Source organism: Tachypleus tridentatus, chromosome 6 (assembly GCF_004210375.1).
Source record: "Tachypleus tridentatus isolate NWPU-2018 chromosome 6, ASM421037v1, whole genome shotgun sequence".
Lineage (NCBI taxonomy): Eukaryota > Metazoa > Arthropoda > Merostomata > Xiphosura > Limulidae > Tachypleus > Tachypleus tridentatus.
The window spans coordinates 162,218,298-162,362,476 of record NC_134830.1 but is presented as its reverse complement, the minus strand read 5'-3'; the positions used below and the strand labels follow the sequence as shown (position 1 = coordinate 162,362,476).

Here is a 144,179-nt window from a genome sequence, read left to right as displayed (position 1 = left end):
ACATTATAACGCCCCCACGGCTGAAAGGGCGAGCATGTTTGGTGCAACCGGGATTCGAACCCGCGACCCTCGGATTACGAGTCGAACGCCTTAACACACTTGACCATGCAAGGCCTAGTAACTAGTAATTTATCTGTTCTATGTCGAAGATTTTGATAGTTTTAACAGTGAAATATATGAAGATAGATTCAGAGTTTTTCGACGTTGCGTTGTTTACGTTTTAAATCTTTTTCTCTAGCCCCCTAGTGGCACAGCAGTACGTTTGAGGTCTCACACCGCTAGAAACCAGGTTTCGCTACCCGTGGTGGCAGAACATAGATAGCCATATCTGTAACTTTGTGCTTAATTCTAGTAAAGCAAACTCTTCTTTGAGTCAGTTCTTTTTTTTAACTGTAAAATGTCTCGATTTAGTGACTTGTGTACTCCACTCGCCACTGTAAACCTGGTTTTAAAATAAATCTGTTGTAGACTGGATGTAACTCGAACTCCAAAAGATTAACCCACACTGCAGTCCATGTTTTTACAGCGAATAGGATAGTTATAAATAATTAAATACATTTATGTATTTGTACAAAAGAAAGTTAATTAATTTGGACAGTTGATCAGTTTTTAATCAGGGATCATAGGCACGTTCAATATTAATTCTTAAGTTTGTCGTGCATAATTATCTGTGCTCTACCCACCACGGGTATCGAAATCCGGATTTTAGCGTTGTTAGTCCGCAGACATACCGCTGAGCCACTGAGGGGCTCGTGCATAATTAAAATTTAAATTAATATTTGTAATCATTACTACGTTTTCGCTTAGAAGTCATGTGATGAAATTGTTCTTATTTCTAGTGTGATGAATGTTGTTTGTTTTGTTTTGGAGCAAAGCCACATTGGGTAATTTGCTGTGTTCACTGTTGAGAATCGAACCCTAAATTTTACCGTTGTAAGTCCGTAAACTTACCGATAAATGACGTATTTCTAATATATAAAATACTTTTTAAACTTAGATATCTCAGCCATATGCTAATATATTTGTTAGCATATTTTAGATTCTTATTAAATGTTTCTTGAAAAAAAAAACCCATAAACCCAGCATGGTGGGTTAAGGCGTTCGACGCGTAATTCGAGGGTCGCGGGTTCGAATCCCGGTCGCACCAAATATGCTTGACCTTTCAGTCGTGGGGCGTTATAATGTGACGGCCAATTCCACTATTCGTTGGTAAAATAATAGCTACACGAGGATTCAGTGATGTCGAGATAACCCACTTATAGAGAAATATATATGCAGAAACGGCTCAACCCAAACGAGCCGTTTTTGCATATATATTTCTCTACACGAGGATTGTCTGCGCTAGCCGTCCCTAATTTAGCGGTGTAAGACTAGAAAGAAGGCAGCTAGTCATCACCACCCACCGCTAACTCTTGGGCTACTGTTTCACCAACAAATAGTGGGATTGACCGTCACATTATAACTCCCCCACGACTGAAAGGGCGAGCATGTTTGGTGCGACGGGGATTCGAAACCGCGACCCTCAGATTACGAGTCGAACGCCTTAAAGCAATGGAAACGACTGTAGTTTTTATAACGCGTTCAGGACCGAATGTTGTAAAAGTTTTAAGTGTATTAAATATCGAACCTTGGACGTGTCGATTCACATTCTGATACACTAATATCTAGGCCACGACTGATATTTAAAATGAAGAGCGCCGAGTTAATACAATATCGATGTTATAAAATCAAATATTATACATTTTTATTTTTATGTTACACCCCATAAAATACGGTGTAGAGTTCTTAGAAGAAAAATAATTTCTATTCTATCTGTTTTACAAAATTCGAAAAAAAATGTATCATTTTAGACAAGTTATTGATTCGAATTTGCGTTGAAATTACGTAACTAACACAAAAAATAAGGTATTGACCCTTCACCTCCCCAAATGAAATACATAAAATTAATTTCTTGTTTCTTTTACAACTACATAGTGAGGAACGCGAATGTGATTAGGAACATTGGAACGTAGCTCGGCATGGCTAGGTGGTTCGGGCGTTCGACTCGTAATCTGAGGGTCGCGGGTTCGAATCTCCGTGACACCAAACAGTCTCACCTTTTCAGCCGTGGGGGCGTTATAATGTTACGGTCAACCCCACTATTCATTTATAAAAGAGTAGCGCAAGAGAATGGTCGGTAGGTGGTTATGATTAGTTGCCTTTCCCTCTAGTCTTACACTACTGGCCCGGCATGGCCAAGCGTGTTAAGGCGTGCAACTCATAATCCGAGGGTCACGGGTTCGAATCCCCATCGCATCAAACATACTCGCCCTTTCAGCCGTGAGAGCGTCATAAAGTTACGGTCAATCCCACTATTCGTTGGTAAAAGAGTAGCCCAAGAGTTGGCGGTGGGTGGTTATGACTAGCTGCCTTCCCTCTAGTCTTACACTGCTAAATTAGGGACGGCTAGCGCAGATAGCCCTCGAGTAGCTTTGCGCGAAATTAAAAAAACAATCCAAACCAATATGACTCGTCTTTATTGAAAAAAAGGTATATATGTATGCAAATACGAAATAGTGCGTGAAACAACAGTCATTTAAATTCTTTTTAGTTAACAAAACTCATTTTTAATAACATCCAGAGATTATTTTTCTCTCGTTCTAACCGACGTAATTTTGACTTTTATTGAAGAAAGGGCAAATATGGTGCATTTTTCTAAATTGTGTGTGAAACGCTACACACATATATATATAGAAACAAAGAGAAAGCAAATCTAATTTCTTCTAATGACATCCGGAGATTCCTCTGCAGATAAACCCAATATATCTTATTCCTATCCTCGTATATAGTTACTAACAGTCATTTTTATTACTCACTTTGGGTTTTCTGAAATCGAAAGGAAGAATTCTCATCGTGTTCCGCGTATTTCATTACAGGATTTGAGGCCGTTGCTAGAAATACATTATTGTAGTTTGAGAAATCTCCGAAGAAGTAACGTATGCTTATCGAATTTGCTCTCCCATAATGACGTCGTTTTGGATCAGGGTTTTCTACTGCGTGAAAAGATAGCATTGTTAGACCAAGACGACAGGGGAAATGCATTAAGAATTTAAGTTATAGATTTATCATGTTGCTGCTATTGTTAAAAAAACTCGGATGGTGTTGTACTCAGTTAACGTTACAGAATTGACACTTTCCAACAATGCTTTTCAGTGTTCAGTTTTGTTAAATCAGGGGTTACCAAACTTTTTAGACCTGCGGAGCTTTACATCAGAAAGAAAAAAACATTCCGGAGTCTTAATAAAAAAATACACTGAAAATAAAAACAATCAGTCACTAGCACCAGATAAAGTTTACCTCAAGCTTTTAGAATATAAATTTATTAAAAATATCATTGTTTAAAGAAAAAAATTACTTTTCAAAAATTTCTGCTGCAAAATTTATATTAGTAAAAGTTTAGTTATTTATTTGTTAGTGGCTCGAATAGGGTTGCCTTTGTTCATAAAGTGGTTCAATATTTGGAATTATGGTTGTTACCTGTAAACGCAAATCATCTTCAATATTTATCCTGTTTCTAAACTTGGTCTTTGTAACTGTATACAGTGAAAATGTTTGTGAGTCATCTTCAATATTTAGCCTGTTTCTAAACTTGGTCTTTGTAGCTGTATACAGTGAAAATGTTTGTGAGTCATCTTCAATATTTAGCCTGTTTCTAAACTTGGTCTTTGTAGCTGTATACAGTGAAAATGTTTGTGAGTCGTCTTCAATATTTAGCCTGTTTCTAAACTTGGTCTTTGTAGCTGTATACAGTGAAAATGTTTGTGAGTCATCTTCAATATTTAGCCTGTTTCTAAACTTGGTCTTTGTAGCTGTATACAGTGAAAATGTTTGTGAGTCGTCTTCAATATTTAGCCTGTTTCTAAACTTGGTCTTTGTAGCTGTATAGAGTGAAAATGTTTGTGAGTCATCTTCAATATTTAGCCTGTTTCTAAACTTGGTCTTTGTAGCTGTATAGAGTGAAAATGTTTGTGAGTCATCTTCAATATTTAGCCTGTTTCTAAGCTTGGTCTTTGTAGCTGTAAACAGTGAAAATGTTTGTGAGTCATCTTCAATATTTAGCCTGTTTCTAAACTTGGTCTTTGTAGCTGTATACAGTGAAAATGTTTGTGAATCATCTTCAATATGTAGCCTGTTTCTAAACTTGGTCTTTGTAGCTGTATACAGTGAAAATGTTTGTGAGTCATCTTCAATATTTAGCCTGTTTCTAAACTTGGTCTTTGTAGCTGTATACAGTGAAAGTGTTTGTGAGTCATCTTCAATATTTAGCCTGTTTCTAAACTTGGTCTTTGTAGCTGTATACAGTGAAAATGTTTGTGAGTCGTCTTCAATATTTAGCCTGTTTCTAAACTTGGTCTTTGTAGCTGTATACAGTGAAAATGTTTGTGAGTCGTCTTCAATATTTAGCCTGTTTCTAAACTTGGTCTTTGTAGCTGTATACAGTGAAAATGTTTGTGAGTCATCTTCAATATTTAGCCTGTTTCTAAACTTGGTCTTTGTAGCTGTATAGAGTGAAAATGTTTGTGAGTCATCTTCAATATTTAGCCTGTTTTTAAACTTGGTCTTTGTAGCTGTAAACAGTGAAAATGTTTGTGAGTCATCTTCAATATTTAGCCTGTTTCTATACTTGGTCTCTGTAGCTGTATACAGTGAAAATGTTTGAGTCATCTTCAATATTTAGCCTGTTTCTAAACTTGGTCTTTGTAGCTGTATACAGTGAAAATGTTTGTGAGTCATCTTCAATATTTAGCCTGTTTCTAAACTTGGTCTTTGTAGCTGTATACAGTGAAAGTGTTTGTGAGTCATCTTCAATATTTAGCCTGTTTCTAAACTTGGTCTTTGTAGCTGTATACAGTGAAAATGTTTGTGAGTCGTCTTCAATATTTAGCCTGTTTCTAAACTTGGTCTTTGTAGCTGTATACAGTGAAAATGTTTGTGAGTCGTCTTCAATATTTAGCCTGTTTCTAAACTTGGTCTTTGTAGCTGTATACAGTGAAAATGTTTGTGAGTCATCTTCAATATTTAGCCTGTTTCTAAACTTGGTCTTTGTAGCTGTATAGAGTGAAAATGTTTGTGAGTCATCTTCAATATTTAGCCTGTTTTTAAACTTGGTCTTTGTAGCTGTAAACAGTGAAAATGTTTGTGAGTCATCTTCAATATTTAGCCTGTTTCTATACTTGGTCTCTGTAGCTGTATACAGTGAAAATGTTTGAGTCATCTTCAATATTTAGCCTGTTTCTAAACTTGGTCTTTGTAGCTGTATACAGTGAAAATGTTTGTGAGTCATCTTCAATATTTAGCCTGTTTCTATACTTGGTCTTTGTAGCTGTATACAGTGAAAATGTTTGTGAGTCATCTTCAATATTTAGCCTGTTTCTAAACTTGGTCTCTGTAGCTGTATACAGTGAAAATGTTTGTGAGTCATCTTCAATATTTAGCCTGTTTCTATACTTGGTCTCTGTAGCTGTATACAGTGAAAATGTTTGAGTCATCTTCAATATTTAGCCTGTTTCTAAACTTGGTCTTTGTAGCTGTATACAGTGAAAATGTTTGTGAGTCATCTTCAATATTTAGCCTGTTTCTATACTTGGTCTTTGTAGCTGTATACAGTGAAAATGTTTGTGAGTCATCTTCAATATTTAGCCTGTTTCTAAACTTGGTCTCTGTAGCTGTATACAGTGAAAATGTTTGTGAGTCATCTTCAATATTTAGCCTGTTTCTAAACTTGGTCTTTGTAGCTGTATACAGTGAAAATGTTTGTGAGTCATCTTCAATATTTAGTCTGTTTCTAAACTTGGTCTTTGTAGCTGTATACAGTGAAAATGTTTGTGAGTCATCTTCAATATTTAGCCTGTTTCTATACTTGGTCTTTGTAGCTGTATACAGTGAAAATGTTTGTGAGTCATCTTCAATATTTAGCCTGTTTCTAAACTTGGTCTTTGTAGCTGTATACAGTGAAAATGTTTGTGAGTCATCTTCAATATTTAGCCTGTTTCTATACTTGGTCTCTGTAGCTGTATACAGTGAAAATGTTTGCTCACAAAGATATGTTGTTGGAAAACACATCGAAATTTTCCAAGCTCTGTTACTAATTTCACGGTATTCCACAGCCATTTGAATCCAGAACTGTGTAATTTCTTCTTGCTGAAATGTTGTTTTTAGGGTGTAATCAGTTGAAATTACTATAAGCTGTTCTTTCTCTTTCAAAGGAAAATCGTTGGAATTTGCAGAGTCAACAAAGGGATTTTGAATCCACAGTAATTTTTCTGAATGAGGAAGGAAGTACTCCCCAGTAGTTCTACACAAATCAGATATGTTATGCAAGACTGAAACCTTTGCATTTAAATTTAAGCAAATTTCGTTCATAAGTAAAAAAAACCAAAAAAACACTGACATTTTAGAAGAAATCAAGTTCTTCCATCGGTATACATTCACCCTGAAGTGTTAGCTTATGTTGAAGCGCTTTCATTTTACTGTGAGCTTTGAAGTACGTTACCCTGGTGCTCTACATTATAACATTCACTTCATTTAGATAGGCGATTACGTCCGAAAGGTAAGCCTCTTTCTGTATCCAGCATTTGTCCCGTAATTTGTATGCAAGTTCAAAATGGCATTTAGATAAAAAGAAACCTATCTCCTCGCGCAGTTCATAAAACCGAGCGAACACTTTTCCCCAAGAAAGCCATCGGACTTCAACATGAAGCAGCAAATGTTTACACAAACTTTCCATATCCTCACAGAGTAAACTGAAGATCCTCACATTGAGTGGTCTTGATTTTATAAAATTAACTATTTTTGTGACATCACCCAATGTTTCTTAAGTCTTCTGGTATTCGTTTCATTTTAAGTGCATGACGATGAAGACAGCAGTGGATACTCTCGATGTCCGGGTTTTTTTCTTTTTTATGTGTGCCACTGCACCTGAAAATTTCCCGTTATAACTGCAGCCCCATCAATGCAAATACTTGAGAAACGTTACCATTGAATCTCATGTTCTTTCATAAATAAATCGATCAGTTTAAATATTTCTTCGCCTATTGTTTGAGTAGGCAAAGGTTTGCAAATTAGCCTGTCTTCTTCAAAACTAGCTTCCTGAATATAGCGAACAAACACAAGCAACATCGCAAAACCTGCGACATCTGTTGATTCATCCATCTGAAGCGGAAAAGTTGGACTTGTTTTTACTCGCCTTATTAACTCCGTTAAGCAATTTGCTGACATATCCTTGATTCTTCGAGAAACCGAGTTTTCAGAAAGGAGCACAGAGTTAATGTTTTTAAGAAATTTCTTATCAATCGTGCACTCTACCAAATATTTTGCGCATGGTTTTATCAAATCTTCTGCAATTGTATGAACTTTATCTGTTTTTGCAATACGGTAACTAACACGATGTGAATCAATAAGAACATCTTTGTTGTTCTGATGAACAAACGAACAAAATGTAATTTTCCTTGTATTTAATTGCAAACACTCGGAAGTTGGATTTTCTTAAATTGGGACTCTTTGGTTTGTAGATACTGTTTTACCCTTGCTGGATACAAACTACTGTCACTCAACACTGTTCCACATTCAACACACAACCCACTAGGTCCATCTTCATTACCTGTCCATGTAAAACCATATTAAATAAAACTTTCATCATATTTTCTTCTTTCGGTAGTCCTTGCACCATCTTGCGTTGTATATATGCACACAATGATAACGCTGATGAATTCGTATTAGACCTAGGCCGAGGAAAGTTTTTGCTTGCATCATATTTATTACTGATATTAAGCCAGTTATCCATTATAAGGGTGACAACTAATTATTAATTTGTCTAAAACTATATTCACGGTCACGAAATAGCTTCTTAATGAAATCTCGTTCAAACAACGACATGTTGACCTGAGATCAGTGTTGCCATAATGAGGTTAGAAATAAATATTTGTGGAAGAAAACCTAGGCCGTTAGGAAAATATATTTTTCTAAAGTAAAAAGGAAAACCTATTATTTTAAACGAAACAACAAGATATTAACCCACATCTGACGTGCGTCTAAATCTAGAATGAAATGAAACATGACGTCATGCGGGCGTATGACGTCATAGAGCTCATTAATACCAAGTTTGTTTAATTAAATTACAACGAATTTACCCTAACCTAACAACTACTGATTATAATTGTCATAAATATAATTATACTTCATATAAATATACTTTGAACTTGAAACGATTGACGCAGCATCTAATTGCATCACAATGTCTCAAATTTGGACAAGTTTCAGCTATGATGCCATGCCTCATTTCGATCGAAATTTAGCCGTTAATCCAGATCTGGCTTTCAAAAGACAATTGGCATCACTACCCAGGGTTGACCGATGTTTCATACGAAAATTATTAGGTTATTTTGCATCTCCAATGACACATGCGATCTTGAGATGGTGCCATATTCAGTAGCAACCAGCAGCGCCACTGTCGGAGTTAATTGAGATTGTATTAACACTTTCACAGCGAGAACTTCCTCTAAGCTAAATGAAATCGTCTGATGTTAGGTATAATAAAATACTAGAAGGCCCAATACGTGATAAACGTGTTATATTTCAGTTTTTACTTTTTGTATAGCGTATTCTGATTCGATTTTATAGTTTTAGGAAAAAATATTAACATTCTAGGATTTCCTCGCGGAGCCCCAGATAACTATGGCGGAACCCAAGTGCTCCGCGGAGCATAGTTTGAAAAAACCATGGTCTAAATCAACTGTCTTAAATACGAATGATAAAAAAACTAAAAACAGTCCACTTTTTAATTTAGGTGAGGCTGCGTTAAAAATGTTAGAATCGATAGTTTACGTGACACTGTGCATTGGCGCGCGCAAAGATTTTCGTCAGATTTGTACGATCTTCACTGAATAACTTTGCTCATGTGACTTATACTTACATCAAATCAGACTCGTAAATATACAGTGAAAAGAAATATCAGTGTACCACATTTAAAATAAAATTAAATATATTTTTGATGAAATAGTTTTCATACTATATGGTGCAAAATAAAAAGAAGAAAGAAATTCAACCGAAATTAGAGATGTTTTATCTCAATGGACTGTCTTGAAAATTGGTATGTGAAAGTAAGAGTCTAGTAGTGTCACCACTGTAAATATGTGATAGTTCATATTACCATAGCTTGAAATACAGAGGGTGGACACTCTGAGGGTCGCAGGTTCGAATCCACGTCGCGCCAAACATGCTCGTCCTTTCAGCCGTGGGGTCGTTATAATGTGACGATCAATCCCACTATTCATTGGTTAAGGAGTAGCCCAAGAGTTGGCGGTGGGTGGTGATGACTAGCTGCCTTCCCTCTAGTCTTACACTGCTAAATTAGGGACGGCTGGTGCAGATAGCCCATGTGTAGCTTCGCGCGAAATTCAAAAACGAAACAAATAAACTTCTAATTATAAAAAACAACAACAACAAAACCTAAATATGTGACTCAATTTTGTATTCTTCGAAACAAGTTGATTGTGCTATTTAATCTTCACAGATCCGTTCAGTTAAATGTTAGTTATTACAGTTTTACTTACTATAACGAGGAAAACGATACTCTATAAATTTGATTAATAACGTTGCTTTTAAGCAGTAGCAACATACGTGCAGAACAAAATCAGAAGACAAAACTAACATCCACGTGACTGAAGAATGGTACGAGAATAGGACACGTGGAAAAACTCGAGAACACTTGATTGGTTTCTCAGACCAATATATATGTATATATAATACATCGTGGATAATAAAATATTGTAATCTGGTTCAGCAGACAGACGCAATGCAGCAATGCTAACCAAATAACTTGTATCTGATATTGATTTCAATTTAATATCTTCCTAAGAATTTTATTTTGCCTGAAGTTTTCCAGCGAGATTATTTTTAGAGATGTTTCTCCGCAATTAGGATTTTAATTATTTAGGATACTTTTAAATTTGACAAAAAAATTTTTAATTTAAATTCAATTTCGACAAGTAAAGGAACAGAAGAGCAATAACAGAGACAACAATCAAAAGAGATGTTCTGGTTATTGTTTGAAAGAACTTGATTGGAACTATTTGCTTTGAAAGCAGTTTAATTTGACAGAAGTAGAAATACCAGAAGCTATTCAGTTAACTATCTAATGTTTGTATTCAATTAATAGCTTCTACGATTTAATGTTTGTTCGATGAATTGGACAAAAGAGAAGTGGCGCTCTCATTTGTACAGCTTTGACAGAAAGTGGAGCTATTGAAAAACCGAAACGTTCATTATGTTAATGTTTATTAGAGCATTCGAAACGAAAACTATTCGTCGAAAATAAGGCTTTAAATAAATCTGTCTCAACCAACGATAGATGTTTGTCTGTGATCTGTTACAGCTTAATCCAGTCTCTTGATATTACTATGTTTCAACCTCACTGGCACCTTATACCTTTGACTCAGAAGCAATTTTTTTATGTTGAAAACCGTGCATGTTTTAAACATGTTAATGAAGTAACTAATATTATTTAAAAAAAATGTATACAGTAAAAATTACAGAAGTTTTTACCTGAAAGTAATCATCGTGCAATATTGTGTACACAGTACGAATTACAGAATTTTTAGCTTCAGAATATCGTGTAACGACGTGTACAAGTAAAAATTACAGAATTTGTAACCTGAAAATAATTACCGTGCAATATTGCGTATACAGTAGAAATTACAGAATTTTTAACTTGAAAGAAGAAAGATCAATTTTTACTTGTATAAAAATATCTGAACTATCAAAACACACGATATAGAGCATAAACACTACCATTAACAGATTCATCGGGGCTTAGCCCCCCATTTATCGTAATTTTGCACTCTTACGCTCTAAAGTGCGCCTCTTTTAATAATAAATAATTTTATTATGTATTTTCTTTTCTACATCTTCTAACCACAAGCAATTACTGTATGATATTATATTTACGTTTGATGTATTAGTTGGTCACATCGATATAAATGTGTTGAAAGTATATGACGCCCATTCAGGCGACCCCTCCCCTATTTTCACAGTTATGGGTCCGCTACTGAACTCTATAAATCAGCACCCCAGAAATCCCTAAAGTTATTTTACGTATGACGTCATGTATAAACCATCTTCGTTTATGCCGCGATGTTGTAATGAAAAAAAATCGAAAACACTGTTTTTCTAGAATGTTTAACGATGTATGGCCTAAACAGCTAGAGCAGTGGCCACTAAACTATGAATTGTGAGAAGTGAAAAACTATTAGTCAGTAACACCGCCGTCATGATGACAAAGTCCAAATTCGAACTAAGTAAATTAGATTGAATGTCACTTTTATAAGCATCCACAGTTGAAAAATTAATTAGGGACAACTTACACCTGAATTTTACAGAACATGGCTGTTTATCTCTCGTGTGCCTAAACTGCCACTTACATTGAAAATATCGTTTCTAAATTATATGTTTTCGAATTGTATTAGTTTTAAATGAGCTAAGCCTAACAAAAGCCCGTTAAAAGTTTAGGTATGAATCTCGTAAGTAACATGTGTATTCTTTGTTCGTTTTTATTTAGATATATCAATAAAATAAAAACATAAAAGTAAAACGAATAATAAATTTTGCTCCCCCTCCCCTTAAAAAAATATATAAAAGTTTTGGGTAGGAACAGTATTTTTCACTTCTGAAGAACAACAAATAGCTTCTAGTCTCATAAAATAACATTATTAAAAGTTCCTCGCTCACAGTTTTCTTTACACGGATGTCCCCTGCTCCAGTTTGTAGTTTCTCGGATGATTAATGGAATGTGCTAGCTTTTAAAATAAGAATAAAGATAAGATTAATTGATTAATAAGTTGATTTTGTTTCCTAGCCTGTCTCTTATGTTAGTACGTTACTTTGAAAACATCCCTTTACCTCATTCCGAAAAGGTTTTCATGGTTTCAAAACTTTGTTGATCTCAATATTTGTTTGCTTTTGAATTTCGCGCAAAGCTACTCGAGGGCTATCTGCGCTAGCCGTCCCTAATTTAGGAGTGTAAGACGAGAGGGAAGGCAGCTAGTCATCACCACCCACCGCCAACTCTTGGGCTACTCTTTTACGAATAATGGGATTGACTGTAACATATAACGCCCCCACTGCTGAAAGGGAGAGCATGTTTGGTGCGATCGAGATTCGAACCCGCGACCCTCATATTACGAGTCGAGTGCCTTAATCACTTGGCCATACCGGGCCGATTACTTCATTTCGTGCCAATATTATGTTTGGGATCACGTTGCGTTGGGTTGGTTTGTTTTTAATTGCGCAAAGCTATATGAAGGTTACCTGCGTTAAACGTGTCTAATTTAGCAGTGGTAGAATAGAAAGAAGTCAATAACACCTACCGCCAACTCTTGGGCTACTCTTTTACCAACGAATAGTGGGATTGATTGTCACATATAACGCCCCCACCGCTGAAAGGGCGAGCATGTTTAGCGCAACCGGGAATAGAACCCGCGATTCTCGGATTACGAGTCGAATGCCTTAACCCACCTGGCCATACCGGGCCTGATCTAAGTGAATAAAGATTATACAACAAAAGGTAGCGTATGATTTACCAGTAAAGTCCGTTAAAAGTAGCTTTTAAAATAAAAGTAGGTAAATTTTATGATGTTGATTTGATGTAATATAAATCTCGTGCTCAAATTGTTCACGAATCTCGTGCTCTTTCTTTTTCAATTTATGCAAAACCAAATTCCATAAATATAAAGCAGAACATTTCTTTGCTGCTAAGCACAGAGCTGGACGATGAGCCGTCCGTATTCTAATAACCGTAAGTATCAAAACCAGATTTTTGGGAGAGCAAAACAGAATATAAGTTCTTATCTGATTATATTTGATCTTAAGCAGAGCACGTGCTGTTTACATGTAATTATACTGGTCGAAGTCGTCAATCAGAACGAGTTCTTTCTAGCGAACTGACTTCAAATTAAGTTTAAATTTTTATTTGAATATTATGAAAATGCGATATGCTAGTCGTAGCGGTACACATTAGATAACATAATGATCGTAATTGTCCACTAGAATCTTCGTTACAAGCTCAGTGGAGACAGAAAATACATTACGTGCCTCTATTGTTTCCTTTGCTTGTTTATTAATTTGAGATTCTGTCTTAATGTAATTATGCAAAGCTGCCCCCCAGTGGCACAGTGGTATGTCTGCGGACTAAACACTAAAAACCGGGTTTCGATACCCGTGATTGGCAGAGCACAGATAGCCCATTGTGTAGCTTTGTGCTTAATTGAAAACAACAACAATTTTTGATCATGTACCTGAATTTCTCTACACATAATATTTAATAATTTGGACAAGTTTTGATTCTATATGCACATTTTTCTAAAGGTAATATTTAATTTAATAACTTGAACAGTTTTTGATCGTTTATCTGAATTTTTCTAAAAGTGTTATTTAATTTAATAATTTGGATATGTTTTGATCATATGTCTCAATTCCTTCAAATATAGTCTTTAATGTAATAATTTGGACAATTTTTGATCATATATTTCTAAATTTGTCCAAAATTATTTTAGTTTCATTTGTTAGTTAGTACACATTTAGTGTCAACTATATGCTGGGGGCGGAAAGAAAGATCGTGTACTCTTTTAACAAAAGCATTAAGGTGAAATCATAAGCAAATTGCGTAAGCACTGTCCTGCATCATTTTTGGCTAATTTTGTGGAGTTTTGTCTTCTTTTCTCAGCTGCACTCCTGAATGTCGATGAAGACGGTTTGTTTGTTTGATTTGTTTATTAATTTTGCGCAAAATTACACGAGGGCTATCAGCACTAGCCGTCCATAATTTAGCAGTGTAAGACTAGAGGGAAGGCAGCTAGTCATCACCGCCCACCGCCAACTCTTGGGCTACTCTTTTACCAACGAATAGTGGGATTGACCGTAACATTATAACACCCCCCACGGCTGGGAGGGCGAGCATGTTTGGCGCGACGGGGATTCGAACCCGCGACCCTCAGATTCCGAGTCGCACGCCTTAACACGCTTGAAGTTGATACTGACTTTGCTTCACCCTAGGCAAACAATCACGTTTTCTTTCAGTGCTGATTTCCATACATCCCAGTGGCGCCAGATGCTTATTAAATAACTTGTGTTGTAGAAACTTAATAAATAGACACATACAAAAAGGCATAAACTACACCAGTTAAGTGTTGTTAAAATGTTCTTTTTTTCGATAAAAATTACAGAAAAATATACCAAACCTAAATACTGAACAATTTTCACTAGACATACAATATAATTATTTTTCATAATATTTCCCATAAAGACTAGCTTAATAGAACCTATCATTTACTCCTCAGCGAATCGCGCAAAAAACAGTAAGTTGATATTGGGGAGACCCCCAAAAACGAAAGTTATTTTCAATCAGCAATTTTTTCACTCGTTCCAAAGAGGGAACATATAACTATTTCGACACTTCATGTCGATACATTATATACCTGTCGATTGGTCACAGCAGTTAAAACACGTACGTATTGATCGATAAATATTCGCCTACGTTCAGATATATACATCCTTTATAAGTAACTGTAAGCAGGTTTGTTTTGTTACAGGTTACTTACAATATTTCTTTTCTTTTTGGTAATAATATTTCACATATGTTCTAATCACAAGTTAGTCTGAAAGAAAAATGTATTACTTTCACTGTATTCTGATATAAGAGAAAAACAACAACGTGTTGAAAAAACAAAGAAACGAAGAGCTGGCTTGTGTGTTTTTTTCTTTTAGCAAAGCCACATCGAGCTATCTCCTGAGCCCACCACGGGGTAATCGAACCACAGATTTTAGCGTTGTAAATCCGTGGATATACCGATGTACTAGCGGAGGGGCGAGTTGGTTTTGTGAATATTTGTTTCAACATTATTTTATTTTTAATATAATTTCTTCTTTGCTTTGAAAAAAAGATATAAAACTTACAGAAATTTGTAACATTACTTATGAACACTACGTTTAATTATTCAAAAAATGCTTGGCTTTATTAGATTCAAGCATGGTTTAAACGGTGTTTCAGTATAAATCATGCTGTTTCAGAATACACACATTGAGTTTAATGTAAAGAACAAAGAAACGTTGTTCTTCCAACACAGATATCTACTAAGGCTGATTACTCTTCCTCAAAAACGTTACGTGTTCGACAAATGTGATTTTTGGTCGTTTATGTCACTTTTAAACTAAATTTACTTTGTGCATTGCCCTTAAACTTTCAAGTTTTATTTCTCTGCGTTATCTGAGTTCATTTGGAGTCGGTTTAATCCCTTGAACATGGAAGTGTTCTGAGACTTGTTCCAAACGCAATGTCTGGGGTGAGGTATAAATGCCAGGAATTGTGATGCTATTTTTTGTATCCTGCCTGTTGGCGACGCGTTTTAAACTCTGTAAACATTTTAGACATTATGCCAGGTCCTACTAACGTAGGTATGAGAAATAAGATGGTTGCCTCCGACGACGATGGGTTGAAACAAGACGATTTTGCAAGACGACTTGGTGTATCCAAGCAAACCGTCAACAGAGTTTTCAGGGGAAGAGCTGCAGCCGGAAGTGTCCCAGCAGACCTACAGCACGTGATGATTGCCGGATCCTCACCATTGCTCGTCGAAACCGTACGATGTCCTCCAGGTCGATTGCTTCTGAGTTACGTGCGCAAAAACTAATCCGTATTTCACGTCATACGGTTAATCGACGCTTGGTGCAAGCCGGATACAGAGCAAGACGGATGGTCAAGAAACCTAAACTGACAGATAGACGTCGCACCAACAGGCTGCAGTGGGCTCAGCAATACTGGAATCATGTAGTTTTTGCTGAGGAATCCAGATTTCTGCTCCACCTCACTGATGGACGGATGCGAGTGCGCAGGCTTCCTGGAGAAATGTTGAATGACGGAAATGTTCAATCCAACGTTGCAGGAAGTGGAGGTTCAGTGGATCAAAACATCATTGGTGCTGTGCATCAGGATACTCTGGATCGCCACTTACTGCCATTTGCCCAGGGTATTTTCCAGGACAAGTTCCGGCTGCAGAAGGACAATGCACTGGCTTATAGTGATCGCAATGTGCAAGATTTCTTGCAACAAGGTGGTGTGTTGGTCCTTGAGCAACCACCTGTAAGCCCATATACCAACCCGATAGAGCATCTCTGGGATGAACCTGGCCTTGCAGTCAGGAAAAGGAATGATCCCCCTACAGTAATTACACCAAGCACTGACTGAAGAGTGGAACAGAATTCCAAATCAAAGGCTCGTAACGTTAGTTGAGAGCATGCCACGCCGCCAAGCGGACAGTATTGCAGCACGTGGGAACCACACACGTTATTGAGTTAAATATTCTGATGTGAATGTAATTGTTACACGTGTGCTGAAAGTTTCATATTGATACTAAATATTTTTACAAAATGACGGTCTTATTTGTTTCGATTTAGAAGTGGAGAAAAAAAAAGTCCATTTCTGGAAGTTACAGATCTTAAGTTCTACAACAATTTTCATAAAAAAGACATAATAATGAAATATTACACGAATGTTCGTGTTATAAACATACTCACCTATAATTACCAAAGGAAAGACATTGCACACATTAAAAACACAATAAAAATAACAAATAAGGGTCCAACAAGCTCAAAATATCACATGTAACAACCTTTTTGAGCATGAGTGTATAAATATATGGCTCTGATTATAAGTTTGAGCTTGTGACTAAAGTGAAGGCAATCTGATTGTTATACACGATATTGGTTTGATTTCCATTCTTAAAACGCACCGATCCACAGCTTAAAAGGCGGAGAAGTTTTGTATTATTACATAGATTTGAACCCAGATGGCCAATTCCGAAATCTACATCTTTACCACAGAATCACTATTAGAATGCTCAATATATAAATATATAACTATTCTGACCTGAGAGATAAAATTCGACTATTAGCAAAAACCTACATACACTTCTAGCCAATGAATATAAAGAAAAATATACATTTTGCGTTCTTAGACTCAATCACTTATTTAAGTAGAGCTTCGAAAGATGAAAATTAGAAAAGGAAAACAAAAATAAAATTTTTTTTAGCACTTTATAGGGAAAATGTGAACACTATGAAAGTAGTCTGAATACTAGCTGGTCAAAAGTTTAAGACCGTACTGAAACGAAGCGTTAATCGGTAAACACGTAACGAAATTTAGTCATTTGTGTTCAGGCATTACCGTTATCAACATCCCCAACTGATATCTCCTGTGTTACATTGGGTAAAAACATGGCAAAGGCTAAAAAGATGACAGAGTTTGAACGTGGCAGAATTGTCAAGCTGCAAAAGCAAGGTCTTTCTCAACGCTGGTGAAATTGGGCGTAGTAAAAATACTGTTGCAAATTTCTTAAAAAGACCCTGAGGGATACGGCGTTGAGCAGAAGGATTCGACGGGTTGTCTGACAAGACATCAACCGATCGCCGAACCAGATTAAGACCCTTAGGGACGCAGAATGCAGCTCAAGAACAATAAGACGGCATCTACGAGAGAAAGGCTTTAAAAACCGTAAACGTCTTCAAAGGCCACGCCTCCTTCCACACCACGAAACAGCTCGGTTAAACTTTGCTGAGAAGCACCAAACATGGGACGTAGAAAAGTGGAAGAAGGTTTTGTTTTCTGATGAGAAAAAAATTAACCTGGATGGTCCAGATGGCTTCCAACGTTACTGGTACGATAAGGATATCCAACCGGAGGCATTTTCTACATGACACAGTGGAAGAGGTTCCATCATGATCTGGGATGCTTTCTCCTTCCATGGAACAATGGAGCTTCAGGTTATACAGGGGAGTCAAACAGCAGCTCGCTACATTGGCATATTAGAGAGAACATCCTTATTGACTGAAGGCCTTCGCTTGTATGGAAATGACTGGATCTTTCAGCAGAACAACGCTGCAATCCACAATGCCCGCAGGACAAAGGACTTTTTCATGGCGAATAACGATTCTTTTGGACCATCCAGCGTGTTCGTCCGAACTGAACCCCATTGAAAATGTTTGGGGTGGATGGCAAGGGATGTCTATAGAAATGGACGTCAATTCCAAACAGTGCATGATCTTTGTAAATCCATCTTCACCACTTGGAATAACATTCCAGCCAGCCTACTTCAAACGCTTATATCGACCATGTCAAAACGAAGACCTCTTGTTGGGCATTTCCTACCCTGTTTAGGACTTCTTTTTGGTATGGTCTTAAACTTTTGATCAGCTAGTATTTAGGCAAATTTCATAGTGTTCACATTTTCCCTATTAAATGCTAATTTTTTTTTTATTTTCCCTTTTCTTATTTTCATCTTTCGAAGCTCTACTCAAATAAGTGGTTGAGTTTAACAACGCAAAATGCATATTTTTTCTTTATGTTCATTGGCCTTAAGATTTTGGCCAGCAGTGTATATTAGTTTAAGAGAGGCGTGGGTTGGCCATGTATTAGAGCTCTGTATTTCACAGCTGACAAGCGGCGTTCGAATCCATGCGGTGTTATATAACATTCCCGACTAGAAGCTGTGGGTGTTACAAGAATGACAGCCAATGCCCTAGCATGGTTATTGGGGTGATAAGGTGTTTCCAACTGGCTACCTTCAGGCCATACAATAATTCAAAATTAGGGACAAACGGATATTGTTTTAGTAGCTTTGCATGAATATAGCTTCCCAGTTGTAAAGAAACCGGGCTTCGATAGCCGTGCTTTGCCACAGCATGGATAGCCTTTTGTGTAGCTTTGTACATAACTATAAACACACAAAAGCATAAATAAAGAAATCATGTGGGAGAAATTAAAAGAAAAATATGTCATAAAATTCTTATATTTTAAGTCAGAGACTATATTGATGATCAGTATAAAAAAAAGACCTGATGACAGAAACTATATTGATTATCAGTATAAAAGAAGACCTGATGACAGAAACTATATTGATTATCAGTATAAAAGAAGACCTGATGACAGAAACAAGAAGACCTGATAACAGAAACTATATTGATTATCAGTATAAAAGAAGACCTAATGACAGAAACTATATTGATTATCAGTATAAAAGAAGACCTGATGACAGAAACGAGTAAATTTCTTGTTTTTTTCCAGAACTAAGACGACATGGATGACTAATTTATTTATACCAATGACGGATTAAGCTTGACCCTAATGTAACATAACTAGGAAAACTCAAGTGTAAATAACGACCTAAATCTACAGTAATATATATAATGCTCCGCTTGTTTTTATTCTAAAACAGGATGAACATTAAACAGTAATGATACGTATACTAAACATAGTATTAAATCATGTTTTATAAAATAAAAAAATAAAGCTATAAATTATTTCAACAACGGCGTTGCTTTATTCAACCATCTCAGATACATTTCGTATAATTCTTCAAATTGTTTTAAACTACAAATATGATTTTTTTAAAGAACTCATTGAATGATATTATAAAGCGTAATACATTCCTGAGGAGGTTCGATGCATAATAAGACCTCAGTTTTGCTTAATGACGGGTTATTATTAAGGCTGAATGTTTGGGTCATTAGGTTAATTGAACCTCTTTAGTATAATCGGTTGAATGAAAAACAAAAGCGATTCACAGGCTGTTTTCTAAGTATTACAGAACCTGTTCTGAACCATTAACAAAGCAGTGAAGAGAAAATTAATAATAGGCTAGGCATAAAGTATTTCATCACAGAAACGGTTCTTGGAAAACAGCCTCTAGCAAAGAACTGTGGCTGAAGCATGTAATATATTTGAAATTTAAAACATGTAGATTTTAGAACTGAAAGTATTGCTTTTATGGAAGAAAATGAAATAACATAAATTTTTATTAAACCTAAACAGAATAAAGAAACCTTGGTAATGGACTTCATGCCTAGAAGTAACTTGTTTTAAATTATTTCTAAAATTCAATAAACAAAATACCTCTACTTCGCTGAAAATGCAATATTTGCATTTTAAGGACTCGTCTTAGAGGCCCGGCATGGCCAGGTGGGTTAAGGCGTTCGACTCGTAATCTAAGGATCGCGGGTTTGAATTCCCGTCGCACCAAACATGCTCGCCCTTTCAACCGTGGGAGCGTTATAATGTGACGGTCGATCCCACTATTCGTTCGTTAAAGAGTAGCCCAACAGTTGGCGGTGGGTGGTAATGACTAGCTGCCTTCCCTCTTGTCTTACATTGCAAAATTAGGGACGGCTAGCGCAGATAGCCCTCTGCGTAGCTTTGCTCGAAATTCCAAAACAAACAAACCCATTTTAGATTATTGTTGTTTATCAGAGTTTTACTTGTCTCAGTGATCTGCTTGTTTTTGGAAGTAAACATAAAGCTACGAATGGGTTATTTGTACTTTGCTCACCAAGTGTTTCGAAAACCAGTTTATAACGTTGTAAGACCGCAGACATACCACTGGGGAGCTATCTTAGCGGACTAAGTGGATTCTTTAAAGTATATAAAAAAGTTACTATGTTTATTTGAAGGTAAGCACATAGTTACACAATGGGCTATCCGTACTCTGCCCACCACGGGTATTGAAACCCGGTTTCTAACGTTGTAAGTCTACAGACATGCCCCTGTGCCACTGAGGAAGGGAGCCTTAGCTGTTTTATGTTTAGAGCAACACCACATTAAGTTATCTGGTACGTCCACTGTGGGGAATCGAACCCCGAATTTTAGCATAGTATGTTCGTGGAGTTAACGCTGTCCTACGCACACATTGTTTTTGTTTGGTTTCGGGCAATGCTACACGAAAGTCAGATTAACTTGGCTTTATAATCAGATAATGCTGAAAGTCTTGCGAATAGTACCTAGCTGTTGTTCTACTATAACCTATGAATGCTTTGACTGTTAGGATGTTAATTAGAAGCAATTATCAGTAAGTGTACATCAAAATCGAGTTGTGTACAGACAAACTCGGCGTTTGAAACGAATAACTGTGACAATAGCAAACCTGAGGCCCCCAGTGGCTCAGCGATATGTCTGTTGACTTATAACGCTAAAAACCGGGTTTCGATACCCGTGGTGGGCAGAGTACGGGTAGCCCATTGTGTAGCTTTGTGCTTAATTCAAAACACCAACAAGAAGCAAACCTAAGTTATTGATTTGATCAATTTGTTTATTATTAAGTATAATAGGCTATCAGTGCTCTGCTCACCACAGGTATAAAAACTCAATTTTTAACATCATATGCTGGAAAATTTACTGCTGAGATACTGAGGAGATGGGCTGCTGTTTGATCTGTATCTTGTGGTTTCCCAAGCACCATTGGTAACCAAAACGTTTGGGCTTTCAAGTCTTAACACCTGTGGACCATGTACGATATAGATCAGAAATCACAGATATTTTCAATTTTAGAAACTTTGAACAGTATAAAGAAATACAACTGATTGCAAAGAACTGTATTATAAACTCTTTATTGTTAAGGATAACACTGCACAACTACAGAAAACTTACGTTCCGTCCATTATGGAGTTGAGTCGAGCCATTCGAGATTAACTAGTTTACTGACGTTACAAACGACCTTTTGGCTGTAGACTGCACAACTAAGTTTTCCCATCTCATATTGTTTGTTTTTCGTGCGACACCAGCGGCCCTCGACTATCGGAAAAGATCCTGTTACTCCAGGGGAGGTCAGTGACCTCCCAGGAGAATACTTGTGGTTCTTGGTCTTTAATCAGGTTCTGGCAGACATTGCTTTCTGTTCATCTTCTACCAATTTTCTTTTTTTTTCTCTTTTACAGAACCCCGTACCACAAGTTACTTATTTTTACACGAAGATGTTTAAGATCTGATTATAAAGAATGAGGAGGTCAGTGGTGGATTTGTACCACCTGTCCACTCATGACCGTCAGCTGAGAAGTCTCTTGGACAATCTGTTTCTTGGCTGGTGTTTTTAACGTCGCTGTGAAGCTGGTATGCCCGAACTGAAACAGGCAATGGTTCAATGAAGAGTTTTGTTTGTAAGGACGGGCTCTTGATGTCTTGGACGCTGCTGAGCTTATGACGTGCAATTGGCTATTGAATTAGGGCAGCTGAAGTACATCGCATGAGTAGTTTTAAACAGGGGTTATCTAGATATTTCTCACCCATAATGATAGCTGGTAGGGGATAAGACTTTGGTAAAACAGGATCATGATGAACGGTTTGTCCTCATCAACGTGTGTCTGTTGTTGAATATTCAGAGCATGGCTTTGGTTGGACTGACGATCCTCAGTTTATGGTAGTGAATAGTTTCACGTTTCTCATCAAGATGCCATTTTTAGAAACACGTCAAGATTTAAAAGCAAAAACTTTTATGTCAGTCTTTGTAAATATTATTCTGTGTCGCAGTTTGCAAGAAAACACCGGTATCTACGTTATGAATGAACACGTGATCTTGAATAATGATAAACAGTTATTTTGAATGGGTTTAAAGTTCTGCGTTTATGAAAGTTTTGCGTTAAACTAGATGTGGGTCAAAAAATTACACTAATATGGAAGTTGTCTGTATCTTTCACTTCGAAGCGATATATTAAAAAAAATTAAATCAAAGACAAAATATAAAACTAATTCTTTTCCATTTTATTCCCCCCACTAGTTAGAAAAAGAAAAAACAAGAACTTGAAACAAAATAGTCACTGAACTGGTTCTTTTTTCATGCTTTTGATCAACAAATAAAAGAAACTATGATATTATATTACGGATATCATCGTTTTCTTTATATTGCTTTACGAAGGGCCACGTGGTAAGGGCATTTGACTCGTAATCAGAGGGTCGTGGGTTCTAATCCTCATCACACCAAACATACTAATCCCTTCAGCCGTGGAGGCGTTATGAAGTTGCAACCAATCCCACTATTCGTTAGTGAAAGAATATCCCAAAAGTTGGCGGTGGATGTTGATGGTTAGCTTCCTTTCCTTTAGTCTTACACTGCTAAATTAGGGACGGCTAGTGCAGATAGCCATCGTGTAGCTTTGCGAGAAATTCAAATAACAAACAAACAAATTATTCTTTACGGATAAATATTTTACTCAAAAGCAAACATTCGATGACTGGTTTCAGTTTCAGTTTGTATATAAGACTTCTAGACTAAATTACCTGTTTTGATTCGTCTATAATAGACGAATTTATTAACCAAAAATAAGAACCACATTCAGTGCCACTCTATTAAGATATTAGGACTTCTAATACCTGATCATCTTTCTCATCTGATTTTTCACACTTATTTTCTGAGTGCTTCCTTTCGCTAGAGTGTGTAAGAGGTTAAAGATAGTAAATTAGCCAAATATTCCTAACTGGGGTATTCATCCGTCATTTGTGATGGTAATATACCCACCGGTGCGTATAATTCTTTGCTTAGGCTTACGGTTCTGCTTGTCAACAATTATTATTAATCGTTTTAGAGCATAATGTTGGTTGTATAACAGCACTTAATTAAAAGAAGTTTGAATCTCGTGATTTCTCAGCTTAGTTCCATAATTTACCTCCTCTTGTGATGTTACTTCTTCGTACATCTTAAAAAAAGTAATCCCTGAAATGTGCTCGCGAGATAAAATGGAGAAATTAACCACAGAGTGAACAACTGTGTTAAAACCTACCGTAGGGGTTACGATGTTGAGTGTTTCGTGTTTTGAGACAAACGTTGGTTAGGTTTGGCGTCGAAACGTCGCTCGTGTGTGAATAAGTCCGCGATGCATATTTACTAATGAGTCTTATCAGCTGTGTTAAATTAAACCACGTGCTCTGTGTTAATTGTAGCGTGTGTAATCTTACTTCATCATTCACTGGGATTCGAGACGCTTACACTTTAGCAGAAAATTTATGGAAGGGGAGAAGAAAAAAAAAACGCGTTTGAAAGGTTAAATGTCGTGTGAGGTTTCAGTTTCAGTTTGATGGAGAATATTAGAACATTTAATGACCTGCAATGTAATTGCTATGACGTATGAAGGAATTTTATTTGTTCTTTAAATTGTTTAATGAAACTAATGGACAATCTATTGGTTAGGCTTGTTTCCGTGTTTTTGTTAAGGTAAAACATTATTATATAGCATATTTCATAACATTCACCTCCACTCCAAATTGTTCAGCGTTTTAACGCTAAGTATCGTGTTTTGATACATGTAGTGGGTAAAGCACAGATAGTCTATTGTACAGTAAATAAATAATTAGTTGTTTGACGCGGTATTCCAGTTTAACAATAATTCAGACACGAAAAGAAGAAGAAAAAAACACACTAAAAAAACAATAATAAAAAAGATCGTTGTGTGTCGCTATTGTTGTGATTTTCAAATAATATTAAATAAGTAAAGCTGCCATGTTTTTCCATCCTTGCATAGATAATAGGAGACCAAGAGAGTTTGGTAAATTCCGGTTGAGAAACAATGTTTGGCGGATTCACGATGCGTGTTCGTTTGTATTGGAAAATTTTCAGTGCTAAATATGTCCTTAGAATTGCGGAATCTAGAAAATATTGAGAGTTAATTCTTTAGACGAATCTAAATGATTGGAAATAGTAATATATGATCTTGGTGAGGAGAAAGTGATCACGTCTAACCCTTAATGACGTCCGACCTTGTTCCGCTGTTTGTCAGACGAGACAATGACTGTCCTTGGATAAGGTAAGGCCTAGTTCTAGTGTTTATTAGACGAGGCAGCATCTAACCATAACTTTTTCACAGCAGAATAATGTCTAACAATATTGTTTATTGGAAAGGGTTGAAATTGACCCTACTATATGTAGGGTTGGACCGAATTACTTGTAACTGTGTTTTTTAGTTGTTTCTTTGGTGTTTGAGGATTTGTAACCACTTATTACGTATTAGGCACAGCTACGTCTAAGGTTCTCTCCTTCATTGGATGTGATCGTATTTAATCATGTTTTATTGTTTGTTTGGTTTGAATTTCGAGTAAAGCTACACGAGGGCTATCTGCGCTAGCCGTCCCTAATTTAACAGTGTAAGACTAGAGAGAAGGCAGCTAGTCATCACCACCCACCGTCAACTCTTGGGCTACTCTTTTAGCAACGAATAGTGGGATTAGCCGTAACTTCATAACGCCCCCCACGGTTGAAAGGGCGAGCATGTTTGGTGTAATGGGGATCCGAACTAGCGACCCTCAAATTACGAGTCGAACGCCCTAACCACGTGACCATGACAGTCCAGTTACCCTTACCCTGTGTTTAAAAGTAAACTGTTTTATCTGAAAATTAGTGTCTTCTCGTCTCATTACTTTTACAATAGATAACAAAGAAATGAGAGATCTTTATTATATTGGTTTTCAGGTTATTTTTTAAGTTAAATATCACCTATCCCTTTGTTTTTAAAGACAAGAATAAGTTAAGAAATCTCAAACTATCTCCATAATATGACCCTTGCCCTCTCCATCCCTGGAATCATCCTTGTGGTCCTTCTCTGAAGCGTTTTCAGTAAGTTAATATTATTTCTTAGGTGAAGAAATAGTATTTATTATAAAGACTAACTATTTATTTATATAAAAATGTAATTACTTGTTTCAGCTAAAATCTTTATAAACGCAGCCTATAATTTTGTTGTCTTTACAAACAGCGAGGGGGCGCTGTATCATTCGTTGACTTATCAACCATTATTTCGAGACCCTTTTCTTCAGTTTCCCATTTGTTTCAAACGTGAGGCTAAGGTTACGATAATTTACGACCATTACCTTCAATGTGCTATAATCGAAGATTGTTTGTTGATTATTTTGACAAATTACCATGTCATTCAAAAGTACGCCAACGTCATCGGCACGGCTAGAAGTACTGTAAGGTTTAATGCCACCACTAAATTTTAATAGTTTACTACAAGTATATAAGCCCAGTACGACTAGACGGTGGATTGAGTGACCCTCGAGATTAGACTTAAATAACTTCTGCATAATGAAGAGAAATATCTTATGCTCGACTTGATAAAATTTTGGTGAGTTAGTAATTTATTTTTCCTTTTAGCGCCATCTGGAAGGTGATATAGTTAATAAAGTATTATATGACGTAATTGCTAATCAAAATAAAATTACTTGCAACTGCGGTATTACACTCTACCACATCTCATTACTTAGATTTATGCTAGCTCATCAATCATTCTTCATTAGAAATAAGTGCTGAGTTCAGTTTCCAAGAGGCTAAATAATGAACCACGTACGTTGCCAAGTTACCAGATGTTTCTCAGAAGCCGTGTGAGAGATAGTTATTGTTCATTTCTAATCATTTTCACATTTAAATGCCTGCTAAATATTCGCGGTAAATAAAAAGATGTACGCATATTTCCCTATGTGGAAAAGTACCTTTCACTGCAACGTTGCAATGTGATTCGTAAAGTTATTTTCTGTAGTAAATAAAAAATACATTAATTGCTTGGTGGGTGAGCCCTCTCATGGGTAAACCTTTCGGCCGCAAGTTCGAATCCCGTCTCAAAATGGCTCAGTTTATTAGCCCTTTGGAACGTTACAATTTAACGGTCAATTGAACTTTTTGTTGGTAAAGAGTAGCCCAAGAGTTGGTGTTGTTGACTTTCTGTTTTCTCTACTATTTCATTTTGGAATTAAGGATGACTTGGGCAGATAATCCTTGGGTAGCTTTATGTGAAATTCAACTAATAAAAAAACAAACAATCCCACGTTTAAGTAAACGCTGAAGAAACTTTAATGCATTAAAGATATGCGTTGTTTATTACTTAGTTAAAGTAAAACATATCAAATTACTGTCTGGCCTAAGCAGGTACATTTCCACTTCTATTCTCTTTGATGGCTCACTGGTAAGTCTGAGGGTTTATAATGTTAACGAAGAGTTTTGATATTCGCGGTGGGCAAAGCACAGATAGCCAATTGTGTAGCTTTGTGCTTAATAGCAAACAAACAAGTACAACTTATGTTTTAATAAGCGAATAATCAAATTCAGGAGTGAAGGTCTTAAAAAGTCACCAATTTCCCCAACACATTCTCAGTACACTTTTTATAATTCTTAAGTAATAAGGTCCGGCATGGCCAGGTGGGTTAAGGCACTTAACTCTTAATCCGACGGTCGCGGGTTCGAATCACCGTCACACCAAACATGTTTGCCTTTTCAGCCGTTGGTAAAAGAGTAGCCCAAGAGTTGGCGATGGGTGGTGATGACTAGCTGCCTTCCCTCTAGTCTTACACTGCTAAATTATGGATGGCTAGCGCAGATAGCTCTTGAGTAGCTTTGCGCGAAATCCAAAGCAAACCAAACCTTTGAAACTTGACGCAGATAGCCTAGTTGTTTTGCGACGTAAAACGCCAAAGCAACCAACTAACAATAAGACCGCGACGCGAAATTATGCATTAGGCTAACTCTTTTGTTACCAAATGTTCTTTCTTTTGGACGGATTGGGGCAAGCATGATTTAAAGTATAATAAATAGAAGTGTATATGTTTTAGCCTAGTACCTTCAACAGGTTTTGCCAAATTCCGTAGGTACAGATTTTGAATGGATTGTTCATTTTTACTTTTTGTTTGGCTTTTGTTGCAACGTTTCGACTACAGTTTATTTACAATTTTATATTAAAAGCTGGATTTTCTGAAATAGTTTGACACCATAAAATAATTTGAGGCAAAAAGGTGTTATAATCTTATTCATAATTAAATTGTTGCCTGACCTTATGAAAAAGCTAACAAAAGTTGAGCTTTTTTCATGTGAAATTAAACCTAAATCAACTAATCTTAAGATGCTGCAACAGTGCATAGAAAAATAATACAAGCCGAATTATTTGGGATATTTTTATCCTTTAGTTTAGAATATACTAGTTGGCGTAGAAAAGACAGAGAAATCTTTTATATCACTCCCGCGGAAGGTGTTAAAAGTTCGTGACAGGTTTAGTGACAATCGGTTTTGTGGTTCACTAATTATAAGTCTCCCCGCTGGGACAGAGATTAGTCTACAGATTTACAACGCTAAAATCAGGGATTCGATTCCTCTCGGTGGACAGAGGAAATAGTCCAATGTGGCTTTGCTATAAGAAAAAAAAACACACACACACACGCTAATTATAAATGGACACTTACAGACTTCTGTCAAATAACATTTTATATGTTGGTATATAGAACCATACGTAAGAAGGCTTCTAAAAGTTGATTTTCAAAATTCTAGAAAAATATTATTTATTTATTCCAAAGCTACACAATAATTTTATGTGCACAGGTTGTTCGGAAATTATATTAACAACTTTGTTAACACCTATTCGAAAATGTCCATGAAACATTGGTAAATTGTTTTGTTAACATGACATATGGACACCTCATAAATCTCTTTTGGAGACATAATATTTCATCTTTAAATCTATATTCATGAAAGCAGCACATGTCTCACTCACTGTGTAGTTGATGGATGAGTGATTCACTGTGTAGTTGATGGATGAGTGATGTGACTGTAGAGCGTAGTAGATATGAAATCATAGCTTTTTCTTACTACAGTATTTCTTAGAATTTTGAAGCTGGGCAAAGACAGGGGTAATCTTATGATATACTACACGTACTACTAAGCTCAGTACACCTGACAAAAGTCAAGTGTAGAATGATGACGTCACAGCATGTTTCACCTAATCATCGTAGGTGATGCATTTGTTACTATATTGTTTATCTATTTGATGTCAGTTGCTATTTATTATATTTTCCATTCTGAGATTAGTACTGAGTTAGAAATAACAGAAGCAATGAATAGAGAGATATAAAGAATGAAGTATCTAATAGAAAGAGAGAATAACAAATATAATGTAGGAGGTTCGATAGAGAAAAGTGAAATAATAATGAAAACCATTATAACGTAATGAATTATCAGAAAGAATATGTGACAGAAGGAAAGAGAGAAAAATACAAGTTGGTGTCTGATAAATTAGCAGAAATATTCAATAGACAGAACAAATTAAAATTGTATGTATGACTATAAGAAATAAATCAAGTGGAATATTTTGTTTTGTTTTTGAATTTCGCACAAAGCTACTCGAGGGCTATCTGCGCTAGTCGTCCCTAATTTAGCAGTGAAAGACTAGCGGGAAGGCATCTAGTCATTACCAACTACCGCCAACTCTTGGGCTACTCTGTTACCAACGAATAGTGGAATTGACCGTCACATTATAACGCCCCCACGGCTGAAAGGGCGAACATGTTTGGCGCGACGGGGATGCGAACCCGCGACCCTCAGATTACGAGTCGCACGCCTTAACACGCTTGGCCAAGCCGGGCCCAAGTGAAATAGAAAGGTAAAGGAAAATCCTACATAGGTCAACAGAAGGATCATACTTGAAACGTGACATTCATATTAGGAACTTACAGGTGGATAAAGGAACAAAAAATACTGGCAAACTAACTTTTATGATCTTCCTATTGGGAAGTTAGAATGTTAGGTTATGCGGTTCGAGCCACTACTTTCAGCTCAGAGATGTGATAGTTAATTTTGGTATTCAGTTAGAAATGTTTTCACAATAGCAGATTGTTGTTTGCAGTTAAGCACAAAGCTGAACAATGGGCTATTTGTGCTGTGCCCAACACAAGTGTCAACACCCCGTTTATAACGTTATAAAGCCTTGGCTGTTACCGTTGTGCCTCTTGGTGTGTGGGTGGTGGGGCTCTCAGAATAAGACATAAGTGCTAGTGATTGGCTTTTCTTTCTTTCTCCTAAACAGTTTTTTAATTAGGTGTGACTATGCCTGGACTTTAAAAGTTTCGTATTTGGCAGTTTAGCCTAAGTGTTGCACAAGTTGCTGTTAGGGTTAAGTACTTAATAACCAACCCTCGTAAACCACAAAGTTAAAAATACCAATAAACCAAGCATTTTTGAGAAGTTCACACGTATTCATGTTATCTTGGAATGTAGTTTTGGAGTTAAGAGTGTTTAAACCCAAGTTAAAAGCAGCTGGCTTTGATATTGTGAAATCGTTTTTGTCACAGTAATAGCACGAAATACATCTAAAAGCATGCTAACATGCGAACTGTTGTTTTGTGTAAGTAATGTAATTCGTACTTGAGATGGACTTAACCGTATGACCAAGTTAAAACTAAGTTCGTGTTTCGTACACGAGTATTTTATTTCAACGTATGCGAAACGAAGTCCAAGTTGTTCCATATTTTTCGTATGTTAAGCGTATTTTGCGGTTGGAGTCATGGAACAGAGAGTTATTGCACCGTTCTCATACTAATTACATATTTCGAGTTATTTAGAAAGTATATTATCAGTGGCATTTTATGAAATTACAATTAAAAACCCAACGTAAAAAAACAATACGTCTTGCATTACGCTTGTAATCTTAAATTACGCAAACCGTCATGTTTTTTTAACCTCCGATCTTTGTTACATTTACATAGAGAAAAAAACACAACGCAAAAGTCCGGAGCCCGATTCCCGTGGTGTACACACTAATTTTTGTTTGTTTGTTTTGGAATTTCGCACAAAGCTACTCGAGGACTATCTGTGCTAGCCGTCCCTAATTTAGCAGTGTAAGATGGTTAAATCACTCGACTCGCAAACCGAAGGTCACGGGTTCGAATCCCCGTTACACAAACATGCTCGCCCTTTCATTTATCATGTCACAATCAATTCCGCTACTTATTGTCAAAAGAGTAGTTCAAGAGTTGGCGGTGGGTGTTGATAACTAGCTGCCTTACCTCTAGCCTTATACTGCTAAATTAGGTACGGCTAGCATAGATAGCCCTCGAGTAGCTTTGTGCGAAATTAAAAAACAACAACAAACCCTCACCCTCTCCACAGCCACTCAAAGAACCTATAGGTGCTGAGAACCTGAGCAGTATTGCTTATTTGTTACGGCCCCCTGATGCATTTTTGAGGCCCGCAATTTCTGGAATTCTCGATCTGTACATAAATAAAGTGTTAAAACATCGTCTATCTGACTCATGCCTTTTTGCCTCAAATGATGCAAAGGTAACAAACTAGTTAAGAAAATCCAGCTTTTAATACAAAAATTACAACTATCCTGTGGGTTATAGGGTTTTTATCATTTTATATCGAGACATATTGAACATTCTTGAACCTTCGAGTCATGCCTCATCAGTGACCGACTTCGCCAAACCACAGTGCGTAAAGTCAAATCGTAGAAGTGAGTCGTCATCATTTGTGGCACAGAGACAATTAAAAAGGAACGTTTTGAGTTTTAATACAATATATTATTATTTTCAACATCACGGTTTATGGCATGTGTTTTTCATATAGCAAAGCCACAAAGGGCTATCTGCTCAGCCCACCGAGGGGAATCGAACCCCTGACTTTAGCGTTGTAAATCCGGAGACATATCGCTGTACTAGCGGGGGGCTTATGGCATGTCAAGTTCAAGACCTGCATCTCTTACACATATTGCCCCCCCTGCCCCCCATAGGGAGCTTATCATATTTTTGTTGGATATTCCCATCTGACTCCATAGGTACAGATGAGATACAAATAGTACAGAACTCGACACATATTCGCTCCAGTCTCTAACAGGTAAATTATTTCATGTAATTTTTAAGGCGCTTCTAACGAACTGGTCTTCCATCACGTAATATGTGAAAACGACGGATAATCTGGTCCTTCAAGACAGTCCTCGTGCAAACACTCTTGGGAAAAGTAAACATTTAAACTCGGTTTTTAGTTTTTCCGGAAACGTTTTATTCTCGTCCTAAATTCCTGTATTCCCCGTTGGGACAACGGTGTTTGGATTTACAACGCTAAAATCAGTGGTTCGATTCCTCTCGGTGGGCACAGCGGATAGCCTGATGTGGCTTTGCTGTAAGAAAAACACACACACTCGAAACTCCTGTAAAGTATTGGCCTCCATTATTGCCGACGGCAACTCGATCCATGAGCCAATTACTCTGCTTTAGAAAAACAAAACTGTCTTAACTGGATCCTGACCTGTCTTTCCCAGGTATTCGTTTGTTCTGTTGCCTTCATAACACAAAGAAATCAGAAGTTGTTTTCATTCTCCTGACAATCTTGTTAACTATAACAAGATCACAAGTTTCTTTCAAGATAATAAAGATTAGGAAACTTCAACCTACGTATAGAATAAAATAACTATCCCATTCTGTCAACCATTCTTGTAACCTTCACCTGAGCTGTTTAGAAGAGGACAATATCTTTCCTAGGTAAGGGCAATTATATACTGTGCTCCAAACGAGATTTTACTAGTTATTTATGCATACACGAATTAATCTTTTGAATATTAATGGGTGTGTCTATAAACACACCCTAAAGTTATATCAGTTATACTACTAGTTTGTTTGTTTTTTTGAATATCGCACAAAGCTATACGAGGGCTATCTGCGATGGCTGTCCCTAATTTAGCAGTGTAAGATTAGAGAGTTTGGTTTGTTCTGAATTTCGTACAAAGCAAATCAAGGGCTATCTGCGTTAGCCGTCCCTAATTTAGCAGTGTAAGACTAGAGGGAAAGCAGCTAGTCATCACCACCCACCGCCAACCCTTGGGCTACACTTCTACCAACTAATAGTGGGATTGACCGTCACATTATAGCGAACGCCCCCACGGCTGAAAGGGAGAGAATGCTTGGTGTGACGGGGATTCGAACCCACAACTCTCAGATTACGAGTCGAGTGCCCTAATAACCTGGCAATGCCGCCCTTTTTATTACCAGCAACGGATCACAGTTTTGATTACATCAATGACTTAGCCACCAGATCCTTTTCTTAAGACAAGATACTGAGTGTTTTTACGTGTATCTATTAAAAAAGTACAATCCAAATTATGATAATATAAAAGCAGTACTTGACAATTAATGTGAAAAAGGGAGTTTTGTTAAATGTTTATTTATTTTACCTTTGGATGAACGTTATTCTGGAGTGCCTGAACCTCCTTAATAAGGCCTGGCATGGCCAAGCGCGTAAGGCGTGCGACTCGTAATCCGAGGGTCGCGGGTTCGCGCCCGCGTCGCGCTAAACGTGCTCGCCCTCCCAGCCGTGGGGGTGTATAATGTTACGGTCAATCCCACTATTCGTTGGTAAAAGAGTAGCCCAAGAGTTGGCGGTGGGTGGTGATGACTAGCTGCCTTCCCTCTAGTCTTACACTACTAAATTAGGGACGGCTAGCGTAGATAGCCCTAGTGTAGCTTTGTGCGAAATTCAAAAACAAACAAACAAAACAAACCTCCTTAATAAAGTTATACTTCACTAGTTATGCCCTATCAAAAATATTTATGTAAATACAAAAAAAATATAGTTTCAGGCACTGGACTCTGAGGTGCTTTGCAAGTAACAAGGGTCCGGTCCGATTTGACTGGATTACAATCACAACAACCTTTTCTTCTATCCAACAACTCTAATTAATTAATTAGCATTCCCCCAGCATTAGCTTATATGGTTTTCTAAGCTAGTCTTTCGTATGGTTGATTCCTTGTTATTAAAAAAACAACAAAACTACATCAAGTAAATACACTTACCATTGTCTAGATAAGAGCTCAGAAAGGAAAGATTTCCTTAATCTGAAATTTCTTTCCTTTTTTTACTCTTAATATAGTAATTCATACAGGCCTTCTAAATAATTTGGAAAGTTTCTTTTAACATACTTGTTTAAAAGACCCGGCATGGCCAGGTGGGTTAAGACACTCGACTCGTAGTCTGAAGGTCGCGGGTTCGAATTCCCGTTATACCAAAGATGCTCGCCCTTTCAGCCGTGAGGGTATCATAATGTTACTATCAATCCCACTATTCGTTGGTAAAAGAGTAGCCCAAGAGCTGGCGGTGGGTGGTGATGACTAGCTGCCTTCCCTGTAGTCTTACACTGCTAAATTAGGGACGGCTAGTGCAGATAGTCCTCGTGTAGCTTTGCGCGAAATTCACAAAAAAAACTTCCTTAAACATTCTCCAGGATATGAATAAGAATGAACTGATTTATAATTTTTAGGAAATTCTTTAAAACATCCCTTAGAAACACGAGTAACATTAGCTATTCTGAAAACTTTCTACGAACTACTGCCAAAAGTGAAACAGGAAGGCTCCCGTATCTGAGTTTTGATCCCTTCCATTAAGCTAAAACTAAAAGTTTCACAAATTTGAAAGCTATTTGTTTGGTTGTTTGTGATTAACTACAAAGCTACACAATGGGCTATCTGTGCTCTGCCCAACAAAGATATCGGAACTCGATGTCTAGTGTTTTTTGTTGTATTTTTTACTCGGTAGAAATACTGCTGTGCCATATGGATGCTTGAAAATCCGATCAAATAACAAGCACATGGCTCTCAACGTTGGGATTTATTGGGTTTAAATGACTGATCTGATGTTGTAGAAAAGAAAAAATATATGGAAGGAATAAACCAGTATTGAGTTAATTGTTGAATGGGCGTCAGTTTCTCTAAGAAGTAGTGCCTCCCACTTCACAGTTATGGCTATTCTCTCTTTACGGTGGCTCGGCATGGCCAGGTGAGTTAAGGCGTTCGACTCGTAATCTGAGGGTCGCAGGTTCGAATCTCGATCGCACCAAACATGCTCGCTCTTTCAGCCGTGGGGGCGTTAACATGTGACAGTGATTCTCACTATTCGTTGGTAACAGAGTAGCCCAAGAGTTGGCGGTGGGTGGTGATGACTCGCTACCTTCTCTCTAGTCTTACACTGCTAAATTACGGACGGCTAGCACAGATAGCCCTCGTGTAGCTTTGTGCGAAATTCAAAAACAAACAAACTCTCTTTACAATTCTTCAAAGAAGAGTACTATTGGTTTATGAGTAACACTATTAAAATATGCAATATGATATATTTTTGAAATGTGCACAGGACGTTTTTCCTTTGGACAAAAATTTGCATTTATGACAAAGCTACTTAGGCCGTTTTCAGGTATCTCACTGATTCAAACCAGATTCGTCAGTTCCGGTATATATACATAATGCTTTTACTGCAGTAGTGTTTAAAATATAATTATTACAGATATGTTTCTATTTATTTTTTTTACAAGTTAGAACATAATAATTAGAAATGTTTCTATTTGTTTTTTGCAAATTAAAATGTAATTATTCCAGGTATGTTTTTATTCGTTTTTTTAAAATTTAAAACATAATAATTACAAATGTTTCAATTTTTTTGCAAATTAAAATGTAATTATTATAGATATGTTTCTATTTATTTCTTTACAATTTAAAATGTAATTATTACAGATATGTTTCTGTTTATTTCTTTACAATTTAGAATATAATAATTACAAATGTTTCTATTTATTTATTTGTTTTTTTTACAAATTAAAATGTAATTATTACAGATACGTTTCTATTTGTTTTTACAATCACTTTAGACGTCACTTTTGACTACAGTATCAACAATGTTTCCTACAGTCCTTTTTTTATTTCGTTAAAAGGGCATGGCATGGCCAGATGGTTAAATCACTCGACTCGCAAACCGAAGGTCACGGGTTCGAATCCCCGTTACACAAACATGCTCGCCCTTTCATTTATCATGTCACAATCAATTCCGCTACTTGTTGGCAAAAGAGTAGCCCAAGAGTTGGCGGTGGGTGGTGATGACTAGCTGCCTTCCCTCTGGTCTCACACTGCAAAATTAAGGTCGAATAGGGCAGATAGCCCTCGTGTAGCTTTGCGCGAAATTAAAAAACAAACCAACAAACCCTTTATATTATAGTCTTATTATCACAAACTGTTAAAACCTTTTTTTTTTGGAAAGAAATATCTAATGTCGAAGAACAACAAGTTGGCGCTTTTATTGCAACAGTTAATCTTAAAGAGGCGGAGGTTAACAATATTACAGATGAAATTCTGATGTCACTTTATGTTTTCGTATTTCCATAAGTTTTATGCTTTGAGCTATTTTAATTATACTGAGTTTCATCTAAATTTGTTTTTAATTCTGAGAGGTACGTTTTGTTATCACGTAGCCAACATTTCTCACCCTCTTGAGAACATTCGTCTTGCAATAAGGGAAATGTTCTCGCTTTTGAGATGTACACTCCGTTACTTCGTGAAACCAACAAATACTCCCCCCCCCCGTGCAGCAACACGAGTTTTACAGTGAATACTTGAACGTAATCTACGGCATATTGGCCGCCAGGCAGTTTTATCAAGATAGTTTCTGTTTTTGCTGCAGGTTTTTAGAAAAGTTCGTGTGGAAGACACGGTGCAGATAAACTGTAGCTGTCAACATCCTCATCACACCAAACATGCTCGCCCTTTCATCCGTGGGGGCGGTATAATGTGACGGTCAATCCCACTAATCTTTGGTAAAAGAGTAGCCCAAGAATTGGCGGTGGATGCTGATGACTAGCTGCCTTCCCTTTAGTCTTACACTGCAAAATTAGGGACGGCTAGCGCAGATAGCTCTCGTGTAGCTTTGCGCGAAATTAAAAAAAAAAACAAATTACCCTGTCCGACAAAAGGTGGTTTTAGGGCCTGGATCGTATAGCATCCGAAATGACCCGGGCGATTTCAGGAGGTCGAGTTTCTTCCTGATAGGAGAATTGGGATAGTGACAAATGTAAAATGTGCAAGTTATATCTTTGGTGACGTCATGGGTGTATGTAGCAGCTCACCATGGCAACTGTGAAGAAAATTTTAAATGTACTACTGAAAGAGCATTATCACTCGTTTCCAATATACCCTAACAACACAAAGTTCGAGCTGTCCAGTTTCTTTTCGTTAGGCCTTTTGCAATAACTTAATGTTTTCTCAGAAGACACGTGACACGCATCTTTTCAACATAACAATTACTAGAAAAGAAACAAAAAACGGTCTGTTATGATTGTAAAGTACTGTTGAAAAACTGTATTATTTATACTTTAATTGTCAACCATTATATACATATTATATTTATTATTATATATTATTATTTATTATTTATATATTAATATATATCATTTATACTTTAATTTTCAACCATTATGTACATATTATATTTATTATTATATATACGGTACGTATATGTAAGTATAAAATAGTTTTGTTCACACGTATATACATATACAGTATAATGTAGTAGGCTATTTTGTAGCCTTGCGCTGAAACTAACCAAACAAAACTTAGTCCCACGTCGGTTCAGCGGTAAACTTGGTGACTTGTATTGACAAAGTAGGAGTTCGATATCCGTAGTGAAAACTGTATACACACACATATATATATATTACATTGTTTATATTCTTAATTGATTAATAAAATTCTCAGAGTAAATCCACAATGCGCATGTGGTTAGGGCAACTTACAACTTTAAAACTACACTTCAATCTTCAATATTTGAAGTTTTTTATTTGGTTAATAATTACTCGACGGTACACATACACACACACAGATATACATACATCAGTTTTTTATTGTTTTAAAATTTTTCACAGTTGAACGAAGGAAGACGACGAGAAACGATCTTATGACATCACATTTGTGTTTCTTTTTATTCCTTAAATGGAGACTCTATTGACCCGCTTCACAGCTTCTTCAGGGGGCATTCCATTAGAACTCAAACCGTAACTGATAAGCGTAAAGCAAGTTGATATAAATAACGAGGCCTGGCATCGCCAGGTGGGTGGGGTGCTCGACTCGTAATCTGAAGGTCGCGGGTTCGAATCTCCGTCACACCAGACATCCTCACCTTTTCAATCGTGGGGGCGTTATAATATGACTGTTAATTCTATTAATTGTTGGTAAGAGAGTTGCCCAATAGTTGGCGGCGGGTGGCAGTGACTAGCTGCCTTCTATCTAATCTTACTCTGCTAAATTGGAAACGGCAAACACAGATAGCCCTCGTGTAGCTTCGTGGTAAAAAAAAAAAAAGAGCATAAGAATTATTTTATTCGACTCCATAGCGTTTGTTTGTTTTTTAGTTTAGTGCAAGGCTACACGAGGGCTATCTGCGCTTGCCGTCCCTAATTTAGCAGTGTAAGATTAGAGGGAAGGCAGCTAGTCATTACTACCCACAGCCAACTCTTGGGTTACTCTTTTACCAACGAATAGTGGGATTGACCGTAACTTTATAACGCCCCCACGGCTGGGAGGGCAAACATGTTTTGGCGCGACGCGGGCGCGAACCCGCGCCCCTCGGATTACGAGTCGAGTGCCTTAACCACCTGGCCATGCCTGGCGTCTGATGGCATTCGATCTCATATAATGTTTGTTGACAACTGCTTTCACGAAGCCATAAGGAAGTAATGGCAGGAAAAAGAATTATAGAAAATCCATTTAAACTTAATATCGGCAAACCTCTAATATTCACCAAACAATTTTTTTTCTCAACAAGAAGAAAAATCATTTGAAAAAAAACGATTAAATAAGTTTCCACACTTCATAGTTAACCATCTGAAGCGATCACTCTACTGTATTTTAAGAATACCACGTTCTTAGTTCAATTTATTAACATTTTAATAAACATTCAAGCGTTTCCATGACAAACATACAGATATTTTACCCTGGTGTTAATGTTTGAAACTTTGTTTGCACCGTCTAGTGCATGTTTTTTTTTATTATTATTTCTATTAAATAGTAGTCGTAAATTTATCTCTTCAGAATAAAAGAGTGTTGAAAATAATATTGACACACGTCACACTTAATATACCCGCCAACAACGAGGGAAGAAAAAATCCTCTTCCCCAAGGAGAAATCAAAGCTCTATGAATTAACGAGTTCCGAACACGAGGAGGGACGAGTCATTTATTGTGAGAAAAATACATTTCAGATAAAGGACCCAGCTGGTTAGTTGTCAAGCGGTAACGAATAAAACATAAAGTAGCAGCAAAACGCTGTATATTACTAGAAATTCGAACGTACAGTTGGATAATGTGGCTAATATTTTGTGGGCCGTGACATTTTGATGCATCGTGATATGAAACGAAAGGTTAACTTTTCTCTGACTACAGAATTAGTATTTAAGAAAAAAGTATTTTCTCGTTTTTATTGATAGAGTAGAAACCAACTTTCAGCTTTGTGATACATTTATAAGGATATAAAATCACGTTTTAACGTCACGATAAGTAAGTTGAAGGACTTTTAAAATTGCTAAATTTCGTCTTAAATCGAAATCCATTTTGTTTGTTTTTTTGTTTTTTGGAATTTCGCACAAAGCTACTCGAGGGCTATCTGTGCTAGCCGTCCCTAATTTACCAGTGTAAGACTAGCGGGAAGGTAGCTAGTCATCACCACCCACCGCCAACTCTTGGGCTACTCTTTTATCAACGAATAGTGGGATTGACCGTAACATTATAACGCCTCTACGGCTGGGAGGGCAAACATGTTTTGGCGCGACGCGGGCGCGAACACGCGCCCCTCGGATTACGAGTCGCCCGCCTTACGCGCTTGGCCATGCCGGGCCCAAAATCCATTTTAATAAACTACAGAATATTCCTCATGACTTTATCTTAGAGTATCTAACGTAATTTATTGGAATAAACACAATGACTAATTCTAATTTGCTTGTAACCACGTTAAGCCTTGCAAAGTATTATAGTTAGGGGCACTGAATTCGCAAGTTGCGGGGCGCGGGTTTGAATCCACGTCACCGAACATGTTGCCCTTTTAACTGTGGGATATTATAACGCTACAATCATTCGTTGATAAAAGAGTAGTTCAAGAGTTGGTAGTGTGTGGTGTTGACTAGTTGCCTTTCTATTTACTTCTATATTAGGGAAGGTTATTACGGATAGCATTCGATCAGCTTGACGTGAAAAAAAAAGGTTTATATTTAAACTCACCTTGAAATATACACATTATTAATTACACTGCTTCCGGGTCCCGGGTTCGAATCCTTGTCCAAATAATCACTCTCACCCCTTTTGGCCATGGCGACGCTCTAATGTCCCGATCATTCCCACTATTCCCTGGTAAAAGGATAGCCCAAGAGTTGGCGGTAGGCGGTGATGATTAGTTTCCTCCTTTCTAAATTTTTACTGTTAAATTAGGGACGGCTAGCGCACATATCTCTCGCGTAGCTTTGTGCAAAATTTTAAATAAATAAATTCTTCTTCAAAGTCACCCGGCATGACCAGATGGTTTAAGGCATTCGACTCGTACCAAACATGCTCGCTCTTTCAGCCTTAGGGGCGTTATAACGTAACGGTCAAACCCATTATTAGTCGGTAAAAGAGTAGCCCAAGAGCTGGCGGTGGGTGGTGATGACTAGCTGCCTTCCCTTTAGTCTTACACTGAAAAATTAGGGTTATCGGCTAGCGCAGATAACTCGTGTGGCTTTGCGCGAAATTCCAAAACAAACAAATCTAAATAAGTCCAAATTAGTGGACCCCAGTAAGATATCGACAAGTCTACGGACTTACAATGCTGTTGTTGTTGTTGTTTTTGAATTAAGCACAAAGCTACATAATGGGCTATCTGTGTTCTGCCCACCACGGGTATAAAAACTTGTATTCTGACGTTGCAGTTCGCTGTCATACCGCTGTTTTTCTTGGGGGGCATTGCTCACTGAACACAGCTGATAACCAGATGTGGTTTTGCTATAACAAGACACACACAAACTGTAAACGTAATTCTTAAAGGAATGTTATGTTTAAATTTCGTGGGGCTCTGCATAGCCAAGCGTCTTAAGGCGAGCGACTCGTAATCTGAGGGTCGCTGGTTCGCATCCCCGTCGCGCCAAACATACTCGCCCTTTCAGCTGTGGGGGCGTTATAAAGTGACGGTCAATCCCACTATTCGTTGGTAAAAGAGTAGCCGAAGAGTTGGCGGTGGGTGGTGATGACTAGCTGCCTTCCCTCTAGTCTTACACTGCTAAATTAGGGACGGCTAGCACAGATAGCCTTCGAGTAGGTTTGTGCGAAATTCAAAAACAAACAAACAATTAAATTTCGTGTAAACTATCCGATTTCAAAATCTACAATCGCAAACTTAAAGTAAGGACAACTAACAAACTAGTTGATAATCTAAAGTCAAAACTGAATCTAATTAATGTAGAAATTAGCGATCTTAAGCGTAAAAGTAATCTAGTTGCTGCACTGACTGGCAGTTTCAAAACGAAATTTGAGCTTAAATTAAACCTTAATTTTGAAGCTAAGTCCAATTAAAAACAATAATTATAATTAATAAAATTAAACAACAAACTTGTTCGTTTCACAAAAGTAAAAATATCTTTGTTTGAAAGTGATCTACAAATCCCAATTGGCTGAATGTGTTTTGATGTTTCAGAGCGTCATCTTCTGGACATTTCTGATTTTCATAATTTATGTTATAAATTATAAATAGTAGAACTAATTAATTCAACAGACATTTCAAAGAATGGATACACAATGAAAGTGATAAAATGTATCCATTCTTTGAAGTGTTTGTCAGATTAATGAAAATGATAAGAAGTATCCATTCTTTGAAGTGTTTGTCAGATTAATGAAAGTGGTAAGAAGTATCCATTCTTTGTCAGATTAATGAAAGTGGTAAGAAGTATCCATTCTTTTAAGTGTTTGTCAGATTAATGAAAGTGGTAAGAAGTATCCATTCTTTGAAGTGTTTGTCAAATTAGTGAAAGTGGTAAGAAGTATCCATTCTTTGAAGTGTTTGTCAGATTAATGAAAGTGGTAAGAAGTATCCATTCTTTGAAGTGTTTGTCAGATTAATGAAAATAGTAAGAAGTATCCATTCTTTGAAGTGTTTGTCAAATTAATGAAAGTGGTAAGAAGTATCCATTTTTTGAAGTGTTTGTCAGATTAATGAAAGTGGTAAGAAGTATCCATTCTTTGAAGTGTTTGTCAGATTAATGAAAATGATAAGAAGTATCCATTCTTTGAAGTGTTTGTCAGATTAATGAAAGTGGTAAGAAGTATCCATTCTTTGAAGTGTTTGTCAGATTAATGAAAGTGGTAAGAAGTAAGTATCTATTCTTTGAAGTGTTTGTCAGATTAATGAAAGTGGTAAGAAGTATCCATTCTTTGAAGTGTTTGTCAGATTAATTAGTCTTACTACTCATAATTTCTATAAATAACAAAACTGATATTCACATATTTACTTATCGTTATTTAACACTTGTGTCCCTGGTGTTTCACTGCTAAGTCTGTAGGGTTATAAAACAATAACGTAGATAGCCTATTTTGTAGCCTCATGCTGAAACTAACCAAACAAACACTGAGTACCATGTTGGTTCAGCTGTGAGCTTGGACAATTCTATTGCTAAAAGTAGGAGTTCGACATCCGTAATGAATGCTGCGAAAAAAAACAACTCATTATAAAGCCTTGCATTTAATCACAAATAAAACATATTCGCCAGAATGGCCGTAGGCAGTTCCTTTCCATCAGTTATAAGGTAAATTCTTTATATTAATAGATTATGTCTAACGGGGTGAAACAAATTTTCATGTTACATATAAAAGCGCTTATTCATGTTCGCCGAAATTGTAAGTTCGTACTAAAACCCCAAAATGGGCGATATATTATAGTATTTATATATTTTGTTTCCCCTCTGAACAAGATTAGACTAATATTAACTTGGAATTTTGGCGTCCAATGAGGATTGCAAATGACTGCTGTTTAATTCGACAGTAACCTGAACTCAGAATGTTTTTGTTATTTCATTGCAGCTATGTTTATCCCATCCACCCCTAGATAGAAATGGATACATTACCGATCAAGTACAATCACCTAATGTCGTGTGGGATATCGTACACTATTTATTCGTGTCACAGTTTCTTACTCACTGCTTTTGTTTGTTTGAATTTTCGCGCAAAGCTACTCGAGGGCTATCTGCGCTAGCCGTGCTTAATTTAGCAGTGTAAGACTACAGGAAAGGCAGCTAGTCATCACCGCCCACCGCCAACTCTTGGGCTACTCTTTTGCCAACAAATAGTAGGATTGACCTTTACATTATAATGCCCCCACGGCTGGAAGGGCGAGCATGTTTGGTGTGACGGGGATTCGAGCTCTCGACCCTCGGATTACGAATCGAGTGCCCTGACCACCTGATCATGCTAGGTGTACTCACTGCGGTGTGCTTATAATTCCCCATGTCCACCGTTCCTATTTCAATAGTAAGTTTTCAGGAGTTATCTCTCGTTTTCTAAAATTGTTGTGCTACGTTGTTAGGACATCGATTAGGTACCAGATATCTACGGTATCGACATATGTTGAAAATCACGTGTAAATTGAGAAGGTGATGAAACAGTAAAGGTTTTTAGAATGTTCTGGAATTCTATTTATGCTTCCTATAAATCCACGTTCCACGTGCTAATTATTTATGATTTCAACGTCACCTTATATCACTCCAATTATACTCCAAACTGCTTTATGAGAACTTCGTATGACTATTTTATTTTTCTCTTTATTTGTTCTCTTCAGGCTTTTAAACTAGTTTTGAAATTGTTCTTATGAAAGTTTAAATGTGTATGTGTGTTTTCTTATAACAATACCATATTGGGCTCTCCATTGAGTCCACCGAGGAGAATCAAACCGCTGTTTTTAGCGTTGTAAATCTGTAGACTCATCGCTGTCCCAACGGGGAACAGTTTAAAATGTATTAATAAATTATATATACTTCAGATATTCGTTGCTGTCTTCCTATAACGAGTAATTCAAATAGCTAAGTGAAAACAATCATATGGCACTACAAAATATCTCAAAATGTCCATTCGTGATTTATGTAACGACCGTGATGAGCCACAATAAGTGGATTTTTGGATCTTGGTTTCCAAATAAGTTGCTAGTTTCTCCATGTTTATTTATTTTTAATTGAGTAAACATAGCAATATTTCCAAGTCTTACAACTGGAATTAATGGCACTTTCTGCACTGAAGAATTCGCAACCTGAAAAGCTAACAGCTAAAGCCACTCCCGGCTCTTTGAGGTTATAATAAGTTTCAAGTTTGGACATCTGTTAGAAAAATTAAATTATAGCTTCATATTAAGAATATACATTAAACACAGACTTTCCCAACATCTGCCTCCCCAAGTTGCACAGCGGTATGTTCACGAGCCTAAACTGCTAGAAACTTGGTTTCGATACCTGTGGCGAGCAGAGCACAGGTAGCCCATTCTGTGGCTTTGCGTTTATTAACTTTAACCAACCAACACCTGACATTCCTGAGTAGTCAGTGATTTTCTAGGACACGCACTCCAATTGAATAGTGATGTGTGTCTTTTTTTCTTATAGGAAAGCTACATTGAGCTGTTTGCTGACACCATCGAGGGGAATCGAAACCCTGATTTTAGCGTTTTAAATTCGTAGACTTACCGCTGTACCAGCGGGGGACTTAAAGTGAGGTAGGGTGGCTACTTTTATTTCATTAAATCCGGTAGTACTCTTATATTTTGAATTTTCATTTTGTTTATGCAAAATAATTTGGGGTATTATTAATTTATAAATAATTTAAAAAATATATATGTTTATATTATACTGCGTTTTGGGAACCGGTGCATTATACTGTGCGCTACTAAACTTTTGGAACAGCAACTCGAATTTTTCTTACAAAATTAGTAAAGAGTGTGTTTGTGTGTTTTCTTGCAGGAAAGCCACATCGGGTTATATGCTGAGTCCAGCGAGGGGGAATCGAATCCCTAATTTTAGCGAATTATTAAAGGAAAACCACTGCATTTAAATACTTCACTTCTACAGTATTCTTTAGAATTTTACACTACGCAACGTCATAGTCCGGACACACGAACCACAAGGCTGCTACTTCTTTCAATGTCACCAGAGAATATAACTACTTTGTGTTCCTTCAACTGCTTTATATTTTTGTACAGTCTCGACAATTCGTCGCACTCCACATTCGTCACGGTCGTAATTGACCGGAGTCTTTATTTGTCACACAAATAGTTGGTCAGAACTCAATTCGTAAGACTTGTAAAAATTACTGGTCTAAATGTTTTGTTTTTTTTTCAACCGAAAAGTAGGCTTAAGAAAAAATTTTTTTTAAAGTGAAATACGAACTGAGTTGTGACCAATTATCAGTAGTGACGAATAAAGACTGTGGTCAATTATGACTATGACGAATATGGAGTGCGACAAATTGTCCCAGAATCATATTTGTTTTTACAGTGAAAAGTGATTCAGTTAAAATTACTCAATTTCCATAATCACCAGAAAATCAGCAACGTTGAATAATACACACGTGGATATGAAATAAAAAACCAAAACCTTGCAACGTTTTGTTAAGCTTGATACAACAGCTACGTGCAAGTTCGTATCAGAATCAATAGGAGGACCATTAACACGAGGCTCTAACGTCCTTTATTATTTTAACAACAAATATTCTTATCCTAAATACTGCATTAGTGTGTATCTGTCTTTAGCTAGTGGTCAGAATAAGGGTGATTCCTAGAAGGCCTAACACCCCAGTTAAGAAAATCGCCAAGAACTATATAGGCCAATACTTATTGGTTAATCGATTTTTAGAGGTCATACATATTTAAATGCACTAAAAACTTGTGGCGGAGTAGCAGTAAGGATCGTGAGATTAGATGTGAAAATTCGTGTTCACTGGACAAGATTGCAACTGAGGCTACTATCCACCATTTTGCGGATATTGGAGCAAGAGGCATGCCAGACCTATTACTTTGCCACGCAATCTCTTCGAAAGTCCATGATTGCCGTCAAAATTGATGACGACTTTCACTTCTCCGATTACAGTATATATCTAATAAAATATTGTACTGGGTGGTTCATTTTTACATTTATCTAAAAAAGGTGACGTAGTAGTGGTCATGCAGTGGGTTCGCAGCCAGCTACAGACTTTCACTTTAACTACTCTCTCTCCATCTATCTTATCCCTGATCTGCCGAGCATGTTTTTTCCTTCAGCCGTAGGGAGTGTTATTATGTGACGGTCAATCCCATTATTCGTTGATGAAAGAGTAGCCCAAGAGTTGCCGGTTTGTGGCAATGACTAGCTACTTTCACTGCTGAATTAGGAAAGGCGAGTGCAGATAGCCCTCGTGTAGCTTTGCGCGAATTAAAAACAAACAAACCAAACGAAATTGCTTGGGACAATAAAGATACCAATTTCAAAGTTTGGTAGTAACAAGGCGCCATTTAATGGAGTATGTTTGTGTCAGGCAACTTTAGCAACTGCGTCAGAGACAAGAGACTATCTGATCAAACTGAATCTTAACTCATGTGTGTAATTAGTAACAAACTGTCTTATCTGACTGCCTGTGAGAGAACAAGACAGATTCAGTGAAACTTGTGTTGCCCCAGGAAACAACAAGGAATGTACGTCCTTTCATTTAATCAAGACACAAGGTGTCCAGAAGCTTCACGTGTCATGATTAGTGGTGTAAAAAACAGGAAAACGCCCACTAAAGCGTAAACAGCGGATGACCATACTTGTCAATAGGTATTAACAAAACTGTTTTGGTAATATACCATTTTTGCAGGACTGGAGGTTTTACAAACAAACAAATATTGAGACTGTGTTTGTTTTACGTTCCGATAATATCCAAGATGTCTACTAATTTAACTGCACAGGACTATATTATGTTGTTTTTCGCTAGTATAGTGCTTCTACGGATTTACAACGCTAAAATCAGGGGTTGGATTCCTTTCGATGGACAAAGCAGATAGCCCAATATGGCTTTATTATATGAAATAAGGAGACCCATTTCCTGAACCACTCCTTTAAGTATAAAAACTCTAACCACTGACAGACTTTGACAAGGATCCCCTGAAAAACTCTGAAAGCCTTCACTCCACCCACCTGTAAAGCCCATTTTCTTAACCTACCTCTAAAATCCGTGTAATTGTCCAAAAAAGCTTCGAATAATAACAGCTTCTTGTTGTTTATCGCTTCGTGTTTGGCTTTTCATTTAAATTGTAAAATTAAGGTCTATGTTACTACATATGTCATTACTCTGATCTTGGAGTATTTGTTCTAAATCTTACCTAGTGTAAAAGCTGTAACTTGTAATAAAATATAAGTTAGTATTCACGCTCAAAACAAAAAAATAAAAATCATAATTGTTGTTTGTTGCATTCCACCAATAAAATACCCAGTCAAACAATAAAACTTAACAATCAGCCTTGTGTTCGAACAAATAACGAGAAGCGACTTAAATTATTATTACTGTCTGAAATTTATTTGAAATTTTCTTTTGTTGCATAGATATATATGTCTGGTATTACGAATTTACGCTTGGTTTGACTTAGTTTATATTTTACGATGGAGAACTATGTTTATAATGGCGAATTTGACGCTCAATAGTTGAGCGCCCTCTGTCGTATGTTTATGCAAACTATTCTAATATGGCGACAGAATCACATCAGTTCGTACACAATAATTTGGTTATTTTTATACAAAGCAATTCATGTTTTTGCTACAAATAAAATAGTTTAGTTAGTTTAGATATTCAAATAATAAAAATCGTCATTGTTTAAATTTCATATTTTCAAACCAAGTTCTAGAACTGTGTGGAAGATTTCGATAATGTATCTTTTTTCGGCACAGCTCAATTTACTTACAAAAATGTTTTCGTTCTCAGTAATATATCCATGCCATCTAATTATTGAAACATTCCTCGTTGGTATGTAAAAAGATGATTCGACAAAAACCAATTTTGAACTGTTGGAGTAAACCTACCTTAGGGCTGTTTTTCTACTTGTGTAGTATGATGGTTCACTTTTATGTTGTCTTGTATAGAAAATGATTTTCTTTTTACTTGTGTCCTGAAACTCCTAAGAAATCTAACTTCGTACGAAACTAAAAGTTGAATCTGAGATTAAAACAAGAAAATTTACATTGCTATTTGTCGTCAACACTTTGTTACTGATAACAGTAACAATATTTAGATAGTGCAATGAATGATATTGCTGTAACGTATTGTATCATTGAGCAAGTTCTTTTGGACTGTTTGGAAAAAAATAATGGGATGTTCAGTTCAGAGTAAACATTTAAAAATCTTTGATACATATAACGACAACAATTTTTTTTGTCTTCAATAACGCATGTAACGGGCATATTTAACTAGGCCTAATTTCGCAAGCAACATTTGAAATACAAATCAGAGTCTGTTGGTATCACCGCCTAACTCACTTACATATTTCCTTTCAGAATTTCCACGCTATTCTGTCGACAACAAACATGCTGTCTGAACAAAAGACTAGCTTACCAAATGAACCAGAGCCCAACGAACTGACTTGTTTAAGACCTGGCATGGTCTAATGATTAAGGAGCTAAACTGTGTTTGTCGAAGGGTAAAGATCCTTTCAGCTGTGGGGGCGTTACAATTTACAGTCAATACCATTATTCGTTTCTTAAAGAGTAGCAGATAGCTCTCGTGTAGCTTTGATCGAAATTCAAACTAAACTCACTATTTAATTCACCAATAGATACAGAACTGATTAACTCATTTCCTCATTTAACTCACTCAATCATTTTGTTTCTTACCGATCTCGTTTTGTACGTGTAAAAGAAATCTTTATATTCTAAAGGCCTTAACTTTCATGAAATTTCTAAATGTTTCACCATCACTACGTCATGACAAGCTACCCTTATCAAACGAATATTTTAATTAAAATCTTAAATGTGTTGCTTCGAATAATATATACATAAAAATGTTTAAATCGTAGCCAACGTCAGATTGTATGTTACAACGAACTAACTTTTCATGCCACACATAAAATACATATTTGTTTTGTATTTCGCGCAAAGCTACTTGAGGGCTATCTGCGGTAGCCGACCCTAATTTATCAGGGTAAGACAAGAGGGAATGGAAGCTAGTCATCACCACCCACCGCTAACTCTTGGGCTACATTTTTATCAAAGAATAGTGGGATTGACCATCACATTATTACGCCCCCACTGCTGAAAGGGCGAATATGTTTGGTTTAACGAGGATTCTGACTTGCGACCCTCAGATTACGAGTCGAGTGCCTTAACTACCTGGCCATATCGGACCCATAAAACACGTAAACGTATATTTGTGCCTTTTAGAGAAATAACAAATAAAATGTTATTTACATTATAAACATGCAGAGTATGGTACACAATTTTTTTTTTCGTTAAGGGTATTCAATTCTGCTTTAGTTCGTAATTACACAATCGACAAATTGGTGGCGCTATTAAGTGTGTGTGTTTGCTTATTGCAAAGCTACATCAGGCTATCTGCTGAGTCCACCGAGGGGAATCGAAGCCCTGATTTCAGCGTTGTAAATCCTTAAACATACTGTTGTAAAACTGATATTACAATACTTTAAATACAGTTTGGTTTGTTTTGAATTTCGCGCATCACCACCCACCGCCAACTCTTGGGCTACTCTTTTGCCAACGAATAGCGCGATTGACCGTCACATTATTACGCCCCCACTGCTGAAAGGGCGAGCGTGTTTAGTGTGACGGGGATTCGAACCCACGACTCCCAGATTGCTAGTCGATCACCTTAACCACGTGGCCATGTCGGGGCCCTTAAATAAAAGCAGCTACTCATTGACCTCAATAGTGAGAGCAATCATTTTTTTATTTAGTTTTAAGGTATTTTTTCGATACGATCGATTTTTTTTTTCATAGAACTCACATTCACAACTCCTGTGATAATACCCCAGCAAATAAACATATCACTTCTTCGTGTTGAGAACGTGCTTTCAGAATAACATTAGTGAACTATCTGGTTTTATTATTGGAAAACGCAAACCAACACAATGGGCTGTCTGTGCTGTGCTCACCACGGACATCGAAAACCGGACTTTAGCACTGGTACACGCAATGTCTTACAATTGATGTATTCGTGAATCACCATTTTGCTTCTCAGTTTTGATTGCAATCATTTTATTTATTACTTTCAAAAAATGTTTATAAAATATAAAAACTTATTAATGACTTCAGGAAACTAAAAGCATGTTGTGATATTGAGATAAGATGTAAGTTTATTTGTAAAACATGCTCTTTCTGTATAACTTATAAATGAGGATTAGTCACGAAACTTTTGAACGTGAGATATTTCACTGTGTGCAATCATATTTGCCCTTTACTGTAAGCTCAGAAATGGGTGTATATATTTTATTTCACCAGTGACTTGGAGCGCATGTTTAAAATAATTTAGTGTCTGTTCTGACAGGTCTCTAAGGCATAAATGAATAATTCAGTGCGAATAAATTTTTAGAATTTCTGAGTCAGAGCGTTTTTAACATGAATACATAATAAGAACATATAAATAAATAAAAATTAATATTTTGCTGAACAATTACGTATTTACATATTTTTGTTTCTATTAGAAACGAGCTTGCAAAGGGAATTATTTTAATAAAACATTCGATTAATATTCAACTAAAACACTAAACATTACTGGTGCAGCGGTAATTTACGGATTCGCAATGCTAAAATCAGAGGTTCGATTCCTCTAGGTGGACTCACCAGATAGCTCGATGTGGTTTTGCTATATGAAAATACAGGCAAATACTATTGGCAGGTTAAAATCTCTGCTTCATTTTAGTATTAGAAAATTTATATTAATGAATTATTTAACTTGTAATACTCCTTTCCCGCTACCACTGTTGGCCCAAGCGGTAAGTCTGAAGACTAAAAGGCCGTTTCAGTGTTACTTATGTTTTTTTTTTTTATTCGGTGTGTAATGTACAATTCTACTTTAATCTATGAATTTTTAATTCAGTGTTTCACTTTCAGTTCCAGAAGGTGGCGTTGGATCCTTTTGAATTATTCATAAAATATTTGCTTATTTACAAATTCAGTTTACTTGGCAACACTTATAGTTACTACCATAATGAAACTGAAATCCTATTTTCTATTTTTACAAAATTAACACAGTTTACGATAAACTTATTTACATTGTATAATTAAAGCAGGTTTTTGGTCATTTCAATTTTATAAATTGCTGTAGGTCTAAGTATGTATTATCTTTAGATACAATTTACAAGATACGTTTCGTAGAATTCGATAATGAAAATCAGTAACTAAAGTATTATTCTGTCAGTAACAACAGTATATATATATATATGTCATTCTATAGCTTTGCCATGAACATGTATACCTCACTCTGTAGCACTAAAATGGGCATATATCAATATATATCCCACAATATAGCATTGTCATGGCATTTATACAGGGTGGCCCGTAAGTCCCTACCCATCCATATATCTTATGTATCTAGTGTATCTGTGTGCTGTCCCTCATTCTCTCTGCATAATATTATGCGACGCCATGTTCTGTGAGACATTTTCAAGTGTAAATGGGTTTACATCAGCCATATTTCTCTGAAAAAAGAAACAAATTTATAATACATGCGTAATTGAATATAACATAATAACATATGGATGGGTAGGTACTTACGGGCCACCCTGTACATTTCACTATTTTGCATTGCCATTGATATATATATATATTCCACTCTATAGCATTGACATTGATATATATATATATTCCACTGTATATCATTGCCATTGATATATATATATTCCACTGTATAGCATTGCCATTGATATATATATATATTCCACTGTATAGCATTTCCATTGATATATATATATATTCCACTGTATAGCATTGCCATTGATATATATATATATATTCCACTGTATATCATTGCCATTGATATATATATATTCCACTGTATAGCATTGCCATTGATATATATATATATTCCACTGTATAGCATTGCCATTGATATATATATATTCCACTGTATAGCATTGCCATTGATATATATATATATATTCCACTGTATAGCATTGCTATTGATATATATATATTCCACTGTATAGCATTGCCATTGATATATATATATTCCACTGTATAGGATTGCCATTGTTATATATATATATTCCACTGTATAGCATTGCCGTTGATATATATATATATTCCACTGTATAGCATTGCCGTTGATATATATATATATATTTCCACTGTATAGCATTGCTATTGATATATATATATATTCCACTGTATAGCATTGCCGTTGATATATATATATTCCACTGTATATGGGATTGCCATTGTTATATATATATATTCCACTGTATAGCATTGCCGTTGATATATATATATTCCACTGTATAGCATTGCCGTTGATATATATATATTCCACTGTATAGGATTGCCGTTGTTATATATATATATTCCACTGTATGGCATTGCCGTTGATATATATGTATTCCACTGTATAGCATTGCCGTTGATATATATATATTCCACTGTATAGCATTGCCATTGATATATATATATTCCACTGTATAGCATTGCCGTTGATATATATATATTTCCACTGTATGGCATTGCCGTTGATATATATATATTCCACTGTATATCATTGCCGTTGATATATATATATATATTCCACTGTATATAGCATTGCCGTTGATATATATATATATTCCACTGTATAGCATTGCCGTTGATATATATATATATTCCACTGTATAGGCATTGCCGTTGATATATATCTATATTCCACTGTATGGCATTGCCGTTGATATATATATATATATTCCACTGTATGGCATTGCCATTGATATACATATATTCCACTGTATAGCATTGCCATTGATATATATATATATATTCCACTGTATAGCATTACCTTTGATATATATATATATTCCACTGTATAGCATTGCCATTGATATATATATTCCACTGTATAGCATTGCCGTTGATATATATATATTCCACTGTATAGCGTTGCCGTTGATATATGTATATATTCCACTGTATAGCATTTCCGTTGATATATATATATTTCCACTGTATAGCATTGCCGTTGATGATATATATATATATTCCACTGTATAGCATTGCCACTGATATATATATATTTCACTTATATCATTGCCATTGATATATATATATTCCACTGTATAGCATTGCCATTGATATATATATATATATTCCACTGTATAGCATTGCCATTGATATATATATATTCCACTGTATAGCATTGCCATTGATATATATATATTCCACTGTATAGCATTGCCACTGATATATATATAAATATATTCCACTGTATAGCATTACCACTGATATATATATATATTCCACTGTGAATCATTGCCATTGATATATATATATTCCACAGTATAGCATTGCCATTGATATATATATATTCCACTGTATAGCATTGCCATTGATATATATATATATTCCACTGTATAGCATTGCCCTTGATATATATATATATTCCACTGTATAGCATTGCCATTGATATATATATATTGCACTGTATAGCATTGCCACTGATATATATATATATATATATTCCAATGTATAGCATTGCCATTGATATATATATATTCCACTGTATAGCATTGCCATTGATATATATATATATTTCACTGTATAGCATTGCCATTGATATATATATATATATATTCCACTGTATAGCATTGCCATTGATATATATGTATATTCCACTGTAGAGCATTGCCCTTGATATATATATATATTCCACTGTATAGCATTGCCATTGATATATATATATTCCACTGTATAGCATTGCCACTGATATATATATATATATATTCCACTGTATAGCATTGCCATTGATCTATATATATTCCACTGTATAGCATTGCCACTGATATATATATATATATATATTCCACTGTATAGCATTGCCATTGATATATATATATTCCACTGTATAGCATTGCCATTGATATATATATATTCCACTGTATAGCATTGCCATTGATATATATATATATATATTCCACTGTATAGCATTGCCATTGATATATATGTATATTCCACTGTAGAGCATTGCCATTGATGTATATATATATATATTCCACTGTATAGCATTGCCATTGATATACATATATTCCACTGTATAGCATTGCCATTGATATATATATATATGTATTCCACTGTATAGCATTGCCATTGATATATATATATATGTATTCACTGTATAGCATTGCCATTGATATACATATATTCCACTGTATAGCATTGCCATTGATATATATATATGTATTCCACTGTATAGCATTGCCGTTGATATATATAATATATTCCACTGTATAGCATTGCCGTTGATATATATATATTCCACTGTATGGCATTGCCGTTGATATATATGTATTCCACTGTATGGGATTGCCGTTGTTATATATATATATTCCACTGTATAGCATTGCCATTGATATATATATATTCCACTGTATAGCATTGCCATTGATATATATATATATATATTTCCACTGTACAGCATTGCCATTGATATATATATATTCCACTGTATAGCATTGCCATTGGTATATATATATATTCCACTGTATAGCATTGCCATTGATATATGTATATATTTCACTGTATAGCATTGCCATTGATATATATATATATATTCCACTGTATAGCATTGCCATTGATATATATCTATATTCCACTGTATAGCATTGCCATTGATATATATCTATATTCCACTGTATAGCATTGCCATTGATATATATATATATATATTCCACTGTATAGCATTGCCATTGATATATATATATATATATTCCACTGTATAGCATTGCCATTGATATATATCTATATTCCACTGTATAGCATTGCCATTGATATATATATATATATTCCACTGTATAGCATTGCCATTGATATATATATATTCCACTGTAGAGCATTGCCATTGATATATATATATGTATTCCACTGTATAGCATTGCCATTGATGTATATATATATATTCCACTGTATAGCATTGCCATTGATATATATCTATATTCCACTGTATAGCATTGCCATTGATATATATCTATATTCCACTGTATAGCATTGCCATTGATATATATATATATATATTCCACTGTATAGCATTGCCATTGATATATATATATATATATATTCCACTGTATAGCATTGCCATTGATATATATCTATATTCCACTGTATAGCATTGCCATTGATATATATATATATATTCCACTGTATAGCATTGCCATTGATATATATATATTCCACTGTAGAGCATTGCCATTGATATATATATATGTATTCCACTGTATAGCATTGCCATTGATGTATATATATATATTCCACTGTATAGCATTGCCATTGATGTATATATATATGTATTCCACTGTATAGCGTTGCCAGTGATATATATATATGTATTCCACTGTATAGCATTGCCATTGATATATATATATGTATTCCACTGTATAGCATTGCTATTGATATATATATATTCCACTGTATAGCATTGCCATTGATATATATATATTCCACTGTATAGCATTGCCATTGATATATATATATTCCACTGTATAGCATTGCCATTGTTATATATATATATTCCACTGTATAGCATTGCCATTGATATATATATATTCCACTGTATAGCATTGCCATTGATATATATATATTCCACTGTATAGCATTGCCATTGATATATATATATTCCACTGTATAGCATTGCCATTGATATATATATATTCCACTGTATTGCATTGCCATTGATATATATATATATCCCATTCTATAGCACTGCCATGGGCACATATATGTTCTGCCTTAAAACGCTTTGCCATGGCCACAGTTTGTCCCTGTATGAAGAATAAAAATGTTTATGATCATAAAGAAATAGCATTTTTTCTAGTTTCACAAAACTTAATTAGTTTCAAGTTTCAGATAAGTAATGAGAAATTCAAACATGCCTATCTTTATTGTTGTTGTTTTATAAAAGAAAGAAAGAAATGTGACACTGCGAAGATGTTAGTCTATAACATTTGAAATAAAAACAGTTGAAGGTTTGAACTTTATCCGGAAATATTCAGAATTGGGTGCGTGTGTTTTCTTATAGCAAAGCCACATCAGGCTATCTGCTGAGGCCATCGAGGGGAATCGAACCCCTAATTTTAGCGTGGTAAGTCCGTAGACATACCGCTGTACTAACGGGGGCCTGATATGTACGATTTAAGAATACGATTGTTGTGTTAATCAGATATTAATAAATCGTTTCTTGTTTGTTCTTACAGCATTTACGACGATAATTTTATTTTGTTCACAAAAGCCAGTCTTGTGCTATTTTAAAGTGCACTTTACACTGTTCGGTGTCAGGTCTTAGTGTTAAATGTTCTCAGTGTACTATAACTGTACGTAGAAAGTATTAAAACATCGCTTGTTTTGAGAAATAAACAAAAATATAAAATAGAAGTTCTTAAAACTCTGTTATTGTGTGAGAAGATCATGCTCGCCCTTACAGTCGTGGGGGCGTTATAATGTTCAGTCAATCCCACTATTCGTTGGTAAAAGAGTAACCCAAAAGTTGGCGGTGGGTGGTGATGACTAGCTGCCTTCCCTCTAGTCTTACACTGCTAAATTAAGAATGGCTAGCGCAGATAACCCTCGTGTAGCTTTGCGCGAAATTCAAAACAAACAAACAAACAAGCATTGCATGTCAGTGCCACGTGCAATTTGGTTAAGTGAATATAACCATCTCAAATTTATTTAAAACCGGTTTTAAAGCTATAAATATAACGTTGTTAGAAATATTGATCGACGCATGCTCATTGGTGCAGAAATTTCCAATACTTTAGACCCTTGTGTATAAAATTTTCTTACCGTATCTGATAAGATAGGTTATCCTTGAAATTTGAACTCTCAGTATACGACAAAACTCAGGGGCTTTTGGGCTACTCTTTTACCAACGAGTCCCACGCTAATACAGCGGTATGTCTACGGATTTACAACGCTAAAATCAGGGGTTCGATTCCCCTCGGTGGGCTCAGCAGATTGCCTGATGTGGCTTTGTAATAAGGAAACACACTTTTACCAACGAATAGTGGAATTGACCGTCGCATAATAACGCCCCCACTACTGAAAGGGCGAGTATGTTTGGTGTTACGGGGATTCGAACCCCCTACTTTCGGATTTCGAGTCGAGTACTCTAAACACCTGACCATGCCGGGTCGGTTCTGTTGATAATTTCATTTTCTGTTGTTACGTGTTTTTTAATTATTATTCGCAGTATCATAATATGTTTTCGCGGAGTTAAAGGTCAAAACTAATTTCACGCTAATGTAAACCAGTTCTAATCATCCACATACTGAGTTGGATGGTTGTTTGTTTGTCTTGAATTTTCGCTCAAATCCAACCCTAATTTTGAACTAAAGCACTAGAAAGAGAGCATCTAATAAACAGAACCTGATGTCAACTTTTGTACTATTATTGTCTGATCAAAAAGTGGGAGTTGACGTCATTCTAAGGATGTCCTAGAAAACTCAGAGCGCGTTTTAGTGGCAACGGGATGCGAACCACAAACCTCGGATTTATATTGATTCCGGTAACAGTAATACTGGTATATTTCCTAGATCTATTTGTGAGCATAAGATTTATATCTTTTTTTTTCATGAATAGTAAACTAAATTTAGACTAGAAAACAATTTATGAAAAAAACGAAGGAAGACTAGAACGTAAATCAGATAATAGGAGGCTTACCGTAGAAGACATGAAGGAAATTTAAATCGCGAGAACGTGATGACAGACGAGAAAATGGTTTCAAGATAAATGTAACAGCAATAAAAATAGATCGCGGTGAAAGAAAATAAGATAAAAAATTTTATATTAGAAATCGAGACGAGAAAAGAGGTAGAGAAGAAAATTTGAAATTACATGGTTGGAAGTGAAGTACAAGAAGCAAAAATGTAATTACAATTTAAATAATAATATCGGGGTTCAATCACGGTAAATCTACAAAGAAAGAAAAAATAAGTTATTAGAAAATTGAAAGGGAAGAGAACATAAAGAAGAAAAATTCACTAAAAGAAGTATTTAATTAAAGCAGCTTTAAATACGTAAACATGCTTTAAAGTATTTGTATTTAGTGGTAGTTTAGGCTTAGCTTACTTATTTTTATTTTTACACGCTAGAGGGGGGCTTAGTACTGATCCTTTTGTGGATTTCTATCTCTTCACGTTCTTCAGAATGATTGGGTCTCTAATCTGGAACCATCGTCCGGTAGTGGTCACTTTTATTTTATTTCATACTTTATTGTCGTTGACTAATGCGTATAATTATATATTTATATTTTAATGTATTATTATCTGTTTACTTTTAACACTAGGTGGTCAGTAACATAACTTTACTGCTATTACGTCTATTAATTAGTGTTATATGCTTGACATCAGCCTTGGCACAGATATCTTCTCTTCGATTATCACTTTTGGGTTCATCTAGTAATAATGCCCAGTTCAATTTGAACATAGCATCCGTCGTTTCCAAATACTCTCGCATTATCACCACTTCCATTCTTTTATCTTCTTTCCTCCAGTTTTCTAGTTAACCTTTATGACCTCTGTATGTTTGTTAAACTTTCAGCAAAGCTACACGAGAGCTATCTGAGTTAACCATCCCTAATTTAGCAGTGTGAGACCAGAAAGAAGGCAGCTAGTTATCTCCACCAACCGCCAATTCTTGGGGTACTCTTTCACCAATGAATAGTGGGATTGCCCATATGACGCCCCAACGACTGAAAAGGCGAGCATGTTTGACGTGACTGGGATTCGAATTCGCGACTCTCAGATGACGAGTCGAACGCCTTAACCACCTGGCTATGCCGGGCCTTATCTACTTAAATACCCATGTAAGAAAAACGTATTAATAATGTTACCTCCTCAAAATAAAACATAATTTCCGCTGCAACGTAAAACTATCGAGTTAAAATTAAAATCAGTCCAGTTACAACGTAAAACTACCGAGTTCTGTAGTCTTATTTTAGCAATACATCCGAATAACATCAATAAATCTTTACGTCTTTGTTCCCCGCTGATACAGCGGTAAGTCTACGGATTTACAACGCTAAAGTCAGGAATTCGATTCCTCTTGGTGGACTCAGCAGATAGCCCAATGTGGCTTTACTAGAAGAAAACACACTAACACCTTACATCTTTGTTAAATAGCGCAAACAATGTCATTTCTTGTTCATTGTAGTAGTTGATATGAAGTGTAATTGATGCTTGTTTAAATATTGTTTTGTTTTTCAATATTTTTATTTATTAATTTTCTTTCAAACATAGAGAAGTATTGTTTACTTGATGCAAAGCTACACAACAGGTTATTTTTATCCAATCCAACTCGAGGAGTAGAACCCCTGATTTAAACTTTGTAAGTCCCTCCGCTTACCTCTGACCAATCGGGCGGACCACTAAATAAAACATATTAATACTTTGTTAACGTAAAGATGACCTAAGAAGGTCGAAACGTTGTTCGCCCGGTATGGCTAAGCGCGTTAAGGCGTGCGACTCGTAATCTGAGGGTTGCGGGTTCGCATCCGCGTCGCGCCAAACATGCTCGCTCTCCCAGCCGTGGGGTCACGTTATTATGTGACGGTCAATCCCACTATTCGTTGGTAAAAGAGTAGCTCAAGAGTTGGCAGTGGATGGTGATGACTAGCTGCCTTCCCTCTAGTCTTCCACTGCTAAATTAGGGACGGCTAGCACAGATAGCCCTCGTGTAGCTTTGTGCGAAATTCCAAAACAAACAAACGAAACGTTGTTCTATACTTTATTTTAATTAAAGTTTTAATACCAGCCGTCATTTTTACTTCAGTTGGGTTTCTCGTCATCATGCATATCACACTTGAAATGTAAATTATAAGAGGAAGCGGGAAGTTAAGCAGCGTAAAAACAAGTATATACCGTAACACACCAATCAGCTGTTTATAACAACAACAGTAAACGGTTTAATCAGTCATCTCACGTACAAACAAAGCTTTTATGCGATGTTTGGCGCAATATACTATTTTACACTCTCCGATTTCATATTGTACAGTTTTTACATGCCTGTAGTCCTCCATTGAAACATTGGTAAGCTTATGGACTGACAACTCTAAAATCAAGGATTCGAATTCACGAGGTGGACACATTGCAGGTAGACTGCTGTGTAGCTTTGCACTAAAACACAAACAAAGAAACCTTTGGCAACCTTATTGTTAGCTGTAGAATTATTATGTTAATTAACAAATTTGATCTATTCTACTTCTTAACATTTTAATACTTTTAATGCGTTTGTTCGTCTGTTCTTAATTCAGTAAACTTAAGCCTGAAAGCTTGGTGATAAAATAGCGAAGCTAAAACTGTATACAAACTATTGAACAAAAACCTATTACATAATGGAACTAATCCAATTGAAAATCGTGATAAAACTCATTTCTCGTGGAAGGTCTTAAGTACAGTAATAGTGACATTATTCAAAACAAGTGACATCTACAGGCTAATTTTATATACTTCATCCAATCATTTTCCATCACAAGTTTACACACATTCTCTGTCTTTAAATTCCTATTTGTTAAATACAAACACATTCGTAATGAAACATTAAAGTTATCAAAAAACAAACAATAACAGCGAAACACCAAGGAGTGGTGGTTTTCACAAGAGAGTTCTTTGGAAAACGTTTTCTTAGGGCTGTTTTCTTTCCTTTCTGATAATTGATGGACACAGATTCACTCTATAGACATCAGTTTCTATTAAAATCATTCACCTAGGTTTATTAGCAAGTTGTATTGTTACGAAGAGATTTGCGATTTTTAAAAAAATAGTCTTTCGTAAATGAGGCAAGACTTTCTGAAGCTTTACAAGAAAAATAAAAATAAAACAAATTGAGGGTAACATTTTCCAGTCAGATATTAATTCTATTTAACGTACCTTGCAATATCTGAAATTAATACAGTTGACCTGCCAGAGTTACTGTAGCTAAAATACAGTAAGTGAAAGAAGCATTGTTAATTAACCAGTTGTATTTAAAGTTTAGTAAGTAAAGTATTGTTAATTCACTAGTTGTGTTTAAAGTTTAGTAAGTAAAGTATTGTTAATTCACCAGTTGTGTTTTAAAGTTTAGTAAGTAAAGTATTGTTAATTCACTAGTTGTGTTTAAAGTTTAGTAAGTAAAGTATTGTTAATTCACCAGTTGTCTTTTAAAGTTTAGTAAGTAAAGTATTGTTAATTCACCAGTTGTGTTTAAAGTTTAGTAAGTAAAGTATTGTTAATTCACCAGTTGTCTTTTAAAGTTTAATAAGTAAAGTATTGTTAATTCACTAGTTGTGTTTAAAGTTTAGTAAGTAAAGTATTGTTAATTCACCAGTTGTCTTTTAAAGTTTAATAAGTAAAGTATTGTTAATTCACTAGTTGTGTTTAAAGTTTAATAAGTAAAGTGTTGTTAACTCACTAGTTGTGTTTAAAGTTTAATAAGTAAAGTATTGTTAATTTACCAGTGGAGTTGTGTTTAAAGTTTATTAAGTAAAGTATTGTTAATCACCAGTTGTGTGTTTAAAATTTACCAGTGGAGTTGTTTTATTAAGTAAAGTAATCAGTAAAGTATTGTTAATCACCAGTTGTGTTTAAAGTTTAGTAAGTAAAGTATTGTTAATCACCAGTTGTGTTTAAAGTTTAATAAGTAAAGTGTTGTTAACTCACTAGTTGTGTTTAAAGTTTAATAAGTAAAGTATTGTTAATCACCAGTTGTGTTTAAAGTTTAGTAAGTAAAGTATTGTTAATTCACCAGTTGTGTTTAAAGTTTAGTAAGTAAAGTATTGTTAATCACCAGTTGTCTTTAAAGTTTAGTAAGTAAAGTATTGTTAATTCACTAGTTGTGTTTAAAGTTTAATAAGTAAAGTATTGTTAATTCACCAGTTGTCTTTTAAAGTTTAGTAAGTAAAGTGTAGTTAATTCACTAGTTGTGTTTAAAGTTTAGTAAGTAAGGTATTGTTAATTCACCAGTTGTTTTTTAAAGTTTAGTAAGTAAGGTATTGTTAATTCACCAGTTGTCTTTTAAAGTTTAATAAGTAAAGTATTGTAATTCACCAGTTGTCTTTTAAAGTTTAGTAAAGTAAAGTATTGTTTAATGAGTAATTCACTAGTTGTGTTTAAAGTTTAGTTGTAAAGTTTGTTAAAGTTGTAAAGTTTAAGTAAAGTGTTGTTAATCACCAGTTGTGTTTAAAGTTTAGTAAGTAAAGTATTGTTAATTCACCAGTTGTGTTTAAAGTTTAGTAAGTTGTGTTTAAAGTTTAATAAGTAAAGTATTGTTAATCACCAGTTGTGTTTAAAGTTTAATAAGTAAAGTATTGTTAATCACCAGTTGTGTTTAAAGTTTAGTAAGTAAAGTATTGTTAATCACCAGTTGTGTTTAAAGTTTAATAAGTAAAGTGTTGTTAACTCACTAGTTGTGTTTAAAGTTTAATAAGTAAAGTATTGTTAATTCACCAGTTGTGTTTAAAGTTTAATAAGTAAAGTATTGTTAATTCACAAGTTGTGTTTAAAGTTTAGTAAGTAAAGTATTGTTAATCACCAGTTGTCTTTAAAGTTTAGTAAGTAAAGTATTGTTAATTCACCAGTTGTGTTTAAAGTTTAGTAAGTAAAGTATTGTTAATTCACCAGTTGTCTTTAAAGTTTAGTAAGTAAAGTATTGTTAATTCACCAGTTGTCTTTTAAAGTTTAATAAGTAAAGTATTGTTAATTCACTAGTTGTGTTTAAAGTTTAGTAAGTAAAGTATTGTTAATTCACCAGTTGTCTTTTAAAGTTTAATAAGTAAAGTATTGTTAATTCACCAGTGGAGTTGTGTTTAAAGTTTAATAAGTAAAGTGTTGTTAACTCACTAGTTGTGTTTAAAGTTTAATAAGTAAAGTATTGTTAATTTACCAGTGGAGTTGTGTTTAAAGTTTATTAAGTAAAGTATTGTTAATCACCAGTTGTGTTTAAAGTTTAGTAAGTAAAGTATTGTTAATCACCAGTTGTGTTTAAAGTTTAGTAAGTAAAGTATTGTTAATTACCAGTTGTGTTTAAAGTTTAATAAGTAAAGTGTTGTTAACTCACTAGTTGTGTTTAAAGTTTAATAAGTAAAGTATTGTTAATCACCAGTTGTGTTTAAGGTTTAATAAGTAAAGTGTTGTTAATTCACCAGTTGTGTTTAAAGTTTAATAAGTAAAGTCTTGTTAATCACCAGTTGTGTTTAAAGTTTAGTAAGTAAAGTATTGTTAATCACCAGTTGTGTTTAAAGTTTAATAAGTAAAGTGTTGTTAATCACCAGTTGTGTTTAAAGTTTAGCAAGTAAAGTATTGTTAATCACCAGTTGTGTTTAAAGTTTAGTAAGTAAAGTATTGTTAATCACTAGTTGTGTTTAACGTTTAGTAAGTAAAGTATTGTTAATTCACCAGTGGAGTTGTGTTTAAAGTTTAGTAAGTAAAGTATTGTTAATTCACCAGTGGAGTTGTGTTTAAAGTTTAGTAAGTAAAGTATTGTTAATTCACTAGTTGTGTTTAAAGTTTAGTAAGTAAGGTATTGTTAATTAACCAGTTGTCTTTTAAAGTTTAGTAAGTAAAGTATTGTTAATTCACCAGTTGTGTTTAAATATTAGTAAGTAAAGTATTGTTAATTCACCAGTTGTCTTTAAAGTTCAGTAAGTAAAGTATTGTTAATTCACTAGTTGTGTTTAAAGTATAATTAGTAAAGTATTGTTAATTCACCAGTTGTCTTTTTAATTCACCAGTTGTCTTTTAAAGTTTAGTACGTAAGGTATTGTTAATTCACCAGTTGTCAATTAAAGTTTAATAAGTAAAGTATTGTAATTCACCAGTTGTCTTTTAAAGTTTAGTAAGAAAAGTATTGGTAATTCACTAGTTGTGTTTAAAGTTTAGTAAGTAAAGTATTGTTAATTCACTAGTTGTGTTTAAAGTTTAATAAGTAAAGTATTGTTAATTCACCAGTTGTCTTTTAAAGTTTAGTAAGTAAAGTATTGTTAATTCACCAGTTGTGTTTAAAGTTTAGTAAGTAAAGTATTGTTAATCACCAGTTGTGTTTAAAGTTTAATAAGTAAAGTGTTGTTAACTCACCAGTTGTGTTTAAAGTTTAATAAGTAAAGTATTGTTAATTCACCAGTTGTGTTTAAAGTTTAATAAGTAAAGTATTGTTAATCACCAGTTGTGTTTAAAGTTTAGTAAGTAAAGTATTGTTAATCACCAGTTGTATTTAAAGTTTAATAAGTAAAGTGTTGTTAACTCACTAGTTGTGTTTAAAGTTTAATAAGTAAAGTATTGTTAATCACCAGTTGTGTTTAAAGTTTAATAAGTAAAGTATTGTTAATTCACCAGTTGTGTTTAAAGTTTAGTAAGTAAAGTATTGTTAATTCACCAGTTGTGTTTTAAAGTTTAGTAAGTAAAGTATTGTTAATTCACTAGTTGTGTTTAAAGTTTAGTAAGTAAAGTGTTGTTAACTCACCAGTTGTGTTTAAAGTAAAAGTGATTGTTAATTCACTAGTTGTGTTTAAAGTTTAATAAGTAAAGTATTGTTAATTCACCAGTTGTGTTTAAAGTTTAGTAAGTAAAGTATTGTTAATCACCAGTTGTGTTTAAAGTTTAATAAGTAAAGTGTTGTTAACTCACTAGTTGTGTTTAAAGTTTAATAAGTAAAGTATTGTTAATCACCAGTTGTGTTTAAAGTTTAATAAGTAAAGTGTTGTTAATTCACCAGTTGTGTTTAAAGTTTAATAAGTAAAGTATTGTTAATCACCGGTTGTATTTAAAGTTTAATAAGTAAAGTGTTGTTAACTCACTAGTTGAGTTTAAAGTTTAATAAGTAAACTATTGTTAATTCACCAGTTGTCTTTTAAAGTTTAATAAGTAAAGTATTGTTAATTCACTAGATGTGTTTAAAGTTTAGTAAGTAAAGTATTGTTAATTCACCAGTTGTGTTTTAAAGTTTAGTAAGTAAAGTATTGTTAATTCACTAGTTGTGTTTAAAGTTTATTTAGTAAATGATTGTTAATTCACTAGTTGTGTTTAAAGTTTAATAAGTAAAGTATTGTTAATTCACCAGTTGTGTTTAAAGTTTAGTAAGTAAAGTATTGTTAATCACCAGTTGTGTTTAAAGTTTAATAAGTAAAGTGTTGTTAACTCACCAGTTGTGTTTAAAGTTTAATAAGTAAAGTATTGTTAATCACCAGTTGTGTTTAAAGTTTAATAAGTAAAGTGTTGTTAATTCACCAGTTGTGTTTAAAGTTTAATAAGTAAAGTATTGTTAATCACCAGTTGTGTTTAAAGTTTAATAAGTAAAGTGTTGTTAATTCACCAGTTGTGTTTAAAGTTTAATAAGTAAAGTATTGTTAATCACCAGTTGTGTTTAAAGTTTAGTAAGTAAAGTATTGTTAATCACCAGTTGTGTTTAAAGTTTAGTAAGTAAAGTATTGTTAACTCACCAGTTGTGTTTAAAGTTTAATAAGTAAAGTATTGTTAATTCACAAGTTGTGTTTAAAGTTTAATAAGTAAAGTGTTGTTAATCACCAGTTGTGTTTAAAGTTTAGTAAGTAAAGTATTGTTAATTGTTAATCACCAGTTGGTTTAAAGTTTAGTAAGTAAAGTATTGTGTTTAAAGTTTAATAAGTAAAGTATTGTTAATTCACCAGTGGAGTTGTGTTTAAAGTTTAATAAGTAAAGTATTGTTAATTCACCAGTTGTGTTTAAAGTTTAATAAGTAAAGTGTTGTTAACTCACTAGTTGTGTTTAAAGTTTAGTAAGTAAAGTAATGTTAATCACCGGTTGTATTTAAAGTTTAATAAGTAAAGTGTTGTTAACTCACTAGTTGTGTTTAAAGTTTAATAAGTAAAGTATTGTTAATTCACCAGTTGTGTTTAAAGTTTAATAAGTAAAGTATTGTTAATTCACCAGTTGTGTTTAAAGTTTAGTAAGTAAAGTATTGTTAATTCACCAGTTGTGTTTAAAGTTTAGTAAGTAAAGTATTGTTAATCACCAGTTGTGTTTAAAGTTTAATTAGTAAATGATTGTTAATTCACTAGTTGTGTTTAAAGTTTAATAAGTAAAGTATTGTTAATCACCAGTTGTGTTTTTAAAGTAAAGTATTGTTAATAAGTAAAAAGTTTAGTAAGTAAAGTTTGTTAATCACCAGTTGTGTTTAAAGTTTAATAAGTAAAGTGTTGTTAATCACCAGTTGTGTTTAAAGTTTAGTAAGTAAAGTATTGTTAATCACCAGTTGTGTTTAAAGTTTAGTAAGTAAAGTATTGTTAATCACCAGTTGTGTTTAAAGTTTAGTAAGTAAAGTATTGTTAATCACCAGTTGTGTTTAAAGTTTAATAATTAAAGTTTAGTAAGTAAAGTATTGTTAATCACTAGTTGTGTTTAAAGTTTAGTAAGTAAAGTATTGTTAATCACCAGTTGTGTTTAAAGTTTAGTAAGTAAAGTATTGTTAATCACCAGTTGTGTTTAAAGTTTAGTAAGTAAAGTATTGTTAATTCACCAGTTGTTTTTAAAGTTTAGTAGGTAAAGTATTGTTAATTCACCAGTTGTGTTGTGTTTAATGTTCAGCAATTGAAAAAAATATTTTAGAGGTATTGTGTGTGAAGATTAAAAATTAAAATTATATTATTCAGTCACTGTGTTGTATACGAAGCTTAGAAAGTGTTGTTAAAATTGGAGTTATAATATGTGTTCAGTGTAATATGCAAGACAACAAAACTATTTAATAGACTATGATGTGTGCTGAATATCTATTATCTGAAATATTAAATGTTATAGAAACACACACATCACGAATATAAATGTATTTGTTTATATTTATTGTTTTATGTTTATTGTTTTCAAACAGACGAAAGGTCATATGTCTTCGATATCATTACAAAGATTGGTGTATATATACGTTTGGATGTGGTGAACGTTTTTCTGTGAGTTAAATTGTTAGTAACAGTTGTAGAATTTTGTAGTTTACTGTATTTTAATTCACTAAAGATTACTCTAGCATTGTTGTCAATTCAGAATTATTTCCAATTGAGAGCAGTAAACTGATATATATATTTTTATTTTATGAGAGTTGCTAGCTTCTAGGTACGTTATGTTTGTAGTTTCAAAATTCATCTGTTTTCCTCGTTATGAAAATAACCCTATTTCTATTTAGACACGTTTTTATAGCTGGATTATGCACACCCACACATGTGTACTTATGTATGTATACATATTAGACAGGCTGTAGCACAGCCTATGTAAGGGTGGCCCGGACTGATTGTCGAAATGTTATTTTAAATATCTCCTCAATAGGTCGTCAGAACTTTAAAATATTACACATTGTCTACTTTAATAACAATGTCCATGTAAAGACTAAGTCACGAGGTCAGGAAACATGTGCTAATATCATGGGAAAACTTTGATTGTCTTTTTCTTCTTTCTCTTGCTTCTTGGTCCAGCATGATCAGGTGGTTAAGGCATTTGTCTCGTAATCTGAGGGTCGAGGGTTCGAATCCCGGTCGCACCAAACATGCTTGCCCTTTCAGCCGTGGGGGCGTTATAATGTAACGGTCAATCCCGCTATTATTTGTTAAAAGAGTAGCCCAAAAGTTGGCGGTGGGTGGTTATGACTAGCTCCTTTCCCTCTAGTCTTACACTGCCAAATTAGGGATGGCTAGCGCAGATAGCCCTCGTGTATCTTTACGCGAAATTCAAACCAAACCAAACAAACCATTCTTCTGCTTGTTCGTTTATTACATGATATCTCATAAACCAAAACAATGGTGCCAACCAATTTTATTGAAGTGACATAGTTTCAGACGTAGTATCCGCGTTTATAGGTATTATTAACTTATAGTAATTTACAAAAAAAATCATAATTCTAATGTAAACGATGTTATCATTACCCCTTGAAGTCAGCTTTCCTACATAAATGTGATGATCCTTTAAAAATCTTGAGTACAGGATGATTGTTTGTTTTGAATTTCGCATTGGAACCCGTGACCTTTATATTACGAGTTGAGTGCCTTAACCACCTGGCCATATCGGGCCTAGTACAGGATGAAACATGAATTACCAGCCGATAACAGATAAACAATAAATATCAAAGATGGATTCTCATCGTATTTAGAATTTGATAAAAATATACAACTTTCCAATGTGTATCAAAATACTGCATTAATAAAACAAGTAAATTCTGTTTGTTTCTGAACTTAGCGCAAAGCACACGAGGGTTAACTGCTTTAGCCGTACCTAATTTAGAAGTGTAAGACTAGAGGGAAGGCAGCTAGTCATCACCACCCACCGCCAATTCTCGGGCTACTCTTTTACCAACGCATATTAAGATTGACTATCACAGTATAACGTCTCCATCGCTAAAAGGGCGAGCATGTTTGGTTGAATGGCGATTCGAACCCACAACTGTCAGATTGCGAGTCGATCGATCTATCCACTCAGCCATGCCGGGTCAAAATAAGTTTAAAAAAACATTTTAAAAAATGAAGTAAATCTAGAAATGGACTAATAGCAATCCTTCAGAAGCAATGAAACAGTAGATATGGTATTTGCGCACGGTGTTGTGGAACGTTAACAGACAAAAATAGAACAAGTTTAACTTACTTGTGATTGATCAGTTGTATACATTACTATATGTTTATCCTTGTCTGTACTGTTGTGAAGGAATGATGCAAATGCGATTCCTTCTGTCTTGTTTGCATTGCTTTTAAATGATTGATAACAGCCTTCCTTCCACTTACTCCCCTTCGTACAAAAATCTTCTATACTTTTATATATACATATATAGAAAGAATGAGAGAAAAAAAGTGGAGATCACGGATAGTTTTTTCTCTGGATTCTTCATCTCTATAAGCTTTATTATTCAAACCGGATCCTAATTTCAAGAAATAATGGTTTCGCTTTGTAGTATGTCGTGTCTCGTGAGTATTGTGAGACTTATTGTTGCTTTATAATGCAGGAAGTGGTGCGCAAGATGCTGCATCAGAAATGGCTAAACGCTAGATAGATATGAAGATAAATTAACCCTAAATGGTCACGTGATAGCAACACTAGAGCTTTGTTTTTTTTTATTGTTCTATAAATTTCTAGTTCCCGATATTATGTTTTAACTTGTTATACTACAATTTTAGTTTTAACGTAACATCGTTACAATGGTTTTATTTGCAAGAATAATTTGTGTTATTGTTCTTTTTGTCAAGTAAAACTTTTGCACCTGTAAAATAGTTTTGAAAATTTTTATTTCATTTTGTTATAAGGTATCAACTTCTCGGTAACGAAGCTATTTATGTGCTTTGGTTCTTTGGTTTAGCCCTGACGTTGTAGTTTAACCTCGATGTACTCTACCTTAAATTTTTGGGAATATGTCTAACCGAAATGAACGGAGGAATCACATTAATTTGTAAGTTTTGTTTTCAAACCAATTTTTACTCTCGTTTCAGTCAACGTTTTCCTCGAGACCATGAAAATATTCTGCTACAATTAAATTACAATTAAATGGTGAATGACTTTACCATCTTCACTCAGCGATGCTTTACCCGCAGCAACAAACACTGCACATTTAAACAATGGCTGCAATTGAAGTCGATGAGTTTATATAATAAAACACTTTATGCTTACGTGTTAGAGACCAATACTTCTCAACCTGTAGTCTGAGGGCTCCTAGAGGTTTGGTTTGGTGTGAAATTGGTGCAAAGCTACACGAGGGCTATCTGCGCTAGCCGTCCCTAAATTAGCAGTGTAAGACTAGAGGGAAGGCAGCTAGTCGTCACTACCCACCACCAACTCTTGAGCTACTCTTTTTACCAACGAATAGTGGGATTGACCGTTACATTATAACGCCCCCATATCGGAAAGGGCGAGCATGTTTGGTGTGACGGGGATTCAACCCACGACCCTCGGATTACGAGTCGAGTGCCTTAACCACTTGGCCATTTTGGGCCCCCTAGAGGTCATGGTGCATTCCAAAGAGGGCCCTTAACGACAAAGATCGAGTTTCTATATTTATTGATTTTTAAATATCGTATGTTCGATTAAGTTAACTTGATGTTTTTATTGAATACATATTTAGTGCACTATTGCTCTCATATTATTCAGCAGATACAACTATTCGAGTCCATAATAGTTTGGTTGATTGATGAAGAGTTGGTTCCACGATATAGAAAAGGTTGAGGTTCATTGACCTAAGCCTAACACTTGTAATAAAATCATTTACAGTACAGAAGTTTTCTAACCACATTATTCTCAATTGCCTAAGGCGAATTTTAATATAACTCTGAAATTTTTACATCACTTCACAGTTCCGGTGATGACGAAAGACCTCCTGACCAGTGACTTGTGTAAAAACAGGAAGCTGTGTCTCAGAGGCCATTTTTACACAACTATAGTTTGAAATCCGAAAGAGACAAATTAGGATGACTGTAGAAAAGTACGAAGATAAATGTTTACAAACTAAGTTTTTTTTTTTTATTAAACATGTACATGTGGTTCAGAGTTTAAACGTTACACACATTTTTATATTTGTAAACGTGTGTGAAGTACATTGAACGCGCCATCAAATTGTGATAAACATTAGGTATGTCAAATGTATCTCGGAACGGCTGGTATGGGTATAAACACTTTTATTGATAAGCAGAGAACAACTTTTCCAACTTCCTAGATCATCTTCAGTGGGTTTCATATCATCAAGAGTTAGGTATGTCAACTTAGAGTAGGGTGCAATGAGTCTGGAAACTGCACGTGAATCAACATGAAAATATGTGAATGAACCTATCAGGTGAGCCATTACAAGTTTTGTTTTGTTCAGTTCATCAATATGACTTACTCTAGATGTTTGTCTTTGCTTACGTTGACTAAACCAACTTCTCCTGTCGTAAGCAATAAACAAAGTATTTGGGCATTTCAAGTCGGATGTAGCTTATTTATGGGCCGTGAAAATGTCAACTCTATTATGGGTTTGCATACTATGGTGAACAGAATATAACTTACGCTTCCCCGCTGGTACAGCTGTTGGTATGCGGATTTACAACGCTAAAATCAGCGGTTCGATCCTCCTCCGTTGGCTCAGCAGATAGCTCAGTGTGGCTTTGCTATAAGAAAAACACCCATAACTTATCGATGCTTAACTTTAAGGGTATGGCAGTATTTAATACAAAACCTTAATGGGTTTACATTGCTTTCTTAGAAGTATAGTCCATATTAAATATCTACATCTGAAACAATGCTTTTGTTTTTTCAGTTTCTCGCGTTGTAAAGATAAAATTTTACTCTTGTGGACTCAGAAAAATCCAGTTTTTGTTATTCATTACTTTTAACACAAAAATTCGGGTGGAATTCTTTCTGGTATTCTCAGAAGTGTATGCTTTCTATATAATCATTATAAAAATATTCCCTCCAGTGGTTTAACAGTAAGCCTGAGGACTTATGACGCTCAAAATTGAATTTCAGTACTCGTGTTGGGCAGAACAACCATATCCTATTATGTAGCTCTGTGCTTAAGAACTAGGAAACAAAAACAAATATTCCATTATCTTTTTTTTTTGCCATGTTACACGGCTGCACAGCTTAACTAATCCCTTTTGAGTTCAGACAAAAAGGTTCTTATTTATTATTCGTATCTGTTATTATTTTATATATTTAGTTGTAATAGCAAATTGGATTATATGAGAGTTATTTTACTTATTAAGCATCACCACTCTATTCGATTCTTTTTAGTGAGTTTAATCCGACAAATCGGTAACGTGTTTCGTCATCATTGTCGTATTAATTTCATATTCCATACTTCTGTTAGATGCTGAACATTGTTATTAATGGAGCTAAAAAAACGTAAGACCCCAAACTATTCTCCATTGTGCCTCATTTTACTTAGCTAGTCCAATTGTGCCTTATTTCACTTAGCTAGTCCGATTGTGTCTCATTTCACTTAACTAGTCCGATTGTGCCTCATTTCACTTAACTAGTCCGATTGTGCCTCATTTCACTTAGCTAGTCCGATTGTGCCTCATTTCACTTAGCTAGTCCGATTGTGCCTCATTTCACTTAGCTAGTCCGATTGTGCCTCATTTCACTTAGCTAGTCCGATTGTGCCTCATTTCACTTAGCTTGTCCGATTGGGCTTCATTTCACTTAGCTTGTCCGATTGGGCCTCATTTCACTTAGCTTGTCCGATTGTGTCTCATTTCACTTAGCTAGTCCGATTGTGCCTCATTTCACTTAGCTAGTCCGATTGTGCCTCGTTTCACTTAGCTAGTCCGATTGTGTCTCATTTCTCTTAGCTTGTCCGATTGTGCCTCATTTCACTTAGCTTGTCTGATTGTGCCTCATTTCACTTAGCTAGTCCGGTTGTGCCTCATTTCACTTGGTTAGTCCAATTGTGTCTCATTTCACTTGGTTAGACCGATTGTGTCTCATTTCACTTAGCTAGTCCGATTGTGCCTCATTTCACTTGGTTAGTCCGATTGTGTCTCATTTCTCTTAGCTTGTCCGATTGTGTCTCATTTCACTTAGCTAGTCCGATTGTGTCTCATTTCTCTTAGCTAGTCCGATTGTGCCTCACCTCACTTAGCTTGTCCGATTGTGCCTCATTTCACTTGGTTAGTCCAATTGTGTCTCATTTCACTTGGTTAGTCCGATTGTGTCTCATTTCACTAAGCTAGTCCGATTGTGCCTCATTTCACTTGGTTAGTCCGATTGTGTCTCATTTCTCTTAGCTTGTCCGATTGTGTCTCATTTCACTTAGCTAGTCCGATTGTGCCTCATTTCACTTAGCTAGTCCGATTGTGCCTCATTTCACTTAGCTTGTCCGATTGTGTCTCATTTCACTTAGCTAGTCCGATTGTGCCTCATTTCACTTGGTTAGTCCGATTGTGTCTCATTTCTCTTAGCTTGTCCGATTGTGTCTCATTTCACTTAGCTAGTCCGATTGTGTCTCATTTCACTTAGCTAGTCCGATTGTGCCTCACCTCACTTAGCTTGTCCGATTGTGCCTCATTTCACTTGGTTAGTCCAATTGTGTCTCATTTCACTTGGTTAGTCCGATTGTGTCTCATTTCACTAAGCTAGTCCGATTGTGCCTCATTTCACTTGGTTAGTCCGATTGTGTCTCATTTCTCTTAGCTTGTCCGATTGTGTCTCATTTCACTTAGCTAGTCCGATTGTGCCTCATTTCACTTAGCTAGTCCGATTGTGCCTCATTTCACTTAGCTTATCCGATTGTGTCTCATTTCACTTAGCTAGTCCGATTGTGTCTCATTTCTCTTAGCTTGTCCGATTGTGTCTCATTTCACTTAGCTAGTCCGATTGTGTCTCATTTCTCTTAGCTAGTCCGATTGTGCCTCATTTCACTTAGCTAGTTCGATTGTGCCTCATTTCACTTAGCTAGTCCGATTGTGCCTCATTTCACTTAGCTTGTCCGATTGTGTCTCATTTCTCTTAGCTTGTCCGATTGTGTCTCATTTCTCTTAGCTTGTCCGATTGTGTCTCATTTCTCTTAGCTAGTCCGATTGTGCCTCACTTCACTTAGCTAGTCTGATTTCGCAAACCTCTCATTTTCTACATTGAAAAATCAACAACATTATTTCTGACAGCTTGTATTCTTTACAGCTTGCTTCTTGTGGTGAGTGAAGAACACGATGTGGTATTGTGAGTTTAGTTTAGCTGTTATAAGTTTTTTCAGGGGAAATCATGCTCAGAAACAGCGTTTTAAGTCGACGAAATGTCTACAGCATGCTCTCGAACGTGGGGTAATTTTGTAAGTTTTGTAATTTATTGCGAGAAATTAAATTTGATGTAAAAAAATTAAAACCTGAAATAACACATTTGACTGGTTTGGTTTGTTTTGTTTTGAATATCGCGCAAAGCTACACGAGGGCTATCTACGATAGCCGTCCCTAATTTAGCAGTGTAAGACTAGAGGGAAGGCAGCTAGTCATCACCCCCCCCCACTGCTAACTCTTGGGCTACTCTTTTACCAACGAATAGTGGGATTGACTGTAACATTATAACGCCCACACGGCTGAAAGGGCGAGTATGTTTGGTGTGTTTTTTTACAGTGTCTATTTATTCGTTTTTATATCAGTCCATGAAATTCCTAGTACTATCCTAGATCGCCATAAATAACTTCGTCACTTAACTTTAACACTCAACTTTCTCACTGAAAAATAACTGATCTAAGGAAACGAAACTTTAAGGATATTGGGAACCTCCAATATTTCTACACAATCACCATCTCAACAAAACATTACCAACCCTCTCACAATCCATGTATAACAAATTTCCTTGTTGCTATTTACAGATCTTACCAGTTTCTTTTTTTTTACGTTCACCTCTGTTCTTCTCAGCCCTCCAGTGGTTCAGCGGTATGTCTGCGGACTTACAATGCTAAAATTCGGATTTCGATACCCGTGGTGGGCAGAGCACAGATAGCCCATTGCGTAACTGTGCGCTTAACTCAAACAACAAAAAAATTTTCGGGGCAGAAGCGCTCGACAATCCGAGGGTAATCCCCGTCACATCATACATGTACACCCTTTCAGCCGTGGGGGCGTTATAATGTCACGATTAATCCCACTATTCGCTGGGAAAAGGATAGCCCAAGAGTTTGCGGTGGATGGTGATGGTTATTAGATGGCCAAAGGCGTGCGACTCGTAATCTGCGCGGGTTCGACTCGCTTTTAAAGCCCCCCAGTGGATCAGCGGTATGTATGCAGACTTACAACGCTAAATTCGGGTTTCGATACCTGTGGTGGGCAGAGCACAGACAGCCCATTGTGTAGCTTTGTGCTTAATTAGAAAAAATGCACACCTAACATCTTCAGCAAGACAGCAATAGGACGGGAATATTATGTGCTTTTGTAATTACCTGCTCAGTATGCACTGAATATTCAGAAAGCAACAAGTCGTTTGCAATTCCCGCTATAAGCCAGATCTTTCAACAGTGTTACCTCAATGCATCATGAAACGATTTAGATTTTCTCACAAACCATCAAATAACGAGATTATACGAGAGTTGGAGCCCCATTTTGAGCGGTCACAGTTGCTCTGTAATAAGTTATTGAAAGCAACAATTTGTCTGAACATCCAGCAAACACGCGACATCCAATAAATAAGTTCGTTTTTAATTAGTGGCTTTAATCTGTACAAAATCGAGATGTGGGCATGCCATATATTTTTTGGAGCTTTAACATTCAATCCATTCACAGACCGCACAAGATATTCATGACGAGAAGAAATCCACCACTTGAAGTAAGAATGTATTCTAAAGACGGCTGGAATGGGTATTAAAATGTTTTTAACACACATACAAGCATAACATATTCTATTATAATAACAGTACCACTGTCTGTTACTTTTTTATAATTGGGGAATCACGTTACAGGAAATAGAATGTTACTTACACGTGTGTTAGAGTTTCCAGTAATAATCAGAATACAGATTAAAAGGAGGTATCAGGTAATCACAAACGCGCGGAACGCATCGTGTCTTTTGATGCAGTTCGTAAAGCTCGTGCTACTTTGTATCTGAGTATCTTTACACGTATAAACAAATGATTATAAGACTGATAAAACGGTATCTTCGATGTCTTGGTCTTGACCACGCGAGCATGTACCGTAAAATACTTTTGTCAAGACAGTGCACCATCACAGTATTTGTCCTCTGCACTTTTCCTGTTCACTGAAAGAAGAAAAGTCTTTCCTCACAACCTGACTTCAGTGCTTTTATGGCGGCGATGCGTGTTGGTGTACAACGTGCCATTAATGGCGACCAATGTTTTGCGAGGAAGCACAAGAAAGATTACATCTCGCAAACAACATCTGTAAATTCTCTTCTTATGCACATATTTCGCATATATGTACCTATATGTGAATACTCAGCGTGGCAATCACAGCCGATATAAGATCGCCGTGGAACAGATTGTATAAGAACTACATTTTGACATCGTTTGTAGTTTTGTAGTTAGTGTGATGATACAGAGAGTCGAACGCTGTTGGGAATAGTATGTAACAGTCTTTTCTGATGTAAAATATTCGTATACTAAAGTTATAAAGATATGTTCATCCAGGAAATATTATAATTTCCAAGACGAGAATATCCATTGTACTTAATGGCACGAAAACAACAACAACATGGATTAACTTGGGGTACCAGGAACACCCATAACAAGACTTGCAACAAGCTATATCCCAATGAGTAAGCAAATGCGGTGTCATGAAGCAGGTGAGAATCTACAAAAGAAGGGTCTTTTTCTGGATAAGCGACATAAATCACATTACACAAGTCGCTTTCATGACATATCTCTTCTACCATCACACACTTCCAGCAACTGGAGAAAAAAACGGGTATTCATATCATTCTCCAGGAAATGAGACCGTCAAGTTGCCAGATACATCGCCTTAGTATAGATTTATGTGCTATCGTACTGTTGAAATTGGTGTTGGGAAACCGTCGTCCTCGTATATTAGATGGATATTATGAAAATTCAACAAGTAAAAGTTGTGAGCTTTAAAGGTGACAACCTTGTGATGGTTTTTTTTTTTTTTGCTCAGTGGAAACTGAGTTGAAGGCTATTATCAGATACGGGATGACCAGATGTGACGACATGAACTGTGGTAATGTTCCAAAATAGTTTTCACGTAACACGTTCATTCACTGTGCTATTTCTACATCCATCTCTCTCTCTGTCTATCTATATATCTATACATGTTTCACAATTAAAATCTGCATTTGTCTTTTTTATATACATATCTCTTCAACATGTGTATTTCGTCTTCAGAAAGAAAAAAACGCTAAATCATTAAAAAATATTTTAAGTTTTTGCTCGTCAAAGTTCACGTGGTGGTTAGAATGTCTATCGTGCAATTTGTTTGAATAAGTCATGTGACTGATTCCAATCAAATAAGGACTCTAATTAGGCAGTTTGCACGTACTGTAGATCCTAGAACAAGTCATTGTATTTCAGTCCAAAGCGAGAGTGGAAGGCTATTCACAGATGAACATCTCTGTCTGCTTGATTAAACTGGTACTCAGCGGGTAATACGCTCGGAGTTTGAGTGGCGCGGCTGATACGAAGTTTCTCACTCATCTCGTATTCTGAAATAAACGAAAACGTTGCAGAGTGTTTCGGATCAGCTTAATCGATAATTTATGTTCTAGGTTTAATTATATTTCATAAAATTGATATGCTAGTGAATTATAAAGTATACATAGATTCGCGTCTCTTCAAGCTAAGCCTAACATTTAATTATCGTATTCCATACAAAATATTTCTCGGTTCTCATAGTTATCAGTCTCAATTTTACTAGCTTTGTTTTTTTTTTTTAATGTGAATTACAAGTTTAATAATTTAAAAGGCCGGTTAGCCACTTGACTGAAAACTTTAATAAAAACTGTACACCATACTGCAAGAATGTTTTTATTTTAGGAAAATAAAATAAGATTATTCACTGTCTAAATATACGATAACTAGATTTTGTTTTGAAGATCCTAAGCTAAAAAAACAACAAAAATTTCTAAAGCCAAGTCATAATTTTTCTGTATTGGAAACGTTTTATTTTTAACATAGTTTTATAATTTATCTTATGATTACACTATGTAACAAATTTTCTACTTTTTCATGTTCCTGGACAGAAAGTGTTATTTCCCAAATGCTTATGCCTAAAGTAAATGGAAAAGACCTATTTTTCTCTTAGAACTTTCCTTTAGTGACCTGGGAACGTATAATGAAAACATGATAGGAGACTATATTTGGGAGCTGATATGTGAAAGTGATTTACATTACAGTCGTAAATCTCGAAAAACTACTCACTTCTAAACATTTTTGTATAACTTTAGTATAAATACATGTAAATCTTGATTCATATGTTGTTTTATTCAGACCTTATGTAAATGAAAATGTACAAATTTACCCGTTTTTTCATAGAAAATAGGTTAATTTCTAAATTTCATTATCCAGGTCACAAAAGCAAAGTTTGAAGGGAATAATGGTTATTTTCTGTACTTTTACAACATAAGCAATTAAGAAATAACACATACTATCCAATAACAACACTTGTGTTACATAGTGTTATTTGTTAAGTTTCGGTCTGATAGATTAATTTAAAAAATTCTAAAAAAATTATTTCATCCATTCGTTTATCACTTTTTGATTTGTTTACATTAGAACGTTCGTATGTAGATTGCCTAACAGCAACGACACCAATGGTCGGATCTAAGATTTTTTTTTAAAGCTACACGAGGGCTATCTGCGCTAGCCGTCCCTAATTTCGCAGTGTAAGACTAGAGGGAAGGCAGCTAGTCGTCACCACCCACCGCTAACTCTTGGGCTACTCTTTTACCAACGAATAGAGGGATTGACAATCACATTATAATGCCCCCACGGCTGAAAGGGCTAGCATGTTTGGTGTGACGGGGATTCGAACCCGCGACCTTCAGATTACGAGTCAAACGCCTTAACTCACCTGGCCATGCCGGGCCAATTTAAGATATATCGGAAAAATGTTACTTAAAGACCAATAGGCTGAAATCAATCACAGAAAACAAAGATTTCCTGCACCACTCTTATAGCGCACTCGTGACCCGAGAGCGCCGATGTTGATTTTAGTGATAACGAGATGCGAACCTGGGATCAATAGAGGCACAGTTTTGTACGCTAAGCAGTGGATCATGCTGTCATGGACGTCTTCAATTTCTTTGGTTTGATAGTGACATCAACCTAACTGCTAAAGGAAATTAGAAATAATTATTTTAAAATAAAACAAACACAAAATACATTTGGAATTTATAATGGAATTTCCATCAAATTAATTTCAAAATAGGGTTGGGTTCCCATTTAGATTAATTTAGGAGATATAGTATAAGATTTTATCAAATTAATTGCTTCCTGGTGATACTGTTATCGGAGTTACACTGTGAGGGTTTATATCGCTAAAATTTGGGGTTCGATACCCAATGTGAGCAGAGGACAAAGTCAAGTGAGTCTGAATGATAAACATAACCTTCCGCTCAAGATATTGGTATATTTTTGCTGATGTTATTCGTTCCTCTGTATGTACCAAGTTTAAATAATGCTTGTAGTATCTATATGAATATAATAGTGCTGTCTGTTGTATGCCCTGGAATCTACTTTCCAGAGCGTGAATCAATGCTCAATGGATCCATGGAGAGGTACATATAAACTTTCAGTTTTTTATTTTATGTTTTGCAGTTTTTACGGGCCTTTTCCACCGATTTTTTTAACAATTACATATAAGAGAAGTAACTTTTAATTTCTTGTCCTAAGATAACCAGGACAGGGGACGGGTACTCCAGCAAGTTATGCAATAATCCACTCGTAATTTTCATAAAGTTTACTGCAATCTATTTCGATTGGTAGTAAAGGACAGCTTTTGGTGGAGTTCGCCTTCAGATATCGTTTTTGCTTTTATTTGAAAAACAAAATTAATAAAAATTAATTAACAATTGACACGCATAAAGATGTGGCCGGACTTTGAATTAAAAAAACAACAACAACTGCTTTCAAGTCTGGGAAAACTTAAAATACGCTGTCAACGCCAAGTGTTACCATTTGGAATCAGGACTTATGTCTCACCGTGAGACATCTTGTGTCTATTGTGTACTGTTTGAAGATGATTTTTTCACTACCTGGACTCGACATGATCTAGAGATTAATGTAACTGGTTGGTAGTTACAAGGAACAAATGCCTTTACACTTTTATTCCGCTTGCCAGACGAGACCTTAAATTAACGTGCCCTCAACTTAAGACCATGAGGGTCAAATCTTAAAGTTAAATTGCCTAATAGTAGCCAAAGAACTGTATATGTTTTTTTTTCATTAGCAGTGTTTTTCTTCAGTACTTCTGATCAAAACAAGACTATATATATATATACATGTAACCCCTGTGCAGCTCACGTGAATTTCCGAAACAAACAAACAGGTAATTTTGTGGTTCTGCATATACAACTTATAGATAACCTCTCGAGTGAGGTTTATAATGAATTTCTTTTTAGCAACTTTAACACGCACACACCTTGTGTTTTTTGAAGAGAAATTAGGTCGGCAAGTCAATTAAAATAACCAAGTAAGTTTGACCGCACTAATCAAACTTGTTAGTGCATATATACTTTTATAATAACAGAACTGTATGAACATTTTTTAAAGCGAAACGTAAAGTTAAGTTGAATATGAGGTGTGTTTCTTTCTCTCTTCGCTTCTTCATTCTGCTGACTGATTTTACATAGATATATGACACATCTTCCCTGTTGTGTTTGGATGGGTCTAAATTATCGAATCCTCCTTCTGTGATGCAAAATAGACCTAAAACCAGTTAGGCTTCTTTATTATAATTTGTTGTGAATCCACTAAAATAAATAGTTTGGGGTTCTTAAAATTGTCTATCACACTTATTAGTAATAGAAAATATACCAAAACGTCTAACAGAAAGGGCTTGGCATGGCCAAGTGGTTAAGGCAATCGACTTGTAATCCGAGGGTCGCGGGTTCGAATCTCCGTCACACCAAACATGTTCGCCCTTTTAGCCGTGGGTGTGATATAATGTGACGGTCAATCCCACTATTCGTTGTTAAAAAGTAGCGCAAGAGTTAGCGGTGAGTGGTGACGACTAGCCGTCTTTCTTCTAATCTCACCCTGCTAAATTAGGGATGGTTAGCGCAGACAGCTCTGATGTAGCTGTGCACGAAATTCAAAACCAAACCAATCTAACCCAAGGCACTTACCTTCAGACTGCGTTGCCGACTCAATTCTTGTTACTGATGACGAAGTGATTAAGGTGTTGTTTAACGTTCCGTGTTTGTTCCGTGGCATCATAGATTGACGGATGTTTTTTTCAGGATGTAAAAGTAGAATATAGAGTTTCGGTGTAAATAAACATACTAGGGTTACTGTCGAACTAAGACTAATAGCTACGGACATTGTAGTGACGTTAAGAGCCACGTGCTCAGCTGTCGAGAAATAGATTGGAACAAACGCTAGCCATATAATACACGTGGTATACATGGTGAAACCTATGTACTTAGATTCGTTGAAAGCTTCGGGAATTTTTCTGGTCAGAATGGCGTACACGGTACAGATGAGGGTTAGAGTAATCGGATAGGCAAAGGCTACCATGTAACTGGCGTTAATAGAAGCGGCACACACAACATGATTATCCTCTCGACTTGGGTAATGGTGAATCGCTCGGGGAGGCGTGAAGGCTAGCCATACGACCGTGATGGAAATCTGTACGCTGACCAGTGCTCCGCAGATGACAAGCTGGGATTTAGGGCTGATGAAGCTTGGTCTTCTTGCACTTCGTTTACCAGCATTGAAAATCCGAGCGATCCTGTTGGTTTTAGTCAGAAGTGCGCTGTAAACAACGGAGAAACACAAACCGATGCCGGTTTTCTGGGCACCGCAGATGAAATTTGTTGGGCGCTGGACCAACACGTACGTCATCCCATAGCACATTAGTATGCCTGCCAAAAGAACGTAACTAAGCTCTCGACCAGACGCCTTGACCACTGGCGTGTTGTTGTACCGAATGAACACGACAATGACGAATACTGTAACAGAGATCCCGGTTGTAGAGAATGCTAGAGCTCCAATGGCCCAAGAATTGTCTGGCCTCATGTATAGCTCTGGAATAGCAATACATCTTTCGTGGTTATTGTCTGGAAGATACCCGAGAGGACATCCCACACACTGGGTCTCAGAAAGAAGAACCTGGTATTTTGTACAACTTAAACAGTGCCAGCAACAGTTCTCTCCTTCTACGAATTTCTTGGCCTGACCTTTTTCACAAGGGTCACTACACACAGATGGGGGCATGTGCGGTTCGTGTAGGCGAAACTGGACCTGGGAAAGGTTGAGTGTCAACTGACCATTTTTGTATTCGCCTACTCGGACCCACTGATAATTGCTTTGTTTGACCTGTTTGAAATGGATGATGTTGTAACGTGCTGGTCCATCTCCCTTTTTGGAAAACTGGAATTCATCTCCGCTGAGGCCTATAATTGACAACAATAATGAAAACGTTAATTACAACAAATAACCTAGTTAATGCCAATAAGTAAGTATTATTAGACTGTCAGCGTGTGCATGTAAATAAATACACGGAAATAAACATCATGTGAAGTTACTGAAGATAAACCAGTCAGATATTAATAAGATAAATATTGCTTTCTATTATCGTTAGCCTAATAATTATTTATTTTTATTCTTAAATAAAAACAGATTGTGACCAAGAGGCAAGAGGAATGATTACATCACATTAAAAACGATTTTAAATCTACAAACCGGGTTTCGATACCCGTGGTGGGCAGAGCACAGATAGCCCATTGTGTAGCTTTGTACTTAATTCAAATCAACAACAACAACAAAAATAAATAAAATGTGTGCATACACACACAACGTATACGTATTTAATTATTAAATATCCTGGATTTTCTGTATTCTGTCTTTTATCTAGGATACGTAAGCCAGACTGTTCTTCTAGACCAGGGGTCACCAAACTTTTTTCACGGGGGGCCAGATTACTTGGGGAATGAGAATCGTGGGCCACATGATCATTATGTTCAATACTCATAAGGTAGAACGAAAGCTCTCTGTAAAAGACTTAACACTAAGTTTAGGATGCTACATTAGCCATGTGGGAGTAGCATACAATACACACACATAATAAAAACAAACAGAAATGCAACCAACATTTTTATTTATCAAAAGGTTATCAAAGAAGGTGACATTAGCAAAAGTAATTGTCACATCGCACATAGTGAGTACATATCTGAATTTTACTAAGCCGCAAAGAATTTAGTGAGATTTATAAAATTGGCGTTTGGCTTTCAAAATATCTTCAATGTTCTGTTTTGAATTGCTGCATCCAATCATTAGAATTGCTTTCAAATGTTCATCAGTCAACCTTGATCGATGTACCGACTTCACATACTTCATTTTTGAAAATGCTTGTTTACAGACAAGTTGTTCCGAACACTGATGCCATACCAGATGCGAACTGCTTCAGCTTTGGAAAATCATCTTCAGGTATGCAGCTATAAAATTCAATAAGTTGCGCCTCTCTGTGTTTTGCTTTCAACAAGTCATTTCCTTGCAAATCGATGACCTCCAGCTGAAGTTCCACTGGCACGTTATCAATGACACAATCAAAAGGATTCTGAAAAAGGAGAACGTCACTTTGGATTCTGTTGAGATCCGAAAATCTCTCTAAAAATGCTTATTTAAATCACCAATAATCATTTTTTGAAACTCCAGGTTGACATCTTCTGTGATTCCAGCATGAAACTTATTAAAACACTGAAAATGAGAGAGGTTTCCTCCTTCTAAATGTGCTTCAAACAATGACAGCTTTCTTCGAAATCCTTTAATGATTCTATAGAGATCACAGACAAGGTTATTCTTCCCCTGAAGTTTCAAGTTCAATTCATTCATGTGGGATGTGATGTCAACCAAAAATGACAACTTTGACAACCAGGTTGGATCCGACAGAAGTGGATCGGCTCTATATTTCTCGATAAGAAATATATCTATTTCTCTTCTCAGCTTATAAAAACGAGACAAGACTTTACCGCAGCTGAGCCACCTCACTGCCGTGTGATAAGGCAAGTCACAGAAATCCGAATCAATTTCTTCAAGAAACGCCTTGAAATGGCGATGATACTGCAGAAATGACTAGTTTCAGTACGCAAGAAATATCTAAGTATTTTTCATAAAGTGCTTGCTGATGTATGATGCAGTGTATGAACAAAGCGCTTGGGAGTTAAAGATCTACCAACTGTTTCCTGATCAGCCCCACCATACCCTTCTTTATTCCAGCCATGTTTTTTTTTTCATCAACTGTTACACCTCTAAGCTGATTCCACTGAAGGTTATAGTCTTGCAAAGTTTTATGCACCTCCATGAAAATGTCTTTTCCAGTTGTTCTTCTATGCATGCTGCAAACTGATGCCAACTCTTCCGTGATCTGAAAGTCCAAATTAACTCCACGAATGAACACGAGAGGTTGTGACGTACTCGAGAGATCAGTAGCCTCACCCAGTGCCAGAGAATACCATAGGAAGTTTCTAGCTTTTTGACGTATCTGTAATGCGATGTTATCTCCCAGTTTTTCTACTCTCCGTGCAACTGAAGTTGCTGAAAGGCTGATACTTTCAAAGAAATTGGTTTTTTCAGGACACAGCTCATTTGCTGCTTCCATCATACACTCTTTGATGAAGTTGCCGTCAGTAAAAGGTTTTTCTCGCTCTGCCATCCTATGCACTATTTTGTAACTTGTACAAGTAACAGATTCATTTTCAGCAAACTTTCTCGTGAAGAGATTCTTTTGAGATTCATGGATTCAAATTTCTCAGAACGGAACTTTCCTGAAAATTTCAAATATGTTGATCGGTGCATATCACACAAGTAGCTTTCTGTTTTTTTTTGTTTCCACAAAGAAATACTTTTCTCCCCATTCTTCATTGAAAGCACGACACTCAGAGTCCACTTTTCTTCTTTTAAAAGCAGCCATAACGATGGGTGAAGAAAAAACAGGATCTGAAAATAAAAAACACAGTACGCTGTGAGAAAAGTATTGTACTGGTCCAAGAACGCACAAACAAAATATATTGAAACGTATGTACGTTTGTCACGACACTTACCTAAGAAAGAGTTACGAAAAGCGCATAACCCGATTACTAAGAGAAATGAGCTTGCTGAAGCGGTAACCCTCGGCTGCTGAATTTACAAGACGAGTCGATAGGACGAGGGTTAAGTCTGTACTTGTTTTCGAAATCCTAATGCTTTCATAGATACGTGCCTTGGTATGAATAAACGGGCAGCAAGGACGATAGAATAATTTTCCTATTGGTTAAAAATGCGCGTGACAGCCTTGTTTCTTTTTATCATGACGTCTTGTGTTTTCCAGCTTAAAGCGACCATCGGTGTGATTTATTTTGTTATGACAGTCGGACATTTGATGAAATGTCACTTTTTTATTTCCAAGCGGCTAGCTGCTGGTGGGCCGGACAAAATGACCTCGAGGGCCGTAGTTTGGTGACCCCTGTTCTAGACCCATAGTTTTAACACGCAGTGGTCTTACTGAACTTATATCTAGTTACTTTGATCCCATCCTGACCCATTAGTTCATGAACTCTCCACTTACATTAAAGACACCAATGACGCATCACACACACACAAAATTCAAATTTTGAATGTAAATCAAATTCTGTTATTTTATTCATACCTTACGTATCGTCTACCATCATTCCACGTGAAGATGAACGCAAGACCCTAAAACACTATATTGACAGAATGAATACCCTAGATCCACCGAATGAAACCCTGATCAGGTTATCTGAATTAGTTCTATCTTTAATCACCCTTTCTTTTGATACCAAATTCTATAAACAAGAGTCCGGCATGACCAGGCGGTTAGGGCACTCGACTCGTAATCTGAGAGCCACGGGTTCGAATCTCCGTCACACCAAACATGCTCGCCCGTTTAGCCGTAAATGCGTTAAAATGTGACAGCCAACTTCACTATTCTTTGGTAAAAGTGTAGCCCAAGAGTTGGCGGTGGGTGGTGATGACTAACAGTCTTCCCTCTAGTCTTACACTACTAAATTAAGGACAACTTGCGCAGATAGCCCTTGGGTAGCTTTGCGCGAAATATAAAACAAACAAATCTATAAGCAATAAAGTGTGTAGCCATGGCTTCCAAAAATAGACCTCTTGTACTCTAACCTCGTTGATGGATACACACTGAAGATTGCACATTTCGGAACTGCACAGCCAGCGTTCCTGTTTTATATTGATTATATTTCCGCTATATCGACCAGCACTAATGATAAACGAGATGTCTTTGTTTATTTTGTTCACTTCTTTCACGTCTTCTGTTTCTCACCAAATCATTTCATTTTTTCACATAAATATTTCCGTGACTGATGAGTGCCATCTCGCGACGTCTTACATTACAAATACACATAGTTACTTACATTTCCACTTCAGACAACTCCGATACGTTATGGGAAACATTAACAACTCGCCAGATTGGTTACACCTCGCCAGGTTGCTTGGGCTCTACAGCAACAACCCAGATAAGAATACCAAATCCATAAACATTCTCCACTTTGTCGAAAAACGTGGCTATCCTAATTTTCTTTTCCATCACATTAATATAATCTACACACTAACGACAAACAAATTTAGCTTTCGAGAATTTGCTTACGTCATAGCAGTAATTGTAACACCAATATCGTCAGAGATAATTCGAAATTTCCAACGACAGCATTCAACCTTTCTGCAACTAATCTTCTTACTTGCACAAATCATCAACGCACCTACTCAGCCCCACGTTAGTACAGCGGTATGTCTACGGACTTACAACGCTAAAATCAAGGGTTCGATTTTCCTCGGTGGGGTCAGCAGATAGCCTGATGTGGCTTTGCTATAAGAAAACTATAAAAACACAAATATACCCACTCAAGATACTTCCACAACATAACACAGTACAATACAATCTGTTACATGTTCCCTAAAAAACCTATCATCTCTTATGAAAGAGACATTAACACTAAAGATTGTCAAGTTCCGAACAACATACAACTATCATCTGATACCCAAATTGGTACGAACTTGTCAGAGGAGTAGATGCAACATTTGAGATAACAATGGGTATGTTAGAGGACCTAGCTCAACGGATTCTGCGAATAACCATTTTACCTATATAACTAAATGTTTAGTCTATTGTTTCTCACGACTGTGACCAAATTTACGTAGGAGAAACTTGCCGAACGTACACGAGAACACTTACGTAGCATATTGATTAAACATCAAGATAAACCTGGGGCTGAGCACTTATTATTCTCTTGAGCACTTTAAAATGCTTGCCTTACATCGTGTCCCATCTAATACCAATGAAAGAATCACAATCGAAAACGCCTCTCACTGGCACAGTGGCACGTTTACAGATTTGCAACGTTAGACACTGAGTTTAGATAGCCGTGATAAAAAGACCACAGATAGTTCATTGTGTGGCCCTGCATGGCCAGGAGGTTAAGGCGCTCAACTCGTATTCTTAAGGTCGCGAGTTTGAATCCCCGTTGTACCAAACATACTCGCCCTTTCAACCGTGGGGGCATTATAATGTGACGATCAATCCCACTATTCGTTGGAAGAAGAGTAGCCCAAGAGATAGCGGCGAGTGGTGATGACTAGCTGCCTTCACTCTAGTCTTACACTACTAAATTAGGGAAGGCTAGCGCATATAGTCCTTTTGCAGCTTTGCGCGAAATTAAAAAAAAAACAACAACCAAAAAAACAAGACAGTTCATTGTGTAACTTTGTGTTTAACTACAAACAATGGAAAAATAAATTATTTTTAAATTAGGTTGATTAAATCCTTTGGGTATTAACAAACGGTCCAACTTTTCATATTTAAAAAAAAAGACTGAATTTATTATCTTAAAATGTTTAAGTTGTTTCTTTCTTTGTTCTGTAAAGTTATTATGTGTTTCTAATCATTTTTAATACCGTTTCTAATCGCCATCTTTGTTATACTGTTTTTACTATATTGTTTAGTTCTCGTAGTTTTATCTCACGTTACCTTGTATTATATCGTATATTGCTTTTGGAGAAGATTTGGTTGAAATGTCGTTAAGTAAACATGTTGTCAGCACAGTTTTTAAAGGTAAACATGTTATCAGCACAGTTTTTAAAGGTAACGTTTCTCTAGATTCTAATTTCTTTATTTTATCACTTCCGCATCTTTATACACATACATACATATATATATATATTCGTAAAAAATAGTGCATTTTGATAGTTTGTTTTTTTTAATTTCGCGCAGCGCTACACGAGATCTATCTGCGCTAATCGTCGCTAGTTTAGCAGTATAAGACTAGGTAGGGCAGCTAGTCATCACTACCCATCGCCAACTCTTGGGCCACTCTTTTACCAACGAATAGTGGGATTGACCATCACATCATAACGTCACCACGGCTGAAAGGACGAGCATGTTTGGCGCGACGGGGATTCGAACCCGCGACCCTCATATTACAAGTCAAACGCCTGAACCCACCTGGCCATGCCAGGCCCACAAGGAAGGACTGAGGTAAAACAGCAGATCCAAACCTCTGAATAATTATATTGGTTTGGTATAACTTAAAAAAAAAACAGTAAACGAATTATACTAGCATGAGGCATCCCATCCAGTTGGTACAGCGGTAAGTATACGGATTTACAACGCTAAGATCAGAGGTTCGATTCCCCTCGGTGGACTCAGCAGATATCCAGATGTGCCTTTGTTATAAGAAAACACACACACACACATCCAGTTATCTGAATAAACTAGTGTAGCTTCCAGCACCACCCATTTATTAAGTCAGTTAGTGCCTTTCAACCATATTGGGTGCTGGATGCTACCTTCAGGAGGTACGTTTTCAACTTACTTACCTTAGTACCTTATTTTATCATTTTTATTTCAATTATTTTTTCTTCTCTACTTGGGAGAGCCGTCACATTCCCACAACTGTCTGCAGGTTGAGAAGGGTGATATAGATGTGGGACGTTGTGGGCCTGAGCACCCACATCTCGCTCTCCTAATTTTTATTTTTGTATCTATTGCTACTCTTTTATTTCGTATGTGAGACTATCGAATGGAAGTCAAAACTGATAGAAGATGTATCCCCACCGCAATGTGAGCCCTATTTCCGCAGTCTCCTCCAAACCACAGGGTACATTTTGTAATCGCACATTATAGCTTGTATCCCAGGATTTTTTCAATTATTGAAACGGTTTTTTAAATTTATTTTTGTTTCGGCTTGTTTTAAAGTTATATATACAAATATATTGTGTTTTAAACGCAAGTCTTCAGTGTATACAGACTTACAGGGCTAAGTCCCGGGTTTGATTCACTGCGCTGGAGACAGCATATAGCCAATGTAATTTTGTTCTTAAACAATCAAAAAATCTCTAGTTTATAGCTAGAAAACTATCTGTACTGCACTTACCACGGGTATCGAACCCTAGTTTAATTTGATGATTACCTGTGAAATGGACTTTGTACAAGTATGTGAGCAGCTCTGTTCCATCGATGGGATTCATACGCTGACAAAGACCGGGTCTACCACCGCACAGATTCTGATGCATATCTCGAAAAGCGTAGGCGAAGCTGAGAACAGCGTCGCTAACGAACTGTAGCTGCCTTTCAGATTCGTATCCATTAGTGTACGTCATCACTTCGTCACCGCTACACTGTCTGTTGTAGTTCTGGTTGTAAGGCGTTACGGTGCTGTTGGGCCACTTGCAATGAAAATACTGTTCCCAATACTCTACAAACCAGGGATTTCTTCGATTATTCTTCACGTTTAAACTTAAGAAGTAGTCATCGAAACCTTTCACGGGATGGGCACGAGGCTGTACAGACAGCGTCCCTTCTACTTGAGGTTCGTTACCATCAAACACGAGGGCACGTGCACTCCAACCGTCACTTCCTATCCACGAGAAGTAGCCCGTGACATTGTTTCTTTTGACAGCCCGCATCACTTCAGCGACTTCTTGATCAGATCCGAAAATGATCACTCCTTCAGAAATATACAAACAAACAGACAAACAAGATATTGTGAGGGTTTAAACTGGAAAACTGGAGAGTTGTATTCATTGTTAAAACCACGACAACGACAAAAACAACAACGATCTAATACTTCAGAAAACAATGTTTTTTATTGCCTAATCCTTAAATTAATTACAGAGCGTTTCCTTTATCCCTTTGAAATCGTAATGGCGAAACGCTGGCGTGTATGAAATGAATAATTTCTTTTTCTGGAATAATCCCTCACCCTTTTGAGTCAGCAGTACGTCTACGAAATTACAACATTAAAACTCGGGGTTTGACTACCGGCGGTGGATACTCCATATAGCCCACTGTGGCTTTGCTCTCAGTTTCTGAAATGATAGAACATGTTTTATTTGTTTATTTATTTTTAAAGTAGAAGGGGCGTCAGTAATCAGGTTTTTCATTAAACAAAGTTAGTTATATAACTGAAAACTCTGAAAACCTTCATCAGGCCTTTGTAGGTTTAAGGAAATTGTAGACAATTTAGTTTATTTAATCTACCTGACAGGTTTAAAACATTCCTATTCTACGACACCCATCAATAATGAAATATTACTGTCCAACCTATCTGGTAAAAATGAAGCAGCCCTGGACTACGTTTTATTTGTTTCCGAGACATGGATCGAGTTATGATTAAAAATAAAACTGAAACATTCAAATATTTATTAGGCTGAGATCAATGTAACAATAAAACGTGGTTTGAGAATTTTAGTTTAGAATGGATGTGCTTTTACTTTGTGACAAGAAACTCACTTGAAATAAAAATGTATCTCCAAACAGCTGGAATGGGTATTAACACTTTTATTGATAAGCAGAGAACAAGGTTTCGACCTTCCTAGGTCATCTTCAGGTTGACCGGAAGTGTTAATACCCATACCAGCCGTTCAGAGAATGTACTTTTTATTTCTTTGTTTACTTTTTGCGTTATTCTATCTTATGACATTCATCGAGACTTGTAATCTGAGGGTCGCAGGTTCGAATCTTCGTCGCACCAAACATGCTCGCCCTTTCAGCTGTGGGGGCGATATAATGTAACGGTCAATCCCACTATTCGTTGGTAAAAGAGTAGCCCAAGAGTAGATGATGGGTGGTGAGCTTACACTGCTAACTTAGGGACGGATAGCGTAGATAGCCCTCGTGTAGCTTTGCGCGAAATTCAAAACGAACAAACAAACATTCAGCGAAATGTTTCGTGCTCCGTTTCTCCTCACTGTGATATAAAGAATAAATGTGGACTGGAATTAAACACAAAAACTACACAATGGGTTATCTGTGTTCTGCCCACGACGGGTATCAAAATTCGGTTTTTAGCAGTGTGAGCCCGCAGACATAACGCTGTGCCACTGAGGGTTAGTCAACTGTTTGTCTCGCGTTATCGCAAAACACAATAACAATAAAAACAACAAATCACATAAATATAATAATAATAATATTACATATGTGTCAGGAAGCAAAATCAGTTTGTATCCATGTTGGTTCATTGTGATATAAAAAAAGTTCATTCAAACAGATTTGATAATCCTACATCTCATAATTTCAAAAGTCCTGGCAAAAGAAAACTAAAACACATCCGAATACAACGTTTATTTATTTAATTTTTAGATATCACGAAATTTAAAATTATCCGAATATCACAGATATTATCTGTTGTAGTTCTTCTAAAGAAACGTTCATAAAGCACGTAAAAGGAATTTAAACTTCAGACTGACAGACGACAGGAATATTTAAGTTCAGTCACGTGCGGAATGGACAGCGCTGAGGCGTATAATGGCTTCTTAAGAATGACCGTTTAGATCACGAGAAACATAAACTGATATCGTGACCCTGTTAAAGGTATGATTCACTAACCACTCTTTGTTTGAAACAAACAGCACTATGGAACTTAATTTCGTTTTTGGTTTGTTGTTTTTGAACAGTTCATTTGGTTTGTTCGAATTTCGCACAAAGCTATACGAAAGCTATCTGCGCTAGCTGTCTATAACTTAACAGTATAAGACTGCAGGAAAAGTGACTAGTCATCATCACCCACTGTCAACTCTTGGGCTACTCTTTTACCAACAAATAGTGGGATTGACCGTCACATTATGATGCCCCACACGGCTGAAAAGGCAGGTAAATTTAGTGGGATGACGGTTCGAACCCGCGACTCTTTCCTCTAGTCTTACACTACAAAGTAGGAACGGCTAGCGCAGATAGCTTTCGTGTAGCTTTGCGCGAAATGAAAAAACAAACAAACAATTATCCCATAATGATAAATCTACGAGCCACGTGACTGAAATTACGACTAGTAATATATCAGCGAGTATCGCTATTTGTTATCTTAGAACGATATACCTGACAGCAGAGACAGGGTTCCAAGTAAAATTACGCATCTTTATGCTAAAGACTTCACGCTTTGTATCAGAGTAAATTTTAACCGTGAAAGATTTTTAGAATATGTAATTTACTACTTATCTGAAATAATGGAAAACAGTCGTAAGTTTCTCAGGCTACTTTGGAAATGTATAACAGCAATGTATGTTAGAAAGATTTTAAGCCATGGACGTTCTGTTAAAGCTCGTGCATCTATTGCTCCATAAAAGCCAACAAATGACTGCTCGATGTAGTTATGTGTATGTCGAACGTAATTGGTTGATTATCTCGTTTCTACACATTGCAGGCAATTGGAATTCTCTTCCACGTTCGAACTTAACGGGAAATACATCAAACATCCTTTTGCAAATCACGTTTTGAATTAATTAGAACAAAATGATAGAAGACGAATATTGTAACTACTTTGGGTTTTCTTTTAATATTCAATATTTATACACTTTAGGAATTGGTAAACTTTTTACTGTATTTATTGCCGTTTAAACTCACTATTTCAAATTTAGGTAGAAATTCTCAATATAAAGATGCAAGTATAATATATATATATTACTGCGATGACCTTTTCTGACGTATTTTTGGTTAGTTTGGCCAATATTCGGCATAAATTTTGTCATTAAGACAAAGGTAACAAACTCATATTTCAACAGACCCAGAAACTCGAGGGCTTTCGAATAGTTAATTAATTTCACTTGTCGTCGTTCATAGAACGTGATAATACGAATAGAACCTCAAACACTACTGCATCTCTTTAGGCTCTAGAACAACAATCCAATGCTTAAAAGTGATACCCTTCAGTGTTATATTATTTAGAGCTATCCGGAAAGCTTTATTCATTTCTTTATTTCACGGTGTTTCTCGAGTCTCCAGGTGTGAAGAGAGTGGTCAAGCGTGTTAAAATGTCCAACCACAGGACGTGCTTTGTTCTCTTTATCCGTCTAAACGTACATTTGTTTCAAAAAAAAAAGTGAGTTATCATCAAACTCTCTTACAGCCGTGGCACAGCGGCACGTCTACGGACGTACAATACTATAATTCGAGTTTCGATACCTGCAGTGGAAAGAACCGAAAGAGCCCACTGTGCCTAACTTCAGGCAGACAGGTAGTCTCTTACACTTGTTCTGGTTTGCCCCATATGTTGGAAGTTTTGGTTTTGAAATTCGATTAGTAAAGCTTGTTTGTTTAATGAATTTCTCGCAAAGCTACACGAGGGCTATCTGCATTAGCCGTCACTAATATAACAGAGTAAAACTAGAGGTAAGCCAGCTAGTCATCACCACCTACTGCCAACTCTTGGGCTACTCTTTTTACCAACGAATAGTGGGATTGACATCACATCATAACGCCCCCTCCTCAAGACTAAGAGGGCGAGCATGTTTGGTGTGACGGAGATTCGAACTCGTGACCTTCAGATTACGAATATAGCGCACCCTAACCACCTGGCCGTGCCGGGCCTACATTAGTAAATATAATGTGTGTGTGTGAGGTGCAAGTTTAGGGTTTCGTTGTTTCGTGTTATTTTTCGTTGTCTTTTTCATAAGATTGGTCCGATTTGACAACGCTAATTAAATAAGATTTTCAAAGTTTTGTGACTTTTTCTTTTTGAAAAGAAACCACAGAAGCATCAGGAACATTATATTTTAGTTGACCATCAAATTAGAAACGTTTCTTCAGGATCTCGAGCTTCTTCAATTTTATATAATAGATGATGACCAGTTGAACATGGGAGAATACGGTTGTTGTTACCGCGCGTCGTCGCGTGAGATATCTTTAGCTTTGTCAGTTTATTTCATGACATAGTGTAATTATATGTCTCTGATTGTTTAACAGAATCAATGTGACTTTTATGGTTATTAGTGTCACGCAGAGTTTATTAGATCTGAGGGCTTGACTGCAAGTAATAATATATTTAATGTATTGAGGGTAACAACAGTTGTAGTCCAAGTATTGTGGTCTATCAGGCGGCTTCCGATCGAATTACATTTTTTTTTTTTTGGCAAATTTTCAATTACCTTCTACAGAAAGCCATATATAATTTACTGCTGTTACAAGTTTTATATGGCCAGGTGGGTTAAGGCGTTCGACTCGTAATCCGAGGGTCGCGAATTCGAATCTCCGTCGCACCAAACGTGCTCGCTCTACAGCTGTGGGGGCGTTATAAAGTGACGGTCAGTCCCACTGTTCGTTGGTAAAAGAGTAGCCCAAGAGTTGTTGGTGGGCGGTGATGACTAGCTGCTTTCCCTCTAGTCCTGCACTACTAAATTAGGAACGGATAACACAGATAGCCCTCGTGTAGCTTTGCGCGAAATTCAAAAACAAACATGTTCTTTAGTCGATCTTTTTCCGTGTGTGTTTGCAGTTAGCTCGGGTCAAACGTTACTTTTTATTCACTTGTTATTAGTAATATGTGACTCGATTTCGTGACCTACTTTAGGTTCGTTCTTTCGCGTAATAATGTATTACTACTTTTCTCTTTAGAATTTTCATGGAAAATAATCTAACTTTTTCTGTTTTTTACATTTTTTATTTTATTCTGGTAAAAAAAATATTTGTTTCGTTGTTACAAAACAAATCACTTTTTGATTTTCCTTAAAAGTTATTTATTTCACTCCTATAATGTTTTTTTTTATTAATTTCACGCAAAGCTACACGAAGGCTATCTGCGCTAGACGTTTCTAAGTTTGCAGTGTAGGACTAAAGGAAGATTGCTCGTCATCACCACCCACCGCCAACTCTTTTTACCAACGTATAATTGGATTTACCGTCACATTATAACGCACCCACAACTGAAAGGGCGAACATGTTTGGTGTTACATGGATTCGAACCCGCGATCCCCCACATTATGAGATGATTGTATTAACAATCTGATCGTGCCGGCTCATACATCTATAATAAAATACAATGACTATAGGTTCTCATTTCCACATATTAATCCATAAATTACACAGAAATATGTGGTTATTTATGTGAGTTTAATAGTGGTGTTGCTACCTTATCAAGATAGAACCTCCAGACTTACAACGCTGTAAGCTGGGTTTCGGTACCGTGATGGGCAAAGCACGAGTAGCCCATTGTGTAGCTTTGTACTTAACAACAAACAAACAAAATTTTCAAAGTAGAATCATAGGACGCCCTGCGACCATGTTTAGAATAATAAGGATGGCATCCTCAAGTACGCTATTATTATTAGGGGCGTCACTATTTATGACAATATTCTAAGTGGGAAGGGCTGTGTTGAAAGACTAATACTTATTCGTTCCAGTTGCCCTTTTCAAAATAAAATAAAATAGCTGGGCGTGGCCAAGAAATCAATGAGGTAGACTACATATCCAAGAGTCTGTTATATTTTTAAAAAATACGCGACTTGTATTTGTGGCTTGAGAAAATGTGTTATAATTGTGGAAGTCAAATCCCACTATTCGATTGGAATAGTCGACGAGCTGGCGGTAGATGTTGTGGACTCTCTGCCTTCCATCTAGTCTATAAGTTTAAAGTTAGAAAGGGCTCGTACAGATAGTCTTTGTACAGCTTTGCGTAAAATATTCAAACAAATCAACGAAAACTAAGAGTATAAGACGCCCTAAGCACAGCGATCAATTTATAGGGGAGAGATCCAAGGGCGTTAGTTGTTCTGTTGATGTCCTACTTCGTGTCCAAAGGACATTAATTAGTCCTTAGTTTACACTTTTTTACACCCATGTTTTATATGACATAAGCAACGCCTGATTATTACTTCTGGGGCATCTCTTTTGATAAGGGTAAGACCTGAAAAATGCTAATTAATTCTTGGGTGTCTCTTTCACGGAAAGGGTGGAACGTCTAGAACACATCTGGAAATATTTGCTCAGTTAGACGACAGGGTGCTCACAAATATTGACAGTATGGTTTGTTTGTCAAATATTGACAGTATGATTTGTTTGTTTATTGCCAAACATAAATCTACACAATCGCCCGTCTGCGCTCTGCCCACCGTGACTATCGGAACCCGATTCTTAGTTTGTATGAATGACGGAAGAAGAGACAGATCTACATCTGTAATCGATCTTGGTAGAACAAGATGGGTTCCTCATATTGAGGCACTAGAAGTCAAATTCTTTAACACAAAGAACCTTACCGTCTTCTAACAAGATATCATTGGACAAACCGACACGAGAAACAAAGTACTGTCCAATGAAATAGAAGAGGGTAAAATCTAATACCAAAGAACGTTTTATGGTTTGTATTAAAGCATTACATCTTTATCTACTAATTTCCAAGATTGTGTGTGCGTGTGTGTTTTTCTTATATCAAAGCCACATCGGGCTATCTTCTGAGCCCACCGAGGGGAATCGAACCCCTTATTTTAGAGTTATAAATCCGGAGACATACCGCTGTACTAGCGGGGGGCAATTTCTAACAAGTAAGATTATTAAAAACATGTACTTCTAAGTAATAGTGGTATTAAAACAACATATTTCTAAGGTTTGGTTTAGTTTCGAATTTCGCGCAACAAAAGCTATCTGCGCTAGCAGTCCCTAATATATCAGTGGAAGGTAACTAGTCATCACCCTCCACCGCCAACTCTTTGCCAACTCTTTCATCAGCGATTAATCCTTACATTATAACGCCATTCAGCTGAAACGGTGAGAATGTTTGGTGGGTCGGAGACTCGAACCCGTGACCTGCGTTCTAACCACCAAGGTATGCTAGGAACGAGGAGAATTAAAATTACAAACTCAAATAATAAACTGTTTAAAATGTTTGAAGACACAAGAATATCATAAAACGTGTGTTTCTAATGTTACTAATAATAACTGTACTTTTAATTTATTAATCGTTTAACTCTGTTGGGAAAGTACTCTAAAGAATGTAAGATACTGACAACGACAAAAGAGCAAACAAACAAACAGAATAACAAAGAAACTATGTAGATTTTAAATGGAAAAAACAAATCGTACCTCAAGCTCATTGCCTAGACAGCAATTTTCGCATAAACAAACAAATTAACGTAGAAAGTACATAGAATATAATTGGAACAAATATATTTTATCTCGAGCTCGTTTCCTGGGCAACAGTTTTCACACAAACAAACAAAATAACGTAGAAACTACGTAGAATATACTTGGAACAAATATATTTTACCTCGAGCTCGTTTCCTGGGCAACACTTTTCACGCAAACAAACAAAATAACGTAGAAACTACGTAGAATTTAGGAGGAATAAACAAACATTTCCTCGAACTCGTTGCCTAGACAACAGTTTTCGGACAAACAAATGAAATAACGTAGAAAGTACGTAGACTTTAGGTGGAACAAAGAAATCTTACCTCGAGCTCGTTGCCTAGACAACAATTTTCGGACAATCTTGTCGTAAACTCCTTCCGAAGCTACTCCGGAATCTTTCGTTAACTTTTCTTTTATCGCTATACAAATATTGTGATGAGCCAGTTGTTCTTCTAGCACGTTAAAGGCCTAGAATACAGTAGTTATGCGCATGAGCAAAAACATATACTGTATATATTAAAATGATACAACATTAAAAATAGTTTGGTTTGAATTTCGCGCTAAGCTACACTAGGGATATTTCACTAATTCAACAGTGATTAGATGGAAGGCAGCCAGTCAACACCACCCACCGCCAACTCTTGGGTTGCTATTTTAATAATGAATAATGACCGTTAAGATGTACGGTAAAGGGTATTGAAACCCGTGACTCAGGCCCTTAAAAAGTCGTAATACCAAATCAGTTTTATATCTCCGAATGTAATACTTACCAATATTCACTCCTTTACTAGCGCAGATATCTTAGTTGCTTAGCGCCATAAAACGCTAAACCCGCCAGCAACACCACAACTCCTTTACTAATAAGACAAAATTTCGGATACTTGAGAAATCTTAAAATTTAGAAACGAAAGGAAACTTTCATACTCAAATCTGAGAGTTAGATGTTCGCATGCCGTTTTCGCCAAAAAAAAAAAAAGCCAAATCCTACTTTTTAATGAGAATAACAGTAGTAAAAGAGCTGAATTGAGGCAGATGCTGTCTACTGACTCTGTTCTCTGTGTCAGCTCAAAATGTTAAACCATTATATGGAGGTAACAATTTGGTCACCTTCGCTGCACGAAGGTAGTCACACCTTGTGTAGCTGCACCAAACATGCTCGCCCTGTCAGCCGTGGGGGTGTTATAATGTTACATTCAATCCCACTATTCGTTGGTAAAAGAGTAGCCCAAGAGTTGGCAGTGAGTGATGATGACTAGCTGCCTAGTCTTACACTGCTAAATTAGGGACGGCTAGCGCAGATAGCCTTCGTGTAGCTTTGCGCGGAATTCAAACCAAGCACCCTAGCGGATAAAGCGTTAACTATTCAGAGCAATAATTCTTTATTAAGTTGTTATCAACCTTTCACAAGTATTCTTGGTGTAATTCAATTCGATTCGGGTTTTTTAAGTATTAGAAAGTATGTTTCAAGCATTTGTCAAATTTGTAATTTTAATCAGAAAGTGGCATGGCATGGCCAAACGCGTAAGGCGTACGACTAGTAATCTGAGGGTCGCGGGTTCGCATCCCCGTCGCGCCAAACATGCTCGCCCTTTCAGCCGTGAGGGCGTTATAATGTTACGGTCAATCCCACTATTCGTTGGTAAAAGAGTACCCCAAGAGTTGGCGGTGGGTGGTGATGACTAGCCGCCTTCCCTCTAGTCTTACACTGCTAAATTAGGGACGGCTAGTACAGATAGACCTCGAGTAGCTGTGTGCGAAATCCCAAAACAAAACAAACAAACAAAACAAAAGGCGTAAGAGAAGGTTGTTCATTGTCTGGCGTGTTGTACATTTTCTTAGCGAGGCCATTAGACGCAGTGTTATAGGTTCATAGGCGTATACGTAGTATATCTCACACAAATAATGACTCTTACTTTCATGCCCAGCATGTTCATGATGATTAATGACCTTACTTCATTAGTGTGTGCACGAAAAGAGTTTGCAAATTGTGAAAGACCATAGAAGTCAAAGGTAAATTGGGACAAATCAAAAGATTTGTGGTTGGGTATCTTTAGCATTCACGTTTTACAATGTACTGGGGTGAAGTAACTCGTGATGAATTTCGCGGAAAGCTACTCAAGGGCTATCTGCGCTAACCGTCCCTAAGTTAGCAGTATAAGACTAGAGGGAAGGCAACTAGTCATCACCACCCACCGCCAACTCTTGGGCTACTTTTTTACCAACGAATAGTGGAATTGACCGTCACATTATAACGCCCCCACGACTGAAAGGGGAGCATGTTTGGTGCGACGGGGATTCGAACCCGCGACTCTCCGATTACGATTCGAACGCCTTAACCCACCGGGTCATGCCCGACCTTCGAAACGTTGGCTCTTCTTTATTAGTAAAAATGTTAATACCCACACCAGCCGTCCTGCGATACAATTTACTGGATTTTTTGTTTCAAAGAACCCTATAATGGTATTAGAAATAACATTGTGTAACATAAATATTGTTTCTGGATAGTATGTGTTATTTCTTAATTGCTTGCGTTGTAAAAGTACAGAAAATGGCCATTATTCCCTTCAAACCTTGCTTTTGTGACCAGGATAATGAAATTTAGAAATTAACCTATTTTCTATGTAAAAATAGGTAAATTTGCACATATTCATTTACATAAGGTCTGAATAAAACAACATATGAATCAAGATTTACATGTATTTATACTAAAGTTATACAACAATGTTTAGAAGTGAGTAGTTTTTCGAGATTTACGATGTGATGTAAATCACTTTCACGTATCAGCCCCCAAATATGCTTGAACTAAATTGGAATAAATGTTTGAATGAACTTAGGAAGGCTATCAATAGTTAGTTATGTAAAAATTATCTTTTAAAGGAATGTATTAATTTTTCAATTCTGTCAGTTCTTTCTGTGATGCCTGATCCTAATAAATACACACAAAGATTTATAACAGTAATAATAATATGACTGTTTTGGCACAATGGTATTCATTCTATTCCTTGTGATATATCAATAACAAGTGTGACTAAAAGTGGGCTGAATCTACACGACATCAAGATGAAATGACAAGCATTACGACTTAAATATACAGGGTGTTCGGAAAGTCACTGTGCACTTATATATTTATTAACAGACGTGTTTCAATATAGAATACAGGAGGTAAATATGAATGACAATTATAAACAATGCTGAAAGTGAACCCCGTTGGCATCAGTACAGGCCTGGATCCTTCTTATTTTGTTTCTAAACACCGCTATCGGTTGCTGGCTTGAAATAGACTGAATAAAATATGATTAAAAACTACACAGTGACTTTCCGAACACCCTGTATTAGTTTGTTCGTAATTAAGCACGAAGTTACACAGTGGGCTATTTGTGCTCTGCTCACCACGGGTATCGAAACCCGTTTTCTAGCGGTGTGAGTCCACAGATATATCGCTGTGCCTCTGGAAGGCAATTAGAAACCATTAACCATTTAAATATTGACAAACCATTATTAAGCAAATCATTAATGAAACAGTAATTAAATGTACATGGCAATTTAAAATTAGATTGGATTATAATTAAATGTTATATCCAACCAAAATATATGAAAAAAAAATTCCATTGTTTTATAAAAAGTCGTTTTTGGATTCGCTAAACCAGGATCATTATTGCCAGAAAGATTACAAGTAACTATGAAAGAACTATTATTTTTTAAATTCTAACATCAAAGCAGTGGATGGTAATTACATTTATAATGAATTTGTTATTAAGAGTGAAACCACTTGCAATAGAAATTTGTGTTATGAGGCAGTGCTGTTTTTTTTTTAAACCTTCACATTAATAAATTGTTTATTGAAAGATTTTTCTACCTTGACAATATTAACAAATAATAGCTTTGAACGATGTTTTCAAGCATTGTGGAGTGCCATACCCAATGTTGGAGAGAAGCGACTGAAAATTCTTTGGATTCAATGGGGACTCAGCAGATAGCCCCATGTGACTTTGCTATAAAAAAACAAACAAACTGTATTCAATGGAACACGGTTTTGGTTTATAACCATACAAAATTTACATTCATCTTAATAATAAGATGGTTTCTAGTATCTCCGTTAAAGTTTTGTTTGTTTGTTTGTTTTTGAATTTCGCACAAAGCTACTCGAGGGCTATCTGTGCTAGCCGTCCCTAATTTTACAGTGTAAGACTAGAGGTTAACCATGGCTGAAAGGGCGAGCATGGGATGCGAACCCGCGACCCTCAGATTAGGGGTCGCATGCCTTAACACGTTCGACTATGCCGGGCCACCGTTAAAGTTATGTACTAATACAAGCACTGGCGATGTATGTGGCAGAATTTATATTGAAAGTGTAAAGAAAACATAATGGTTGATGCTGGTTATCTGTCACTATAAAAATCTGTAATAACTAATTACAGGTCCAGCATGGCCAGATGGTTAAGGCCCTAGACTCGTAATCCGAGGGTCGCGTGTTCAAATCCCCGTCGCACCAAACATGCTCGCTCTTTCAGCCGTTGGGGCGATATAATGTGACGGTCAATCCCACTATTCATTGGCAGAAAAGTAGTTCAAGAGTTGGCGGTAGGTGGTTATGATTAGCTGCCTTCCCTCCAGTCTTACGCTGTTAAATAAGGGACGGCTAGCGCAGATAGCCCTCGTGTAGGTTTGCGCGAAATTAAAAAAACAGTCAAACAATAAATACCAAGTTCAAAATTATAAATAATTTATAATGACGTCTGTTGTCTTTATGGTAGATTTAGAGAAACAGTTGAACGTATTTACTTTGAATGTGAAGATATACAACGCATTTTTGGAATTGTATTAAGCATTTGTTTTAATTATTATAAAGAATTCTGTTTGTATTACAAAGTTTAAATTAACCATGTTTTCTGTTGTAGTTTTTTTTTATCTAGAAAGATCTCTACAGCCAATTATGTTTCATGCCATTTCATTGGTCAAATATATTCTGTTCACCAAAAAAACAAATGGGGGACTCTCGATGCGTTAGCGAAGGGTGGCGGGTTCGAATACCATACTTGAACATTTTTTGGTTGGTAACCCTCGAGTTGGTGGTGAGTGTTATTTAGTATAGCTGCCTTCCCTCTATATTATCACGTCAATTCAAAATCGGGGACAGCTATTGGTCGAGTACCTTTGCGCTAAATTCAAAATAAATAATTGATTTCTGCATTTTTATACTTGTATATTATTACTATTCTACTGGCGCAGCGGCATGTCTGTGGACTTACAACGCTAGAAACCTGGTTTCGATATTCGTAATGGGCAGAGCACCGATAGCCCATTGTGTAACTATGTGCTTAATTGCAAACAAACAAAACCTCCTTTACTAAAGTAATTTCATTTCAAGCCCCTTCGAAATTAATTGCTCGTGTTATGATCTAGAGAAATTTAATATTAATATAAAAAAAATAAAGTTATATAAGAATTGCTCAAGCATCGCGAACGTGGAAAAGTCAAGTAATATTATGCCACACCCATTCAGAGTTTCTTTAAAGGAATAGGCGGTCGTTTTCACGCTTAATATTATATTGTAAACGTGTGATTTTATCAGAAAAGCGATGAAAATTTGCCCCGACTTGTGCTAAAACACATAAAAAGTTTATTATGAAATTATGCTAATCGCACTGCATTGGATAGTGGTGCCCTCTATTAATTGGTTTTCTCAAACACAGCGAATCTACTCAATTTCTAATTCTCGTCTCCAGCACATAACACTCTATGTTTGAAAATGTTATTCAATGCTATAGATCTGAATATATTAATATAGGGTCAAACATACGTTTATTAAGATTAATGGTTGTAACCTTAAGCCTAAAGGTTTAGAGAAGAAAACATATAATTAATAGTGTAATTGATAACTCTGCCCTGCTTTGAAGCTGTTTAATTATAGTAGCGAAACGGATACCAACTTATGAAAGGATAAGTTCTATTGTTGTTATGATGCATAATATTTGTCGAAGAGAATCATATTTTGTTTCATAGCTTACTGTGGGTAATAGAAACTACCGCACAGTTGATAAAGATACACTGTCTGGAAAAAAAAAAAAAGAACTTACCTTAATACCGTAAGTAGATTCTTCGTATAAGATAGAAACATACGTCCAGTTGAGGATTTTGATTATTTCTACCATAGCTTGTGCTTGATTAGTGTCAGAGGGCACAGTTCTTAGAAAGTATTCATATCTTTGTTTGTTACTCAGTTCAGGACTTGTAGAAAAGAAACTGACCTAGAATAAACAATATAATAGTAAGAACTTCATAAAACTGAGGTGAGATAAACGATATAACAGTCAGAGTTTTATAAAACTGACCTAGGATAAACAATATAATAGTCAGAGTTTTATAAAACTGACCTAGAATAAATAATATAATAGTCAGAGTTTTATAAAACTGACCTAGGATAAACAATATAATACTTCGAGATTTGCAAAACTGGCCAAGGATAAACAACATTTTAGTCAGAACTTCATAAAACTGATCTAGAATAAATAATATAATAGTTGGAACTTTACAAAACTGACCAAGGATAAACAATACAATAGTTAGAGCTTTACAAAACTGACCAAGGATAAACAATATAATAATAGTCAAAGCTTTATAAAACTAATCCAGGATAAACAACATAATAATAGTCAGAGATTTATAAACGCACGCTTTCATTATTCAAACTATCAATGTTAACACTGAGGTTTCTTTGTTTTGAATTTCGCGTAGAGCTACACGGGGGCTATCTGCATTAGCCGTCCCTAATTTAGTAGTGTAAGACTAGAGGGAAGGCAGCTAGTCATCACCATCCACAGCCAACTCTTGGGTTGCTCTTTTACCAATGAATAATGGGATTGAGCGTTACGTTATAACGCCCTCGCAACAGAAAGGGCGAACAAATTTGGCGTAACGGGGATTCGAATCTGCGACTCTTAGACTGGGAGTCGAGCATCGTAATCATCTGGCCAAGCTGGGTTCTGTATTCAGGAAAGGAAAACCACATTAAGTACTTGAGACTTCAAGACCAGCGAAAAAAAAAAAAAAAAAGAGCATTCATGACGTCAGCACTTTTCCGCGAAATATGAGTATCAATGACGTCATTACTGTAACAGGAAACACAGGACAGAATACTTATCTTATTAGAAACAGATGTTTAGTCCATTATAAAACTACACAAAAATAGCTAAGTTATAATGAAAGATCAATAAAAGTATTGGTGTTTTGATCTTGGTAGGATCATTACCACAGGAAGGCAGAAAAACACCAAATATGAACCAAGGGAAACCTAAATAGCCAAGGTTTAACACTCCTACGAAAAGACGTTTCTAGTCCTGATTTCTCCAAGCCCGTTCCCCCGGCTGTGGTTTCGCTAGATAGTAGACAGGGACAGTGGGAATCTCGTTAATCCATTCATTAATGGATTTAAATGGCAATTTCCTTTAAATACAAAATTATTAGCCTAATATTAATAACCTTTCAAGTTGCTCTGGGGCCTATTAGGCCCCACTTTTCGTAGGAGTTTTAAGAATGTAATATTAACGAAAAGTCGAAAAGGTAAGGATTTTTACGATTGGTCTTGTATTTGTTTTGATACACAAAATTTGAGTTAAAAATGTATCTCAGAACGGGTGGTACGAGTATTGACACTTTTATTGATAAGGTGTGTGTGTTTTCTTATAGCAAAGCCACATCGGGCTATCTGCTGAGCCCACCGAGGGGAATCGAACCCCTGATTTTAGCGTTGTAAATCCGGAGACATACCGCTGTACTAGTGGAGGGCTTATTGATAAGGAGAGAATGACCTTTCGACCTTCCTAGGTCATCTCCAGGTTAACTTTGTAAACGTTGTTCTTTGCTTATCAATAAAAGAGTTTATACCCACACCAGCCGTTTTGAGATACATTTTTATTTCAAGTGGGTTTCTCTTCATAAAAAATTCAAGATAGCTTAATTATAAATGACTTCGCCATTTGCTCGGATATTTCTGATTAAAACAAAAGATAAATATACATAAAATATGAGTCTCGAAAGCAGAAGTCAGCGTAAGGATACAGATGGAACGTAGTCCATAAAAGACATACAAAACTACATAATTATCTTTAGTCCTAAAACGACCTTAGGAGCTGTATTGGAGGAATTTATATTTTCAGGAAAATCGTGTCAAATGAAGTGTTTTTATTTTTCCATATTCTAAACCGACAGTAACTGACAGAGAATAAATATCTCAGTTCGTAAGTTAGAAGGTAGAAAACAATATTAGCATCCTACGCTTATTATTACCGACAGTAACTGACAGAGAATAAATATCTCAGTTCGTAAGTTAGAAGGTAGAAAACAATATTAGCATCCTACGCTTATTATTACCGACAGTAACTGACAGAGAATAAATATCTCAGTTCGTAAGTTAGAAGGTAGAAAACAATATTAGCATCCTACGCTTATTATTACTGACAGTAACTGACAGAGAATAAATATCTCAGTTCGTAAGTTAGAAGGTAGAAAACAATATTAGCATCCTACGCTTATTATTACTGACAGTAACTGACAGAGAATAAATATCTCAGTTCGTAAGTTAGAAGGTAGAAAACAATATTAGCATCCTACGCTTATTATTACCGACAGTAACTGACAGAGAATAAATATCTCAGTTCGTAAGTTAGAAGGTAGAAAACAATATTAGCATCCTACGCTTATTATTACTGTACTTTACTGGGCGACTGGCTGGAGTACCAGTTCTCTGGGTGAAAGGTTACCTTAGGACATGAAAAGTTGCTTCCCACATATAAAACTGTAAAACGTAAAAGCCCATAAAAACTACAAGACACAGAATGTGAAACTGCACACTTGCACGTATCTTCGCATAGACCCATCAAACTTTCATGCCAAATTTGATATAAAGATCCGTCCACAGGACACAGGTAGTGGCAACAAACGTGAAAAAAAGGGTCATAAAAATCGCAAAACGCATATTGCGCAACTGAAAATTTGTATTTACCCTTGCATGGACCTACTGAACTTCCTTACCAATTTTGGTTAAAATCCATCTATAGCTTACGAAGTAGTTACGTGGACATACAACAGATAATGGATTTTGATATTATATTTATATGAATACATGAAGAAATTCTGGTGACATTTTAAAGAAATGAGATTTGTTTGCTTGTCGTTAAACCCATGGCTATACAATCTGTTGTTGTTGTTTTTTGTGTTACAAGCTTTTACACATACTGCTGTGCCACTGAGAGCCAGGAAATGATAGTGAGAAACATGTATCAGAAAAATGAACGATCTCTCTTCCTCCCCCGACTCTCAGCTTGATGGTCGTTTTGATTTGTGGTTTATTTATAAATGTGTATATGTGTATGTACTCTGTGTTTTCTTCTGTAAGGAAACCAAATATATCTCTTGAAATAGCTGCTTTGCACTGCGACCTCTTGTCCCAAAATTAAATACTGTTCTTTAGGACTACATCTGTCGTGCAGAATGTACATATATTTAGACAAACGGATAACATTCTTGGTATGCCCTTTGAATGTTCCTTTTTATCGTTTCGGTAACGGGACACGAACAATAGATCCTAAGATCCACTGAGCATATAACTAATAATGCCATGAGTAGTAATTCGATGTTTCTTTTTTTTTTTTGATCTAATAATAATAGAACAATTATTATAAACTTTTGCCATAACATACATTGGCCAAGTCCAGCAGTGACACAAATATTTGTCTATAAATCTACCTTAAATAAGTTTATTTCAGATAAATGGTTTCGTTTTGATTTTATTTACTGATTATAAGTATTACTTTATTACAAGTAATGAAACTCAAAATCGTATGTATACTTCAGAATGATCGCACTAGTAATCAAAACGTCATACATCTTTATAAAAAGATTTATTCTCTACTGTAAAGCCTGTAACTTTTAATGAACTAATATTTATTTTGGATAAGCTCTCTTATATTTTAAAAACGAAGTCTTCCTGTTAAACTAATAATGTGGGAAATGTTACTAACACTTGGGACTTGCTTTATCGGGATAAACTAGTCAAGGTTACAGGTTTGCTTTGAGGTGAAGTAAAAGTAATGATGTGGGAAATGTTACTAACACTTGGGACTTGCCCTATCGGGATAAACTAGTCGAGGTTACAGGTTTGCTTTGAGGTGAAGTTAAACTAATGATGTGGGAAATGTTACTAACACTTGGGACTTGCCTTATCGGGATAAACTAGTCGAGGTTACAGGTTTGCTTTGAGGTGAAGTTAAACTAATGATGTGGGAAATGTTACTAACACTTGGGACTTGCCTTATCGGGATAAACTAGTCAAGGTTACAGGTTTGCTTTGAGGTGAAGTTAAACTAATGATGTGGGAAATGTTACTAACACTTGGGACTTGCCTTATCGGGATAAACTGGTCAAGGTTACAGGTTTGCTTTGAGGTGAAATTTTCATCCGATACAAATAAACTTTGTCATCTAACGAATTCAAAGTTTCTCTCGTGTCATAGTTGTTTCAGATACCCATCATTTTCATGTTGTTTGTTTGGAGCCCTGATGTTAGGAGTACTCGATTCTCAATCTGAGAGTCGAAGGTTCGAATCCTTATCATATCAAACATACTCGCCCTTTGAGCTGTTGGTTCGTTTGTTTGTTTTTGAATTTCGCGCAAAGCTACACGAGGGCTACCTGCACTAGCCGTCCCGAATTTAGCAGTGTAAGACTAGAGAGAAGGCAGCTAGTCATCACCACCCACCGCCAACTCTTGGGCTACTCTTTTAACAACGAATAGTGGGATCGACCTTCACATTATAATGCCCCCACGACTGAAAGGGCGACCATGTTTGGTGTGATGGAAATTGGAACCCCCGACCCTCAGATTACGAGTCGAACGCCATAACCCACCTGGCCATGCCGGGCCTCCGTTTGTTGAGAAAGGTGTATCCCAGGAGTTGGTGGTGAGTGGTGTTAACTAGCTGTCTTCCTTCTAGTCTTACTGCTGTTATAACAGAGGCGGGTAGAGTAAACAATACTCATGTAGCTTAGCACAAAATTCAAAGTTTTTTTTTTGCTTCAAAGGTAGTTATAGGAACACCACTGAGTTTCCTTTAATGGTGATTTCTGTTATGGTTATTCCAATTTTGGGATTTTTGATGGTTTGGAAGTGAAACGTTAGTGTAACTACAGGCATAAATTTATTGCAACGTCTAATCAAAATAAGAGCAAATACCTACAGTTGAATCTTGCGCAATTATTTAATTGCAATTCTACAGACCAGTGCAAAAGTAAAACGCATGAAACGTAGTCGTTGTATTTCGTGATGACGAGAAACCCACTTGAAGTAAAGTGTATCTCTGGACGGCTGGTTTGGATATTAACACTTTTACCTAAGAAGGTCGGAACATTGTTCTCTGCTTTGTTTGGGTAAAGTGTTAATACCCATACCAGCCGTCCAGAGATACATTTTTAGTCTTTGTATTGCTTTAATTTGATAATTCATTGCGGTTGTCAACTGTTCAGTGTTTCAAAATTCTATTTAACGAAATGTAACCTCATTAATTCGCCTACCACTGACGCAACTTATCCGTTCTTTTTCACTCGTCCTACTACCCTATCGATCCCCTACCCACCTTTGTGTTTTTATTCTGAAGCATTCTGGTATCGTCGACGAAGGTTTAAATAATATTTCGTAATATAGAAAGTTTATCATCAGATATGATGCTTTATTCCAAGACCGCGCCTCTCTTGCAAAAGTCAAATTGCAACGTAGTCTTTTGCAAATGTTATCGCTTTCAGTTTATTACATTTTGTCATTCGCTGACGTTTCTGTAATGACGTCAGACTGTCTTGATGTAAACACGTGCTGTTTAGAAAACACGTGTATCATTCTCTACTGCAAAAATGCCTACGTTAATGTTATTAGGAACTTTCCAGTTAAGCATTTATCTTACAATATAACTTTAAACTAGAACAGATGAAACCACCAGGTAGTGTAAGTTGTCCAAGCTTAGCTTATGGGATTATAAATAACTTGTGATTAGAGTGCGCTACCCACCAACATAAATCAGAACTAATCGCTAGTCTAGTACCAGAAGAATAGCTACGGCAACTTAGCCTTTTGTTTTCAAATTGTCAACTCGGTTCCTGAAGTTGGTTATTTGTTTTTATTAATTTCGAGCAAAGCTAGATGAGAGCTATCTGCACTAGCCTTCCATAATTTAGCAGTGTAAGTCTAGAGGGAAGGCAGCTAGTCATCACCACCCACAGCGAAGTCTTGGGCTACTCTCTTAACAACAAATAGTGGGATTAACCGTCACATTATAATGCCACACAGTTGAAAGGGCGAGCATGTTTGATGTGACGGGATTCGAACCCGTAAACCTCAGATTACAAGTGTACCTCCCCCTAACCACCTGGCCATGCCGGACCGACTGCTTGCGACTATTTGCTTTCTGTTTCTGGTCCGTAATATAAAATAAAGATCGGATATAGCGAACCATAGCGTTTTTCTGACTATGTAATTTAGAGAGTTGTGTGTACTGATGCCAAACTGGTGAACGAAGAAACGATTTGAATGGTGCTCGTGCTAATAATAGCGTTGTATATTTTTTCTCATCTAAGTAAAACGTTGACATAAACTGCGTGTTGAGGATAAAAAAAATCGAAGTGATGCAATAAAAAAAATGGATTTATTTGTTTTATCGCAAAACCACATCGGACTATTTACACTGTGTCCACCGCGGGGAATCGAACACTTGATCTTTGAGTTGTAAGTCTGTAAACTTACCACTGACCCCACAGGGAGACAAAAAAAAAGAGATAAAAGTGTCCACCGCGGGGAATCGAACACTTGATCTTTGAGTTGTAAGTCTGTAAACTTACCACTGACCCCACAGGGGGACAAAAAAAAGATAAAAGTGTCCACCGCGGGGAATCGAACTCTTGATCTCTGAGTTGTAAGTCTGTAAACTTACCACTGACCCCACAGGGGGACAAAAAAAAAGAGATAAAAGTGTCCACCGCGGGGAATCGAACACTTGATCTTTGAGTTGTAAGTCTGTAAACTTACCACTGACCCCACAGGGGGACAAAAAAGAGATAAAAGTGTCCACCGCGGGGAATCGAACTCTTGATCTCTGAGTTGTAAGTCTGTAAACTTACCACTGACCCTACAGGGGGACAAAAAAGAGATAAAAGTGTAACTTAGAAAGCATTGTAGTTAAAAGTGTTCTCTGACATCTTGTTGACAAAAATATTGTGTAAACCCACATAGCGGCTAAAATAAAACTAGCAAATTACAGCTGATACACATTAGCGTGAAATATTATCACGCTTTAGGCTTAACAACCTTTAGTATGCACATTTCATAAGTCTCAATCAATTTCAACAGCGAATCTCCCAGCCAATCAGGCTACTATGTTATTTCGTCTTAGGGAGATACTGATCCGCTCTTTCCTTAACTGTCTTGTAAATTACGCAGAATATGAGTTACCGTATGAGGATTTCGACAGCGTTTCTCAGTCAGCTCTGAATTAATATGTTATTATTATATGGAAGATTAAAATTTTATCATTATGATTTGCTTGAGGTCGTGGTGTTTACTGTTATACAATATCCTAAGCGAATCTCGCAAAACCAGTAACCGTCGATTTTCCGTCGAGATTCATCTTACCTCAGAGGACAGATGTCAGAAGCATCCGGTTTGGAAGCACACTTCCAAACACAAGGTGGTAAATGATGGATGGCGTAGCAGTTGTGAATGCGATAATAACGAGGTACGATAAAAGAGGCCAGTGAATAATTTCCGTTTTTCCTATTAAAAATGCCAAATATTCGAATAGACGCACATCTAAACACTGAGTGTGTTTAAAGACACGTCGAAAAACATGGACAGCCACGAACAGAACGGTTAACTTTATGAAGAACCGTAAACCATTAAGATAACAACATCTGTAGACAAAGCCATAGCATATGGCGCCCAATCATCGCATTTTATTTTTACTCTTCCGGATCTGATATGGACCTTAGTTTGTTACTAATATTCCGGATCTGATATGGACCTTAGTTTGTTACTAATATTCTGGATCTGATATGGACCTTAGTTTGTTTCTAATATTCCGGATCTGATATGGACCTTAGTTTGTTTCTAATATTTCGGATCTGATATGGACCTCAGTTTGTTACTGATATTCCGGATCTGATATGGACCTCAGTTTGTTACTGATATTCCGGATCTGATATGGACCTCAGTTTGTTACTGATATTCCGGATCTGATATGGACCTTAGTTTGTTACTAATATTCCGGCTCTGATATGGACCTTAGTTTGTTTCTAATATTCCGGATTTTATATGGACCTTAGTTTGTTACTAATATTCCGGATCTGATATGGACCTTAGTTTATTTCTAATATTCCGTATCTGATATGGACCTCAGTTTGTTACTAATATTCCGGATCTGATATGGACCTTAGTTTGTTACTAATATTCCGGATCTGATATAGACCTTAGTTTGTTACTAATATTCCGGATCTGATATGGACCTTAGTTTGTTACTAATATTACTGATCTGATATGGACCTCAGTTTGTTTCTAATATTCCGGATCTGATATGGACCTTAGTTTGTTACTAATATTCCAGAACTGATATGGACCTTAGTTTGTTACTAATATTCCGGATCTGATATGGACCTTAGTTTGTTACTAATATTTACACAGTTGGTCTGGTTGCCTCAGAAATTTGTCTTTAAAAATGGTATGAAAATTTATTAGCTATAATCCAAATTAGATAATATAAAATTATATATCGGTAAAACATTTCCTGCTATATTTATTGAAGTAATGTCGCTTCCTAGTAAGAACAACGAGAACAAAACATTTTAATACGTTTGTTTTATGAGACATTTAGTACAGTGATAAATCCGCATTGACATTCTTAATCTTAGAGTGATAATCTAGAGGGGAGGCAGATAATTTACCCCATCTACCGCCAAATATAGTTAAATTTGACTGCACTCTTATAACGCAACCACGGTTACAAAAAGTAGAGCGCTTTTTTACACAACGCTTGATCTAAATTGTTTGTTTGTTTCTGAATTTCACACAAAGCTACTCAAGGGCTAACAGTAAACAGTAGATAATAAATGAAAATATATAAACTGCAAATGGGGATACTAATAAAAGATAATGTTGGGGACACTGTAGTTATTATTTACTCAAATAAGAATCCCCTACTTTCGTTCAGTGCTTTATTTAAAATTACATTTGGTGAAATCAAAATAGGGATTTGTAGTTCGAGTGAATAATGTATACAGTATCTCCAGCTTTGTTTACTGTTTACGATTCCTGTTTTGTATTTATCTCGTTTGCTGGCTTTGTGCTCAACTATAAGCAAATGATTAGTTGATATAGTAGCAAAGTTTATACATTGTAATAACAACAAACACAGCTTATAACTCGCTGATACTATTTTCACTTCATCCATAATGTAGGGTTTGGCTCCCTAAAGACACAGGTTGTAAATTGTACAAAGCACTGAATATCAACATGTTACAGTAATCCAATGTTCATCTATTATTGGCTGGTAATTCCTGTTTCACCCTGTATTTCAGCTTTTCTGAGGATCAACTGACGTATGTACAAAAGCTACTTACAAAGGGGCAACAGTAACATCGTTCACACTAGAATTATGATTTTTTTCTTTTAGCTTCTCTAAGAGACAAATCAACTTTTTAGTGCAGCTATGACCTTTGTATTCTACAAAAGGTTTTGGTACAATATACCAAGCGTTTTTGTTGTACACAAGTCAGAGAATAATAGAAAGAAGGAGAACAGACCTTGTAAGTCTAATATACGTATTTTTGTGCGCATTTTAATGTGTAAAGTTTTAGCAGTCAGTGGTAAATGCATTAATCTGTATTTTAGACGACAGTTCTACTGTTTAAGATGTTTTTTTCCTGAGCGTTCTACAGTGGAACCCTCTAAGCGGCCACACCTCAGATTCGGTCACCCCTTGAAAGCGGTAATTCAATCACAGTCCCTTTTTTGTTTACATAATCCCTAATTATGAACAGTGGAACCCCTCTGATCAGGCCAGTTTGTCTCAGTCCCGAAGGTGGCTGCTTTAGAGGGGTTTCAGTGTATTAGGGTTTTGTGCAATTCCTAGCGATCGTCATTATGAACCACTGTCGCGGTTCACGACATTGTTAACTTCACAGCACAAATGATAGTGTTACCTGTGGAATCTTGAAAAGTCGAAGCAAGTTTGCAACCTGTATAGACGTAACGCTAGAGGCCGCTCCAAGCACTCCTGATATTATTTTTTGCCGAATAACAGGACTTGAGCCATCTGGACATCGGTACGTACCGTCGTCAATATTACGTATAGAACCTGTGGAGGAAAACACGTCAATCAAGACAGTATTTTTAAATAAAATGAATAACACGTATATTACCAATGACTTCTGATCAGAAGTAAGCTAATTATAGATACAAGAACTGAAGAGTAACTTAATTAATTAATTAAATCAAAATAATATCAGAAATCAATACGCATGAAAGGACAAACCATTACTGACTAGAATCCTTATTCGTGTATCATCGCTATTAAGAATAATCTTGGCCGTAATTCCAATAATGTCTCTCGAGAATTGGCCATCTTTGAAAGTTTATATTGGCCCTAAATTGTAATTCTTGATGACGAGAAACTCACTTGAAATAAAGATGTATCTCAGAACGGCTGGTATAAGTATTAACACTATTACTGATAAGCATGGAATGGCCAAGTGTGTTAAGGCGTTCGACTCGTAATCCGTGGGTCGCGGGTTCGAGTCCCGGTCGCACTAAATATGCTCGCCCTTTCAGCCGTTGGGGCGTTATACAGTGACGGTCAATCCCACTATTCGTTGGTAAAAGAGTAGCCCAAGAGTTGGGCGTGAGCGGTGATGACTAGTAAAATTAGGGACGGCTAGCCGTCGTGTAGCTTTGCGCGAAATTCACAACAAACAAACTGATAAGCAGAGAACAACGTTTTGAGAGTAGATGTGTTTCTTCATTGCTTAATTTTCGGTCGAATCTGTTAATAAACGAGGTTTGCTGGTAGTTCGTCGTGTTGGCGTTTTTGTTGTTGTTGGCACCTTAATTTATCTAGTTTCTTGTTGCGGTGGACCTTTTTTTCTGAGATACATGGACCTAAATCCATATGATAAGCTAACAATCAGTTGTTTAACTACGAAGGATCCTCCGCCCCAACCCCACACACATAAAAGGTAATTAGGCTTCCATTTGGCTCAGCTCCTCCACAGTTGGAGGAGCTGCAGAAAGGGCAAATTTACGCCAGCGCTAACAATGAGAAATGACAAAAGTGGTATTCAGCAACAATGATAAGTTCGGGGGAGGGGGCGAAACGTCTCTGTTAGGAAATCATGTGGGACGTCTAATATAAGAAAGCTTAACACGTTGTCTCGCAAGCCTATTTTGCCGATATTTTCCAAGGTCCCACTACTTATTTTACAATAATTTTTTTCTTAAGGAAGAGTGTTTATATAACCGTTGTGTCCCAGCCAGTAAGTGGCCCTTTAGAAAGCAAATAGAGCACGACTCACCAGTGGGTCGTATGGGTCTTACTGGAAGACTATCACAACCCACAGGTGGGTCCGTGTGTGAGCCAACGTGTCAAAATATAATTGTAACGTTTTATTCGTTAATTCAATGAAGAAAACTTGTTAAAATGATCTTTGTTTTGTAATTACGTAATTACAAGTCATTGTTCTGAAATACTGAAGTAAGGCTTAGCTTTTGCACTGCAATTTTAATTTACTTTGCTTCGCCGTAACAAAACCAAAACTCTCTTGTAAAACTGTAATAATTTGTTCTTTAAAATTACTTTCTTTAACTTGCCACTCTCGGATAAACTTTGGGATGTAGGTCTGTGTGTGGATGTTGTAATAACAAAACAACATCGGGCCGCGTCCACCAATCGATTTTAACGTTATAAGTCCACAGGCTTACTGCTGTCTCACCAAGGAACAAAAATATTTATTTTTATCACAAGCAAGCAACTATTTCAATTTCTGTTGTATTGTTGTTGGCTATGTTAATGAAAGCCTATTTTTAGGGACGCAAGCGTATTGATTTCCCTTTGAGCCGCCAGGAGGATAGTTTTGAAAATGCTTAAAAATTTGCAGATCATTTCCCTTGTTTTACCATCTTTTCCGTGAATTTTAAAAATTCTAACTGTGATAAGAGTAGCCTGCATCCACCATAACAATCATATCACAAAGTAGAATTAATTTCCGATTGAGGCGCTAGTCGCTAGAAATTGAGGAAGCAGGGGAGTAGGCGCAAAGAACGGAAGATATTCTTAACAAAAAGCCTGCAGTCGAATGTCGGCCTTGAATAAATGTTCCAATCTATTAACCTCGATTAATGAGCTGTAGTGTTCAAAGGAGTACGCACTTTAATTTTACTTGCTAAACAGCTGGGCTACACAGTCAACGGGAATCAGTTAACTTACTAATAAAGGACGGAGAAAGTAAAGTCTCTCACTGTGAAAATCTGGTTAGTAAAATTAACGAAAACTAATTACCGAAGTATGTTGTTATGATGAAGCATCAGATTTATATCTGCTGACGTTGCATGACGCACATACACATGCGCGCGCGCACACACATTTTACCAAAACGTGTAAGTCGCAATTGCATTTTTATTTTACGATTGTTAAGAATTAGAGTGTACGTGTGTGTTTTCCTATAGTAAAGCCACATCGGGCTATCTGCTGAGTTCACCAAGGGGAATCGAACCCATGATTTTAGTTTTGTAAATCCGTAGACTTACCGCTGTACCAGCGCGGGACAAGAAATATACACTCAGTATTTTAGAATGTAAACAGTTGTAATGACCTTGAGGGTATTAAATCTGTACATAAATAGCTTATGATGGCATAAAATAAACAAGCTATTATTTTTATTTCTTTGGTAACTGGAACATACACTTGTCTGTGTAAAATATTGAAGATTTTGAGCCGCTTGAGAGCGAGTTGGGAAATACGACCCCCCTAAAAAAAAGTGGTTTTACAGTAAGTTTAAGGAATTTTTAAACCAACAGAATAGCGTGTTAAGGCGTGCGACTCGTAATCCGAGGGTCGCGAGTTCGCATCCCCGTCGCGCCAAACATGTTCGCCCTTTCAGCCGTGGGGACGTTATAATGTTCGATCAATCCTAATTAAAATATCCCTAACATCTTTTCACATACACTCTCGCCACCGGCTACATTGTACCGGAAATGAAACGCTTGCTATAGAAATATAGACAAATAAACATTTCCTGGAAAACCAAATGACCTTCATGATGTCGCTAAACTCCCTCTGTATATATCTATATTTATCACTAGTTCCATTACACCGTCATTATTTGGTTTACCCCTGAAGAAGAAGAAAAAACAGTTTTGCTTACTTTAGAAAAAAACAATGATAATAAGGGACTGATTGAGGGTGATTTTATTTACTTTAGCAAGACGAGGCATAATAGAGGACTGATAAAAGACAGCTTTATTTACTTTAAAGAGACCACTCATAATGGAGGGCTGATCGAGGATGGTTTTATGTATTTTAGAAAAACGATTGATATTTAAGAACTGATGAAAGACAATTTTATTTACTTTAGGAAGACGGTTGGTAATTAAAACTGATCAATGATGGTTTTTATCCTTTCAGTATCAAATAAGACGCACAAAGCTGCACAGTGGACTGGACTATTTATTTCCTGTTCATCTCTGAGAACCAAATCCCCCATTTTAGTTTTGTATGCTTATTGTTATAAAAATGTTTGATATTAATTATTGTTTCACAAGTTAAAATATTGTGTTCCGTTTGGAACAGGGGCGTAGATCCTGGGGGGGGGAGGGTATACATCCCGCCTTTATTTTAGGTGGGGGTTATCGTGCATACAATCACCCCCCTACAGTTTTGTCTGTTGAATTGTTTTATTGCATCACAGGCCTACAAATTGTGTGTTTGTTCTTGTGATTCTTGTGTTCTTACCAATCGAATTACATAATTAGGCCTAGATGTAGGCTTTTACAGTAGCCGAAATGTACATCTTTAATATAGTCGTGCTTCTAAGCTTTTCGATCTAAGCGATAGTTCGTAAGTATCAGTCAGTTGGCCTAAGTACACATGCAAGTATCGTGGCAACAAGATTACTCTGTGGCTGCATGTTTACAGCTTTCAGGTTCACGTAATCAGAGATTACCAATCTACGCCCCTGGTTTGGAAGATAGGCCTAGTATATTTATTTTCCACGAGAACATTTTATTAACCAAGTTTCTGTATTGAACGTTTTAGAATGGTCAGTAATTAGCCAAAGGTAAAAATTTATCTTTCTGGTCTAGTGGTGAGGTTTTGAGGAGTTATCTCTCCATGTCGATTCTTTCTCAGTCTCTCACATGTAACTCCGTTGAACAAAGAAGAAAACACTCTCGAGATTCAATTTTTCTTTATCTTTCGGATTCGTTTCTTAAAATATTATCTTTTGTAACACGCACGCTTTCATTTGCTCTAAGGAACTCATTAATAAGGATAAATAAAAAAAATGAAACAGTGTCTACGTCCGTGGAAGACATATTGATCAGTTGGTTATCCTACATACTCCATTAGTGGGAAAACCAAGCTTTATAAAAAGAAATGCTCATGAGAGTCTTTAGACTACGTCACATTCTTTCTCATACAGAACATCAGGTTTCACAGACACAGAGTGTTCACCGTAAACCGTAGGCCTAGTAAAATAGATAAACTTCTGCAGAGTTACCGAGAGTGTTCTATTTTCAAGAGCAAATAACACCAAAATTAAGAGCAACAAATAATTTTCATTTCTTGCTTTTGAAGTTCGTTTGTCATGCTGTATTAGAACCTAAATGCGGGCGCAATTCTTTTCCTGACGAAATGCGTGTGCACATTTTATTATCTTCACAGCAGTACGAATTGAGACATTAAGCGTTTATATGACGACATTTTCTTGTCTACTGACTGACAAACAAAGCACTACTGGGCTAGTGGTTACAACAGGTGAACCCCTTCGGAGAACTAAACACAGTAGTCTAAAACATGATGATTACATAATTTTGGGGGTAGTTTTTAGAAGTGTTGTAGCTACTGCGTCATCTCAGTACCCGTAAAATGGTGTGTCAAAGTAAAGGTGTAAAATGGTGTGTCAAAGTAAAGATGTAAAATGATGTGTTAAAGTAAAGATGTAAAATGGTGTGTGAAAATAAAGGTGTAAAATGATGTGTTAAAGTAAAGATGTAAAATGATGTATTAAAGTAAAGATGTAAAATGGTGTGTGAAAATAAAGGTGTAAAATGATGTGTTAAAGTAAAGATGTAAAATGGTGTGTCAAAGTAAAGATGTAAAATGATGTGTCAAAGTGAAGGTGTAAAATGGTGTGTCAAAGTAAAGATGTAAAATGGTGTGTCAAAGTAAAGATGTAAAATGGTGTGTCAAAGTAAAGATGTAAAATTATGTGTCAAAGTAAAGATGTAAAATGGTGTGTCAAAATAAAGGTGTAAAATGGTGTGTCAAAGTAAAGGTGTAAAATGGTGTATCAAAGTAAAGGTGTAAAATGATGTGTTAAAGTAAAGATGAAAAATGATGTGTTAAAGTAAAGATTTAAAATGATGTGTCAAAGTAAAGGTGTAAAATGATGTGTTAAAGTAAAGATTTAAAATGATGTGTCAAAATAAAGGTGTAAAATGGTGTGTCAAAGTAAAGGTGTAAAATGGTGTATCAAAGTAAAGGTGTAAAATGATGTGTTAAAGTAAAGGTGTAAAATGGTGTATCAAAGTAAAGGTGTAAAATGGTGTATCAAAGTAAAGGTGTAAAATGATGTGTTAAAGTAAAGATGTAAAATGATGTGTTAAAGTAAAGATTTAAAATGATGTGTTAAAGTAAAGATGTAAAATGATGTGTTAAAGTAAAGGTGTAAAATGGTGTGTCAAAGTAAAGGTGTAAAATGGTGTGTCAAAATAAAGGTGTAAAATGATGTGTTAAAGTAAAGGTGTAAAATGGTGTGTCAAAGTAAAGGTGTAAAATGATGTGTCAAAATAAAGGTGTAAAATGGTGTGTCAAAGTAAAGGTGTAAAATGGTGTATCAAAGTAAAGGTGTAAAATGATGTGTTAAAGTAAAGGTGTAAAATGGTGTATCAAAGTAAAGGTGTAAAATGGTGTATCAAAGTAAAGGTGTAAAATGATGTGTCAAAGTAAAGGTGTAAAATGATGTGTTAAAGTAAAGGTGTAAAATGGTGTGTCAAAGTAAAGGTGTAAAATGATGTGTTAAAGTAAAGGTGTAAAATGATGTGTTAAAGTAAAGATGTAAAATGATGTGTTAAAGTAAAGATGTAAAATGATGTGTCAAAGTAAAGGTGTAAAATGATGTGTTAAAGTAAAGGTGTAAAATGGTGTGTCAAAATAAAGGTGTAAAATGATGTGTCAAAGTAAAGGTGTAAAATGGTGTGTCAAAGTAAAGGTGTAAAATGATGTGTCAAAATAAAGGTGTAAAATGGTGTGTCAAAGTAAAGGTGTAAAATGGTGTATCAAAGTAAAGGTGTAAAATGATGTGTTAAAGTAAAGGTGTAAAATGGTGTATCAAAGTAAAGGTGTAAAATGGTGTATCAAAGTAAAGGTGTAAAATGATGTGTTAAAGTAAAGATGTAAAATGATGCGTTAAAGTAAAGATTTAAAATGATGTGTCAAAGTAAAGATTTAAAATGATGTGTCAAAGTAAAGGTGTAAAATGATGTGTTAAAGTAAAGATTTAAAATGATGTGTCAAAATAAAGGTGTAAAATGGTGTGTCAAAGTAAAGGTGTAAAATGGTGTATCAAAGTAAAGGTGTAAAATGATGTGTTAAAGTAAAGGTGTAAAATGGTGTATCAAAGTAAAGGTGTAAAATGGTGTATCAAAGTAAAGGTGTAAAATGATGTGTTAAAGTAAAGATGTAAAATGATGTGTTAAAGTAAAGATTTAAAATGATGTGTTAAAGTAAAGATGTAAAATGATGTGTTAAAGTAAAGGTGTAAAATGGTGTGTCAAAGTAAAGGTGTAAAATGGTGTGTCAAAATAAAGGTGTAAAATGATGTGTTAAAGTAAAGGTGTAAAATGGTGTGTCAAAGTAAAGGTGTAAAATGATGTGTCAAAATAAAGGTGTAAAATGGTGTGTCAAAGTAAAGGTGTAAAATGGTGTATCAAAGTAAAGGTGTAAAATGATGTGTTAAAGTAAAGGTGTAAAATGGTGTATCAAAGTAAAGGTGTAAAATGGTGTATCAAAGTAAAGGTGTAAAATGATGTGTCAAAGTAAAGGTGTAAAATGAGTGTGTCAAAGTAAAGGTGTAAAATGGTGTGTCAAAGTAAAGGTGTAAAATGATGTGTTAAAGTAAAGGTGTAAAATGATGTGTTAAAGTAAAGATGTAAAATGATGTGTCAAAGTAAAGGTGTAAAATGATGTGTTAAAATAAAGGTGTAAAATGGTGTGTCAAAGTAAAGGTGTAAAATGGTGTGTCAAAATAAAGGTGTAAAATGATGTGTTAAAAGTAAAGGTGTAAAATGGTGTGTCAAAGTAAAGGTGTAAAATGGTGTGTCAAAATAAAGGTGTAAAATGATGTGTTAAAGTAAAGGTGTAAAATGGTGTGTCAAAGTAAAGGTGTAAAATGGTGTGTCAAAGTAAAGATGTAAAATGGTGTGTCAAAGTAAAGGTGTAAAATGATGTGTTAAAGTAAAGGTGTAAAATGGTGTGTCAAAATAAAGGTGTAAAATGATGTGTTAAAGTAAAGATGTAAAATGATGTGTTAAAGTAAAGGTGTAAAATGGTGTGTCAAAGTAAAGGTGTAAAATGGTGTGTCAAAGCAACTAAAAAAAATTCATTTAATTTGAATTAGTAAAGGTATCGTTTTATTGATTGCATAAGGAGCTTTCGTGTGTTTCTTTGTTTGTTGGGTTTCAAGCAAAGCTATACAAGAGCTATCTTCGTTAGCAGTCCCTGATTTCAAACTGGTCAACACCGCTTAATGTCAGTTGTGTAGCGCCACTCTTATAACGTACCCACAGCCTGAACGTGCATAATGCGTTTGTATGATGCAAAAACGTGCCACGAATCCAGGAAAGTCAGGTTCACGGTCCGACAAGGAAACTACCGAGCCACGCTTGGTCTTACACTTTTGTTTATATACATACATAAATTATAACGAGTTTGTTTGTTGTTAAGCGCATAACTCCACGATGGGCATATTTGTGCTCTGCTTACCACGGATATCGAAAACCGGTTTCTGATGGCGTAAGTCTGCCGACGTACCGCCGTGTCACTAGGGTTCTCGCTGTGGCGGAATGCAATGAAAATGACTGCTACTATTGCAATAATACATAAACCTAGCTAAAGTTGAAATAAACTGGTATGGAAAGCCGGATTTGAGTTACGTCTACTTCTTACTTTGACCTATGATCTTTCAATTTCAGCCCGTAAGACACTTCTGCAACCAATGACCGCTAATTAATTAACCACGTGAAACACTATTAAGGGATGGGTATTGAAAAGGGGTAACAGATAGTATACTCACCGCCACCATCTCAGCCGCTACCTCTCCCTCCAACGTTATCGTGCTTATGGCCCAGTGTATACCATTATTTAACTATATATATCTATTGAGTTCTTAAAGCTTATACAAAACATTTGGTAAGGTAATAATGAATACTGTAATAATATGTTATGTCATAAATAAATTATGTGAAAGTTAGAATTTTTTTTATGTATCATAGCATCCACACCCACATCTTTAAAACTTCATAATCTGGACAAAGGACATAAAACTCAGTTTTTGTTTATAAGAGTGAGAAAGCCCACTCATTATTTTCTTCCAGTTCTCATTTCGTGTTATCTCATTACTCTATAACTTCATATCTCTCCTTGTTCGTTTAAAATATCAAGTTATAACTAAATTGTAAAAACTTAGGGGTGGCCAAGTGGTTAGCTTCACTAGATTGTGAATCAATAATTTACGGTTCGTGTCTCGTTACAACAACAGTTTTGCTCCTTACTTTGGCGCCAAGGAAGCATCGTGTGGATATTTGTCAAATCACATTATTCGAGCAGACAACAGTTTGTTTGGTTTTTGAATTTCGCGTAGAGCTACACGAAGGCTATCTGCGCTAGCCGTTTCTAATTTAGCAGTGGAAGACTAGAGGGAAGGCAGATAGTCATCACCACCCACCCCCATCTCTTGGGCTACACTTTTACTAACGAATAGTGGGACTGACCATCATATTATAACGCCCCCACGGATGAAAGGGCGAGTATGTTTGGTGCGACGGGGATTCGAACCCGTTACTCTCAAATTACGAGTCAAACGTCTTTACCCACCTGGCCATGCCGGGCATGCAGATAAGAGTGCCCATAATGTTGGCGGTGAGTGCTGTTGGTTAACTGATTTCCTTCCAGTTTATTAGTTTAAAGCAGCTTTGCGAGGAACTTTGAGTTCAATATCTTGGAACTTAGGTCAATCTTAATTTTATTCCAGATTTGCGCGAATTCCAAAAACAAAACCAAAACCTTGTTCTACTGAGGTAATTTTAACTGCATTTTTATTTTTTCTATTAAACTTTAAGATTTTTGTATGTTGCAGCCCTTAGTTACTGTCAATTTAAAATGTATTGTTTGTAGTCGGCTTTCAAATCATTAATTTTAGTTCTTTTAACAAATCACTTATTCATATTCAGTTTGTGATTTTGAATTTTGCGAAAAGCTACATGAGGGCTATCTGCGCTAGCAGCCCTAATTTAGCAGTGTAAGACTAGAAGGAAGGCAGCTACTCATCACCATCCACCGCCAACCTTTGGGCTACTCTCTTACCAACGAATAGTTAAATTGACCGTCACATATAACGCCCTTACGGTTGAAAGGGCGAGCATATTTGATGTGACGTGGATTCGAACCGGGGACCTCAGATTTTGAGTAGAGTGCCTTAACCACCTGCCCATGCTGGACCTCATACTGAGTTATCAGAACCTAATTATTTCCCCCAAGTATAAATATCAATTTATAAATGTTCGCCCGAAGGTTTAACAATTAACCACAGCAGCTTTTTGGTTATGTTCTTCCTCTCTATGTCATTAAAATGGGCCTTAGCTTTCTTATTTGATTGCTTAGAAACATTTACACGAGCGAAAAGAAGAAACACATACCACGCTGCTAAGCCTATTCAGTTGAACTATATCTATACGATATCTCACACTGGTCGTCTTGAATTTTGATTAACTTATTCTCAAGTTTCACTGAAGCTTTATTGATCCACGAAGATAATCCCACACCGTTAACTCCCCTTTTGACACTGACTCGCTTGTACAGCCTGTATTCTTTTTCGAATTTCTATGTCAATAATACCAGTGCTTCTCTTGCGTTTTAGAAGCACTGTGAATTGACTAACAATGACGTTATTCAAAACATTACTGCGATGACACCTATAGGGAACAATTGTAACTCGACATCGTAAACAACAATCAGTGATGTCGAGAAACCTACTCGTTGAGAAATTTATATGGAAAAACGGCTCGTTTGGGTTGAGAAAATATTTTACATAGAAGAGCGAACAACGTTTCGACCTTCTTCGGTCATGATGACCGACCGAAGAAGGTCGAAACGTTGTTCGCTCTTCTATGTAAAATATTTTCTCAACCCAAACGAGCCGTTTTTGCATATAAAACTCGTAAACAACAGTCGTTAAATTTCACTATTATGAAACAATGAGGCGTTTCTTAGATACATTTTTTTTAATTTTCCAGGAGCGAAGTATATGTGATCAACAAGTATTGTCTTCAGTCGTTCAAAGACATAAGCTGGAACCAGACATCTGTGGTGTACCAGACATAAGCTGGAACCAGACATCTGTGGTGTACCAGACATAAGCTGGAACCAGACATCTCTGGTGTATCAGACGTAAGCTGGAACCAGACATCTGTGGTGTACCAGACATAAGCTGGAACCAGACATCTCTGGTGTACCAGACATAAGCTGGAACCAGACATCTGTGGTGTATCAGACATAAGCTGGAACCAGACATCTGTGGTGTTCCAGACATAAGCTGGAACCAGACATCTGTGGTGTACCAGACATAAGCTAAAACCAGACAGCTGTGGTGTACCAGACATAAGCTGGAACCAGACAGCTGTGGTGTACCAGACATAAGCTGGAACCAGACAGCTGTAGTGTACCATCGTAACCGATGGAACAAATACCAGCTCGATTTGCCTTTTGATTGCTTCTACTCCATAAACCAGCTAACTAAAATGCTGGCTACGTTCAAGTTCGGATGTTGTTAATTTGGTAATTTATTATTTGTACAGCCCACATGTAATTCGGTTACACCAGCAGATTACATAAATATTTTTGAAACATGCTACGTCATTCTGATTTTTCTTGATATTTAAGCCAATAATACACAAGTGGTATGGGTATTAACACTTTTATTGATAAGCAAGGAACAACGTTTAGGTCTTCGTAGGTCATCTTCAGGTTGACACGATGACCTAGGAAGGTGGAAACGTTGTTCTCTTCTTGTCAGTAAAAGTGTTAATACCCATACCTGCCGTTCTGAGATACATTTTTATTTCAAGTGGGTTTCTCGTCATCAAGAATACTCAGTTTAGTTCCTGTGTGGTGTTAATGTCCACTACAAAATAATAACGAAGGTCATAATTTTGTAATGCTAGAGCGGTCCACCTTTTACTTGTTTACTGTAGCCACTAATGATATAAATGATATATATATATATTTCTGATGATATAATACTATTGTAATGTTCTCCTAAAATTATACAAGTTTTATTTTTCAACAGTGCGATAAATATATTGAAAAATAAACTGTTGGCAATAGAAGACTTACAAGCATAATTGGCCCCGGCATGGCCAGGTGGTTAAGACGTTCAACTCGTAATCTGAGGGTCGCGGGTTATAATCCCCGTTACACTAAACATTCTCGCCCTTTCAGCAGTGGGGACGTAATAATGTGACGGTCAATCCCACTATTCGTTGATAAAACAGTAGCCCAAGAGTTGGCAGTGGATGGTGATGACTAGCTGCCTTCCCTCTAGTTTTACACTGCAAAATTAGAGACGGCTAGAGATAGCCCTCGTATAGTTTTGCGCAAAATTCAAAACAAACAAACAAGCATAAGTACAGTGGACTATAGACACAAGTTTAACATTTAGGAACAGCAGCTTACTTTATACATTTAATTATTATTAAAATACAGTTCCATTAATTGGTCAATATTTACACTTCACTGAAATTTGTGTCTTATCTTCCATGTGATTTTCTTTTGTTTGTGTCGTTAAAAAAATGTACTATGCAGTAACAATATCGTCTGCTCTGATGCTTGAAAATAAATATCGATATATATTCGCAAACTTGCGTGTTTTAGCGCTTAATTGTACAATGCAAATAAAATAAGACATGTTGTCGAACTTGAAAATAAGCTTTTCTTTGGATTAGTGCAAACATTTACAAGGAGCAATATCTCCCTCTATATTTGTGTGTAGGAAACTAGCGGGACGTCAGTGGTCATTCTCGAGCAGAGGAATTTTTTCAATGGGCTTTCCAGTGTTATATCGGTATGTCTGAGGGCTCCAACGGCCATAAACCGGGTTTCGGTATTTGTGGTTGGCACAGCTCAGATAGCCCATTGGGCAGCTTTGAGCTTCACATCAGCCAAGCAAATCCTGCATTTGGACCAAAACCCAATAACGAAATTTCCACTTCGAGATTCCAGGTTTTCATTGGACAAAATTTATAAGACAAAAACTTTAGATATTGTATAGTGCCACTACTAACTAACTTGGTAGTGGTTTTACATCTCCCAAGCCGCGAAGGGGCTTGCGAGTCAACCAGGATCACTCAGAAACATTCGTTTCTCGTCACCCCCGCATGCAGAATTAGGGTTAGGTGTGTAAGGTGTAATATCTCGACTATAATCCTATGGTTGGTATATGAATAGTGTCCAGATTTGGAAATTAAGTTACATTTTTTTTTAAAAATAGAATAGTAAAACCAAAAGCTTCACTACTTTGAAACCAGTTGCTTAAGAACATTACCCTTTGACCCGGCATGGCCAGGTGATTAAGACACTCTACTCGTAATCTGAGGGTCGTAGGTTCGAATCACCGTCACACCAAACATGCTCGCCCTTTCAGCCTTGGAGGCGTTATAATGTCACGGTCATTCCTACTATTCGTTGGTAAAAGAGTAGCCCAAGAGTTGGCGGTGTGTGGTGGTGACTAGCTGCCTTCTCTCTAGTCTTACACTGCTAAATTCGGAACGGCTAGTGCAGGTAGCCCTCGTGTAGCTTTGCGTAAAATTCAAAACAAACCAAACATTATCTCATGTAACTGATATCTGGGAGTTTCTGTTTGGTTGAAAATCGAGCTTTCTGGCAAAGAAAAGTTTCTAAGTTTTGATTAAAATAACCACGACATAAACATGTCAAGGTTGCGTTTCCTCAGTATGCAAAAGTGAGGCTGGGGCATTCTTTATTACCATTTGATCTCTCCCATCCAAAACTCTCCGTTTCCTGCGATGACTGATCTAAAATTGACTCAAGAAGTGCAACGGAATCGCAACAGATAAGCAAAGCTTTGTCTGCCTGTAAATTGCAAAAATAAAAAGCCAGTAAACACGAACCTGACTTATCTTTGTCTCCCACATGTTTTCTCTTTCGTCGGCGAAAGATTCTCTTTGGATCTTTTTTTTTTTTTTTACTGTGTTTGCGGCATAGATAACTGTTTCCATGGAAACTTTAACTGCTAAGCTCTGAAATGCATTGAAGTTCTTGGAGAAGAACCCGGGAGCATTACAAAATGCTAATGAAAATGAATGAACTACTTATAAAATGTAATCGAAAACCTTGCTTCAAGAACACGTGTTCTTGAAGCAGTAAACACAACAATGAAAACGCACTATATTACTTTGCTTAGTGACCGTATCATCAACATAACATTATTTCTTATTGATAGTAGAGTGTAGGTCAAAACATTGGTTCTCAAATTGTGGATTGCAAGAAATGTAGGGTTAGGTCGCTTAACTATTAAGATATATATATATATGTGCATATAGTGAAACATACTTTGATTTTACAATTATATCACAATGTTTCTGAAATTTCGTTCATCAAACAAAATATAAGGGAAGAACTGAGAGTTATTTTAGAGGCAATAAAAGGCATGAGAGATATGATTATATCAATTAATAGTTCTATTTTGGAGGGGCTAACCCTAACAGTACTATGAAAGACAAATAAAGGTATTGGACTAATAGTCCATTAGTATTTTTAAGCCATCCAAACAGTTTGCTGTTACAAGCGGCGTGTTAAATAAGATTTCATGTTGTATCTACAGAAATATTGAATAATACACGTATGAAGAGGTTATAATTTCATTGTTCAGGTGATTGGTAAAGGCCACATTTGGAGTACTGTGTTCATTTACGAATGACTTACTTTAGGAAAGACATCGAACTCCTGTTAAGAGTTGATAAAAAGAGTTATTTGATGTAACACCGACGATGAAAAGGTTGTCATACGACAGCAGACTTAGATTTGTGAAATTGTTTTTTTCTTGAACAAAGATTAATTAGGAGGATCTTATTGAGGCGTTTAAGATATGTAAAGGAGTTTTCCCTTTAATGGCGAGAATTTCAAGACAAGGGACACAAATACAAATTTGTCAAAATAGGAGTCGTCTTCACGTAGGAGAACTTTATTTTTCTGTCAGGGTGGTTACCTTCAGACATGGCGGATGTAGTTGATGTAGAGAAATTTAAATGAAGGCTTAATAAATATTAGAATAATATGGACTGGCTTTGGATGTTTAATTTTTATTTTAAAGTTAGTTGAGTGGATAGAGTGTATAGTTTATCAGGTCCATTATTGGTCTTGGAGAATATGTATGTAAAAATAACCTCAGGTCCATTGTTGGTCTTGGAGTATATGTATGTGAAAATAACCTCAGGTCCATTATTGGTCTTGGAGTATATGTATGTAAAAATAACCTCAGGTCCATTGTTGGTCTTGGAGTATATGTATGTGAAAATAACCTCAGGTCTATTGTTGGTCTTGGAGAATATGTATGCGAAAATAACCTCAGGTTCATTGCTGATATTGGAGTATATGTATGTGAAAATAACCTCAGGTTCATTGTTGGTCTTGGAGTATATGTATGCGAAAATAACCTCAGGTCCATTGTTGATCTTAGAGTATATGTATGTGAATATAACCTCAGGTTCATTGTTGGTCTTGGAATATATGTACGTGAAAATAACCTCAGGCCCATTGTTGGTCTTGGAGTATATGTATGCGAAAATAACCGCAGGTCCATTGTTGATCTTAGAGTATATGTATGTGAAAATAACCTCAGGTTCATTGTTGGTCTTGGAATATATGTACGTGAAAATAACCTCAGGTCCATTGTTGGTCTTGGAGTATATGTATGTGAAAATAACCTCCTATCTTCCCAACTGAACATGTGAAACAGAACACCTCTAGTACAGTTTAGAGTTATGTAAAATAAAACTATAATAGTGCAGTTTTGGTTTGTTTTGAATTTCGGGCAAAGCTACACGAGGGCGATCTGCGCTAGCTGACCCTCATTTAACATTGTAAGACTAGAGAGAAGGCAGCTAGTCATCACCACCCACCGTCAACTCTTGGGCTACTCTTTGGGTAAAAACCAACGAATAGTGGGATTAACCGTCACATTATAACGTCTCCACGGCTGAAAGGGCGTGCATGTTTGGTGCGACGGAAATTCGAACCCGCGACCCTCATATTACGAGTCGAACGCCTTAACCCACTTGGCCATGCCGAGCCACAGAATTAACATAAATAACGTAACACACACATCTGAATGAAAACTTGAGAGTGAAGCATGTACTGTGGAAGTTAGGTCAGGAAAGAGTTGTTGAAGGTTAGAACATGTGGAGGTCATAACTAGAGACGAGATGCGTTGGACACATATTCAGAAATATTATTGTAAATAAACACTTAATGCTCTTAGTAAAAATATCAAATTAGCGAGAAAACGTAACACATATTTTTGAAAGTAGTTAACGTCGATTAAATGATTATTGAAACTAGAAAAACTTGATTGTATGAGTAATGATTACGCTAGAAACTGGGTTTCGATACCCGCAGTGGTTGGTGCACAGATGGGTCATTGTGTAACTCTATGCTTCACTTTAAACACTGCCCCTCGCTAGTACAGCGGTAAGTATCCGGATTTACAACGCTAAAATCAGGGGTTCGATTCTCCTCTGTGGGCTCAGCAGATAGCCCGATGTAGCTTTGCTATAAAAAAAAACACACACAACTTTAAAGAAAATTATGTACAAATAAATATATATAATTCAACGTGGAACTGCATAACAGTAACGAAGATAAATTATGTGTGATGTTCTTGATGACAGGAAACCTACTTGAAGTAAAAGTGTATCTCAGAATAGCTGGCAGGTCGAAACGTTGTTCTCTGCTATGTTAGTAAAAAGAGTTAATACCCATACCAGCCGTTCTGAGATATATATCTCTGATGTGTTTCCTCGAAAAGAAGTTTTATACCGAGAGATAATTAAAAGAAAATTTGATCTTAGATTACTGTTAATTAGCTCTGTCTGAAAAACAGCTGTTTGACAAACAATAATTCAGCAGCAACAGTTTTCATGCATTCTGAGAGATAGTCTTGATTTTAAAGGGTTAGAAGGTGGAACAGCTCGTGTTTCTTGTACGGAGATCTATTATAGTAAAAAAATTGAACTGCCTATAAAAGTGATGGGGTGGAACATTTACAAATGATCATTAAGGTGTTCACGAAATAGATTACCGTTCGTATCTGGCTGTTTCTTCCACATATGTAGTTTATTACGTCTGTTTCACTGGATGCAATGAATGACGTATTCCGACTTATAACTTTGATGTCCCCTATTTTAAGAGTACGGAACTAATAACAGTATGGTTCCTAGTGTACGGACACGTATTTATATTAGATCAGTGAGTAACGTTAGTAGAGAACCCTCCTCCCACCATTGTCTTGTTGTAGATAACAATACTATAGAAGAGCTGAAAGTTTTTGGTTACATCAATATAAGACGTAGAGAATACGTCTTCGGTAAATATTAAAGATGACATAAGATCTGCTGATATTTCGTTGAGGGTATGGTATGTTATATCAAGAGGATTCTATCGCTTTGATTGGATAGAGTCAATGCTTGACACTGCTATTTTGCATATCTTGATGTCATCCAGAGGAGGTGTTAACGATCCAATCATCTCGATAACCACGCAGTCAAAATCTTACTCTTTGGAGCATAAGCGTAATTATCTTTTGAACTGTTTTTAAGAAGGTTTACTTTGTTTTATGGGAGAAGAAAGTTTGTTTGTTTGTTTTAATTTCGCGCAAAGCTACTCGAGGGCTATCTTTGCTAGCCGTCCCTAATTTAGCAGTGAAAGCCTAGAGGGAAGGCAGCTAGTCATCACCACCTACTCTTGAAATACTCTTTTACCAACGAATAGTGGGATTGACCGTCACATTATGACGCCCCCACGGCTGAAAGGGCGAGCATGTTTGGTGCGACGAGAATTCGAACCCGCGAGGAGTAGAGTGACTGGTATTCTAAGTATAAGCATGGCTGTCACTGTTTTTGTAGTGCAAATCTCCCGATGCGTAGATATTAGTCTCAAGAAATAAGGCATTAGTGTCCAAGATGTCATTAGTGTTTTTGAAGGCAGATCTTTGGTGAAGTTGGTGAACTGCAATATTTTAATTCTGGTGTAGGTCAGTAATGCCTTAAGCGGCGGTCAATAAAATCAATAAACTCTTCCAAGTAGGTCGTACACTTGGCTGTTGAAATAATTTATCAGGTTAAAGAGAGTTTCAGGGGCAGTGTGGTCTAATGGTCGGGGTCGGAGCGGTGTGGCCTAGTGGTTAGCGTTTTATATTCTTAATCGAAAGATTGCTGGTTCGAAGATAGTTCTACACTTGGTTACCAGCTGCTGTTTTGGTGTTAATCTGCAATGGGTTGACAATCCGTTCATAAAGAAAGTTTCCATTTTCGTTCAATTGTAACAGGAGTCGCAGATAAGTTCCACTCCCTCGCGCTTACCAGGACAGAACGGAATAAAATACAACCTAAATAATGGTCATAGATGTGTAATGAAAAACACAAGTAGTACAGCAAAGGCCAAATGTACGATCAATCCCACTATTCGTTGGTAAAAGAGTAGCCCAAGATTTGGCAGTGGGTGGTGATGACTATCTGCATTCCTTCTATTCTTCCACTGTAAAAAGTCTTGAAGAAGGAAGGTCCACCTTTTGAAAGCGCTCGGGTTATAAGGGTTTCTATTTTAGTTTTATTAGCCCCCCCGCTAAAACAGGGGTAAGTCTACGGATTCACAACACTAAAATCAGGGATTCGATTTCCATCGGTGAGCTCAGTAAATAGCCTGATGTAGCTTTGCTATAAAAAAAAACACAAACACGCACACAGTTTTATCAAGTACACAGATTTATTTTTTAACCTGTTTAATTTCGTACGAAGCTACTAGAGGGCTTCCTGTGCTAGTCATCCCGGGTTTTAAATTGATAACATGAAATCAACCAGTCAAACATCACCCACTATCAACCATTGGACTACGCTTTGTACTAATAGATAGAGGAATTAACCATCAAATAATAGCACCTCCACAGTTAAAGGATCGAGGAACTTCGGTGGTGAGATTCGAACCTGCGACCCACAGATTGTCCGTTGAGTGTCCTAAACTCCAGGCCACACCAAGTTCTACAAAGATCTAAAATGTAAAGCTAGGTTAAAGTCGAAGTGAGGTCTAAACTGTAATAACAGTAGGATTGGAGAATGAATGTGGGTTTTTCGTTACACACACACACATATATATCGTTTACTGTTTAAAGTTTGCTATTAATACAAACTAGGCTTCATCTAAATATTTATTTTACCTCGTTTCCTTTCGGTCTGTGACCTCGTCTTTTGAAGAAATTTTACACAGAAATATGGCGATATTTACTGCATTTACTTTCGTATTATTAAAGATGATAAAACCCATTATGAGAATAAGTGAGGTTAGTTTAAAAATATCGATAAATGATTTATGTTTTGTTAATGTTGTTGATTGTGCACGTGATCATCTCCTTGGACACAGTTGATCCAAGTGAAGTTTGAGACTAGGAAGAACAATAATGATTTGTGTTGTTTTTTTTGCCTCTATAAACCAGGATCAACCAATAACAGGACGTCGTTACACAAATTACAAATATAGTAAACCAGAATCAACCAATAACAGGACGTCGTTACACAAATTACAAATATAGTAAACCAGAATCAGCCAATAACAGGACGTCGTTACACAAATTACAAATATAGTAAACCAGAATCAACCAATAACAGGACGTCGTTACACAAATTACAAATATAGTAAACCAGAATCAACCAATAACAGGACGTCGTTACACAAATTACAAATACAGTAAACCAGAATCAACCAATAACAGGACGTCGTTACACAAATTACAAATACAGTAAACCAGAATCAACCAATAACAGGACGTCGTTACATAAATTACAAATACAGTAAACCAGAATCAACCAATAACAGGACGTCGTTACATAAATTACAAATACAGTAAACCAGAATCAACCAATAACAGGACGTCGTTACACATATTACAAATATAATAAACCAGAATCAACCAATAACAGGACGTCGTTACACATATTACAAATATAATAAACCCACACTAGGCTTACTCGTTCTACTCTTATGATATTAACCTAGTAATCAAACAGTTTTTATATTGAGTTTTGCATGTTTAGCGTCTTTATCTAGTATGTAGTTTTATAAAGGCTTACCAGTTCAGTCTCGCTGATTGTTTAGGTGAATTAAACCGTCATTAACCGTTCTTAATATGAAGTTAATTAATTTAATAACATTATTGTATATAATACGGCTTGATACCTATATTAGGAGTATGCATTCTTGCCTTAAGGTGGCGAGATACTGAATTTAGAAGTACGCATTTCCGTCTTTAGGTGGCGCGATATCGAACTTTATTGTTGTCAAACGCAAAACTACACAAAAAAACTACTATCTGTACTCTGTACAATTTGGGTATCGAAACCCAATTTTTATCTCTCAGACATACCGCTGAGCCACCTGCGGTGCTTTTTAATAAGTGTTGCATGATATTAAATTGAGAAAAGTCTAAGAAGTGATGGATATATATATTTTTTTCAAGAGTGTACCTAAGCCTAACCAAATTTTACCACAGTCAATAACAACTCTTTTATAACAATCAATCGTTTCATACAAATAAAAAATTACATCATCTGTTTATATGTAGCAACATCTTAATATCTGAGTGTAGTCTTGAGGACTATAATGCACCTACCCCACATAGACCTTTCTGAATGCTTGCACAAAAGCAAAACTAATATTTTGAGATCAAAGAAACCCTAACCTATAATCATACTCAAATCATTATATAATTGTTTACTATTAGAATAATTAGCGTATTTTTTCTTTCGGTCCCCCGCTAGTACAGCGGTGTGTCTCCGGATTTACAACGCTAAAATCAGCGGTTTGAGTCCCCTTGGTAGGTTCAGCAGATAACCCGATGTGGCTTTGCTATAAGAAAACACACTTTTTCACTTTGTGGTTTTGTATTTCAAGACAAGTCATTTTGAAGTCATACTAACAAAAAATAAAAACCAAAACTAAGTCACGTGAACACTGTAATTACCAATGAATCTTCGTACAGACCTTATCGGTTTTTTTTAAATATTTTTTTCTCAACTATTTATGTACCAAAGTGTTTTAGAATCCATAAATGAAGGTGAGCGCCGCAGAGGGTTTTCAGATATGTCACAGAACTTTTGCAATTATTAAATTATTTTTATTTACTAGTGTAAAGTTATTATCAATTTAATACGTTTCTAACATTTAAAATTTCAACTTATTATTTGCTTGTAAAAGTGTACAGCGAACTGAAAAAAACCTGAGAGGCTCTGGTTTAGAGAGTCCCACGTGGGTTGTTTGTTTTTGAATTTCGCGCAAAGCTACACGAGGACTATCTCCACTAGCCGTCCCTAATTTAGCAGGGTAAGAGTAGAGGGAAGGCAGCTAGTCATCACCACCCACCGCCAATTCTTGTGCTACTCTTTTACCAACGAATAGTGGGATTGACCGCCACATAATAACGCCTCCACGGCTGAAAGGGCGAACATGTTTGGTGCTACGGGGATTCGAACCTGCGACTCTGGGATTACGACTCGAACGCCTTAAGCCACGTGTGTTGTGCAGAAACATTAAAAGATATAAATGTTCCATTTAGTCTCTTTAAGTCCAAATTGATTTACTCAATATTTTGCACATAATATGTTTTATTTCTACAATTTTTGTTCTGATTAGTTCTTTATTAAAGGTAAAAGAGAAAAACATAAAAGTTACTTAACACTATGTAATATGTACTAAACTATGACTTGTACTAAACGGTATAGAAGTGGGTCAGTAATTCAAGGTATAAGATAGAGTTAATGTACTATTGAGTTATAATGGCTTCAATACATGTATAAAATGACTTTGAATTATTTGTTTGTGTGTTTTTTGAATTTCACGCAAAGCTACACGAGGGCTATATACGATAGCCGTCCCTAATTTATCAGTATAAGACGAGAGGTAAGGCAGCTAGTCATCACCACCCACCGCTAACTCTTTGGTTATTCTTTTACCAACGAATAGTGGGACTGACCGTAACATTATAGCGCCCCCACGGCTGGAAGGGCAATCATGTTTGGTGTGACGGGGATTCGAACCCGCGACCCTCAGATTACGAGACGAGTACCATACCTGGCCTGAATTGAGATAAAGGTAAGATTAAAATAAGTAAACGTCTGTTGAAAATGGAAAATAATAATATTTAAATATTCATTTTAATTTTAACTAAAGAATATTTTGTTAACTTAAACATTTAAATGTGTTTAAACTGTTCTTTAAGCCTAACACTTTACTTTTATTTCAAATAGTCATAATATTGTAGTTGTGCAAGACATGCAATATTACAAACATTCCTGGCCCGGCATGGCCAAGCGTGTTAAGGCGTTCGACTCGTAATCCGAGGGTCGCGGGTTCGAATCCCGGTCGCACCAAGCATGCTCGCCCTTTCAGCCGTGGAGGCGTTATAACGTTACACTCAATCCCACTATTCGTTGGCAAAAGAGTAGCCCAAGAGTTGGCGGTGGGTGGTGATGACTAGCTGCCCTCTCTCTAGTCTTACACTACTAAATTAGGAACGGTTAGCGTAGATAGCTCTCGTGTAACTTTGCGCGAAATTCGAAACAAACAAAACCTAAGATACTGAAACAAAACCTAAGTGTGAACAGCTTGTATTTTAAAACCTGCAAATATTATTAATTGCACACGAAGCTAACTTCACTCTAATTTTGTGAACTGCTTAAATGCATTTTGATTATTAAACAAACAGTATTTCTACATAAACAAGTTCACTGCTCTGAGGAGCCAGTGACCCTTTCTTGTTTTTATCTTTGCTCTGTGTAAAGAAGCAAAACGATCCAATTTCAATACAACTAGTATTTGATTACAAAAGTCATTATTTGCAAGCAAAGATACTTGTACGCTGTTCTTATGAATTACTTAACCACATTTTAATTATTAATCATAGTTGATACTTATTCAAACGAGTTCACTGTACAAATAGTCTTTGCTTACAAGTCACGTGAATGTTAAAAAAAAAATCAGGTTGTGTTCTAAATCCAAGTTTTACGTAAAGACTAATCACATGACTAGCTTACCTTTAATAAAATCCACAGCCTGTTCAAGCCCGTAAGTGTCTTTATCACAGTCATCCAGGATGTAAGCACCGAGTGTGATACCTGGTAGAAAGTTTTCCTGGCTATTCACCCAGTCGATGGTATATAACATACATTCCAAGGCCTGAATCCCACCTTGAGGCATTATTGGTCCACAGATCTGGGTGTCTTCGCGCTCGTGCACCATCATGAGCCCACCGAGAATAATGTCCCCTTCTATTTCGGCCACCCGTTTCACTGGCCACGTATAGTTTAGACTAGTGTTTCTTTTGTTCCACGTCCAGCCCAACACCGATCGAGAGTATAAACTCCTTGCTCTCCAAGAATCGCCATTTTCTGAGTTCAAATGTTGAAAAATAGCTTCGGCGTCACTAAAATTTTGCGAGAGTAAATAGGCGAGTTCGCTAATTTTGGGTAAATGTCGGATATTTATACGCTGGCGGTAAGAGGCATCTGAATATTGATATAGCGACATCGACAACAAATGACTCACAAAGAAGGCCAATGATATTGTTGAAAGGTTTGAAACTTGAAGTGTGGAAAATCTACAAAGTGTTGGTGAAAGAAATGTTTCTGTAATCCGCGCCATGTTCCTTGGCTTAGGACTAAACTTTAGTATTAACATCAGTAAAAGTAAATCTCCAAAGAGGACAACGGAAAGTTAATATGTTTTAATCACACGTTTAGGGCGATGTACAAGATCAACTGGTGTAAAGTTCGTGCCGGAACTTTCTATTCCGGTAACTGAAAAGTTTTGCTACCAACTGACGAACGCAACTGTTCAGTAAGTCTTGTGTCTTTCTGCTAATGACGATAGCATCATGACCCGCCCTCTAGTGATGTGAAACAGAAGCTTAGCATAATAATATTTAATCTGAGCTGCCAGTAGAATTTGAGTAAGGTATAAAGATTGTAAATGAAAAAAATGTTGTTTTTTTTCAGTTAGAATGTGTTTACCTTAGCGCTGTTTTAGATTCAAACTAAGTTAGAAGACTATTTGATTGTTAAAGCATTTTATTCAGATAGTATAAATAATAATCTTGGAGAATGTTTAAAAACATTTGCAGTCATAATGATTTATTTTCAGTCACCTAGTAACATTCTTAATAAGCCTGAGATAGTTTTAATGAAAAAACTAGAAGTTCAAGCAAGTACTTCGAAAAATCAATAACAATGTATATTTCAGATGAAGCTCGTAAAGAAACCCTTACAATATAGTTTGTTTGTTTGTTTTGAATTCGCTCAAAGCTATACGAGAGCTATCTGCGCTATCCGTCCCTAATTTAGCAGTGAAAAACTAGAAGGAAGGCAGCTAGTCATCACCACCCATCGCCGACTCTTGGGCTAATCTTTTATCAACAAATAGTGGGATTGAAGGTACCATTATAATGTCCACAGGGCTGAAAGGGCGAGCATGTTTGGTTTAACGGGGATTCTAACCCGCGACCCTCAGATTAGGAGTGGTGTAACCACGTGGCTATGCCGGGCTTACAATATAGATAAATATATCGCCGTACTTACATATACATATGTGTACTCTTAAAATAATATTGTACTGATAACAGCATCCAAAGAAGCTTGAAGTAGTCATTTTGAAAAGTATTCAAGAAAGCAAATGGAAGATTCATTAGTGTACAGTTAAACGAGTTTACATTCACTGGTCCATGATATAAGTGAGAAAAATATCTTAATGTTTTAGAGGGAGGGCAATATATATATATATATGTATATATTAAAACATTTCTTAATATAATTAAAGCAGGTTCTATACAGAAAGCAAGTAAACCATCTTCAAACAATACTTCTGATATTCTATCTACTTATAAAGTTAAAGGTGCTGAACATTCAATTTTAGTGAGTAAAACTATTTTTAGACAGCGATATCAAAGAATATTAGCCCCCAGTGGTTCAGCTGTATGTTTATGGACTTGCAACGCTAAAATCAGGGGTTCGATTCCCTTTGGTGGACTCAGCCCGATGTGGCTTTGCTATAACAAAAAACACATACACACACTCGTGGCAACGGACAGAAAAAATTAGAATTTCTACACTCCAATCAATTGTATAAAACATATGACAATTTATAGCAGATTAAACGTCCATTGTATTTCTACACTTTATTATTTCGGTTAAATATTTATTGCAATATATAATACTTTTGCTGTTTTACTGTAATAATAACTGACCCACAGTGACTCAGCAAAATCCATACGGTCTTTTAGTTCTAAAAAGGTGGTTTTAAACGTGTGGTTGCACAAAAGAGACTGCACATTGTGTTGCTTCTCTGTAAACAAACTATAATAAGGCGAACGAGTGCAAACTAAAGTTAACAAGTTTGTCTTCTGCTTTCTTTTGTAACATGCCAGGTAATCATATGGAGGACGGAAATTACTGAAATAACAGCTTGGCTGTTAGAAAAGTCCATTAGAAGGTCTTAAGTTCGTATAAGTGACCTAAAATGTGTGTTAGCTCCTCGATCAATGATATCTCATGAGAGATTTGCCAATAAAATGGACCGGGCTTGACTTATCATTGGTTATCATACTCGGAATGTTAATCCAAAGATTCATGGTTCGTGGCCTATTGCTTTAAAACACTCGATCCTCTTTATGAGTTTCTGTGTGTGTGTGTGTTTTCTTACAGCAAAACCACATCGGGCGGTCTGCTGAGACCACCAAGGTGGAATCAAACCCCGATTTTATCCTTGTAAATCTGTAGACTTCCCGCTGTACTAGCTGGGGGCATTTGATTTGGTAGATGCGCTATAAGATTATCGGTCATATAGCTCCAGATTATGGGTCATATACCTCCGTATCCATGCAAAACAAAATATGAAACAGATTTGCAAACCAATAAATTTATTTTAATTAACGCAAAAATTTTTTACTTGAACCACGTGATGGAACGGGCTTAAAAAAGTAGTAAAAAAACTCGAAAAACACTGAGTGAGATTTTATGAAGGAAAAAATCTCGAATAGGAAATAGGTTAATTCGTGTAAAATAGATAAACAAAAAGCTGTTCTGGAGAGAAATGTTTTTTTAAATTTAGCACAAAGCTACTCGAGGGCTATCTGTGCTAGCCGTCCCTAATTTAGTAGTGTAAGACAAGTAAGTCATCACCACCCACCACCAACTCTTGGGCTACTCTTTTATCTACGAATAGTGGGATTGACCGTCACATTATAATTCCACCACGGCTGAAAGGGCGAGCATGTTTGGCCCGACGGGGATGCGACCCTCATACTACGAGTCGCACGCCTTAACACGCTTGTCCATGTCGGGCCCTGAAGAGATATGAAGTGAAAAGATGTTTCAGTTGTGTTGGTAGCAGTAAAGAAAAGACGTTATCTTACGACGTTGTTGTTGTTTTGAATTAAGCACAAAGCTACACAATGGGCTATCTGTGTTCTGCCCACCACGGGTATCGAAACCAGATTTTTAGCATTGTAAGTTCGCAGACATACCGCTGAGCCACTGGGGGGTATCTTACGACGTACTGTTCCAGTATTTGGTCAGGGTTTTATATATATCCGTGATTTGAACTGACTAACTAGCTCGTATAAAGAAAAATGTTAGCACTTCCTTCAAGTCGCCCCCCCCCAGTGGCTCAGCGGTATGTCTGCAGACTTACAACGCTAAAATCCGGGTTTCGATACCCGTGGTGGGCAGAGCACAGATAGCCCATTGTGTAGCTTTGTGCTTAATTCAAAACAACAACCAATTCTTCAAGTTCTAATTATCCTGTCTTTCAGTTCAGTTTGTAATAGTTTTTTTTCTTCATTTTGCCTTACAGATGTGCCCCCCCCCACTAGTACAGCAGTAAGTCTACGGATTTACAACGCTAAAATCAGGGGTTCGATTCCCCTCTATGGACTTAGCAGATAGTCCGATGTGGCATTGCTATAATAAAAACAAACTTTACAGATGTATTTACTGACTTGGACCTAGTTTTAAAGCTATTTTTATCAGTCTGTTGAACAGCGGATAAGCTAAGTAATGTATGACGAAACGAGAAACTCGAAAAAAAAAAGTGACTTTGAACACTTTCTCAAGAAATAAAGACCTCAGACTGAACTAAGTGCTTCCTTTAACATAAAGTGTCTTATTCTTCTGGTTGTTATCCGCAAAATATGGCTAATAATACAACTACTTGGCTGAGCAGAAGTGCTCCTGAAAGAGATCGCACTAGTGAAATAAAGAAAGCCCTTTTATTTTGACACTTGATCAATAGTTTTCTTTGCACAAGTGTCTTCATATCGAGTTTGTTTTGTTGCCCTATTCAAGGATAGGCTTAACATTAAAAGAAATTCCCCTTTCTTGTGCCAACGTTCATGTGTCAATCTAACCTCGTCAGTAATATTACAAACATATAACGTTCATAAATCTAAATAAGTTTGTTTATTTGTTTTTGAATTTCGCGCATAGCTACACGAGGGCTGTATGCATTAGCAGTCCCTGATTGAATAGTGTTAAACGATAGGTAAGGCAGCTAGTCATTACCACCTACCGCCAACTCTTCGGCTGCTCTTTTTATCAACGAATAGTGGGATTTACCGTAACGTTATAAATCCCCAACTGCTGAAAGGGCGAGCTTGTTTGGGGCTATAGGGAAATCTAATTAGGAGACGTGTGTTTAATTTGATTTAAGGCCATTTTGATTTTAATTGTGCAATTGAGGAGGCTTAGGTCCAGTGCCGTAGCCAGGTGCAATATTTACGATGGCTCTTGAATTATGACCGATAGGCAAGGAGTGTATAAACCCTTGGAGACAAGCTGGGTGGAATGAAAAGCGATACATATGAAGTATTAGAATGCGAGTAGATTCTGACTAGGTGGACCTAAGTGCTGAGTGGATAGGTCGTGTATTCTCTTGTGTTAAGCCAATGTGATTCATTGTTGTTGTTTTTGTACCTAAAGACACTGCTACAACTGCACCTGTCTTTTGACGTATGCGGATAGCTTCAAAAGCCTGATCGAACACACAGTTGTCTATATAAATTGTATATTAAACTGTTCATCGAACCTGCTACGGCATTGTATAAGTTTATGTATTTCCAAACAAAAATAAACGTTCTCACTGCAGTACTGGAATGATCTTGTAATCTTACGTATTAATTGCGTTCTTAAAGATTATTGAATTCAGTTAGTTTGTGATGTTAAGTATTGTGTTTGCGTTAAAGGTAAATAATTTATTTTAAAGAATTGGAAATTACAACCGAAACTACGTCTTATGCAGTGCACGTGGTCCAAACCAGAAACCCTAGGATTCAGCTGTATCTGCTCCTAATTTTGAACTAAGGACCAGAGGACCACCTGTCACCGGGGCCACCCACTCTTTAAAAGGAATAATGAGATTGACTGTCATTTTAATGAAGTAACTGCAGCTCGATCTGAGCATGCGACACGTATTACGTTTCTAACCTTGGACTGTTCTATTCACAACCCGGTATGTTAACCAATAGAGACCCAAAAAGTCACGTGAACTATCGGTCTAACATTTCAACTACGTCTTCACCGTTTTAGATTTTTTCTCTCATTCGGATTAATGACAGCTGATTTAGAGCAGCAAAACTATAAGGCGAAAGCACGTGCAGATACAAAACTGTTGGTTAGACCAAGCAAACTAGATCAGCAGTTTCTAGCTCAAGTATTCAAAATAATCAAATTAATGGAAGGTTATTATTCATCGCCAACTTTTCAGCAAAAAATTTACTAAATTATATGGAATATACTAAGTAAAGAGCGTTTAGCGTCACGCGATATTAGCTTAAGCAATTAACATTAAAAATGACCCTTGATATGGCTGTACCGATTGCATCAGGTGATGACATGAAACTTTAAATCTAAATTCCATAGTGTTACTATAAAGAAAGCTATTATCACTGTTTAGAGAGTAAAAACTACCTCTGTATATTATAAAGAATCTGGTTGGTTCTGTAAAAGTTGGCCTGTTTCGAATAATAAGGTTGTGTTTCTAAAGTTAATGTTGATTACTATGGAATGTCACTTTATAATTTGCTGTGGTTTGTTGGTATGTATTGATAAAAACTCATGATATCTTATCAAAAACACGTTAGGTGTAATAAAATGGTACAGCCAAAAAAAAAAAAAAAGGATCCAGCGTGCGACTAAAAGTTTGTTTGTTTGTTTTTAAATTTTGCACAAAGCTACTCGAGGACTATCTGCGCTAGCCGTCCTTAATTTAACAGTGTAAGACTAGAGGGAAGGCAGCTAGTCATCACCACCCACCGCCAACTGTTGGGCTACACTTTTACCAACGAATAGTGGGATTGACCGTCACATTATAAAGCCTCCACGGCTGAAAGAGCTACTACGTTTGGTGTGACAAGAATTCGAACCCGCGATCCTCGGATTACGAGTCGCACGCCATAACCACCTAGACATGCCGAGCCTGTGTCAAACTGGAAGCTACTCTTATAGCAATGATAAGACCTTTACAGCGAATATTTTTAATTAGTTAACTAAGCCTCGTTTGTTGTTTCACTCACCATCGTGCGTAAAGTTGAACAAAAAATGCAGTCTTGCTAACTAATGAATTAATATTTGTTATCAACTTCATGTTATTAGCGTTTGGCCGCTAATTTTGATTTCATTCCGCTCACTGAATCTTTTTTTTAGGGGTTACACATTTTCACACTTAAAAGTGTTTTTATTAGATTAATTTAATCCAATTCTGCCTAAAAGAATTCCAAGTCCCGAGGGTATTGAGGATTCTTTCTTGTTTTGTTTTTTATTTTTGCAACATATGTACCCTCAAGTAGCTCGGCGGTAGGTCTGAGAGCTCACACTGTTAAAACCAGGTTTAGGTACTCATGACGGGCACAGAACAGATAGCCCATTGTGTAGCTTTACAAACAAACGTAATATTTGTACTAGAAACCTGAATATGTATCATAATGCTCTTTTATATACGCTGGACAATATAAATACCCTGTATTGTTTGTTTGTTTGTTTTAAATTTCGCGCAAAGCTACTGAGGGCCATCTGCGCTAGCCGTCCCTAATTTAGCAGTGTAAGACTAGAGGGAAGGCAGCTAGACATCACCACCCACCGCCAACTCTTGGGCTAATCTTTACCAACGAATAGTGAGATTGACAGTCACTTATAACGCCCCACGGCTGGGAGGGCGAGCATGTTTGGTGCGGCCGGGATTCGAACCCGCGACTCTCGGATTACGAGTCGAACGCCATAACAAACTTGGCCGTGCTGGGCCCCAGAAATACCCTGTAAGACACTTGAATCTTCGATGTCAGACAGATTGTAGTTTTTGTCTCTCAATGCCTCAAGTGGCACAGCAGTATGTTTGAGGACTTTACTGCTAGGAACCAGGTATCGATATCCTTGGCGGGCAGATCACAGATAACTCTTTGTGTAGCTTTGTATAAAATAACAAACAACCAATCAGGCTTTGTAACTCAGTCAATTTGCGTTTTCATACTAAACTGAATATCTCACGAACCTGTAATAAAACATTTTAAGAACGAGGTGGTAAAGTGTCTTTGAAAATCGAACAACAAAAACACAGTAAGAGTTAGATTTCATATATTAAGATCAATAATCATCAATGAACTGGAGGCAGAAAACATTTTTGATTACTCGGTAATTTGAGGATTGTACTGATTAGCTTAAACTTGAAGAACATTTTAAAATATCCAATTGTATACGCCGTACCACATTTATTTTTACGACGTACACATTTTCTAGCAACTGTATTTCTAATTTTCGCCAACCCCACCTGGAGAAACGTTTGTTGAATAAATCGAACTAGTTTAGCACAAGGCCACACAAAGGGCTATCGGTACTCTGCCGATCAAGGGTATCGAAATCCGGTTTCTAGCGTTGTAAGTCAGCAGACATACCCCTTTTCTTTATACGTTTAACACGAATAAAATAAGTATACACTTATTTCTATAACTCATGCGTCTTTATATAATTTACAAACAAAATTCGAGGCTCTTTAGCCGCGGCACAACGGCTCATAGGGTGGCTCTGAGTTTGTTTTATTGTCTTGTTTTTCAAGTGCAAACTTTTGGCCCACAGCATCGTCGTCTCTTGACCGATTTGAGATCGAATTACAGTTTTGGGCTTAGGCGGTCAAACCCTTTCGATTAGTGTATTTTACCACACCCGAGCCTCTTATAGATGAATTTACTCTAATCGCGACTAAAGGAATTTCAGTTTGAAAGTGGGGTGTTAGAAATTGTGAGGTGTAGTAAAATCGAAACTGGTGTACGTGCGCCCCTCGCTAGGTGTTGCTGGCGCACATAAATATAACTAATAAAAAAGTGGAAAAAAGTCTCACTGATTACATTATTCCAGGCTATTATTATTATTTTTTTAGTTTTGTTTCTACGCTCTCAGGGCCAGGTGGTTAAGGCACTCGATTAGTAATCCGAGAATCGCGGGTTCTAATGCCTGTCACAGTAAACGTGCTCGCCTTTTCAGCCGTAGGGGCGTTATAAAATGTCGCAATAGGAGCTATTTACGCCTATGTTAGCGATTAATTCAACTAAAACGGGAACGGGCAATCAAAAGAGGAGATACTGAAGGAGAAAAAAATGGAATTGATTCGCATAACTCACGAAATTCGGAGAAATCGAGCATGGCCACTATTTTGGCTTTCATCTATATAATCGTTAACATTACGTGCTTTCATTCGGTGTACTACACAGAAGTGAATTCAGTATTTTATAAGTTACATTTTGGCTCTAATC

The 144,179-nt window shown here is 36.3% G+C and overlaps 1 protein-coding gene across 1 annotated transcript; it reads right to left on the bottom strand.

The window, feature by feature from the left end:
* Positions 1 to 74,684: 74,684 nt before the first annotated feature.
* On the bottom strand, positions 74,685 to 136,144 carry LOC143254315 (metabotropic glutamate receptor 2-like). Its single transcript, XM_076509293.1, has 7 exons — positions 135,427 to 136,144; positions 112,767 to 112,921; positions 102,612 to 102,782; positions 96,858 to 97,002; positions 88,616 to 89,152; positions 80,315 to 81,583; positions 74,685 to 76,672 (listed from the first exon to the last, which is right to left on the bottom strand). The coding sequence occupies exons 1-7, from the start codon at positions 136,067 to 136,069 to the stop codon at positions 76,566 to 76,568; spliced, it is 3,027 nt and encodes a 1,008-aa protein (XP_076365408.1). The 5' UTR covers positions 136,070 to 136,144; the 3' UTR covers positions 74,685 to 76,565.
* Positions 136,145 to 144,179: the final 8,035 nt, after the last annotated feature.

Bases quoted from the DNA above. Each gene is read 5' to 3' on its own strand.
- LOC143254315 (XM_076509293.1), bottom strand. From the start codon at position 136,069: ATGTTAATACTAAAGTTTAGTCCTAAGCCAAGGAACATGGCGCGGATT. The intron at 112,922-135,426 runs GTAAGCTAGTCA...TTTCCTCCACAG, and splicing joins GGCTGTGGATTTTATTAAAG to GTTCTATACGTAATATTGAC. The intron at 81,584-88,615 runs GTAATCATCAAA...TGTCAATTATAG, and splicing joins GTACAAAGTCCATTTCACAG to GCCTCAGCGGAGATGAATTC.